This window comes from Pituophis catenifer, unplaced genomic scaffold (genome assembly GCF_029215685.1).
Source record: "Pituophis catenifer annectens isolate HBS135680 unplaced genomic scaffold, rPitCat1.0.hap2 SCAF_4, whole genome shotgun sequence".
Lineage (NCBI taxonomy): Eukaryota > Metazoa > Chordata > Lepidosauria > Squamata > Colubridae > Pituophis > Pituophis catenifer.
The window spans coordinates 32,932,016-33,076,194 of NW_027256884.1; the positions used below are offsets into that span (position 1 = coordinate 32,932,016).

At 37.1% G+C, this 144,179-nt stretch overlaps 3 protein-coding genes across 6 annotated transcripts; all 3 read right to left on the reverse strand.

The window, feature by feature from the left end:
- Window positions 1-10,443: 10,443 nt before the first annotated feature.
- On the reverse strand, window positions 10,444-46,361 carry CCDC138 (coiled-coil domain containing 138). Its single transcript, XM_070943190.1, has 15 exons — window positions 46,296-46,361; window positions 45,709-45,769; window positions 44,203-44,332; window positions 43,918-44,036; window positions 42,306-42,484; window positions 42,039-42,197; window positions 40,816-40,935; window positions 37,520-37,597; window positions 37,326-37,430; window positions 29,136-29,300; window positions 27,231-27,347; window positions 26,299-26,491; window positions 17,668-17,844; window positions 12,607-12,745; window positions 10,444-11,977 (listed from the first exon to the last, which is right to left on the reverse strand). Exons 1-15 carry the CDS (start codon window positions 46,359-46,361, stop codon window positions 11,806-11,808), a joined length of 1,980 nt encoding a protein of 659 aa, XP_070799291.1. The 3' UTR covers window positions 10,444-11,805.
- A 1,673-nt stretch (window positions 46,362-48,034) lies between these two features.
- On the reverse strand, window positions 48,035-86,955 carry RGPD4 (RANBP2 like and GRIP domain containing 4). Of its 2 annotated transcripts, XM_070943229.1 has the most exons (30): window positions 86,755-86,955; window positions 83,200-83,267; window positions 82,301-82,412; window positions 81,537-81,689; window positions 80,790-81,020; window positions 79,762-79,907; window positions 78,610-78,802; window positions 77,351-77,441; window positions 76,790-76,999; window positions 74,920-75,098; window positions 74,654-74,829; window positions 74,002-74,125; window positions 73,522-73,683; window positions 72,220-72,357; window positions 71,989-72,135; window positions 70,974-71,150; window positions 70,810-70,893; window positions 69,412-69,547; window positions 65,624-65,721; window positions 60,925-65,407; window positions 59,288-59,365; window positions 55,677-55,841; window positions 54,173-54,259; window positions 53,181-53,377; window positions 52,428-52,695; window positions 51,679-51,771; window positions 51,423-51,568; window positions 49,802-50,075; window positions 49,360-49,694; window positions 48,035-48,596 (listed from the first exon to the last, which is right to left on the reverse strand). In XM_070943229.1, exons 1-30 carry the CDS (start codon window positions 86,827-86,829, stop codon window positions 48,291-48,293), a joined length of 9,132 nt encoding a protein of 3,043 aa, XP_070799330.1. In that variant the 5' UTR covers window positions 86,830-86,955; the 3' UTR covers window positions 48,035-48,290. The 2 variants fall into 2 exon arrangements, with proteins under 2 accessions (XP_070799330.1, XP_070799331.1); XM_070943230.1 differs by lacking the exon at window positions 59,288-59,365.
- Window positions 86,956-90,214: 3,259 nt separating this feature from the next.
- Window positions 90,215-118,214, reverse strand: LIMS1 (LIM zinc finger domain containing 1). Of its 3 annotated transcripts, none has more exons than XM_070943237.1 (10): window positions 117,908-118,214; window positions 114,861-115,020; window positions 105,487-105,553; window positions 103,344-103,464; window positions 102,317-102,466; window positions 100,885-101,035; window positions 99,545-99,637; window positions 97,880-97,928; window positions 95,260-95,335; window positions 90,215-91,848 (listed from the first exon to the last, which is right to left on the reverse strand). In XM_070943237.1, exons 1-10 carry the CDS (start codon window positions 118,084-118,086, stop codon window positions 91,734-91,736), a joined length of 1,161 nt encoding a protein of 386 aa, XP_070799338.1. In that variant the 5' UTR covers window positions 118,087-118,214; the 3' UTR covers window positions 90,215-91,733. The 3 variants fall into 3 exon arrangements, with proteins under 3 accessions (XP_070799338.1, XP_070799337.1, XP_070799339.1); XM_070943236.1 differs by lacking the exon at window positions 90,215-91,848 and adding an exon at window positions 93,910-94,103; XM_070943238.1 differs by lacking the exon at window positions 90,215-91,848 and adding an exon at window positions 94,089-94,177.
- Window positions 118,215-144,179: the final 25,965 nt, after the last annotated feature.

Below are 144,179 nucleotides of genomic sequence, written 5' to 3' on the forward strand. Positions count from 1 at the left end.
TCAAAACATATCAACTAACCTCTAATATGGATCAGACTTGTTCTCAATAAATCTTGAAAAGTTAACGTATTTCTGGAAAAATGAACTCCAACAATTTCTTATTAACACTGATGTCTTTGAAATATCACAAGATCATAGTAACTGTGATATGGGAAAGGCTGCCTTTGAAGATTGGAAGTTGAAATTGGGGTAAGGAGCGAAATGCCAAGGGCATATTATAACGCTGCTCTGGTTCTGTAAGATTTGATGGTCCGAGGAGTCACTTGTAATGTTCCTCATAAGAAACTGAGTTTTTGCATGCTCCCCCCCCCCCACATGGAACTGGAGTCGGAATTCTAGTTAATGCTTTTTAGAAAGTATCCTTAGAACATTAAAAGTTTTTAATTATTATTAAGCATAGAACAAAACAAAATTCAAAATAAACCCTTGGCAATCAAAGAACTATCATGACATGTTTAATATCACTTCTTCTTCTTCTTCTGTTACTAATGAGCATTAGTCCCCAGGAAGTAAGATTTAATTTCCAGAAGGCCATTAATCTTGTTTCCCCAGCTGTTGCTATATACAGGACACCGGTGACTGCTTTCTAATGATAATTGTGTTTCTGACTCACTGAAAAGGTAACTCTACCCAACAGGCTTAACCTGTATTATTTATAACACAAATATTAGTTGAAGTTATCATTCATATTTTCCATTGTAAACCCTTCTCCTGCAGAGTCTAGCAAAGCATTCCCACTTCTTCAGAATACTGTATTGTGAACAAATATATATGGAGATTCTCAGTCATCCAGGTCATTATCCCAAAGGTGCTTTTTTAAAAGGCAACTGGATTTTCTTTGTTTTTCCTTGAAGAGGTTTCACTTCTCATCCAAAAAGCTTCTTCAGTTCTGACGGAATAGTGGAGAATGGAAGATATATTTTCCTTGCAGACATTTGCTCCTTATCATCTCTTTTGAGAGTTTGTTGACACCACTTGGAGGTTTATCTATGGCCTCAGGGGCACCTGAATAGTGCAAATGAGTGTGGAATCTTGGAATTGCTGAAAGGACTGTCAGGCCTGGAAGCCATTTTTTTCGTTGCATCTTCAGGCCTGCCACATTTACTACTTTAGAAAATTGGGAGGGAGGATTTTATGGAGCATGGGTGATATATAGTGGGTCATGGTTGATATATAATAACATTCCTTTCTCAGAAAGTCAAGGACATCTTGCCCTACACCTGGAGGGTTGGAACTGGGAGGCATCTCCAGTCAGCATGGTGTTTGGATTGGGCCATGTGATGGACATGTGGATGTTGGGCAAGGGTCTTGAATTTTCCTTTGGGTGGGGAAAACCTGGAAGCTTTCAGATTCGAGTTTTCCCAGATGTGCCAATAGGACATCTCTAATAAAATGTAACTTTGAGGAAATTCAAGCCTCAGCGTTTTCTTTCATTGGGGTGTTACTTGGAACCCTGACAAGGACTGTGTTATAAACAGGAGATAGGTAGTGTCATATCTCCTCCCCCTCTGTTGAGATGTGCGATGAACCATAATTAATAATGGGCCCTTCCTTCTCAGGAATGAAATCCAGCAGGTTCTGACAGGTTCTGAAGAACCAGTAGCGGAAAAATGGAGAATTTGCAATATCCTTCCCCCAGGAGTGGGGAGGGAATGGGGATTTTGCAGTATTCTTCCCCTGCCACGCCCACCAAGCCACACCATGCCCACCAAGCCACGCATACACAACCTGTAGTAAAAAAATTTGGATTGAGGTGGACTTTCCTGCAGTGTTGGTTTGGCTTCAAATCTCGGTTAGAGAAATGAGTGAAAGATTTTGAATTAAGAAGTTTTATGAAGAGTGTAATAAATTAATGAATTTCTAGTAAAAGAAGGAAATCTCCTTTTAGGTCTTTGAAACAGAGAAGTTCCGAATTTCCTTAGTCTAGAAAGCATAGGAGACGTTTCTTCATCTAGTTGAGAATACAATTGGTTCTCTCTCATTTCATTGCCACAAGAAAGGAAGATAATTTCCCACTTAATTCACAAAAATAAAATGTTAAAATTGCCTGCTTAGGCAAACTCTGTAAGAGAAGATGAAAGGAACTGCATCACTTTCCGGAGGGAGGGAAGAAACAGAGAAAGAAATAAAAGAAAATCATCTCCTAAGGGTGAGGAAAGCTACTCAATTTATCAAAGCTGCCCTGTAGCAACTATGAATTATGAGCTCTTCTCACAGCTCTTCTTTAATTTGAACTGATAAATTATATCATTCAAGATCATGACATGTAATATGAATGAAAACTCTTAAGGGTGAGAGGAGAAGATCGCCAGGGGCATATTTCCTATCCTTCAGTTAAAGGATCTTCTAACACTCTTTCCATTAATTTGTTCTTTAAAGCAATATGAAACATGGAAGAAAAGGAGCACCATCCTAACTAAAAGCGGAATTGCTGGAGAGTTTACATTAATTGTTTTGTGAATTGGTTATATTGTCTTAAATAAAATGTGATGAATCGTTAAGACTATTGCTGGAATTTGGTGGTCTAGAGCAGTGGCACTCAAACATTTTGGTCTCAGGACCCCTTCTGATTTTTAAAAATGATAGATTGTATTAGAAATTAAAACTGAGATATGTTAAAATGCTTATTTATTTGATTTCACAGACTTCCTGAAAGGGTCTTGAAAACTCCCAGAGGTTCCCAGACCACACTTTGAGAAACATTGGTCTGAAAGAGTGGTAAATCCTTAATTTTTTATTTTATATTTTGTTGGGCCTTCAAATCAGCTCTTCACTATTGGCAACCGCTTGAGCAAGTTCCTGAAGTTTTCTTGACAGGATTTCTCCAAACTAAATTAATTTACTATTACCAGCTTCCTAGGGATGAGAATATGAGTGACCCAAGGTGCCTTAGGCAGGACTAGAACTCATGGTCTCATGTTTCCTAGCCATGTGCCTTAACCACTAACAAAAGTGATACTCTAAACACATAAATCGACACATCGTTATGAAATGACACACTTAAATCATGAATGAATGGCAAATTTCAGAATGAATTGTGCTCTTGAATAAAATTAGTTTGATCTCCTGATGATCAATTTGACCCAAGATTTATTTAAAAGTCTGCTGTATTAGGAAAACTGAAATTTTGGTAAAGCATTAAAAAGAAAAAATATATGAATATATTTTAATATAAATCTTTTATATGCTTTCATTTTACATTATATTATGCATTTTAATCTTGTAGATCATGTTGAGCTGCAGAATCAATTAGACAAGATGAAAATATTGCAATATAATAAATCATGTAAAATGACATCAGTAGTAGAAATAACTTACTTTTAAGGTGGCAGATAGTATAAATTGCAGAGTAATGATTTGTGTGATAAAGTTCCTCTTGTCAGTATAAATTGAAGAACTTGGCTGAAAATACAGAGCAGTATGGAATACCAACATCCAGCTATTATAAGCTAAACTTGCTTTAGAATTTCAGTATTTAAAACAATGATGGGTCAGTTATCTGTCATCAAGTCATTTTTGACTCTTGTAGACCATATAGATTGATTTTTTCTCAATGACATCTATATCTAACCTGGTCTTTCAGATCTTCCATTGGTGCGCTCACAGCCACTGTAAGTCAGGAGTCCCCAACCTGACTTGTGCTCACGCAGACACTTGCACTCGTGTGCAAGCTCCATTTGTGCAAGTGGTGGGCGCTCGCACTACGGGGTGGTTCTACTTACCTTTACTACCGGTTCGCAATGGGGCCGCACATATGTGCTTCTGCACATGTGCGCTTCTGCGCATTCGCAGAAGCTTTCTGATGACATAGGGGTTGGTGGGTGGAGCCTCCCGCAGGTTTTACTACCAGTTCTATAGCACCGGTCTGAACCAGGGGCAACCCATCCCTGGCTCACACCCATTGTTTGTGTAAATGAAGCTGCATGCGCGAGTGCCCGATCTGCCAGTTCACAAAGCTGGAAGGTTTGGAGACCTCTGCTGTACCAGTAAGTGATTCCATCTAACTTGTTGCTAGTCATTCTCTTTCTCCCTTTTCTTTCCCCTTTCCCAGCATTAGAGCCTTTGCTAGGATCCTGACTCTTTGCACAGTGTGACTGAAGTAGGATAATTTGAATCTGGTCTTTTGCGTGTCTTGTGTGAGAACTCTGGATTGACATTTTTCAAAATTAATTTAAAATAAAATTTAAAAACCTTTTAAAATAGCTTAATTAAAATAAAATGTTAGTGTATCTCCCATTTATCATCTCTAAAATGGAACAGTCATCCTGTCAAACACATAGGGCAGTGATGGCTAACCTTTTTGCCATCGTGTGCCAGGAGGGGGGTGGGGGAGGGTCGTGCACGCATGTGCCCACGCGCATGCACACGCAACCCCACCCACCCCTGCTCCTGGCACATGATGGCCTCGTAGGCCCGTTTTTCTTTCTTACCTGGTTCCAGATCCTCTCTATGCATCTGGGAAGGGAGAAAACAGCCTTTCCCACTCCCTTGGACCCCCACTGAAAGGGCCCATTTCCCAGCTCTCGGTGGGACAGGAAGTGACATTTTTTGCTGTCCCCAGCCTCCAGAACCTCTCTAGGAGTCTCTAGGAGCCTCTCTAGGAGCCTCTAGGAGCCTCTCTAGGAATCTCTGGAGGCTGGGGACAGAAAAAAAAGTCACTTCCTGTCCCACCGGGAGTCAGGAAATGGGCCCTTTCAGCCTCCGTAGAGCCTCCAAGGGAGTGGGAAAGGCTGTTTTCGCCCTTCCCAGATGGATAAGAGGATCTGGAGCCAGGTAAGAAAGAAAAAGGGGCCTTGCCCACCCCCCCCAGGCCCTCCAGAGGCAGGAAAGAGCCTGTTTCCCTACTTCTGGTGGCCCAGAAGGCCCGAAAATCAGCTGGCCAGCGCCCGCATGCGCCCCAGAGCTGAGCTGGCGTGCCCACTAATATGGCTCCATGTGCCACCTGTGGCACGTGTGCCATAGGTTTGCCATCACAGACCTAGGGTAAATCCAGATTGTATTGTATTTAGTCAGAGACTAAATATGTATTTGTATTTATTATGGCTGTTCACCGCCCTGAGTCCTTCGGGAGTAGGGCGGTATACAAATATGAAAAATAAATAAATAAATAAATAAATAAATAAATAAATAAATAAATAAATAAATAAATAAATAAATGTGGATACCAAACAGCTCAAGTGGCTGGTGTGATTGTGTGATTGCTGCCACCCAGCGAGAGGTGGGTTTATGGGTTCTTTCGTTGTGAAATGTTAATATTGTAAGTTGTCCAGAGTCACCGTGCATGAGTTGGGGAGCCATATGCACTTGTTTAATAAATGAATATTTAAATAAATAGGAGTTAATTATAATGTCCTTTGATTTCACTGGGTTTTAAGGATCTTTGCATCTGGATTCAACTCATTTATCATTTTTAGATTTTTTTTTAAGTAAGAAGAAATCAATGGAAACGTGACATGCTACCAATCAAAGCCCTAGCCTATAGAAGCTTATTTACATATATGGACTGCAGGCACCATATACTTTGTTGGGAAATGTGCTTAGTCTACCTACCACTCAAGATAAAAGTCAACTTGGGGTAGAATCTCAGTTTCCCTCCAGGTCTCAATGGGTGTTTCCGAATGAATATACATCATAGAGGTCATGTTCTATGCATAGGTAAGCCCCCACCCCACCCCACCCCCCGTCATCATCATGACATGTATTTTATGGAGAGCACCCATAGTTTCCTTTATTATGCCCCTTAGCTCCACAAATATTGTCTACTAAAATAAGGCTTCTGGCAGACAGAGGACAGTTGATTAACAAGATTCTTTGAAGTTTCTTCCAGTTCAAAAGAAAGAAGAAAGATCAGTCGTGTCTTTTGAAGGAAGCTTAAAAAGCAGCAGGCTGTATTTTAAAAGGAGAAAAAGAAGAGTCCTTTTTGACGAGATAGGACGAACAGATGCCTGCCTCTGTCACAAAAGCCAACAAAGCAAACACTGTGGCATCTGGGCAACCAGTGTGACCATTCTAAAATAAAAGTAAACAAAGTACACACACACACACACACACACACACACACACACACACACACCACCCTTTTATGATGTGTTGTCCCCTTTTATAGGGACGTGGTGGCTCAGTGGCTAAGACACTGAGCTTGTTGATCAAAAGGTCAGCAATTCAGTGGTTCGAATCCCTAGTGCCGTGTAACGGGGTGAGCTCCCACTACTTGTCCCAGCTTCTGCCAACCTAGCAGTTCAAAAGCACGTAAAAAATGCAAGTAGAAAAATAAGGACCAACTTTGGTGGGAAGGTAACAGCGTTCCATGCACCTTTGGTGTTTAGTCATGCTGGCCACATGACCACGGAGACATCTTCGGACAGTGCTGGCTCTTCGGCTTTGAAACAGAGATGAGCACCAGCCCCTAGAGTCAGGAACAACTAGCACATATGTGTGAGGGGAACCTTTACCTTTACTTTTTATGATGTGTTGCAGCTCTTCCTATTGCATGAAGATTGTAGAAATGAATGTGTTTTCCACAGGAATATGTGTTGTCAAATATTGATAACGGCAAAACAATGCCCAGTATTTGCAGAAAATCCACTTTAATCCAGGATTGGCTTTGTTTCAAGTGAAATGAAAACAAATACTAAACCATGATTGATAGATTTTGAAATTCTAATGTTCTAGATAGATGATATAGATAGATAGATAGATGATAGATAGATAGATGATAGATAGATAGATAGATAGATAGATAGATAGATAGATGATAGACAGACAGACAGACAGACAGACAGACAGACAGACAGACAGACAGATGAGGGGGGAGAGATTTGTATGGCCACCCAACTCAACATTGTGACTACTGATGGTGAACAGCGGTTAAAGACATAACATAACTGCAGCAGCCCAATATGTATCCTTATTGATATAGAAATCCAACAAATTACTATTCAGGATGCAACAGCAGGTGGCTATACAGAAATTTGTTCCAAACACTCCACCAGTCCTTCTGAATCATGATCCCCCACTGTTGCCATTACAGTCCTTTTGAACCATAGTGCAATTTACCATGAAAAAATGAGTTAAAATATTTGAATACCTTCTAGATAACGGGAAATAGGAATATGTGACACCTTTCTTTTTAAAATTGACGCCTTTCTATTTCTGCACTATAAATATTTATGTACAGTATTCACAGAACCAAAGTAACAAGCAAAAGTAGAAAACACAGCTTTAATAAAGCAAGCTCCCCAGGAAGAAAATTAATATTTTAATTAATAAAATATTTATTAAAAATAAAAAAATTATTAAATATTTAATTAAAATTAATAAGAGCCTTGGTAGTACAGTGGTCTAAAGCACCCTGTTATTAAGACCAGCTGCCTGCAATTACTGCAGGTTCCAATCTCGCCAGGCTCAAGGTTGACTCAGCCTTCCATCCTTTCTAAGGTAGGTAAATTGAGGACCCAGTTGTGGGGGCAATAAGCTGACTTTGTATAAAATATACAAAAGGATGAAGGCTATTGCTTAGCGCATTGTAAGCCACCCTGAGTCTCTGGAGAAGGGCGGCATATAAATCAAATTTTAAAAAAATATATATTATTTAGGATTTTTTTTTGTTTAGAAACATGGAATGAATGAAAACATGACAGAACTTTATTACTATGTCTGCTGTGCAAAAAAGCCCCACTTAGTTCAAGTTCCTCCCTCCCCCCCAAAAAAAATTCATGGTGGGAGATTCACAGATAAAAATAGAAATGTGCAGATATTGTATTTACATTTAAAGAGGTAAAGGTGATTCAGAATACATGTGAATTCACACCATATCTACCTGTAGCTCCTTAAGTCAAAAACTCCTGCTGTAAAATCCAGGAGATTTAACATCTTGAAGACATCTGGGCGGTCACTGAGGGGGACAAAGCAATCTAATCCTGCACACCTGACTTGGTGGCTCAGTGGCTAAGACACTGAGCTTGTCTATCAGAAAGGTCAGCAGTTCGGCGGTTCGAATCCTTAGTAAGGTCTCCTGCTTGAGCAGGGGATTGGACTAGATGACCTCAAAAGTCCCTTCTAACTCTGTTACTGTTACTATTCCATGTGGTTAAGGAGAGAGAGGCAGAGGACTAGGGAGTGCACTTCCCATCCATCAGACTGAAAAGCAGCATTCAGGAAAAGTGGCCGAAGTACTGTCTTCCATACTGTGTGTGTCAATTCATTGCACACAATTTTAATGACCCTCTACTCATTCCGTTAGGGTGCTGTCCCTGGAAGGAGATCGTCAACTGGAATGGAGCGAAGAGAATAGTCTCAGAGAATATTAAACCCAACATTGATGGGCTTGGGCCAGAGTGAGATGTATTGAGTTTATGCAGCCTTTGGCTTGCCCCACTAAGTTCCTCTTCTTTGTCTCCCTCCGCTTCCAATCACTGGATCTTGTATGTTCAAAAAAAATCAGGGAGGCTGATATAATTACACAGAGGCAGTAAAGCAGCAGAAACAAGTACGGGACAGAAGCAAACCAAAGAAGGGTGGAAGAAAGAGATGTGAAAGGTAGCTGAGCATTTTATCAGAAATATATTCAATGTTCTGTTCCTCAGTGTCCCAAGCTGCATGTTTGCAATACAGAAATCATGCCTGGGCATGTTTGCTTCAGAGGTTGAGTGACATGATTAGCTTACAATTATAATGTAGATTAATATAAGATCGCATCTCATCTCTACCCCATCTATGCATTGGTTTATCTGTTTTAATATTAAGGCTTTAGCTTTTAATATCTGATGTCTTAATGTTTAAATCCTATAATTGTTTTATTGCTATTTATGCTAGTTGAAGCCACCCAGAGTCGGTTGGTAGAGTGATGGGTGGCATGCTAAATAAAGTCCGTAAGTCCCAAAAGGGCTATTGAAAAACATAGCTCTAGGCACATGGTATAAAACATGTGTAATGAAAACAACTAAGACATTCTTTCGTTTTCCATCTTATGCAAGTTGCTGCTTTCAGATACGTTCACATCACAGATCTGAAAATTCTACTGGAGCTGGCTTATTTAAGATTCTAAGATCTGGGCTTGCCTTGGTGATCGATCCATTTCTTTTGCAGAAGCCTGCTTCTCACTGAGAAGGGAAGTATGTTCTCAGATGAGTTTTTTGGTGAGGGTTGGCACTGTGTGAAGAAACTAACTGACCCCCTGCACAAGAGGGGGGAAGAAACATGTAATCAAGTGTTTACATACCTATCACCTATTTTTAATGGAATTTGCTAAGCGCTTTAGACTAATCAAGCTAAGATTTTTTTTTCACCCATTCAGTTGCTTTTAGAAACCAAGATGCTATTTTCTATTTTTTCATTACAAGCTGACACCTTCCCCTCCCCCAATGAAAAACTATTAGGGCTGTGCAAAACATTCCAAAGAAATATATTGAAGCTGTGGCAGCTTGCATGAAGACTCCTTTTCAGATTGTTATAACAGCTGCATCATCTATAAGGCTTGTTCTCTTGGTTATCTGCTTTTGATTGCCTATGTGTGCCCAGACCAGGGGTGGGTTCTAAATGTTTTTACTACCGGTTCTGTGGGCGTGGCTTATTTTGTGGGTGTGGCTTGATGGTCATGTGACAATTCTTTAGGATTTAGCAGAGGTACTGGTCTACCAGGCTTTTAACTGCTTGCAGAGCTGTACCTGTCTACTCATTTGTTTTTGGAGGCACCGGTCTACTCATTTGTTTTTGCACCGGTCTACCACCAAACTGCCTTTTACCACTGATCAGCTGTAGGGTGGCCCTTTGAAGCCCTGCGGCAGGAGTTTAAACAGTTTTTTTCCTTATAGCCCATCAGCTGGGACTCAGGAGGCAGCAATAGATTGGGGGTGGGGCCAAATAAAAGGTAATAATAACGCAGGGGTGGGGTGGGCAGAACCGGTTCAGTGATGTCATAGCGTCACCGCTATCAGCTCGGCGGAACCGGGCAGATCCCACCACTGGCCCAGACAGCCACTTTGCTCAATATCTTCTGTCATTTTGCTGACTCCACTATTTCTTTGCAACCTCCTGAAAAAGCTGTTATGTGGATTAGGGTTTTTCTATGGAACCAAATGAGATGCAATAAAAGGATATGGACAGAATGAGGGTTCAACCATGGTCCCTCTTTTATCCAGCAGCTTCAGGATCCCCAAGAATTTCCATGAATGGAAGAAGCTCTTCCTATTCTTGGAAAGGACAATCTAAGTTCAGTTTAATATATAAAATTATCCATGAAAAGACTACAATAAAAAAAAAGTCAAAGTAGTTCAAAAATATCTTTTTTCAAAGAATAACACTGCCAATATAAATAATGATTTTAAATTGTAATTTTATTACATTAAAATGATGCATAAGGATATTTCGGAGTGGTCACTGTAACATGACAATAAAAAAATAAACACATATAAAGGATAAAACAAATCTTTTTGTGACCCTTATAAGACCCAGCCTATGTATAGAAAATATCAGAAAAAACAAATTAGTGTCTGAGATTGAGTTCAATAACTGGGCTTTTTCTAACATAAAGAAATCAGAAAAAAAAAATTCTGTTCAATAATGATTCAGAAGAGGTTTTTTGGAATGCATTTGAGCAAAGGCACAGAATCTCTTTAAAGCAGCTGTGTCTTTTAATGTGCCTCTTTAAAGCAGCTGCGTGTTTTCAGGTTCTTATAAAGATATACTTTAAATATTACTTTAAAGATATACTTTAAATATTTGTGCATTGAAGGATGTATTTGAAATAAGTTTCAAAAGTTGCACATTTCTATTATTGCGTAACCTGAAATGGTCTGAAGAAAAGGCGGCTTCTTCTAAGGATGTCTCACATAGCAACAGTCTTCAGATACTCTACATTCAGGTTTGGGGCATTTCCAACACTGACAAAAGAGCTCTTGGAAACTCAGCTAAGAATCAATGCTTTCTTTTCATAGGCCAATAAAAATCTTTTCAGCTACTAACAGCCTCCACAAAACAGTTAAACGTGTATTTAATGAAAGGACATACCATTGACCTCAATGGTTATACAATATTTTCTCATTGTATTGCTGCAATAAAAGTGCTGGGAAATTTGATTCTGTCAATTATCACTGAAACCTTGGGGTCAAGCATTATGAGGAAGAAAATGAGCATCTCTAGAGAAAGCCCAGCTGCCCAGGTAAAAGAATATTCTGATTCTTTCTGTACTGTCCTAGTGATCAACCTGCAGGTCATCAGACATTTAACTCCATTCCTTTGGCTCCAGTTAACTTTCAAAACTTTGTGCCATGATTTTGTCATGGTTTCTAAACAAAGCTGGATGCATTAAACTTCTGGGAAACTCTGCAATGCACATATTTTATCTCTTTACTGCTCCCCAAACAAACCAAGAAAATGGGCTGAAATATGGCCCCTCATTGTCATGCTTCAAACATTATGGAAGGGAAGAAAAATCAAAATGTGGTTTCTGCCCACAGATTGCCTGCCCTGCCCTAGTGGATGCAAGATAACTTATGCAAAATGATACTTTATTATATCCAATATGATACTATTCAGCTTTGGTGGCATTGATTTCAATGTAAGAATAGTGTATTGTGGGGTGCTGTCTTTTGGGCTGAAGACCAGTGTAAAACAGATAAAGTACTTAAAGGTTAGCAATCCAGCACTATAAAACGGACAATTCCTATTAAAGCAATTCTAACTGATGTAGTATTCTGAAGACTGGTACAACTGAGACACCGATTGTGGCAATTCCCCTTCCACATTTTGTTAATTCATGTAACATAAACAAGCCACTGGAAACAACATTTTATAAAATGCAGCCTTCTAGTAACTTGCATTTTCAATATTTTCAATAGGGTTGTTTTTTATAAATCCCAAATTAAACAGAATTGAGTTGAGGTTAATGCACAAGAATGTGTGATCTGGATGTGCTGTCCTCAGTAGTTCTTGAATCATCAGATGGAGAGTAAACAGCTCAAACATCTTCTTATTACTCCTGCAATATATTTTGAAAAATATACAATTAAAAAAGTCAGTTCAATTAACGTTTGATTCTGAAATTTCAAATTTCAACAATTAAAATAAACAGCATTTGCTATTATTCATACATATTTTATGTGGTCATTTTTAATAAAAATTTAAATTTATATACACTCTCAGCAACTCTAGATTTTTGTTTTTACAACCTGTAAAATAAATTTCATAGGATGCATGAAGGATACCTCTTTTAACTAAAATGACTCGTAGTTATAACACTATGATATCTGCAAGATGTGGTATTCATTATTGCAAAAAAGGGAGTAGAAAAATAGGCACAAACAAGTTAGAAAAACCATCAAAATCCATTATTTCTATATTTTACTACTAAAGTATGCTTAGATTACATTACTGATCTTTACCCACTAACCCTCTTTCGCTAGCACCAATCTAAGTCTTTCTTTAGTGGTTTATAATTGGATCTACCCTATTTTATTTGGTTGATTGTTATCTAGTTCAGTTATTGCATCCATGTTTTTTCTATTCATTTTCCCACGAATCTCCCAAGCTATTGAAATCCTGGGTTGCGCCGATTCCAACAAACACATATCAATCCTGAGGAAAGTATTTTGAGGTTGGAAGACTTACTTGATTTTTGAAAGTTTTTGAAGCAGAATGCTGAGTTTCTCCAGGAGCTGAATATCAAGATTAGAACTGCGAAGCAGCACTGAACAAGTCCGGAAAAAGAGTTCATTACTACAAGTTTCCAGAAAACGATTCAAATACCCTGCAAAATAAAGTGCTCAATAAATATAAGGAGCGCAGCAATCATAATTGGTGTGTATAATTGTAAGGCACGTTATATCCAAACACCTTCAACTTGGGGATTCAGCAATCTATCAAACTTTCTAAGTTCAAATTTCAGCAGATATTACAAAACTGATGATGTGTTGTATTAAGTGGTGTTGATTCAAGTTTTTGCTTGAAAATCATTAGACTCCATTCCAGAAGAATTTAAATTCTCAAAGAGCAAATCTCTCATGCCCTTAATTCATACATACAATTAGCTGGGGGGAGGGGGAAAGAAATGATATTACAGCAGAAGTAATTCTACAATTCTTTTCAAGTTTCATGATCCTTAATGAATACTGGAAAATATACTCTCTTGCTCAAAGTCTTTGAAAGAACAATGGTATGGTAACTCTATCTTTAATCCCTGTCCTTAAAGGGATGGTTTCTTAGAGTATTTCATCACTATCTTGACCTGCCCAGCTCCACTTTGCTATGCAGATTTTGATATTTCAGCTGACGAAGAAGAGGCATGAAAAAGTTCCCATCCATGTGCCTCACTTTTGACTTTAGAACACTGACCTACTGTCCTGATCAGCAGTTCACCAGGACACATTTTACAAACCAGGTCAATGATAATTCATGAAAAACTTAATCCTAAAGGTTTAAAAAGTGTCTTTTATATTAATCTACATATATGAAACATTCAAAAGCTTGAATGCCTCAGCTTTCTTAATAGTGGGAAAGATGGCTACCTTGTTTAGCACAGTTCTGGGTTACAACTGCTTTCTTTATGCAGTGCCTGTCTCCTCTCTTCCCACTAAACAAGCACAGAGCTGGTCTAACTGTTTGTTGTTTTGTTGGATTTCTGATATGTATTAAGTGGAAACTCATTTTAGTTCTGAGATTTCCCAACAGTATAAATAAGGCAAAAATACCAAAAAGATCAGTGTTTGCATATTCTTTGACACAATCATCAATATGGTGGTATCCTTGCAACATTATTTTTAATGAAGAAAGGTTTTATTTCTTAAGGAACTAGCTGATGTTTCATTTTTAGCAGGAAATACTAAAATGCTCTTACTATTTGTTTCCATTTCCCCTCTTAAGCAGCTTGCAGCTATCAAATTTATTATGCTACAACAATATATGTATGTCCTGCCTTTGTAAACAAAATGCTGAAAAAAAATGAGTGCAGTCCATCCTGTATAAAAGGAAAAATAAAATCCTATGAACAGGTAAGAGAAAAAGAAAGATTTTTGGCATTAAATATAGGAGCAATATTACAATCCTATTTATTTATATGCCACACACATGTACAACTGTAGATGGCTCATAATATATTCAGTAAAACACTATGAACATCAGTTGTCCTTCTTTTAGGCTTGCTCCAATCAATAAAGATTTTAAATATCAGCATGCAAAAGTCCCAATGTCTAATGAGTTTATAAAGTGCTCTAAAGGTTTCTTATCCATGCAATTGATGGTTTCAATGTAAGTGTAGATTTTCAAAGAAAATAGATTTTCAAAGGAAATATCTCCAGCCTAATATTTAGTCTATATGTACACTAAATATTGGATGTGAAAGCAAGATTCTTATTCTGCTTGTTTCCTTTGCTTCTGCTCTCCTATGTAGGGTTAAGAATATCTTCTCGATTATTTTTTTTTTGCCCCCAATTAAAAGTGTATTACCTGATTCATAATAAGACTCTTTGCCTATTCAATCTAGAAACCTCTGCTGCTCATTCTGTAGTAATAGAGATGCCAATATACAAGGTACTTTAGAGTACCTTCCATTATTACAAGATTAAGTTAGGTCAGCATCCCATCATTATCAAGTCAGAACACTACAGAAATTAATTGAATATCTACAGAAATATAGCAAATAACTGAAGAAGAACCAGCAAAGATTCAAACGCACAGCCAATCTGGGGAATGACACATGGGCCAAAAGTAAAGGACAATCAGCAAGATGGGTGGAGTTAATTTAAAAAATGATGTGGGAGACCTAAAAGGTGAGTTTGGGAACTGATTATCCTGAATTATCTATCTATATGGCCCCTAAGAAGCAACATAATCAGTCAATCAAATCCATTAAAAAAATCTTATTTAAATCATGCATGCCTACAGTCCATTGCTATTACTGAATTTTTCCAAGCTTAGCTTTGGTTTTATTCATTGTTAGTGTTATTTCTGAATAAAGTTGCAGAGTTCAATCAAAGCCAACAGTACTTTAGTACATTCAGAGGGGTGAAATCCCAACGTGTGTGAGTTCAGACAACTCAGTTCTGTTTTGGACTATAAAGAGCATCATTGCTTTAGTCATAGGCTGACCTCTGTCTTCAAATTCAATTTCAAATGTCTGCATAAGCGCACCAGCGTGCCTACCGTCCCTGTCCTACTGTGCCCATTTATTCGTACTCATTTCCTGTGTTCATGTCCATGTTTATACTTATACCTGTTTTCTCGTACATGTTTGACAAACTAAATAATAAATAAATAAAATAAAAATAAATTAGAAGAAAAAGACAATCCAAACCTCTCAGAGAGAACGTTACAGACAGGATGAGAAAGGAAAGTCTGGGACAGGAAACCTTTTAAAAAAAAGCATGCCGCTTATCCTATATAAGCTATAAAGTATTTTTTTTTCATCTCTAACTTCAAATGCCTCTGTTTAAGATAAGTTTGCACTTGCCCTTTAAAAGAATAAAGGATGGGATGGATTAACCCTTGCAGCAGTGAACACAGCTAATGCGAAGGAGAAATCATACTCACAAAATCAAGAATTCAACTCTTAGCCTTTTAAAAAATTGTGGTAAGATTGTGTAGATTCCTTTTCGTATAGGTGAGAAACAAAAAAGATGCATACCAGAGATTTAATAATTAAGAGAATGATATCTCTGTAGCTACATGGTGTTTAGTTTTAATTCTAGGTAACTACACAGATTACAACTCTTTTAACCTTTTAACAAGAGCCACCCTGAATAAAAAGCAGCAGTTGAATTCTTGTTATCTGCTGAACCATTCGTCAGTGGCACTTTGAATTAGTTACAGATCTTAGCAGGTGAACTGCTTTTGGGTCTGAAAGATTATGCTGTTCATCTTCCAAAGAAGCAGACAGAAGAGAATAAAATTATTTCCACCGAATTTCATTTACCCCAACCTTTCCTATTAGGATTTAGAATAGAAAGTCAAGTTGAAGCAAACCTTAAGAGATAAAAGTCTCACAGAATCTCTTATTCTGAGAAACTTTAACACAAGTTTTATTCTCAGTTGTCCCTCCACAAAACAAACATACGGGCAAACTTTGAGGTAGCTCCAGTACTTCTCTTCTGAACAGAATATTTAAATTGCAAGGGTAAAAGTCAAGTCATAGGTGAAGAACTTATTTTTGATGAAGGTGCAGTGCTTCAGGCACAATTTTGTGGAATGAAAGAGGGCTAGGCCAACTCTTCTCTGTATCCACCTTTCTTTTTATTTTCCTCTGCAACTTCATTTAGTTCTCTTGTGTTTAATAATTTCACATATACTACCACTTAATGCCAAAATCTGGTAATATATAAAGCAAATCCTCTGTGGTAGATGTTTAGCAAAATGCTAAATTCAAAGCTACCACATGGATTTTTTTTTTGTGCAATTGACATAAAAGAAACCTAGTCCTGACAATGTATTAAGTGTCAAAACAGCTCACTTAACATTAGGAGGCTAAAGATAAAAAAAGACAATTATTTCCTGGTTAAGATAAAACAGCATAATCACTCTAGGCAGAAATTGTGGGATGAATCCTTAGCAGTGATTTATCTCTGAAAATCAAGCTGTCTTGTTTGTATAGGAATGCAGAGTTCTTTCTTTTAATTCCACTAACTGTGAGTTTTAAATGTAGCATGATTATTCTGTTTGGCTGGAGGCACATCTGGAGATCTTACTTAATTTGATGTTAAAATATGACCAGAGACAGGAATCGTGGCATTATGAAGAATGGAATCAACAGTTGCAGGACAAAAGTGTTTACATGTGAAAGGTTAAACAATTCAATCATCCAGGTATCAATTTAAAGAGCCTTGGTGGCGCAGCAGACTAAAGCACTATTAAGTAACACCAGCTGCCTGCAATTACTGCAAGTTCAAATCTCACCAGGCTCAAGGTTGACTCAGCCTTCCATCTTTTCGAGGTAGGTAAAATGAGGACCTGGATTGTGGGGGCAATAAGCTGACTTTAAAAGAACACCGTTTTTGGGGGGGGGGGGCAAAGCCCTACTAAGCAGGTATATACAAAAATATGAAGGCTATTGCTTAACGCATTGTAAGCCGCCCTGAGTCTCCGGAGAAAGGGCGACATATAAATCGAACCAATAAATAAATAAATAAATAAATTTAAGAAGCCATTAGTTATAATTCCAATAGAAGAAACAATCCACAAAACAATATGGTTAATAAACCCACTGTGTACGTGTTTATTTCTAGAGAGCTTACACATGCTAAGTATTCAATCACCATTAGAAATCAGAAAGAATTTAAAGGCATCTTGTTACTAGAATTTGTATTTACATAAACAGGTCTATGCTGAGATCTCAGAGCTTGTTGAAAAGGTCAGCCCTACAATATTTAATTGGACATTATGCTTTCATACATCACAATTTCATACACAAATATCCAATTGGCATAAGCCTTGAAATCCCTTCTATAAAGTATAAATGTTTTAAAAAGCATTCATTTTTAAAAACTAGCTGCCTATCATATTGAACTACAGCAGGGGAAAACACATTTTCTTTTGCAGAATTTCCCATTCTGCCTAATAAAAATAATAGTAACCTTTCCCTTGCAATAATTACCATGCAATTACCACAAAATCAAATATGGAGGGCATATAAAGCAAGATAAACAATGTAAAAAGTGTATGAAAAGAACGTCGATTACTTACTAGATTCTGTTGTCATCTGAAGTAAACTGTCAATGGCATTGGAAAGGAGGCCTTTCCTTGATATTCTTAGGTGAGTCAAAATTATGGGCACAGCTTGGTAGTCCAAAAACAAGGCTTTCCCTTCCTCTGTCTTCAGATCAATGCAAAGTGAATCAAAGGCTTGTGCCAAATAATCAGCTAAAAGATGTATTTAAGTTTAAATATTACAGATGTACACCATTGTTTCTAGACATCCATACAGGCGATCACTAATGTGCATAAAATCCTGCACAATGTGCTATATCAAAGTTTTTAAATTATACTGCTTACCAAATGGATTATTAAATGAATCTGTTTGCTCATTATGTGTGTGTCAAGCAGTACATTAAGAAAATTGACTCAAAGCAAATTACACTCACAAAATCCTGTTGTTTTATTAACGACCTCAATAGCTATATAAACTTTATATTTACAGCATACCTAGGCTATTTTAAAATTAGAACCATCATATATAGCCATGATGGCGAACCTATGGCACGCGTGCCACAGGTGGCACGCAGAGCCCACTCTTCAAGCACGCCAGTCGTTGGCCCAGCCCAGATCTACCGTGCATGTGTGCATGCCTCCCGCTGGCCAGCTGATATCTGGGTGTCTGCTGCGCATGCGCGGGGTACATGGGGGGATGCATGCGTGCATGTGTGGGGGCATGGGGCGCTTGCAAGGGGGCGCAGGTTGGTGCAGGAAGCTTTCCAGGCCCAAAATGGGGCGGGGAGGCCTCACGCCCCCCCCCCCATGCCCCATTTTGGCTTCCAGGTTGGTGCAGGATGCTTTCCAGGCCCAAAATGGGGCATGGGGGTGGAGTGGGGTGCATGCACGGGGGGGGAAGCATGCACAGGGGGCACTCGAATTGCATTTTGGGGGTTCTGGCACGTGTGTGTGCATTTGCATGCGTGCGTGCACGCTTTGGGCACCCAACACCAAAAAGGTTAACCATCATTGATATATAGTAAAACAATCTTTGTCTACCCAAGGTGATGTTATTTAGTTACTATACAGCACAAAAATTTTTTGCTCTCTTCATAATGGAGAAAGTTTTGAAAGGCCAAATATTCCAAATTTTAGAACTGACCAAATGAAAAATTCATCTAATAAAGAAGTGGAACTCCAACTTCAGGAAAGCAACAAGGATTCTTCTATGACATACAGAATAGCATCAGCCCACATGGTCTCACATTTTAAGCCAACAGACTGTATGTGAAACGATTTACAATCCCAGGGTAGGCATATTGGAAACTTTGCCTACTCTGAGTCCTTTCATAAAACAGTTGGATGAAAGAAGCCTTAACAATGTGACAAAGATGACCTTACCCTAAACAAGCCACTCTCTACCATCCCCAAGCTTTTAATTTTTAATTTTCATTTTAAAAAATGTGCGAGCATATGTCTAAACAAGCTAGAGCTGATGCTAGAAAATTTGGGACAGCAGGCCAATGTTTAATTTAGAATGTCTAAAGTACAGAATCAGGGAAGAAGCCAAAAACGAGAAGGACCTAACGGACCCTTTGCTAAATGCTTCTGGTTCACAGACCATTTTAAGCAATGTTTTTTAACTATGACAACATAAAGATATTTGGACTTCACTCCCAAGATTGCAGGAGAATTCTGGGAGTTGAAATCCAGACATCTTTGAGATGCAAAGGTTGAAAACACTAAATTAAAATGATCAATGTTTAGTAATCCTCATACGGGAACAGTTTTGGGAGGGTTGCCTTTAGATTGTCCTTCGGCCTGAGAAAAAAAAAGCATGAGAACAAAATTGTAGATAGTGGAGCTTCAAAGATGAAAGAATATAGAAACTTTTTGTAGATTTCTTGTAGCATTATGATTATGATTCCATAGTCTATTTCTCTCCTTTCACCTTAACAACTAGGTTGCTCTCTATCAACATATAATAGTTTAAATATGCACCAGGATTTTCTGGTTTCTGTTTCAAGGTGGCTGGTCCTCTGGAATGGATATAATAATGTAGGGAAAAAAATCAATAGCTGTTTAGATAGTTGAAAAATGCCAACACTCATTTACTCATGAAATTCATGACTATGAATTTTTCACTGGCCATTCAAACTTATTGCTGTACTGTGCTGTGCTGTTCACCTTCAGTGAAACAAAAAATCATCCATATAGAAACTTGCTAACATCAATCTGAATATTAAAAGAAAAATAGAAATAACAGCAAAATGTTATCTTTTTTTATAATAAGTAAATAAATAAATTACCATGGTGCTCAATGTAGATTATTAGTATGTTTAAATCAATACCCTAAAACAGTAGATAGGTAACTCTACTCCCAATAAATTTTTCACTAAAAAACTTTGGCATCTTAATGCAAGCTATACTTTTTTGGGATATATTTCAAATACCGTAATATGTATGTAGGTTAATAATGTAATAGTATTTTCTTGCAAGATTATATAACTCAGAAACTGCAAAACCTTACTTAGAGTGCCCCCTACTGTATCTTTAAAGCAACAAGTTATTTACTAATTATGTATCAGTACATTTAATTTAATTTGTAATGAATGCACATTTCACAATTTCGTCTAAGAAAGGAATTTTGGCTTATTGTAAGGCTTTCTTTTTCCTATGATGGATTGAAGGCATCCTTCACTGCTCATTCTTGCTTTAACAGGCAGGATCATGGAGATCTTACATACATCTGTGGGAGGACTGACTCACTTCCAGTTCTGCACTTGAAAAGCAGAGAACTACATCATAAATATAACCTAAGAGGAGACAGTGAAAATATTCCCATTCCGCATCCTCTAATCATTCTATAAGCAACACTCCCTTGACCACATTCTCCATCTACCAAACAGAAAGCTGGCTTCAGTAAGTAATAGTCTCATTCTCCTTCAGTGAGTTATAATAAACCATCCTGCATTAAGAGCAGGAGCATTAAGAGTGACTGAAGGAGGAATGGACAACCAATTGAAGGATCTTCTGACATTGGATCACATGAAACAAAAGTAGCTAAGTGAATAAAAGATAAAACATATGGCCAGTTAGATACCAACACATGGCTCCCAAAGAACTATTGTTGGAAAAAGTACTGAAGTCTGTGACACCCAATGGATCAACAGCCAGCAGAGGCTTTCAGCCATAGCAGCTCACTGGGTAATCTCTCAGACCAATCTAGACTGGGAGGAGAGAGCATTATGCCCGAGGTAAAGGTGGGATAGAAATCTAAAAAACAAATAAGCCAGAATGACATAACCCTTAATTCATCTACAAATGACTGCTATATCACCTCCCAAGCTATGTTTATTGAAGAAAAGAAACAAAATATAATCTGAAGATTCGTGATTCTAAGGCATTAATCTGAGTTATATTTGATGCAATTGTTGAAGAGAGAGCTGAGAGATTATTTAAGCATGAAATGTAGATTCCATGATGGAAACCTGTGACTTACATATTTGAGGTTCCTACAAAAATCTCTTTGGAAGAATTACAGGATTTAAAAAAAAAAAAAACCCTTTCAAACAACCTTTCAAGGTAAACCAGCTCAAAAAACATTCACGGGAAGGATTTCAGGAATGCTACTTAATAACAAAAACTAGAAAGAATGTCCAAGTTTCTCTCTATTCCCCCCTTATACTAAATGAAATGGTGGGGTTAAATTTCTCTCATGCGTGCTTCAGTATTTGGACATGTATTCTTTTCTATAGGCCCCTCTTTAACCATTCTTTCAGATCTTCTCCAAGACTATCTCTAAATTCTTTTACAATAAAGAAAATCGAGGCCAAGGCTATACATTATGTACCGAATATTTGGATACATCCTTTGTTCAAATCTCAATAAAAAAATTTTGAGGGAAAAAGGCATGAAATCTTTTACATTAATGGCTTCTGGGAACTTTTTATTATTAATTTTTTTTAAGCCGCCCTTCTCCCCTTCAAGGTAACTCTGGGCAAGATAACTTCATGGATCAGCATCATGGATCTCCTTAGAAATGCTAAGGTGATTTGGACTGTATAGAATTATAACTTAAATCCTACAGTGGGAGCAATCCAACATCTGTACATGTAGCTTTAAGCAGTCTGCATCTGGATGGCGAAAAGCCCAGAAGTTCCTGACAGGATAAAAGGACCCGTGGGACTTCTATGGAAGGTTGGATTATCTCTATAAAGTAAGAATTTCCAAGATGCAGTTAGTAATAATTTCCTTTTGACAAAGTTTGCTCCCTCCTGACAAATTCTGTATAGATCTGACCAGAAAAAGTAAGAAAAGCACAGGAAGATTCTTAGTCTTTTTCAAAATCAGGGTTTCCACTGATATTTGAAAATAGGATATGAACTCTCTGACATGGTGTTTAATAGGAGCACAGAAATATTTCAATGGGCTGATGAAGTGTTTTGTATCCTAATGTACAGAGCTGAATCAGAGCACTTTTGATGTGTTCTGTTGAAAAGGTTTTTGCCTTGCTCAACTCCTCTATGGAAATGGCACGTTGGTTGTCTGTGAAGGCAAAAAGTGTCGATCTGAAATAGAAAAGTGAAAATCCAATGATGCTATCTCCCTTATCGCTAAGAGGTTTATGTTGCTTCCTGTACATTTCAGATGTACAGCCCTTAGCATGACTGCCATGGTTGAAGATTGACATTCAGTGGGCAGAAAATGTTCCATATGGGTACATTTGTCAAATTCATTCGGAGATGCACAGCTGAAGAACCCATCAAGTTTAAAGTCAAGTTCAAAACCAAACTCTAATGTTATTGAAAAAAATAGATTCAGCCTTGCCAATTGGAGTCAAGGCTACCTAGCCCTGAAGAATGCCATTGACAAGTATAAAACAAGTGAAAGCAATCCTGAATGTACTTGCAAGGAAAACACATGAATCAAGAGGAACCTCAATTAGGGCAGTTCAGCTTCATTTACACCTGCATAAGGAAGGATGAAAGAATGTTGGGTAGATATGGTCTGCTCACCATAGAATTCAGAGCTAAAAACACCTCTATAGCAGCTCGAATTTTGACAGTATGTAACTTAGACTCTAGGCAAGATCTAATAATAGCTACCATCTTTATCTCCTGAATTCATGCATATTATTTGGACTGATTGTGGGAAACCTAAGTTAGACCATTGCTACTGCTTAATCCACTGCAATTCAGACAGAAACTTTGGGTGTGATTTATGACAGCCAGAGCAATTACAGTCTGTGTGGGATTTTTTTGCCAGAATTGAGTCAAAAAGAAATTGCCTTTCTATACAGCAAGAGACAGCTGCAAATGAAAGGGCAAGTTATACAGCTCCTTGGAGAGAAACAAACTTGGGGTGGGAGGTCTCCCAGCATTAGCTTATTAAAATAGCAATAAAGTTTCAATCTCTAGAATAACTTATATTTGAACAGTAAATTTTATTTGGAATTCACATCCATTTCAAGACCATTTTAGACTATAATTTACATTTATAATTTTCAATTTGTGAAAATTGAAAATTTGGATTTTGGAATTTATTTCTTGACATTACCATATGAAATACATATAATTTTATAGTATTGACTTAATGTATTATTCATTATCTAGTTTTTTTCCTTTTTCTAATAATTTGAATTGTGTTAACCAAGTACTTCCAAGGTTTAATAATTAGTCACATTTTGATTACTACTGTAAAACATTTATTCTGCATCGCTTCAAAGCACTCATTCCAAATTCATTAACACAACCTTAATGATTGAAGATTTTTCTCATAAGCTTATCTTTCTCTGGTTGATGTAACTTTGAAAAGGAAACCAAACTAGTGTGTCCGTGTATATGTGTGTGTGAGGGATGGGGAGGTCTTTGATCCAGCAGTAATTCTTAGTGATTCCCTGGACAAACCCCTAAAGTTTTCTGGATGAGATTTTCAGAAGTGGTTTACCACTGTTTCCTTCTTAGGGTTGAAAGACAGTGACTGGCTCAAGGTCACTCAGCTGACTTTGTGTTTAAGCTGGGACTAGAACTCTTGGTTTCTCAGCTGGTGGATCTCTATGGTAAGGATCTAGGAATACTTCTTTTTTTAAAATGAGAGTCCAGTCTCCCTTTCACTGGAGGGATGATCCATTATTTTTGTTTGTGGACATCTCTAGGAAGGCAGGAGGAAGATTTGCGCTTGGAGTGAACTTGAGAGAGTTGCCAGTTTGGTTGAGTCTTATGCCCCTTCCAATATGATCAGTTCCACTGGGGAAGGCTGGGGACTCAACTAAATCAGGTGGCTCAACCTGTTACTGGGCTTCTACAAGTGGTGGCTGATTACTGTTGACTGTCTTAGAAATGCAGGATATCCCCCAAATGTGTTGTTCTTTCTGAACTTCATCTGCACATAACTCTTAGGCCGTTGGCTCCTGAATTGCAAAATTTGAACCCATCAAGCTCTCAAATTCAGATTCTTTTTTAAAATGTTTTTAAAAACATTTTATTACTGTTTTAATTACAGTAATAAAAATGAATGCAAACTAAACTCAGTGAAAGGAAAGTAAAAAGAGGGAGTAAAAAGTACAAAGAAAAAAGTGAAATAAAGAAAAAAGAAATATATAAAAATTTCCAATCTTCATCACAGCAAGTAAAGTACACATAGTCCTTGATTTACAACCACAATTGAGCCCAAAATTTCTGTTGCTAAGCAAGGAAGTTGTTAACTGAATTTTGCCCATTTTACGATCTTTCTTGCCAACTGCAGCTGTTGCTAGTAACACGGTTAAGTGAACCTGGCTTCCCCACTGACTTTGTCAGAAGATTGCAAAAGATGATCACATGACCCCAGGGCACCTCAACCGTCAAAAATAAATGCCAGTTGCCAAGGATCCAAATTTTGATCCATCGGGATGCTGCGATAGTTGTGTTAAAACAGTCAGAAGTCACTTTTTCAGTGCCTTTGTAACTTTGAATGGTGACTAACTAATGGCTGTAAATCGTGGACTATCTGTATAAACAGGTTTGGTAGTTGTTCACTCTCTATAAAGTTAAACAGATATCTCTTCATCCCAGATCCCATCCCTTATCCTTTATCTATAAGAAAATCCATAAAACATCAATTTTTCAGTTCGGGTGTCAGCAAAAATTCTGTAAAGGTTGCACCAGGATTTTATAAGAACTTGTCTTATTTTAACCTAGATGAAATAAACCAACTTTGTATTTCTTCCTTTTATTGGTTAAAATCTTAATCTTTAATCCATTCAATTATTGTCATAGGGTTTGATCTCTCTTCAATTCTTCTTTGTCCCATTGCATTGCTGCTTCTTGTAAATCCAATAAAAAGACATTATCCAGGCCATTCTCTTGGTTTATTATTTGTATTTCCTTTTAAATTTGTAAAACTTCAGCTGGCTTCTTTTGGTTGAGTTACGACAGCCTGTTTGCACCACCGCACAGCCACATAATCACAATCGGGTGCTTGACAAACAGCTTGTGTTTATGATAGAATAAGCACTGCATTCTGCCTCCTTCCTTCTTTGCCGATTTTTGAAGGTAGTTTTTTTGCCAATTTTCAGCAAAAATGCCTATTGGGGGAGCTGGATCTGTTTAAGAATCTGCATGATTTAATAAGCGCCCAAAAAATTATAGTAAAAGCGAGTCTGACTGGAATTACAATCCCACTGATTTACAATAGAAATTATGGACCCAATTGTGGTCATAAATCAAGAATAATCTGTAGGCAGTAAAGAGTCCTTATTTGAGTCATTCTCTTATCACTTGTATTTCCATTTAAAATACCTTCCCTTTTTTAACCAATATTTCTCTTTTTTTTTCTGAATCAAACATGATTCATTTCACGTATTTCATTCCTTTAGTAAACATCCTTTAGATGTTTATGCTATGAAAGCAGACATTGTTATTGATATTGTGGCTGCTAATTTCTGGTCCTATCCGTGAAAAACTCCTTTAGTATTTCAAATGCTGCAGTGTGTCGTTTTGCAGATCCTAATCTTCTGACAACAAGAAAAACTATTGTATGGTCAACCAAACTACCATTTATGGTCATCAGAGATTGAGATAACAGGAAATGCATATATTATAGCCAGTATTTCATTTCCAGGGTGGTTCAGGATAACAGGTTATAGGAGTCTTTGCACATACAACATAAAGAAGGATGGTTTTAAGTTGCACACATTGCCAAGATGTAAATTGAGTTGATGTGTACTCTGATGCCACTCTGTGAGATACCCCCAAGAAGGAAAAGGAAGATGGATAATGTATGCAACAACTGGAATGAAAGCTACTGGGATCCCTTTGTCTAATGAGATCACAACCATCAGAAGATATTCAAATATGTTTCTGGAGAGAGGCAGTTTCTGCCCTTGGTTTCCATCATGGTCCTTGCTGACAACATTGAAGAATGTAACTTTCAAAGAATTGTTCAAATCAAAAATAGGATCCTAACCAGTGGTGAGTGGAATCTAAGAATTTTGTGGTCGTGCCTGAAGCAGCAAGTGAGAGGAGCAAACCTAATAAAGGATAGCCTCTACCAACACTGTAGGAAAAATACTTGATTCTGTACCTTAAATATTTAAAATATTACTTGTAGGAACCAACAACTTTTAAAAAGTTTTCTAAAAACACAAACAATTTTCCTAGATTTCTAATGTTTAATATTTTCAAAAATATTTATAAAGCTTACCTTGTGTGACCACTTTGATTATAATTAATGTTGATACAACTCGTAAAGATAAACTACAACTTTTAAAGAAAGATGCAGCCTTGGGCTTGGAATCAGTAGCATGTTCAGAAGAATTGTATTGACTTTCCTTAGGGACAACACCTTTAAATAAGTCTTCACCCAGCCGTCTCATGGTTGAGGTCATTGCTGCATGCTATTTATGCAAGCAATAAAAAGTAGGATGTGATTATAGTATTCTGTGTTATGTATTGTCATAATATATTTATTCTATATACATCTTACTGTAATATATTATAGACAAATATTATCAACACTGCAATCTGACCATTTAAAATATGCAATGTACTTCAAAACCAGTTATCTCAGAAGATAAATACTTAATGTAATAAATCATTTAATAAGTTTGACACTTTGGTTAATATTCAGAGTTAGAAGCGAAGGCTTAACAGTTTGATTAGGTTTGGTTTTGGAAATGCTCTAATATCTGCCTATTACAAATCTGTAATGAAGATACATTGTTCCATAATGATTAATTATAAGATTGATATGAATTTGCATCAAAGCAGAAAAACAGAAAGAGATCACATTAGCTGGAGACCAGTAAAAAATTTATATAAATTTGTATAAAGAGAACTGCAATTTTACAAAATAATGTGTCCAGATCTAGAATTCTAGTGGTCTCTGAAGATGGTTTCACAAAAGAACTGTGTCTTAAAAGAAAAATTGTGGAATATAACTATATTAATATTAAAATGATTTACCTATGATTAAATATTTAACCATTTTATTATTTATTACATTTATGTGCCGCCCATTACGTCTAGAAGCAGGTTAAAATTTAGATTAAGCAGTGCCATAAAAAGTGAGGTTTTTTTTGTTCAGAGAAACATCCTTAGTGAAAATCACATTTCCTGCATGAAACTGTATTTTACCTGCGTATTTCCATTTAACTGCCTTATAGCCCAGTAAATGCACTTAACCACAGGGAAGTGCAAGTTAGGATTTACAAAGGGCAACCACTGAAGTTGTTCCACAACTAGAGGCAAAAGCTGCAAAACACAAACAGAAAATTGCAATTATTTTCCGAATCATAGTCTTATAAATAGATTGTATTTGGAAGCTGGTTCTTACGCTTCTAATATAAAAATTAAAATTATCAAAAGTTAAATATTAATATGCAGAAATATATCTCAAACTATGAATTACAGAAATGCAATGTTAATTTTTTTCTCACTAATTTTTCCTGCTTTTTTCCTTGCAAACCTTCCAAAACCAGGTTGGAGTTCCAGCCCTCCCAACCCTTCTGTTTGGCTGATCCAGGTGCTAGGATTGTGCTGGAACTTGATTAGCCAAACAAACAAACAAACAAATAAACAAACAAAAAACATGTTTCCATATGTTTGAACTTTAAATACTTTAATTTTATTCAAGCACTAACAAATTGCCTAAAAATGGTTAATTCTGCCTTTTTAAGGGAAATTATATCAATCGAAAGATCTGTAACGCTACTTTTACTAGCAAATTCTAACCTAATGGTTTGCCCTTGCCTTGAGCCCTGGAATTTGGCTATGGTCATCTATCCAAGAATTAACCTGGACTTTCTGAGATCAACTGCCGTGTTTCCCCAAAAATAAGACCCTGTCTTACATTTTTTTCTGATCAACGAAATAAGTGCTTGGCCTTATTTTCAGGGCGGTCTTATTATTTTGGGGCACGTGGAGCAAGATGGGACTCCTCTTGCCGTCTTACCTGATTTCCAGCTCTGCATTTAAATATTTTCAGGGAGGGCTTATTTTCGGGGGAGGCTTATTTTAGCGCATGCACTCAAAAGCCCAATTGGGCTTATTATCAGGGGATGTCTTATTTTCAGGGAAACAGAGTATCACTTATCTTGGCTACAAACTGCTATTCAGGGCAACGTTGTAGGGGCATAAATAGCATATAGTCTTTTGGCCAGACAGTATTTTGCATAATGAATGCCATTTAGATCTGGATTTGTTTACGATGGCTGTTGATATAGCACTATCATTATGGAATGAGGGTATTCCTCATGCAGGGAAGTTTTACATCCTCTTTGAGATTCCTGTACTAGGAACACAAGCTGGATTGTAAAGTTAACAGAATCCTGTTAATAAAATCTGTACTGCAGCTAACACTTAATTTTTTGAGAGATAGTATATTTGGCATTATGATGCCATTAACAGGTTTTAAATATTTTCAGTATGCAGCTTGACTGAGAAAATCTCTTTAAGAAAAACCCTTACTAAACTCATTCTTCTGGTATTATCACAACTTTTCTATTACAGAAGAACACAGGAAGAAGCTTACTTGGGCCTGTGTGGAATGGATGGTGCAAGGCTATGCATGCTGAATTAGAAACAAGTTCCACTGCAACCATTTGGGTTACTTTCAGGCAAGCAAGTTTAGCACTGTAGCTAACAGACATACATGAGCACTTTTGTTTTGTAATCTTCTATCTTAAGTAACCATTGTCTCTAGTTTAAAAAAATTATTAAATGATAACCACATCAGAATTAATTTATCCAAGCTGGATGGATGAAATTCAAATCACAAGGAACCAGGTATGTTAGTTAGAAGGGATCCATATCATGAAACGTATCTTTATACCAAACATTCATCTGAAGTTATGAGCCCATAAACATGGATCCCTTGTTTTAGATAACAGGCTTTCTAATGAAAATAAAATGAAAAAGAGCTTGGGATCTAGAATATCAAATCATTCTATTTAATCAGCAGATCACTTTAATGTACCAGTACTGAACATATAAATGATACCAATGTACCTTTTTATTACATTAAGTTGGAAAAAATTCTACCTTGACACATTTCTCCTGTATATAGTTTCTGCTGGAAACAAGTGTGTCTGTTATCTTGTGAATGTTTTCTTTGTCTTCATCAACAATCAATTTGCATAGGTGCTGCTCTGAGATCCAGTCCATTAATATTGTTAACAAGTTATAGACATGTGAATTAAGTGGTAACTGCAAAAAAATAAGATACAGAAAGAAGAACTGAAAATATGTTTACTATAATTATATTGACAGGACGTACCAATTTGAATGTTTGGCTGTGCAACACATACCCAGTTTGGGTCACCTGTTCCCAAAGTGCATGATAATCATGGCTGGTACTGGTAAGAAAGTGAGAAGGAAGGAAAATTCTCTTCCAACTTCATATGCATGGATAATACATCCTGTAATACTGAAAGTATTATATAGCTACAACTGGCCCTTCTTTTCCTGTGGGCAGCTCTACCCCGTTTCCCTGAAAATAAGACATCCCCTGATAATAAGCCCAATCGGGCTTTTGAGCGCATGCGCCAAAATAAGCCTCCCCCCAAGAAATAAGCCCTCCTCGAAAATATTTAAACGCAGAGCTGGAAATCAGGTAAGATGGCAAGAGGAGCCCCATCTTGCTCCATGCGCCCCAAAATAATAAGACCTCTCTGAAAATAAGGCAAAGCGCTTATTTTGGGGTTCAAAAAATATAAGACGGTTTTATTTTCGGGGAAACAAGGTACTTGTACTTATGATGGCTATTGGGAGCAGAATTTCTGTTGCTAAGTAATACAGTTTTTAAGTGTGATACCACATGACCACATCACTTAGTGACAGTAATTCCAACAATCCCCAATTGCCATTGTAACTCCAGGACTATAAGATCTTAAAGAGGCAAGAGGCAGGAGCCCCAGGCTAGCTGGTCAGTGTTTCAGAGTGTGTGATGATATGTGGGAAAGACTAGAGGAAGGGTAGCACTCTTAGACCTGCAAGATTTTGTCAATACAGCTTTACAATAAAGTAGAATTCACACATTAGGCTGAACCATTGCTTCTTTTTAATTTCATAGTAAAAATTCTTTTTACTTGCTATTTATAATATCCCTCAACTTATATTTATATTTCTTCTGACATACCCAATCTTCTATACACTAAAAGGGGCAGAAATGCTTATGTCTTGCAAAACAACACAAACTACTTACTACTGTTCTACCAGTATCTGCATGTCACAAATTCAACTACCCATTGTATTATCTTTAATACCGTCTCCCAAGGAACTTACATTCATCTACTTGCTCTAATTTTTCATCACTAATGAGCAATCATTCCCTCTATTCGCTTGTCAAGCACGTTTATCTAGGTATTTTGATACATTGTTTGTCACAAGTAAATGCCTTATTCTTCATTATGTAAATAGTACATGACCGGGGTATCAGGGGTTAACTTATTCTTCACTACTTAATATATTCATATTTAACCACTCCCATATCTAGCTCCACCCTATGTATATATAAGGAGCTGTATGCATTCTCTCAGCGCTTCTATCTGTGATTATTCAGTGAATATAGAATGCCTTCTGTAAATAAACAGTGCTTTATTTGAATATCTAACTCTTAATTCATTTATTGAGTCTGATCCTGAAAATATCGCAACAATTTGGTAGCAGAGGATGGTTGAATTGACTCAATAAAACTTTAAATATGTCTGAGAGAGAAAACTCCAGAAACAAAAGAGAAAGGCCCAACACCAGGGCATACAGCAAAGAAATGGAAGCAGATCAAGAAATGATCGATGAATCCACGACTGCAATATCGAGAGAATCTGAAGACTGCACTACAGACAACGAAGAAATAATGGATGAAACTGATGACCAAGAAGAAAACGAAATAGAAAACAACGAACTCAGGTCAGAGATACTAAAACTCTTAAAAAGCCAAAAGAACAATGAAAATCTCATCGCGAACCTCCAAGACATATTAAAAAACAACGGAGCAGCGAGAGAGAAACACATCGTTACAGATGAACCTAAAGATTCAAAAACGGTGAGCGATCTGCCTGCAGATAAAAATACAGCGAAAAAGAAAACTAACAGTCCCGCGCAAAATTTCGAATGGCAGCCATCTTGGTTTCAACAGACCCCTAAGATGAGCGAAGCAGAGCCAATCCGAAAACAGGATTCAAAATATCTGGCGCGAAAAGCCTTACTCGATGCAAGAAATGAAAGGGAGAAAATTTACACCTCAGAAGAATCAGACACAGAAATCGAAGACGCTTCAATAGAAATGCAAATAAAATCAGCAATAAAAACGCTCTTTGCAACATTTGGACCAAAATTGAAAATCACAAAAGAATCAACAAAAGACAACAGTCAAAAAATAAAGAAAAGACAAGCAAGCAAGCAAACATCTCAGAATCTACCCGCTTCTATCCAAACGACGAGAGCTCCGACGCCTGAACCCAGAGAGCCCTGCAGATACCACCCCGCACCACAGACGATCCCAGGGGCCAGCGTTCTCAATAAAAGAAAGCGAGCGCCAGCTACCACCAGGACTCCCAAGATCGAGCCGGAGACCGATTCCTCGGAGGAGGAGCGATGCGGGGGAGCTGCAGCGGCGAGAACCTCTCACGACGGCTTCAGGAGCGAAATGAACAACGCGCATGTGCAAGACTACGCAGACAGCTTCGGAGGACATGAGGAACGGAGAGAACCATTCAGACTCGTTGCAAGCATACCCACGCCATTCTGCAACTATCAACATTTACAAGATCACGGACTACCCCCAGTTGTAAGTAATGGATCTAACAATATTGGGAATTTACCCAATGATTTCCCAAAACTGAGAATAGATGGTATTAATTTGCAAGAGTGGTGTCAACAGCTCCAGGTTGTCTTTCTAAAAGAAAACTTATTATTTTTTATTACTAACCCCCCAAAAAGACCTTGGACTCTAAAATTGGACTGCCTACACCATAGAGCATTTTTCTTATTAATTTCCAGTATATCTCCTGCCATGTACCATAGTATTAAGCAAAATCTGACTGTCTCAGAAATTATTCAATGCATGTTTAAATTGTTTCACAGTGAAAGTGTAGCCACTACAACAAGAATGTCTAAAGATTTCTTCTCAGCTAGGATAAAGCCAGGGGTTACCATAAGTGAACATTTAATATCCTTAAACAAAATCAGAGCAGAACTGCATTTAAGGGGGGAGATAATTTCAGATCAAACAATGAAGAGTGTTATCATTAACTCATTAGACCCATCGTGGGATAACTATATATCACATTTAGACACAATCAATTTAGGATATTTATCCATAGAAAATCTATCTAATAAGCTAATAGCTGAAGATAATTCAAGGAGGAGTCGTTGTAACAACCACATGGAACATAAACAATATAAGAAGGTAGCATTTCAAGAAAGATATCATGATCCAATTGGATGCCACAACTGTGGATCCAAGGAACATAATAGGAGAGATTGTCCTAAATTCCTTAGGGAAAGACAAAAATCAAACCATAGAAATAGATACCACAACAGACAGTCATCCATTGATAGACATAGATATAGAAGTCCACCTAACTATAGAGAACATAGAGGGGGCAAGGATAATTCAAAGGATAGAAGATCTGGTTCACTGAATGGGTTAAACAAACATAACAACACTAACACACAACAATCAGAGGACAATGATTGGCTTATCGATTCTGGGGCAACTAATCACACTACAAATAATAAAAATATATTATCTTCATTTGTAGAAGATAAATTTATAATTAAAGTAGCTAATCAAGAAAAGGTCCAAGTCATAGGTAGAGGGAATATAATCTTACCTGGTCTAGGAAAAATAGAGGGGGTATTGTTAATACCTGAAATACCTCATAACATACTTAGTGCAATAAAACTAAGCAGAGATTCTGACATAAATATTGTGTTCTCAAAAGGAAGAGCAACATTAGAGAAAAACAGAATAAACATAGGTACTGTGGTTATCAAAGGAGGTCTACCTTATTTAATGACAAAAGAGAGATGGTTACACAACATTGATTCCAACATGGAAGATAACAATGACATAGATAATGGAGACAATAGTAATAGTGATAATGAGGAACATGAGATAATTCATAATCACAAAGACACATCCAATGACAAAAAACCTAAAATTGGTAAACCAATTCATGATGAGTGTGCTCATGTCTTACATAGGAAATTAGGACATGCCAGTTTTCCTGTAGTACAAAAGATGACTGAACATGCTGAAGGTGTTAAAATAAAAAATTGTAAAAACTATTTGGAATGCTCAGTATGTAAATCCACAAAACTCAAAACTAGTCTCAAACCAAGAAAGTCAACAAGATCAACTAACCAAATTTTTGACTTGGTACACATGGATCTAGTTGGTCCATTAACACCATCAATCACATATAGAAAACGTTATTTTCTAACCATTGTGGATGACTATAGTCGTTATGGGTTTGTCTATACATTAAAGCACAAAGATGAAACTTTTCAGAAATTTAAAGAATTTTACAAACGTGTAGAAACGCAACATAATATTAGAATAAAACAAATTATGACAGATAGAGGATGTGAATTCATGTCAAAGGAATTCTCCCAATGGCTAAAAGACAAAGGGATGTTACATTACACATCTAGCCCTTTCTCTGCATTCCAAAATAGAGTGGCAGAGAGAAAGAACTCAACATTACAAACCATGATTAGATGCACACTAGAAGATGCTGGCTTAGGTAAACAATTCTGGTCAGAAGCTTTACAATATTCCAATTATACACAAAATAGAACTTGGTCCAGCATTGTAAACAAGATACCATATGAAGTAATGTATAGTAGGAAACCCAAAATAGCACACATGCACATATTTGGAGTCACTGCAGACGTACACATACCTAAGCAATTGAGGCGTAAAGGTGAGAACGTATCCAGAAGACTTAGGTTCATGGGATACGAAACAGGCACAAAAGGGTACAGATTTATCGATAATAATAACAAATTTATAATTTCTAGAATGGCAGTATTCCATGAACAGGCCAACTGGTCTAAAATACATCTTAATGAAATATTCCCAAACACTAATCCAGACACTAAACATCAAGATAAAATGACTAGAGAAGAATACAATCACAACTCACATAAAAACAAAATCAAAACATGGACAAACAGTCAACACAAAATAAAGACAGATTCATTAACAAAAAAGGAAGCAAGGTATTTACATGACAATGATAGTAAACCAGAAAGAACGATCAGAAGTAACAGAAATCAGGTGCCAAACAAATACAAAGATTATGTAATGTATATGGATGGAGAAACATCAACACCAAACACATATGAGGAAGTGTTAAAACTTCCCCCCGAAGAAAAGAAAAAGTGGGAATCAGCCATGACTAAGGAGATGGATAGTTTACGAGAATTAAATGTATTCACACCTACACCTGCACCTAAAGATAAAACTATTATTGGCACCAGGTGGATATATAAAATCAAAAACTTAGAGGGAGGCAACACTTTATACAAAGCTAGACTAGTTGCACAAGGTTATGCTCAAAAATATCCCGAGGATTACACAGACACATACTCTCCCACAGTAAGAACTGAGAGTGTTAAAACAGCTCTAGTTATAGCATCAGCACTTAACCTTGATGTATTCCAATACCACATACAGACTGCATATTTACATGCAAAATTAGATAAAGAGATATATGTAAGAGCACCTCATAGTCAATACACAAACAAAAATGAAACGTGGTTGTTAAACAAAAGTTTATACGGATTGAAACAATCTGGCAAACGATGGTATGAATGTTTAGTCAAAGTACTCAAAACTATGAATTTCAATGCTACTACTGCTGATAACTGTTTCTTTGTCAAAAAAGAGGGTGATTCTTTAGAATTTGTGTTAATTTATGTGGATGATATTTTGTATATAGGTAAACATAAAGAGAAGAGAGAGACATTTGTAACAAAACTAAATGAACATTTTTCTTTGAAATCATTAGGGAAGGTAAATAAGTATCTTGGAGTTCAAATCAGTAAAACAAAAAGGGGGTTCAAACTTTCTCAAAGAGATAAGATTATAGAACTTCTGAACAAATGTAACTTAAATAATGCTAAGCCCTGTGACACTCCCATGCAAACTGATTTTTTAAGGAACACAGATGAGTCATCCCCCGAATTTAAAGATAATACACTTTACAGATCAGTCATCGGTTCCTTTCTATATATTTCCAATTGGACTAGACCTGATATTGCTTTGCCTCTCAACTTATTGTCTAGGCACGTCAGCAAACCATTATTATATCATTGGGAAGCTGTCAAGAGAATATTAAGATATTTAAAGAATAGTTTAGACTTCTGTTTATTATTGGAACCTAATAATGTCAAAGAGCCCATCCTCACGTGTTATGCCGATGCGGATTGGGCTGGCGATACCACATGTAGAAAAAGCACATCTGGCTATATATTTTTCCTTAACGATTGTCCAGTTTACTGGTACACTGGTAAACAAGATTTAGTAGCCACCTCAACGACTGAGGCAGAATATGTTTGTCTGTCTAAAGCCTCAAATAACCTCGTATGGTTTAATGACTTATTGTCAAACACTTGGAAGAAACCTTCATTACCATTTATCATGCACGAAGATAACAAGGCTGCTATTGAAATATCTAGATCTGATGCTATTGGACAAAGGTCCAGACATATAGATATAAAATTCAAACATGTGAGACAGTTATCTCAGGATGGATTTATTAAAGCAGTTCATTGCGAAACATCAGAGCAAATAGTCGACATATTAACAAAGCCTTTGCCTTCTAAACAGCACAAATACTTGACTTCTAAGTTACAAGTTTTATATTGTTCTGAATCTGAATGTAATTGTTGTTGTATATCGAATCGGCATTTAGAGGGGGATTTGTCACAAGTAAATGCCTTATTCTTCATTATGTAAATAGTACATGACCGGGGTATCAGGGGTTAACTTATTCTTCACTACTTAATATATTCATATTTAACCACTCCCATATCTAGCTCCATCCTATGTATATATAAGGAGCTGTATGCATTCTCTCAGCGCTTCTATCTGTGATTATTCAGTGAATATAGAATGCCTTCTGTAAATAAACAGTGCTTTATTTGAATATCTAACTCTTAATTCATTTATTGAGTCTGATCCTGAAAATATCGCAACATTGTTTTTCATATTTATACTCTTCATTGCATCATATAATTGGTCTAGCATTCCCTGAAAATCATTTGAGGTGTCAGGCATCAACACAAAACTATACAGATATTAACTTCCAAACCCAACACACTGCTAGTGTAACCACAAGCATTACTTGTGTTTTTAACCATCACACATTTTTGTTTCACTCCCTGCTCACTGCTGAACCATTTGTGAAGCTTTGCATTTCTCTTCATGCATTAGTTTAATGTTGGTTGGGATTTGGTTCCTAGAGACAGAGGCATTTATAGATACAGCAACTAATCTTCATATTTGCAAAAGGCATTCTGTAGTTTAAGCATATTCTACAAATTAATAAATGCAAAGATTTTAATTTCTATTTTTTTTAATCCGTGATCTTTTTTACTTCTTTCTTCCTTGAACATATACGCATAGTTGATACATAATGTATATTAATGATGTAAGATATCTTAGCTTATTAAAAAAAAACATATTTCACATTTTTTAAAAAAATGATCACTAGGAATTCTGAGAACTCACTGATTACCTTCAATAATACAAATGAATGTAACTGAATATCTTCTGCATACAAATAAGAGCCTTGGTAGTACAGTGGTCTAAGGCACCCTATTATTAAGCTGGTTATTAAGACCAGCTGCCTGCAATTACTGCAGGTTCAAATCTCACCAGGCTCAAGGTTGACTCAGCCTTCCATCCTTTCTAAGGTAGGTAAATTGAGGACCCAGTTGTAGGGGCAATAAGCTGACTTTGTATAAATATACAAAAGGATGAAGGCTATTGCTGAGCACATTGTAAGCCGCCCTGAGTCTCCGGAGAAAGGCGGCATATAAATCAAATTTAAAAAAATATATTTAGTGTCCACAAGGCATCTCATATATAGTATAAAAGGGACAATTGTATATTTTATATGCACAGCTGCCTTTTCCACTCTCACGCAAAATAAGGTTTTCTGACTTTAAAATTCTGAGTTGGGGCATTGAGTGATTTATAGAATTTGCCTTACTTACTTTATAGGCCTTTGCTGGTGCTATTGCTCTTTCTGACTTCACAGATTTACGATTTTGGAATGTGGCTTCTTTAGATCTCTGTATTGATAAAAATTCATGCTTTCTCTGAAATAGGTCAGAAAGAGAATATGTAAGATTTCTGATGGTGGAGTGGGCAGAGGACAAAGATAACAAAAACCAAGATTCAATATTACCTGCAAATTCTCTAAACGAGCCTGTACTTTTCGAGATTGGACTTCAAGCTTCTTGTTTTGCTCAGTCACATCACTTAACTAAAAATAGAGAGAAAATGTTGAACCGAAGCTTAAAAATTAAATATTTCTATTATATTAAAGCTTCTGTTTCGCAAGAAATGAATCCTGAACGAAAGCACTGATTAGGTATAGTTTTTCTTTCTGACATGATAAAAAACTCATCTATAATTCTATACTTCAGGTAGGCAGTTAGTCCAGAGTTTAAAATCACCTAGCTACATTTCCCATTAGTATGGAGATCAAAATCCTGCTACCAAGAAATTCTGATTTCAATCCTAAATATATTCAAAGCACATTTATCTAATAGTATGTTTTATTGAACCTGTCAAGGATTTTATTCTTCAGCACTGTGGTTAAAGACTATTTCACACATATTTTCATATTTCCAATGTTATATTGCCACAATAAATCAAACAAATTTTTATTATAGTCATAGACTAACATAAGGGGGGGTACACCTAATGAGCATCTTTTAAAACAGAGGTGAAAAGATACATACACATATGAGACATAAATATTTTTTTTTTCATTTTATTAAATTTGTATACCGCCCTACTCCCAAAGGACTCAGGGCGGTGAACAGCCATAAAATAAAACATATAGATACAAAATTTAAAATAGAGATAAAACTAATTAAATAAATTTGACTGAGACATTTTAAAACCCCAATAAATTAAAACCAAATTTAAAATTCCATTTAAAAAGAGGAAAAGTTTAGGCCAGGCCAGCTTGATGGAATAAAAACGTCTTAAGTGCGCGACGGAAGGTACGCAGATCCGGAATCCTCCGTATCTCCGGGGGGAGCTCGTTCCAGATCGTAGGTGCCCCCACAGAGAAGGCTCTCCCCCTGGGGGCCGCCAGTCGACATTGTTTGGCCGACGGCACCCGGAGGAGCCCCCCTCTATGGGAGCGTACTGGCTGATGGGAGGCTATTGGTGGCAGCAGGCGGTCCCGTAAATAGCCAGGTCCTAAGCCATGGAGCGCTCTGAAGGTGATAACCAAGACCTTGAAGCGCACTCGGAAGACCACCGGGAGCCAGTGCAGCTCGCGCAGGAGAGGCGTTACATGGGAGCGCCACGTCGCTCCCATCACCACCCGCGCGGCCGCACTCTGCGCCAGTTGGAGCCTCCGAGTGCTCCTCAAGGGGAGCCCCATGTAGAGAGCGTTACAATAGTCCAGACGGGAGGTGACGAGGGCATGAGTGACCGTGCGTAATGAGTCCCGATCCAGAAAGGGACACAACTGGCGAATCAGGCGGACCTGATGAAAAATCCTCCCGATCACGGCCGTCAAGTGCTCTTCTAAAGACAGCCGTGAATCCAGGAGGACACCCAAGTTGCGAACCCTCTCCGTGGGGGCCAATGCTTCGCCCCCAATAGTCAGCGATGGCACCAGCTGACTATATCGGGACGTCGGAAACCACAGCCACTCGGTCTTGGATGGGTTGAGCCTGAGTCTGTTTCTCCCCATCCAGATCCGTACGGCCTCCAGGCACCGGGACATCACTTCAAGGGCATCGTTGGGGTGGTCTGGGGTGGAGATGTACAGCTGGGTGTCATCAGCGTACTGATGGTACTCCCCCCCGAAACCACAGATGATCTCGCCCAGCGGCTTCACATAAATGTTGAACAGAAGGGGCGAGAGGACCGATCCTTGTGGCACCCCACATATAAGGGGCCTCGGTGTCGACCTCTGCCCCCTCTCAACACAGACTGCGACCGGTCGGAGAGAAAGGAGGAGAACCACCGTAATACGGTGCCTCCCACCCCCAACTCTTCCAACCGGTGCAGCATGATACCATGGTCGATGGTATCAAAAGCCGCTGAGAGATCTAATAGGACCAGGACAGAGGAACAACCTCTGTCCCGAGCCCTCCAGAGATCATCCACCAACGCGACCAATGCCGTTTCCATGCTGTACCCAGGCCTGAAACCCGACTGGAACGGATCTAGATACGTCGTTTCATCCAGGTACTGGGCAAGCTGTCGTGCAACCACACTCTCAACAACCTTCACCACAAAGCGAAGGTTGGAGACTGGACGATAGTTAGCCAATATATTTAAATATATAAATATAAAAAGTGAAAAATCTAAAAGATGTTTTAAAAAGCAAAAATGTAGAAAATATAAAAATATGCATTGTCTAAACTAAAATATATGAGACACAAAAGGTATAAAAGGCATCAAAAGTGAAAGGGAGGAGAGGTGAAAACATCAAGATTAATTAAATGTTAGCACATGATAGGCCATACTTGTTAGTGACAGAGCACCCCTATATGGCAGACCAGATAACCCTGAATGTAATTAACAATGCTGAGCCCTAGATACCACCCAGAGTTAATCATCTGATAAATGTTTAGTGCACAGAACAGAACCTGGCAATGGCTGCCTGTTGTAGCAAAGTTAGTATCTAAAAACAATGGAATGGGGTAAAATTGTCCTTGTGCTCAAAGTATTTATATAGTAGTGGCAGGATGACACTAACATGACCACCTGTAAGGTACAAGCACTGGAGAAGCATACATTCTGTTGTCTCTGCATGTCAAAGTCACAAGGGCACTGCTGTTCCAAGGATGGAGAGTTCCTATTTTGACCTTCAAAGATGCCTGAGGTGAGGGGAATGATGACGTTGTGCCACAAGAAAGGGCCTTCTGGGGTTAGAGACAGTTTAAGGTATGGCATAGGAAAGTCAGTATCTGTTGGAAACCGGGGATAAATCTTGGGGCCTTGGCTAGGCTTGACTATCCATTTTGACTACACCTTTCCTACAGTGCTTTGAAACCTACTTATATACTTGAAAACATCTAATAAGTAGCCGCAACTGGTTAAAGCTCCCTGTGATGTGTTTTGTCCTTTTCAAACTACTGCAGATGTCTCCAATCTGCAATGAAAAAATGAGCACTCCTGCCCATTGCTAAAACATATTAAACTGTAACAGATTATGATAATTAGAAAATTTTAATTTTCAGACAGAAGATTTTAAGACTATTAAGACTAAAAGAAGTCTATTAGAAGACTATTAAACTAAAATAATTCAAACGCTAATTTTTTTAAAAGATACCATTATCTATTAGGGTTAAAATACATGAATCTTTCTGACAACTATATTCTTAAAAAAGAATAATCTGTAGATATTTGTCACTGTCATTGTTGTAACGTATTAATACTTCATATTAAAAACAACAACCTTTATAGCATTAACACCAGATTAATGATTTTGTTAAAAATGTTATTTGCCTGTTTTTTAAAGGTGTCATTCAGCTCCTTTAGTGTTTCAAATGATGTCTTCAGCCTTTTGTTCTCCTTTATTTTTTCTTTCAAGGCATCGGACAATTCCTTTATTTCAGCTTCATGTTGCTGCAAACCAAAATAGAAACTTTTAAAATAGAATTAACCAGTTTTCAAAAAACACTGTAAATCAAAGACTGTCTCTGTATGTAAGACAGACATGATATAAATGCTATAAGAAATTAAATTGTACCACCCAGAGCTTGCTTTCTCAAATAAAACTCCAATAATCTCAAAATCAAAAAAGATAAAGATAAAACATTCTAAAGGATGACAAAACTTAATTTTCTTTGAGTAACCTTTCTGTCAACATTCTAAAATACAGTTCTCCCTAGTGCAGGGCAGAAAAACTGGCTAAGAGACCACTGAAAGAAAGAAAAAAGAAACAAAACAAAACAAACCTCATAGTTAAAAAAGAATCAGTAAGATTAAACTCTTATGCATGCATCTTAGATATATTACACTCTATAGATATACATGAGCATATACACAACTACCATGGCCGTATAAGCTTTACCATCAATCCTAATCTTGCTAACAGGAAAGTCTTTCATTTGCTCTCCTCATAATACTTTAGTACCTATATATCCCGATTACCTAGAGATTTGTTTTTCAGTCCACTTCCACTACTGATGCCCTATATTTAATGTTTTCTGTAAATTACCTAGGAAAAGGATTTCTTAAGGAGTGGAGAACTGATATATTACAGTGGGGCCCAAATCCCCAGCTGCACTGCTTTCACAACTGCCTGGACAATGCTGATATCTAAGGACACTTTCTCTTATGTCCATAGGATAAGACAAATAGCAATAGTACTTAGCAATAGTAATAGTATTTAGACTTATATACCGCTTTACAGTGCTTTATAGCCCTCTCTAGTCAGCATATTGCCCCCAACAATCTGGGTCCTCATTTTATCCACCTCAGAAGGATGGAAGGCTGAGTCAACCTTGATCCTGGTGAGATTTGATCTGTCAAATTGTAGGCAGCCAGCTGTCAGCAGTACTGCTGCTGCAGCAGTACAGTAGCCTGCAGTACTACACTCTAACCACTGCGACACTGCAGCTCTATAAATCCATAAATTCACAACTTTTCTCTGATGATATCAATAGCTTGTGTTTTTATTAGAATAATTTTCTCAAATTTAATAAGAATTTTGTAAGTAGGGATACCTCCTTCATAATTTGAAATTTTGTATGAACTTCCTCTTCAACGTCCTTTATCTTGATCAAAGCAGCTTCATGCCTACAAAGCTGGACTTCCCGTTCAGCTATGAAACGTTCTCTCTTTTGAAGTTTCAAAGCATACTCTCGCTGACTTAATTTTTCTTGCTGTACCATAAAAGACAAAAGAACCAACAAACAAAATATAGCAGCATTTACTGATATTGGAAAGAAAATGAAAATGTACCAATATCCAAACCATTATTAATATTTTACCTGTAGCTTCTGATGGATGATTGATAATTCATGATAAATTTGATTGAACTGAGGTGTTACCATGCTTTCCCCATTCAATTCTTGGGTTTCAGAAATGCTCACATTGTCTCTTACTGCATCACCGTCATCATTATAATCACAGTAAGCAGTCACTCCTAAAGTGGATGGCAGAGTAATATCTAATAGATGAAAATGGAAGCAGCATTATCAGCATTATATTCCTCCATTTTATAAAAGCCATTACATTTTTTTTTCATTATGGAAAGATTGTATGCCGGTTATGTGACTAGCCCCTTTTCCAGATGATGATATAAAAGGCAGAGTTTTGCCTGTCAATTAGTTCACATTATGAATCATTATCAACTATTCTGTAAACAGGGAAATCTAACATTTGGCAATAGTACGAAAGAATTAAACAGCACAATTAAGTCTAAAAGCTTAGCCATAAATATACAGGAACCAACGCTTCCTGCAAGGTACCTTAACATAGAAAATTATTAACAGAATACAAATTAAAACAGATAACAATAGCAAAACAATGTAAATACAGCAAAATTAAATTATTGAACATGCCAGATTTTACCAAGGAAAGAAAATCCTTTAGATGTTGAAATTTATATTCAATTCTTTTTCCCCCTCATCCCAAAGCAACTGTGGCTTCTTTGTGGATCTCTTTGATTTCTTAATCAGTGTGTTTGATATACGTGCATCTGACTAATGCAGAATTCCTTAGGGATGCCAAATCTTCTCTATACTTACACATGTGCCAAATAACAACAATCTCACCTCTGAAATCTCAGGTTGTCACCTGAAATCTCTCAAGATTTGTGTTCTGATATGGCTGAAATTGTAAAACTTTAGTGATAATTTTTTTAACTGGATGCAAATGTGTGCAATGTAATTGTGCATGATTCAGTATGCCAATTGCTGTTACACCACCTTTTTAAGCTGCTATATCTTTTTACTTGGAATTCGACACATTCTTGCCACAACTTTAAAAGTACTCAGGATTGCTGTTAAAGAAATACACAAGAAACAAACCTTGAAAACATCAAGAATGATTTCTCTTATAAGATTGCTCTTATAGCTTTCTCAGAATGGAAAAAAACCCACTATTTTTCTTCCAATTCTGGCAAGAATGACTGAAATTAAAAGTCCTGAATATGATCAACTAAACAACTTGAATTATTGTTTTGTTTAGACAGGTAGATAAAATGAGCTATATAATCAGTATAATGAATCAGTGTTTTGCTATTTTGCAAAACACAGACTTAGTGAAGTGTTAATTCAGAACCCAAGATAGATACTCCACCTCTTGTCTGGAACTAAGAGCAGACATTTCCTCCAAACGGAATAGCAACAATTTGTCATAACTAAATCCTGGAAATCTTAATATGGTGAAAAATGGAGTCTCCATGAGTGAAATGCAAATGTAAATTAAGACAAGGCACAAGAGAGCAGCTAAGAATGCAGTTCATCTTGCATAGAGTGACATCAATGTTGCAGTTAAAAGCCTAGAAAAGTAGGATCAAGCCAATGATACATTCTGCATAATTTCAGATGTGAAGATGTTATTTTGCTCAAGTTGTGCTAGAAATAAGTAATTGAATACCTGCTTCTGAATACATGCCTTCACTTTGGACTTCACCATTTCCAAGAAAATCTCCAATTGGTTCTGGCTGTATATGAAGCTGGTCTGAATTGCACGAAGAATCCAGCTCGTCATCTGGCCTAACAAACACAATTATCATGGTAATCACAATTATCACAGTATAAGACAATGTTAGAATCACCAGAAAATTTAGCACAGGAAGTTATTGAACTGAATTATTAAATGACCTGATAGGTTATGCATTATAAAAGGATGTATGTTTTGAAGAGTAAAGAGTTTTCTTACCAAGCCAATTTTTTCAAACTTTTTGAGGAGTCCAAAAATCTTCTATTATGCTTTCTTCTGCAGTACAGAAGCTTTGATTGTGAGGAATTTATAAGTATAGATGCAATTGTATCATCAAGTGAGTTATCTCCTGTAAGGAAACTTTACTTTACTGAATTACAGTTAGAGACCATCATTAATTAGTTACAGAACATCATCACTGAATTATGGAATGCTTTGAACTGTAATACAGCAAACAAATAACGATAAAATGCCAACCTATTAAATGTAGACATATACCCCAACTGTGTATATTACCAATTTCTTTGATTTAAAGGAAATTGTTCACCTTTCCTTAATTCTTCCAAAGCAGATCTAAGAGGCACAATGTTGAGATATTCCATCTTACCAGTATGCCACTCCATCCATGAGAGATCACTATTGGTTAAAAGCCTGTTGCTTAGCTCTCTTTGCACTATAGCCAAGCAAAATATCCCCCCCCCCCAACATATCATGCCAGTTTTTTTTGGAAACGTGAGGCCCTTCCTAAGTGAATAGTAAAATGGAGCGTGGGAAGATATCTTTTTCATAATTTTAGTCATTGTCTATCCACTGCAGGATGAAGGCCTCTTCTGCACATTTCCAACCAATATGGTCTCTTTCTTATTGTGGCTAAATAGGTCCTTTTTTTTTTTTTAATTTGATTTATATGCCGCCCTTCTCCGGAGACTCAGGGCGGCTTACAATGCGTTAAGCAATAGCCTTCATTCTTTTGTATATTTTATACAAAGTCAGCTTATTGCCCCCACAAACTGGGTCCTCATTTCACCTACCTTAGAAAGGATGGAACCTAAAGAAATGTTATCCTGTCACATAGGATTAACCACTTTCACACATTTCAACATTGGTATCACCATTGGGTCGAGGGCAGACATTATTATGCTATTTTTTTTATCTTCAGAGAACATGTGTCCCTAGGGCTCAAACCTGATGTCCTCTTTTCAAGGCCATTCAAATACACACTACAAAACCCTTAATAATATTCCCTTGACCAGATTCCATTTTTCTATAGAAATATTTCATTAAGTATCTGCAGAGGACCTCATGGTCAAGGCCCAGATCTAGAGGCACTTCTCAGTGACAACTGTTACTCCATCAATATATAAACCAAAAGACCTGTTTGTGTGTTTAAACTTATATACAGTCTTCATTCATAACTTCAGAGTTTGAAACAAGTTTTCGTACATTTGAAATGAGAGAGCAGAATCACTGACATGAAGGCGTTGATAGTAGGAACATAATCAGTTTATGATTCATATATTGGATGAACTTAGGCAATTGGGTACATTCAGTGGGATGTGCTCAGTAAACTGTTAGTGTGTTGTGCAGACAAAGCTGTTGTTAACAAAGTACAAATCATTACTCATTGCTTTTGATGGGGAGATATAACTAAATTTTAATAAAAGCTCTCTACTTTACCTTTTCTTGTTAACAAACTAAACAACACACTTATTTTAAATGTCTTACCTGCAGCTATCAGGGCCTTTCTACTTTTACTTTTGGCTTGTGTTACATCCAAAAGATAAGCCTGAAAAAGGAAGCGCATACCAGAATTAGCACCACCATTCTAGTGTTTGCTTCTTACACAGGTTTTTCTAATTGTTCGTTTGCTCTGGAGTTTAGTTTAAGTCTCTGCCACCCTAAAACCCTTTTAGAACCAGTTAATAGGGCCACTGAGTGAAGGAAGATTTTATGCCAATCCCTGCCAGTCCAAGCCTCGAAATAAGGAACACAAAACCCGCTAGAAATTATCTTTCCCCGAACAAAATTTGGATAATGTTTCGAAGCTGATTTGTCTTGCGCCGGGCAGGAACTTATAAGAAAAACGAGTCCTTCTGAACCCGTCTCCGCTATTTCCCCAACTCCAAGTATTATCTATGGTCCCAAGCAAACCAAGGCTACCCTTGTATTTTAGGGCCGTGGCAAAACCGACATTTAGGAATTGAACAGCCACGCTTCTATCAAGCTCCACTCCACGCACGGATCTCGTCAGGATGGAGATACACGTATTCAAAGTAGCTCTCAAACCACCCCTCCCCCTCGCGTATCCCCACCTCTCTACTCAGATAACGTCTCCTCCAACGCTCAACCGAACTGCTCAGCTCTGGGGAAGCCGCCATGGAAGAAAAGCCAGCCAGGCGAGCCTTCCCGCTGCCCTCCCGCCTTTTACAACAACCGCCTGCAAACGGAGCGGAGGAAGGACGAGAGGCAGAGCAACTAATATGCACTTGCGCGAGGTGACTGCTCCGCCCCACCACTTCGTCAGGCGGGACCTTGTTTCCAGGGCAACCGGCTAAACCGCGTCCAGGCCGCTGGCGTTACGTTTCGGCTACTGAAAAGTACGGAACAGGAGTCCAGGCGCGGGCCGCTCTAAGCTTCCTTTCCATTGCTTCACAAAACCGCGATAGTACTAAATTCTGAAGCACGATGGCCATCCCACTCGAAGATATTTATAGAGATTCATATCCTTGTAAGGATACCCCTTTTCCACATATCTTTATCAAATTTAACGATGAACAGAACAAGCAATGTTGGCCCAGTCTTTTCTCTAGAACAGAGGTCTTCAAACTTGGCAGCTTTCAGACTTGTGGACTTCAACTCCCAGAATTCTCCAGCCAGCATAGCTGGCTGGAGAATTCTGGGAATTGAAGTCCACAAGTCTGAAAGCTGCCAAGTTTGAAGACCTGCTCTAGAACCAACAGACCGATCACAACAGCATGAAAGCTGTCATTATCTTCCATTATGTTTTCCCTACTTTAACCAATAACTCTAGAATTTCCTGGCACTATCCTAGTACCAATCAAGTGCAAATCTGCTTAGCCTTCAAACTTACTTAAATTCTACCAGATGTTGTCACCTGCAATTATAACTGATAAAGAGGATAAGTATCCTTTTGGTTTGAATGTGATTTTGCTTTAAGCATTAGAGTTCTTATTGGTAGCATCTAACTGCTGTACATCACGGCATAAGCCTAAGACTGAAAATGAGGCTTGTCAGATGTTACATCTTTTCTATCCTGCTCTACGGAGTTAAGAGAGTTGGTCTCTTATCAGAAAGCCACTTGAAGCATTTGAAATGTGGATTTACAGATGCCTACTACATATAAACTGGGTTGACAAAATCAGAAATGAGGTGGTAAGCCACCCAGGAAAACCAAGGGAAATCATCAAACCCATCAAAAAGCAAAAAGTTAGAATATTTTGGACATATGTGACACCTGGAAAAATACGGCATACTTCACTTAATCCTCTAAGGAAAGATTTAAGGCAAAGAGGTCCAGGCAGAAGAACATCATGGCTTCAATATCCCCCAAAAGGGACTGGTTTGGACAAAACTCAGCAGCACTTTTTCATGTGGCTACTGATAAAAATAGGATCGCAGACGTCCGATGACAGATATGGCACAGAAGAACTGCTGTGTCTCCAATGTAAAAGTATGTACATGTCACCTATAATTGCAGGCAGTAGTCTATATTTCAAGAGGCAACTGGACTTTCTGGAAAGTCCAGTTGCCTCTTGGAAAAGCACCTTTGGGACAACCACAATCTGGATGACTGAGAATCTCCATAGACAGGCAATAGTCTATTTTCTAAAGACATTAAATATCAAAATAAGGCAACTGAATATTGCCACTTGAGCAACTCAAACTGTTGCAGCGTTTTGTTTGCTATAGAAACTCATTTTCTAATACAAATGTATGTAGTATAGAAGTAGCAATTAAATTACCTTGTAATATTATTTGAATCATTCAAACTAAGAAGCATACAGAAACAGAGAACTCCAGACACTTGGGATTTCATTTTAAATTATTTAATACAAAATTGGGAGGAAACGAAAGTACACCTGAAGTAGACTAGTGTTTGAACGTTTATTTCACAACATGCAGGCAATTGAAACACATTTTAAAAAGTACTCAGCTATGAGCTGTAACTTTACATTTATACATCAGAAGTTGTTCATTTTTTAAACAAACAAAAAACCCTGAACATAATCTTGTCTAAATCTGCTGAAGGTTTATGTTTAATCTCCAAATATGTCGTCAGAATCATTTTATTTTTGCCCACAATCTGTAATCACAATTTTTTTTGACACTATTCCTTTGGGAGAGCCAAAAGATTCTATTTTTTTCACTATATCCATCCCATCCTTTACAAACCCAAAGACAACATGTTTAAAGTCCAACTGTTCTGCCTTTTTGAGAGTAATAAAGAATTGAGAATTGTTGGTATCTCTGCCAGAATTTGCCATTGACAATAGGCCAGGACCAGTGTGTTTTATTTCAAAATTTTCATCTTCAAATGAACTTCCATAAATGGACTGTCCCCCTGAGCCATCATGCTTAGTGATGTCACCTCCCTGGATTGAAAGAAATTGAGAATTTAGTAAAATATGCAATAGGTGGAAACATCGCAAATACAACCAAAACATGTTTACCAATAATAATGTATACTAAAACAGAAAGAAATCCACTCTCAATGACAATGGAATATAGGATCCCGATTGATTTTTTAAAAAAGATATTCAGTTTATTCATATACCGGTAATTGGCAGCATTCAAACAATAAAGAATGTTTTGCTTTTACATGTATTAGCCCAAAGGTTTAAGCTAAAAGTTTAGATTATCTTTTAGACCTAAGATTCAATACTGTTCAAACACAATGGCAAACTGCAACTATAAATTCAATACTGTTCAAACACACAACCTAACTGCAACTATAATTTCCAGTTATATTTACTTTCATTTTTTATTGGAGGACCTAAGAGTCACTTCAGGTGAGAAGAGCAGCCATATAAATTTGACAAAATAAAGAAGTAAATACTCAATGGTAGAAGGTTACTCATTATTACTAATTCAAATAAATTCTGTTATGCCACTGTTTAGAATTTGCCTTCTGCTTTAATTTGTGATTATGTTTTCTGTATTGATAACCTTTTCTGTACTGCATCTAAATTGATTCCAATTTTTAAAAAATTAATGTATGAAGTTGAAACAGTAACTCCACATTTTTTTCTTAGTCAAAATTTCCTTAGGAACCCCGAAAATGATGCAGCAACAAGTGGACAATAAAACTGAAATTTTAATTCCTTTTGATCAGTCTCTCAATGTATTTTAACTTACCTGACAGACAAAATCTGGAATTATTCTGTGAAATCTAGAGTTTTTGAATCCAAATCCTTTTTCTCCTGTGCACAATGCCCTGAAGTTCTCAGCGGTTCGAGGAACAACACTGGAAAACAATTCTATTGTTACATGCCCTAGAGATTCATCATCAACAGAAATTTCAAGATATACTATAGGGTTAGATTCCTTTGAAAATTTTGCTGGAAGAGATACGTGTTCCATCTGTTCTTCCGACAAAATCAGCTGACACTCTTCAAATGTCTTCTTGAAGGTATCAGCCAGTTCTTGAGTTTTAAATCTAACTGCAAGCTGTTCTACTTTAGCTTCACCATCTGAAATTGAAATTCAAATATTATAATAGCAACATGATCTAGCTGTGAAAATAGTAGAAAAAATAGTGAAATTATGGGACATCTCAAAAAAAAAAAAAAATACTCACCAGCATAATCCGTTACAGTCCAAACCATAGCATTGATTGAAGAATTCAAGGGTTTTAAGTCTATTGTTTTTGTGATTATATGGTTTGCACAGACTTTGAGAACTTGATCCCTTCTCATTAAAATTCGGTAACATTTCTTTTGCATATGGAAGAGAATCTTTATTTCTCCAACACCACGTTCTTTCCACTGATTGACTTCTCTGTCCCATCTGTATAGTTTTGCCCTTTCTTTGAAGATAATTTCTTCATCTTCTTCTCCAGATTTTACTTCAACCTAGCAGGAATAAGTAATCATGTTGAATGTGGACACCACTGTAGCAATGTTTAATTGGAAGGACAGCATGATAAGGCCTCTTATCACTCTATCCTTCCAATGTTATCCCTGCGTACATGTTTGTGTGTGTGTGTGTGTGTGTGTGTGTGTATTATATTACTTACACAAACACACACATATAGAAGGAAGTCTAGTTTCTTTTTTTAAGCAATATATATATATTCACGGCTGTCTTTAGAAGAGCACTTGACGGCCGTGACTGGGAGGATTTTTCATCAGGTTCGCCTGATCCACCAGTTGCGTCCCTTTCTAGATCGGGACTCTCTACACACAGTCACTCATGCCCTCGTCACCTCTCGTCTGGACTATTGTAACGCTCTCTATATGGGGCTCCCCTTGAGGTGCACTCGGAGGCTCCAACTGGTGCAGAGTACGGCTGCGCGGGTGGTTATGGGAGCGACGTGGAGTTCCCATGTAACACCTCTCCTGCGCGAGTTGCACTGGCTCCCGGTGGTCTTCCGGGTGCGCTTCAAGGTTCTGGTTATCACCTTTAAAGAGTTCCATGGCTTAGGACCTGGTTATCTACGGGACCGCCTGCTACCACCAATAGCCTCCCACCGGCCAGTACGCTCCCATAGAGAGGGGCTCCTCCAGGTGCCGTCAGCCAATAATGTCGACTGGCGGCCCCTAGGGGGAGAGCCTTCTCTGTGGGGACACCTACGATCTGGAATGAGCTCCCCCCGGAGATACGGAGGATCCCGGATCTGCGCACCTTCCGTCGCGCGCTTAAGACTTTTTTATTTCATCAAGCTGGCCTGGCCTAAATCTTCTCCCCTTTTTAAATGTAAATTTAAATTTGTTTTTAAATTATGGGGTATTTTAAATTCAGCCAAATTATTTAATTCGTTTTTATTCTGTTTTAAATTTTTGTATTTATGTGTTTTATCCTGTGGCTGTTCACAGCCCTGAGTTCTTCGGGAGTAGGGCAGTATAGAAATTTAAATAAATAAATAAATAAATAAATAAATAAATAAATAAATAAATAAATAAATAAATAAATAAATAAATAAATAAATAAATAAACAAACAAACAAACAAACCATGTTAGTCTTTCAGAATTCTGGAGATTTGGAGAATTATAGTGACTAAAATCTGGCGATTTTAGTCCCACAACACAATAGGCTAATTGCCTCCATTCTTAATCTTTTCATTTATTTCATGCAAGATCAATAATGACAAATGAAACAAGTAAGTTGAGAAATAAATGGAGCAATATTGAATGTACCTTATGCCAGGAAACTGACTAAACAGATATATTCCTTCTTAGGTTATGATTAGAAAACTTACCTCTGGCAGTGAGACTATTGGTTCAAAATGAATATCGTCACTGTGTACCACCTCTTCATCACTTGCATCATCATCACATTCTCCTTTAGCGGCTGCTTGTACTCCAAATACAGCTGCTCCTGTATTTGCCCACTTAAAGTTTTTGTCTGTTTAGATGAGAAAATAAAGATATTAAATTATATGTCCTATCTATTTTTTAAATAAAAACTCCAGTTAGTTTTCTCACAGATATTAGAAAACAAGATGAATATTTTACCTTTAGAACCAAAAGCAAAATCCCCAGAATTGCTTGAAGCCAGATCAGCAAATGACATGCTCGATACACTATCGAAGGAAAAGGGATTCTCCTCTACAAAAAAGGAAAATGTACAATTTTATCATCCACTGTATACTAGCAGCTTTCTTTTTCATCCTACATTGCAACCCTAACCCTATGCCAAAGTGCAGATACAGGTATCCTCAATTTATGACCAGTTCATTAATGATTGTTTGAAGTTACAATGACCGTGGGAAGGTTGCTTTACAGCCTAGAAAAGAGTTCCAGCTGTCATAAAACTTCCCCTCCCGTCACATGACTTCATTTTGGGTGGCTGGCAACTGAATTGCATTTATGACTGGTTGTTGCAATTACATGACCACTTTTTGCTGACTTCCTGCGGGTTTTTTTGCCAGTGTCTATGTGATACACTTAATGACTGATATAAAAACAGTAGAAAATCGGGTCCAGTCACATGGTGCCTCGACTTACAACCACGATGACTTACAACCAAAATTCCTGTCCCAATTGTAAGTAAGTCAAGGACTACTCAGGATACTACTAAAGCATTAGGCATGCATAAAATACATACTACTATCTGAACAAGCAAATTATGCTCCCATTAAAACCCTTTGACTTCCATGGACACTGACTTTTAATGAATTTGGAATTATGTTTACAGTTAACAGTTTTTTATTTTTGTGTAGCATAGAACATTTGACATTTCATACTCAAATAGACAAGTATACCTTGATTTACAGAGGCTTCAGAACTGGAATCACTTTCCTTCTTATTTGATAAATCAACAGGTTTGTCATCTGTTCCTAATAAATTCTGAAAGCTCTGTGTAGTTTCAGGAGTAGAATCACTATCTGTTCTTGATGTATCCCATGTAGTATACATAGGGTTGGGTGTAGAATCTGATGCTTTATTAATACTGCAGGCTACATCTGGTCCTCCTTCCTTACCAGAACACACATCGTCAATTGAAGTAGTTATTTCTTCTGCCTGAGATTCCTGAAAATTGAAACCACATTTGTTTTTATTGGTGTTTTTTAAATGTAACATGTACCTGAAGGTTCTTTAGGTAACTTCATCAGATAACACTTGAAACACAGGCATGGTTCAGGTAATGAAAGTGTGTACAAAACCAATTATCTTGGCTTCATATTACATCCCTACATTAGTAAAAAAGAATTTAAACGGTTACAAAATCCAAACTGTTATCCATAAACAAAGTAGTTCCACAATCAGAATAAGCACTGAAAAAGGCTGAGAATTATCTTGTGCAAATGAACCTACCCAGATGCAACAGAAGAAAGATAATATCCTAAGGATTACTGTGTTTTGAGCTTTTGCAAGTCACACCATAAGAATTCTCTATGCTGTTCAATGTAATGTTAGTAAATAACCAATTATTGAGTTAGCAGAAGAATACGGAAGATTCTAGTTTACATTCAACATGTAAAAAAAAATAAATACCCAATTCTTCTGTTACTTACTTTTGTCTCTTGAGTTTTTCTAAGTTCTGTCTCTTCTAAGTTATCATTGTCTTCATCAGTGTCACTGTTAATGCCACAGAGAAAAGTTGGAGGCAACTTTAGAGCTTCTGCTTTAGCTTTTTCCTTAGGAGTTGGTTTCTTTTCCCAAACAACAATAGTTTCATTCCTAGTCTCTGGATCAATATGTCCCACAGCACCTGAACAGATAATATAGAAAATATCAGCAAAGTAGAATAATAAAATAAAGCTTCTAAATATGCTAAGTAAATTGGAGAAAGCTCTTACATAAGAGTCAAACTAACATAGTGACAAATACTTTGGAAACAATGTGAGCAGACAGGAACATCTGGAACTTTCATGGAAATCAAGATAAAACTTCTTTTAAGAACAGAAAATTTTGTATCTCATTTATGGTAACAAATAAGAGACACTTAAGAAACAATACAGATTCAGCCTAAGGCGGAGGCATCAACATATTCAGTTGTAATGACCTTCAGTAGTCAAACAAAACTGCCTGAAACATAATTTTGGAATCCAGAACTCATAACTCCTAAGGATCACAAAGTCTAAAATATTAGTAACAGAGTCCTTCTGTACTGCTACATTCTGAACAATAAAGTTATTTTAACAACAACTGCAGTTGGCGAAGAGCTCTTGTTGCGGAATTGTCCAAATCTGAGGGGTCTTTTCCCCATACAGTTTAAGAGTACAATGGAAATTCTGGCCAATTCTTAGAAGTTCTGGAATTCAAACCTAACCATTCCTCTTTCCGCATCTGAATGGATGTGGAATAAGATTCTCTAAGTTTATAGATTCCATAAGATTAAAGTTACAATAACTTTAAATTTTCCTTTTTCTTAAGTTTCCAATTGCCATTTCATTCTGAAAATCTGTGCTCTAGCATAAAATTATCAGAAGAGTTCAAAATTTCTTCCCTAATTTGTTCTAAGAAACTATAAAATTAATAATTAGATTAGATTAGTATTCTTTACTTGTATTCGTTATTTCTGAGTTCTCTTTAGGTTCTTCTAAATACAATTTTCCATTAAGCCTTCTGACAGCTGTTTCATAGTCTTCATCTAAAATATGAAAACAAATAACCAGAGAGTGATACAACTTGCAACTGAAGTTTACATGCAAACCATCACTTTAAACAAAATCAGCAACACATGGTAGTATTTGTTGTACATAAAAATGGAATCACAGCAACAAAGAAAGCCCAAGAACTTTGGAAAGGAGAACCCTCAGATAGACTTACAGTCTTATCACTATTTGCGTTTTCCTCAAAAATAGAAATAGAAAAACAAAATTTGACTGGCTGTAACAGATTAAAAGTTGGAAGTGACCTGGTAAATAATTTGGTCCAACCCTCCGCCCAAGCAGGAGACCCTATGCCATTTCTGACAGAGGGCAGTCCATTTTGTTTATTTCCTGCTTTTATTACTTTTATAAATAATTCAAAGCTGTGAACATAGTCCTTCCTCCTCCTATTTGCCTTCACAATTACAAGTCTGTGAGGTGAACTGGGCTGAGAGACAGTTACTGGCACAAAGTCATCCAACTGGCTTTCATTTCTAAGGCAGGACTAGAACTCACAGCCTCCTGTCTTCTAGTCTGGATGCTTTTAATCACTAGCAAAACTGGCTCCAATATGTATGATATAATATGTGATATTAAATGTCAACCAAGTGGCAAGCTTTATGAAACAAAGTTTAAAGAGGACAAGAAATAAGGAGGGCCAAGATCAATTGAGTTAAAGACAAATTATCTTGTGAATGTAGTTTTGTTTTAAAATTTTGATGGGTGGGAGAGTTGTGATATGGTTTCTGCTTTCTTAAAATGAAAGGCTGGCTCTCTAACAGTTCAAAACAATTTTATTTGTCAAGGTTCTTTACTTCCAACGGACAAATCCTTGTCCTTGAACTTTCTGCAGGAAAAAAAAAGTATGACCAGCATTCAAGAGTTTTTATGACATGGAAAGATTTCCAGACACTTCTAACATTCCTTTTCAGCTTGAGCTGCAAGGGAGGTGCATTAGCTTTCTCAACCTGTATATGATCAGACTTGAAACAAGCTCATGCTCTTCCCTCTTGAAAAGAAAGCTATTATTGTGCTATAGATCTGCACCCAGAAAGTGCAAAGCCACAATAAATTTCAAGGTTCCACAGACCTCTGGAACCAGATTCACACTTTCTTATGCTCATCACACTTCCCAAAATCTGGCACTTAGGCCAGCCTAGCAAATTGAATGATCAGATTCTGTTTGATGGTGTATAATTTAGAATTTGTCTTTTATCTCATTTAAGAGAGGCAGAGGAAGAATGGGGCAAGTATTATCATTTTCACCCCAAATCTTCAGGTAACTTTCTTTTGAAGAACAAATTGATGCAGAAAAGCATGAGAATAAACAAAACCTTGTTGAATTGATCAAGGCTTTATCCTTTCTTATTCTTGGATCTTGTAAAAGACAAATAATTTTCAAGAAATCTTCCTTACCATCTTCATCTTCACTCAGATACCCAGGTTTATTCTTATAGCAGAAGAATGTTGGAGGTAATTTAAGGGATTCTGCAAGAGCTCTTTGATCAGGGGTTGGTGTTAACTCATACACAATCAATACATCATCTGATGGGATTGTATTTGGTTCCTTCTTAATCTCAACTGTAAAATAAGTTACAAATTAATTTCTTCAGCAAGTCAGACGTCAGAAATTACAATACCAGCACATGTACAAATCAATATACTTCATATCATTCGGAAAGAAGGAAAGCTTAGTTAATATAAGAACTTATTTCCAGCCAAGAACATAGGACAAAATCATGCCATGCTTCTCATTAGACAACTGTATTCAAACACGTTAATTCTCTCCCATTCCTTTAAAGACAACAGAACAATTCAACAGCATTTTGAGTGATAACAGGCTGAAATCCAAAACCTAAAAGTAACTTCATGTGGCTCTGCACTTTGTTTCAAAACACTTCTCTAGGAAGTTCAACGAAAATAAATAAATCGTTCAGAGATGAAACTTGTAAAATATTAAAGTTACTACTCCACTAATTTTTATAAGACTTTTGGCACTGGTTTTAAAATCTAAAGAATGTTAACACATGTACACAACTTTAGACCATTTTACCTTCAGGGTCCCATCCCACCACCCTCCGCTTTTACAGCTTGATTTAGAATTGGCATATTTTCTTCTTCGGGGGAACACACTGAGAATAAAGGATAAGGGGGTTTTGTTTCCAAGACTTCCATGCTCTATTCTTCTCTTTCCTTTTCCTAGCATTCAGCATACTGGCTCTGTTCTGTTCTTAGACTCTATATCTTTCCTCTCCTATGGAAAACAAGGTCTGAACTCTTAAATTTTATGTTCATTTGGCTATTTGGAATTCAATTTATTTTAATGAAATTAAAATTATTAAAGATTTCTTGTGGTAAGAACTCTCTTATGGATTCCGAGTGCTATTGCTGCTCTTCATTGACAGTATGGTAATTTTTTCTTTTCCACTGCAATGTGAGAGGAGCTCAGAATCCTATTTAGATTTGCAACATAAAAGTCGCAATAAACTAACAAATTTCCTGTGACAGAAGGTTTTATGGTAGAGCTCATTCTAAATTTTCAAATTAATTTTAGGTATCACTATTTTATGTATAAATTCTCAGGACCAGGACTAATTAGGGACAAGATTTGATCAGAGATTAAATATTCCACCAATTTTAAAAAGGAAGAGGTTGACATAGTTCTCACTGAACAGTATTAATGTAATTAGAACCTAAAAAAGTAGTTTATTCAATTCAGGGTCTAAGAACTGTCAGCTCTACAAGGCAGACCTCTAGTGGAATGTAGTCAGGATTCCCAGGAGGGACGGTATGCATTCCAGAAGAGCAAAAGACAGCAAAGTTTAGATACTGTAGTTTGTGTGGTAAGAGGAATATTATTAATTTTCACTATTAATTTTCAGAATATATGATTTGTATTGCAAGTAGCCTGCTTTAGTAGTTTGGCAATATTTCTGTCTATAGGCGAGCAACAATAAAGGAAAATGGCTTAGAAGCATGTCTTTCTTGGTTTTTGGAGCCTGACAAGACCAGAGCACAAAATAGATTCCACAGAAGAGTAAAACTACTTTTATTTAAATTGTCTATAGTTGCAGTCATCTGTGATATATAAGCAGGATCGATTGGATTAATCAACTCTCTTGGCCTGTTTCCAAAGCAAAACAGCACTGAAAAAAATCTGTCTCCTTTTGCTTTTCTTCTTGCACGTACCCACCTATGAGTGAAGAGAAGGTGGTAAAAGAGGGGAAAAAACACCAGTGATTAGAAACCCAGTTTGGATTAGTATTGAAAGGCATTAGACTAGAAATCAGAAACTATGAGTTCTAGTCTCCCTTAGGCATGAAGGCAGCTCAATGATTTTGGGCCAGTCACTCTCTCTTAGCTTCAGGAAAAAAACAACGGCAAAGTACCTTCATGCCTGCTTACTGTATCAATGAGTGTGTTTCCACCAAAAATGCTAACCAAATCCTGAATAGGTGATAGGACTGAATGTTGCAGAATTGTAACAGAAATGTAGAATTAAGGATTCCAGGATGTATATTTTTATGCAAAGTGCTTTAGTAAAAAGAAAACCCTAAATGAATTAGATTCAACTTTAATAAAATCTAAGCCTCTGAGCTTTTGCTTTTTAATAATTCTATTTTTAAGCTGAAAAATTAATCAAGACATGTGGCAACTTCACAATTATTTTTAAATACAAATGAAATTTACTTCTGTTTCCAATTGCGTGACTCCAGTATATGTATGTATCTCTCTACTTATCTCTGCATGCATTGCATACATGCACAAACATGTGGGGATCGGTTGCAAGGAAAGCGTAAGTTTGCAAAACATGTAAATAGCATTGAAGGTTCCAAAAAGTTCTCTGTTCTGATAATGGAGAAAACTAGTATGAAAAAAATTGTTTCAAATAAATTTAGAAAATTTGAATGTTAGCATTTATAGAATTTTTGGCTTGGATTTAAAGACCTATAAAATTCTATTTATAAGATGACTGTGAAGCAAATATTTACCAGAAGTTTCCTATGCTATTACCACCTGCTAACAATCTCCTCTGGAATATGAAGAACCTATGAAAAATAGAATAAGAAATTACAGAAGGAAGCAATCTCTTCCTTACTGCTTTCTATTGTGGAGTCCTTGCTGCTTTCTGAGTTTGATTGTTCGATATTACCCAACTAGGTAACATCATCAATGCTACTGAGAGTGGGGTTTGCTTCCTGTTAATATACAGTAGCTTGCCCTATCAGTATTGGTGGGGATGTGGCTTTCCTCTTGAGAAGATTTCCTCCTTTCTTCACCCCAAGACAGGTAATGAAATATTGCAAGCAGAGAGCACCAAGGGCTCCACAGTTCAATCCTGAGCTACAGATATTCTCTTCTCTTGGTGCTCTCTATCATGGGAACCTCTCTTCTATCGATAACTCTTTCACTAAATAGAAGAAATCCTTCTGTTAATCTACGGGCCAGTTTGGACTGAAGATATTGTATCTGTAATGAAAATGTTTTGTTTTTTGTTTTTCTTAACACGGCATTTTTTAAATTTGATGAAAAGGTAGCAGCTTTGAAATACTAAAGAAAAAAAAATAGAATTAAAAACAAAGATTGTGGACAATTGGTACTTTGGTAGTCGTGCTTGTTCATAAATAAGCCAAATCTTCTGGAAAGCATTTTGGAAAAGAGAAACCCCTTATATGTTAATACAATACACTCCCATCATCAAAATTCACTTTAAAAGGATAATACAACAATTCTCTCAAGTTCCTTCTACCTTCCATCAAGACCAGCAAGCACCCTTACTAAATTTTTATCATCATAAGTCAAGCAACAATTGAAAGCCAGTAGGTAAGTGCATAGAAGATAAAAGAACTAAACAATAAGTATTTAAAGAATCAGCCTTTATATCACAAATCAATGCAATCTATTTTTCTTCAACGTGCATGTTAATCTTTCTGTTTCCATACTGTTAAAATAAGTTATTTGATGAGAATTTGAAAGCTGTCAGTGATTTCCAAGAAGTGATGCACCACTTCATTCATTGTAAATACCTTCACTACTGGATTGAGAGGGGGATGAACTCGTCCAAAAGGCCATTGGGTTAGATTTAAAAAGACTAAAATTAAATCCTAAAAAATAAATTGTATTAATATAAGTACTGAGTTACCATTACTAAAGGAGAAATGGACACTGATGAATAATTAAAAATGACAGTAATATTGCATGTTTACAACACTCAACAAGAATTGCATTGTTATTTTTATATTTATAACTGCAGTAGTTACAAACTTAAAGCAAAATTTGCAGTTCTGCAAGTCTTTAATCATTTGTTCTCTATATCTTTTTAAAAATTTCTATTAAGTTTTTTTTAATCATTACAGTCATCAAACAACTGAATTGATTAGATGAAAATGCTGATTCTACTTTCTATTGTCACTGAAAATAACAGCTGGAAGAGCTCATATACTCTATGCCAGGGCTATCAAACTCCTGACCCATGGGCTGGATGCGTCACGCGCTGGCCATGCCCACACCCAGTTTAGGGAAAGGAGGGGAAAAGTCCTGATATGTCACGTGATGCAGCCGTGACACCGTGAGTTTGACACCCCTGCTCTATGCTGATGCTGTTTATCAGTAAGTCATAATTACTATATTCACATACAATGCTTTGACTAAATCAATTACAGTTTACTACCCGTTAGGTCATCATTTCAGATATATTTTTTTACTAAACAGAGAAACAGATTGACCAAGAGCAAAAAAGCAGTGGAAGCAACTTTTAACTTCCTGCTGGCCTGATCACACACTGGTCTACCTGCCTCCAGAGGGCTAGGATGGAACAGGTGTACGTGATTTCCAGCAACTGATGGAGGGACTGGTATAACCTTTGGGCAGCAGCATAGCAACACTGAAGTGATCACAAATTTGCCAAATTTCAAATGTACAGAGTCATGGGTCCCAGATTTTGGACACGTTCTCTAAACTTAGGTACCTTGGTTCAAAAATTGTTGCCCTATGATGCACTATTTCACCCAATTAAATGTTACAGACTTGTATATAAAATATAATGGGTGGATTTATACAAAATGCAAATCCCAAACTTAACAAACTGTAATATGGTTTAAAGCAAGATATATTATGTAAAATGTGATAACCTCTATTCAATTTTCTGATTCTTGCCCCTACCATACTAGGCCTTTCTTGAGGCTCCTTAATCCTTAAAGGTGGCTTTTTTGGGAATCAAATGAAGAGAATAAAGTCTGGATATAACCTGGGAATTATGTGCTAATAGCTGCAATTCAACTGCATCTGTATCTCTAAAATTAAATTACAGAAAAACATCTATGAGAAATGTATATAACAAATACATTTAAATTTTTAGGCAATTTCATTAATTACTTAAAATGATTCGTCTGTTTTGATTTTTCAAGAAATAAAAAAGCAGTCAAATAATAGCATCTAAAACCATACCCAAAGATGTAATTGTAGGAATCAAAAAGAATCTAAAGACAATTATAGAAATCTACCTCTAACAGAAACATTTTTAGTTTAGCATTGCAGGTTTAGTAAAAAAAGTGCTTTGATAAAGCATCATAATTTTTTAAAGGCAGGTGATACAAAAATATATACTGTATTCAAAGACTTCAGCTGCAGTTTGTAAATAAACTACAATTCAAGAAATGCTTACCTTTTTCTAGTATTTTGAATGAAAAGTTAGAAACCGCTTCTGCTTTTGAGGTAGCCACTGGGGTTTCACCTTGGCTTTCTGGGGGCTTCCAATCAGCAGCATTACTACTTTCTTGATGTTCTGCATGTCTGCAAGCCATAGCATCCTGTGAGCTATCTGATTTTTTTGCATTCATGGTCTGACACACTGAATCATCACTTTTGCTCTTGGGAGGGGCATTAAAACTGAAACCAAAGAGTGATCCTGTTGCTGATGTGTTTCCAAATGTAAAAGGCTTTGATTTTTTGTTATTAAATATAGTTTTAACAGACTCCGAGCCAAATACAAATTTAGGAGGGGAAACAACAGCTTTCGTTGGCATCTCGGCTGTGCCCTCAACTACTGCTGAAGTCTCTGCAGGTTCGACAACTGTTTCTTCAGCCTCCTTTAAATCAGTTCTCTCCCTGGTGGTTTCTTCCAATACTGCAACAGCAATCTTTCCACAGGGAGATTCTTTTGGGGTGTTAGTACGGGAAGAGAGTGGTGTGATTAATATGTCTTTTTCTTGAGCATGTTTTGCTTCCTCAAAAATGTTCTTAAATGAATCAGCAACATCCTGAAGTTTAAATCGGACAGCGAAGAGCTCCATCTTTCTTTCCCCTTCAGCAAAGTCACATGCAGTCCACACCCAGGCTCGCTCTGCACCTTTCATTTGCTGGATGTTCATATTGGGGGTTATTCTATGGTTGGCACAAAGCTTTAACACCTGGTCCCTTCTCATAACTACACGAACCTGTTTAGTGTCATAGTTCTGTAAGATCTTTATATCCCCAATGCCCCTCTCTTTCCATTGGTGAGCATCTTTATCGTATCTATATAATTTAGCTCGGTGACTAAAGACTACTTGCTCATTTTCTTCACCACTTGTTACTTCCACAAGGTCAGGTAAAGGTATAATTGGTTCAAAATATGGACCATCTCTTTCATCTTCTTGGGTGACATCAGACTCTTCATCTGTACCAACAGAAATCCTACTCTGATTCTGTTTGGAAGGAGATTTTGAAGGACTTAGTGCGGATTTGAAACTGAAGTTAAATCCTGTGGTAGACTCTCCAAATCTAAATAGATTTTTCCTCACAGGGCTACTTGCCCGAGGCATTGAATACACTGAACTGTCAGTACTATCATCCAGAGCTTCTCCACGCAAGTCATAGTTGTCCCACTCTAATGTAGGTCCAGTACTTTCAGCATGTGGTTTTATAACTAGATCAGAACTGTTAGAAGAAGACACTAAAGTTTTCTCTTCATCTGTGAGTTTAGTTTTATCATCTGTAAGGAAGGTTTTAAGATCTTTCAGCCCACTTTTCATTTCTTCTGCTTTTTGTATCAGCTCAGCTGTCTTTCCAGTATCTACAAGTTTGTGTGGGGTTTGAAGTGGTATATCCAGCAACAGTCTTTGACATTCTTCAAATTTCAGTCTGAATTCCTCAGCCTGTTCTGAAAATTTGAATTTAGCTGCCAATTGCTCTAGCTTTGCATCCCCGTCAGAGAAGTCATTAGCCAGCCACATCCATGCTTTGTCTGAGCCAGAGAGAGGTTTCAGATTCATAGTAGTTGTGATCCAGTGATTTGCACAAACCTTCAATACTTGTTCACGCCTCATGAGCATCCGGAGTTTACCATTAACTTCATTCTTAAGGATTTTCAAGTTCCCCACGCCACGCTCTTTCCACTGCTTAATTTCTGCATCAAACCTGAACAGTTTCACTCTTTGTGAATACAGTACCTTCTCATCCTCTTCTCCAGTCACAAGTTCCACTTTCTCAGGCATCTGAACAACAGGTTCAAAATGAATATCGTCACTATCTTCCGTTTTATATGCATCATCATCTTTTTCAAGGTCAGCAGAAGTATTAAGCTTGGAAGACATTTTAGAAATCTGAGAAGAAAAGAGTTTTTCACCTGCACCTGTGAAGCCCTTAAAATTAGGATCTTTTTGACCAAACTTAAATCCTTCACCTGATTTGGCAAGATCAGCAAAAGTGAAAGTATTGCTCTGATGACCAAAAACCAAATCACTGCTTGGTTTGTTACATGCACTGGGCAACTGTGTTTCCGTCTCTTTCTCACCGATATCCTCTTTCTCACCGATATTCTCTTTCTCATCAATACTTTTAAAGACATTAACTTCTTTATTTTGTTCAGCATTTGCAACCTCTTTACTAGAGTCCTGAATACCAAATTTAAATTCTCCTGGTGGGATAGGCATTGAAAAATTAAACCCTCCTTTTATAGCCTTTGGCTCAGTAGTAGCAGGAACCTGGAATGGAAAGGGAGACTTTTCTTGCTCTGTGGGAAAGCCAAATTTAAAAGTCTTGCCTGATATTTCACATTTAAAACCTGTCTGTTGTGGTTTGCCAGCAGATTCAGATAACTTGCTCTTAAAGCCAAAAGCAGCTGGTGGGCCATTAGCAGACAGAGGGGCAGCATCACAAGAGGGATTTGGAGCCTGACAAGCTGCACAAGTTAGCAAAGAGCCTTCATTTCGTACTAAACATATACCACAGTCCCATTGTCCTTCCTTCTTCATAAAAGCATCCCCAAAGCCACTCTGTGGAACTTCTGAAGTATCTTTTGAAGTATCCGTTTGGCCAAATTTGAATGTGGTTTGTGAACCAAACGTTGGAGTGCTGATTCCACTGGGACTCTTGCAGCTAATACAATGAGAAGCACTTGCTTCATTTTTTCGAGAACAATTCTTGCATTCCCACTGGTTCTCCACGGTAGTAGAAATGGGTCCAAATGTATTCTGTGCTCCCTCACTGCCAGGCTTTAAAGATGCAGATGATTCTTCTGGAAGTACAGCCTGGGCTTCCCAATTAGTTGGGTTTGGAGACAGGCATGCGACACACGTTTGTGACGTTATTTTATTCCTAACTAAACATGTGCTACATTCCCACTGGTCTTTCTTCAACATGAACTGCTCTCCAAAGCCATACGTTGTGTGTGTTCCAGAAACATCTTTCCCAAATGAAAAGGATGTTGGTGTAGTTCCACCTGATGTAATTGAGAAAGTGTTCCTGGCATTGGTATTTTTTGCTGTGCTGTTAATGTCAAGATTAGGAACCTGAGAGCTACCACTGAAGGAGGTCCCCCCGCTCTTGAAGTGAAATCCAGCATTCAGGAATCCAGTTTCAGCTTTACCAGGCTCTTTCCTATCCTGTGTAGCAGTTTCTCTTGATGACCTAATGTTCGGAACCACTTGCCGACCAAGATCTGATCCAGCACCTTTCAAACTATTTTGTGCTTCCTGAAATTTATGCTTGAAAAGGATTGCTTCTTCTGGAGTTTTAAATCTAATGGCAAGTTGCTCAGGTTTTGGCAATTCATCTGCATAGTCCAAAGCATGCCATACAAAAGATTTGTCTGACCCGGCATTTGGTTTCAAAGTCATATCAGGATTTATATAATGATTTGCACAAATTTTTAGCACCTGTTCTCGTCTCATAAGTAGTCGAATTTTGCCTGTTATTTTATGTCTCAGAATTTTGACATTACCAACACCTCTTTCTTTCCATTCTCGGCATTCACTGTCAAAACGGAAAAGTTTTGCTCTGTTACAGAAGATCTCTTCTTCATCTTCTTCACCTGTTTTTACTTCAATCTTGTCAGGCAGTGGGACAACAGGTTCAAAATGGGGACCATCATCTTCTTCATCACCACCACCGTGGACACTGCCACCATCTGTTTCATGACTTCTGTTTGCTCCATCTAAGTTTGGCGTTCCAAATACAGGCTTGCCAGGTTCTTGACAACCGAACGTATCATCCTTGCCAAATCCAGAGGGCTTCAATTGAGTATGTCCCATTTTATCTGTTAATGAAACACCAGAAGAATTTTTACTGCCAAAACTGAATATGTTGCGCTGTCCTGTGACATATTCAGCAGGTGGTTTCTGTCCTGAATATCGATCCTCTTTGATGGGTTTATCTGATGTCAAAAGACCCAACAGGCTGTCACTGTTGTTGTAGTTTGCATTATGGGGCTGTCCTACAACTTGAGGCGATGAAAAAGTGAAATCTCCATCATTAGATTTGAAATTAGAATTAAATTTAAAAGTGGTTGGCTGGGTAGAAGTTATTAATGAAGGTTTTGTTCCATCTGCTGATACAGGAGGCTGTCCGAAGTTTGACTTCCCAAATTCTATCACCTTTGTTTCTGCAGATCTGGAAACAGGAGGTGCTGTGGAAGGTTTTGTAAAGTAGCCTGGTTCGGGGAGGGGTGGATTTGTGCTTGTTGGTGGCACACTATAATTGTAGTAGTCTTCATTGCCTCGTGGAGACAAAATTCCAGTTGCAGAAGAATCAAAACGCAGTGGTGCACCATACATATCCTGTGAAAACATACAAGCAGATGTATTCTGCAGTGGAGGAGTATGCATGGGCTGTTGATATGTATATATATGTTGCTGGGGTGTAAGTCTATTCATGGCATACACAGGAGCCTAAAAAAGAACAAAGCTCAGTGTTAGGTTCAATGCATTCTTTATGAAACACTGAATACTAATTTTTTTAAAAAATAATAATTGCTTTGTTTTCATTATTTTTTTCAATATTGCTAATTTCTACTGTGTTTTGCAAACTATGTAACTGCCTCAACTTTTAAAAGATGAAAATACAATTGGAAGCTTACCTCCCTTTCCAGAAATACTGAACATTACCTTTGTGGGAGTCACATTGGTTGCTGCTGGTCGTAGAAGATACTGAGAATTATATGCTGGTGATGGGTTGTAATAGACTGATGGTCCTGTAGTAGCAACTGAACACACAGAAAATATCAGAGTTAGAAAATTTATAAATTTCCCTGCAATTTTACTGTTACTATTTCATGCCATAATACAATGGCATAGTCTAATACTTTGCACTTCTGATCATTTTTAAACTAGATTTTAAGATTAAAATTTCAGTAAATTGAAACTTTCTTAAATTCCTCTTATCCCTAAATAAATTATTTTAATAAAACCCCCTTCTGAACAAACTATTATCCAATTAAAATTCTTCATTGTTGGGATGTCATTCATTATCAGTCTTCAATGACATCTTCCTAGAACGTTTTAATAATACAGGAATTTTATTTAGTGTGCCATTATGATAAAGCACAATAAAGATAAATCAAAATTATATACAGTATAAACCAGTATTATGATATAAATAATTTATGCACATTTTTAAAAATAATATAAAGCATAAATTCAGTATTAGCCTACAATAAATAGTAAAAAAAATAGAAAAGATTTCTTCAGTTTCTCAAAGGTTTTGCAAAAAGAAGCATTTTAAGAGATTTTTTAAAACTAAGCTTTTTTTTAAAAAAAAAATTGAATTCTACAGGTTACTCAAGGGAGAAATCAATTCCAGAGAGTAGGAGTTAAATGAGTAAAAGCCCTAAAATGTGAGGTGGCAAAGTTTTCATAAAGAGACCAATTGACCTTGAGTATATTACCAAGCTGAGAATAATTTCTAATCAACTTTTTGATTAACAGTCTATTCCTCTATGCCTGATCCAGAACCTCAACATCAGCAATTTAAACTATCAACATTCCCAAAGGCCCATCCAACAAGGGAAAATAAGATATGTCAGGGAGATATCAGGAGATATTCAGGGTCATTTAGATTCTTCAGTAAGGTTTCTTTGGTTTTTTACTAGTCTAAATTTCACATAAACGGAACCATCAACCTCTAGGAAGTCTAATGTAGTCATAACTTTTAATTCTTCAACTTTAAATACAATATTTAACATTTATTAAAAGTTAAAAGTATTAAAAGTTAAAAATTTTCAGCAACAATATCATAATATGAAAAATTTAAGACTTTTTATACTAATAAATACTGATCATAAAGCTATCTATTAAGTGTTATTTTGAACCTCAGGGAAGCCTAGCCAAGAAACAATTCTTTACCTAAAAGATACAATGGAGACAATAGGAATATGACTACCAAGTACGATAACAATTAACCCAAAACCTAACAGTATCATTAAATTTAATTCTAACCACAATTATTACTTCCATACTTATGACATAAGAATTATCATAAAATGTTCAGAGCAAGCATACAATACCTTTAATGCAAACGTAAGATTGGACTAATCATTAAAATTGACCAAAAAAATTAACTGTTCCATTAAATTTAACCTTAGACCTTAAGGACATCTAATCCTAACAGCAAAAGAAATATATTCAATGGGTTCTCTCAGAAAGCGCTGCCTGCTGAAACATGAATTTAAGTCTACCATTAACCAGAAAACTCAATGTAAGTTGAGTTTTGCTACCAACCTGCCTTCCATTGAGGACCTGTATTCTGCATGAGTCAAAAAGAGAGCTGTGAAAATATTTACAGACCCCTCACATCCTGGACATAAACTGTTTCAACGCCTACCCTTAAAAACGACGCTATAGAGCACTGCACACCAGAACAACTAGACACAAGAACAGTTTTTCCCCGAATACCATAACTCTGCTAAACAAATAATTCCCTCAACACTGTCAAACTATTTACTAAGTCTGCACTACTATTAATCTTCTCATCATTTCCACCACCCATCTCCTTCCACTTAGGACTGTATTACTGTAATTTTGTTGCTTGTATCTTTACGATTTATATTGATATGGTTTCCTGATTGCTTGTTTGTACCCTATGACTATCATTAAGTGTTGCACCTTATGATTCTTGATGAACATATCTTTTTTTTTATGTACACTGAGAGCATATGCACCAAGACAAATTCCTTGTGTGTCCAATCACTCTTGGCCAATAAAAAATTCTATTCTATTCTATTCTAATTCTAATTCTAATTCTAATTCTAATTCTAATTCTAATTCTAATTCTAATTCTAATTCTAATTCTAATTCTAATTCTAATTCTATTCTATTCTATTATTATTCTATTCTATTCTAAAGCTAACCCTCAAATCAAATGAACTACAGATCTCAAGGAAGTTTACACTAACTTTAACGTCAAAATAAAGTTTGTAAATTGGCTGTGCTCTCAGATAGAATTCCCCACTGCAAGATGAATTTAAGACTGGTGATAACCATAAAAATATATCGTAAAACTAACCTTCACTCCAAATTTAATTACCCACAGTTCACAGCAGCCAACATTAACCTTACTGACACTTATTGAAAACGGATTTTTTTCCCACCTCAAAGTTACCTTGGAAGCATTCCCCATGGGAAGATGACTATCAGATTAGCAATAATGATAAAAACTCACTGGTAAATTAATAGCTCCATTAAATGTGACTATGCACCTAACCCTAACCCTCAAGGAAAGATCTACAGTTAGGCCATAACTTCTATCCATTAAAATAAAATAAAAAATTCTATAGCAAGCAAAACCTATAGTAATATGAATGCAAAGTTGCCATTTGTAAACATTAATAAAATTAATCATCTTGTAAAACATAGCTACAGATTTCAAGGAATTTTAAGGTCAATACTAATTTAACCCTAATTGCAAAGCACGTTTACCCTAAAGCTTCTTAAAGAAAACTGTCCCTGTTGTAACATGATTTTAAAATTACCATCCACCACTATAAATGTAACCTTCACAGCAAAATGAACTATAGACCTCAATAAAGCTCCTAACACTATTCTCATCCTTACCCTCAGATATTACTTTGCCAAAGAATCTCTTTATGATGTAAATCTGAGATGACCAGCAATCATACAAACTTATCTGAAAGTTAACCTTCACACCAAAATGAACCTGAAACCTCAAGGAAGCCCAATTCAAATCCTACCTTGATCTTACTGGCAACCATAAGAAAAATACCGTTAATGGTACCCTAATAGGCAATTCCCACTATAATAGAAATTTAAGATTACTGCTAATAAAAAAGAAACCACCCAAGTGGTACCCATAAATAACCAAATGGAAGCTTAAACCTAATACCAAGAGAAAATTCCTCCCAGACTTTAAAAAGTCAGTCACGGACATTCGCTGCTGATTCTTTTACGTGTGTTTAAACAATTTTTGCATCCTTGGCTGAAGATGAATGTGTATAATTCCTTCTACTCTTTCATTTCTGAGGGTTTTCTAAGTGCCTTAATAAATTATATTTCATAATTTCATTTGTTTCCCCAAAAATAAGACCCCGTCTTATATTTTTTTGAAACCTGAAATAAGTGCTTGGCCTTATTGCCATACGCTCAAAAGCCCGGTTGGGTTTATTATCAGGGGATGTCTTATTTTGGGGAAACAAGGTATTCTCCATCTAAAAATTCTAAATTGTTTATTCCACATAGCTACCAAGTGCTTCTTGAATGGTGAGAGAGGCCTCACTGTATTTCATCCCACTCAAAATGAGTCCATTTTTTTTCTCCCCAAGATTAATAGTGTGTATTTCAATACTAGCCACTCCTACTAAATAAATTGGTCCTGTTGTGGGTACATATAACACTACTGTTACTAGTCCCAGTAATATTCTTTATTTTCATCATACACGTACCAGTTAATGGTGCTCCATGAAAGTTTTGTGCTCCCTGATACCCATCTGGCATTGTCTCTGTTGCATAGCTTTCAGCTGGCCACCGATTAGACAGATTTGTGTTAGAGTTGTTAAGTTTCATTTCTTGCATTTCATGCTAGAAAAAGCAGAGGGCTGACATCAGTGATCCTAACACCAATGTATTTTCAAAAAATCATAATACAATAGAAAAAGGAAATCAGTGCATATATATGCTAATACATCCTTCTTTAGGGAGGTAAAATTTTCATTAATGCTATGGTGCTGAATCATGGATCATGAAAAAATAAAAAGTGGAATTCAACACAAAATGTTGCTATTAAAAAGGTTGCTTTATATTGAAAATGTCTAGCTGGCCAGATCAATTCAGGCTTCAAAAAGGGAATTTCAGGGGCAACAGGCAGCTCTTCTCCTAATCCTACCTTTGTATAGCTTTACCTTTACACTTTACAATATTTAAGGGTTCCTAGACCCAAATTTGAGCATTTTAAAGCCACAACTAAACAGGAACAAGGTATACTGAACAGCAAAATGATGTTATCAATTTTGTGTGAAATACAGCCTTTCTTCCATAATGCAAGTCAGAGAGTGATCTAATCAATCAATGATAATTTGTATTCATCTCATTCTCCCCATTCTATTATCTTTTGCTCATTTTTTTCAGAATTGGAGCCTACCAAAAGGAGCATGAACACATATCTCCCTTCTACATCCTCCTTCTCCTTCTTCTACATCCACTCTGAATTCCTTGACTTCTTTTCTAGCCAGGCTCTCCATCCACCAGCAAGTAACATTTTGAAACAGTGGGATTTGCATCGCTATAGATAACTCTGCATCAGCAACTTCTCCCTGCTTCCTTTTTCAACTAATTCAGTCACTATTCCATAGTTTCCATATTAGAAAAAAATTACCCATAAAATGTACCATGGGGAGCCACCAAGCTTGCAGATATTCCTATCTCTTGAACATGGATAGTGCTGTTTCACCTGTATGGTATTGGTCTAGGGAATCAAGTTCAGTAGCACTAATACTAATAAACCTAACTGCAAATCAATTGTTAAAAAGGATTACTATCATAATTATCTGCCCAGCAAAATATTAATATTAGTTAAATTTTGTAATCAAAATCTGATTATATTTGAATCAGATTAGTAAGAGCTGCTTCTTCTAAATAATTCATCTAGTAATTTTAAAATAAATGTTCTTTCTTTCTTCATTCAGGAATCATAAGTGTTGTAGGATAGTATTATAATTGTTTGCATATCATCTTTTGGGATTTTTGACACCCATCTCAATTCTGCCTGATAACATTAAAGTACCACACGGCTGTCCTAGAACAAAACTTACAACTTATGCTTAGTGTACAGTTGTTTGGTTTACCTTAATGGACTCCACTTGCTGACAAATCATCTGCAGCAGAGACTTCTGGTCCTCGACCCAGCGAGGGGGAGTTTTGGGAGAGAACTGAAAAAACAATTGTTAAACCAATTAAACTAATCAAACTAATGAAAATACAAGAGCTTTCAAACATGAGTTTGACATACCTTGTAACTTTTACTTGGAGATAATGAAAATGCTGTGGATGACGGCGTAGAATGTTTCACTTCTGATTCCACAAGGTGGCTCAAATTATTCACAAGACTCCTTTCTTCTCCATTATCTCCAAGATCCTGCATTATGCCTTCCAGCATCTCCTTAACTGTCCTGATGGATACAGGTAACTAGGGGGGAAATTATAGTATATGTCTGATTTTAGATTCATTGGATATATAACTCTGTAACTGAAGAAATTATGTTCTGCTTTGATTAAAGCATGTCTGATTTTACAATTTTCTACCTCACTGCATTAATTTAGCTGATCATAGACACTTAAACCAGAGAGTTTTTTTATAAAGTGCAAATATTCTAATTTACACCATTCAGGTTTTTTTAGTATGATTTGAAACTTCTTCTAGGATAATTTATAAATCATAATTCTCACATCTCTTTGATCCAAAAGTATCATCATGGGTTATTATGTGTGACCCAAGCAAAATGTCAAAGCATCCAGTAAATTAGAAGTCAAGTCACCTCAGAGTGGGTTGAGGATAGGACCACTGGACAATCTTGGAAAAGCACTGGAATTCAAGAGATGTACAGAACTGAAAGGATGCATGTAAGAAGCTCTACTAAAATTGTTTGTTTTTTTTTAAAAGCCTGGGATGAGCCTAAAACAGATAGGTTGACTATGTGATCTTGGAAGAGATTATCACAAAATGGAGTTGTTCTTGTGTGGTGTTGAAGAAACAAACCTGATGGGGTAAGAAGCTCTGAGAAAAGTAACTGGTGTCTTTATGGGAAGAGGGCTTCCATTTGAGCAGGAAATTTAGTTCAAAGGAATACGTGTTGGGGCTCAAATGCCATCCATCTTTGTACTCAGTTTCTTGAGTTTCCATATATTCCATAGATTATAGCCTCTTTTAGTAAGCTACAGCTATGCCTACTAAGTCATCAAACCTAAAAAGTTCCCACATAGATATCCCTAAGAATTCTTTTAAAAAACTAAACTAAATCATGAACCTTTTCAACGACAGATGAATCCATGCAGCTCTCATCAATTATTTTTAGGAGATAATCCCTACTTTTTTTCAAATATTTCCTGCCTTCTTCTTGTTCTTCTGGTGACAGACCATCATTTTCTATCTCTTCAGCTTTCCTCTGGAAAATCTATCAAACCAAAAGAGATTGTCATTTTGTATGTCATTCATAAGGAAGGGCAGAGAGAGATCCCATTTAGAAATTCATACTTACCAAAGCAAGATTCCAATATGCAACAACATTTTTAATAGCTTCAAATGCATGTGTAGCATCATCTGTTTTACCATCAACAGCATCCAAAATAGCAAATGCTATACGTGCTTCTTCTTGATATTCTTCAACCTGAGAAAGCTAAGGAAAACTAATTTGTTAGTTTTACCTAAACAATTTCTCATTATACAAATGTTTTATAAATGTCTAACTATGGTAACTTGGTGATACCTAAAAAACAGTCACTCCAGTGTGTACAGGCAGTCCTAGACCAGTTGACCAGTCAAAATTATGACCTACCTGAAAAAAGGGACTTATAACCCAGATCGTAATTCCAACATTGGACTCCCCATCTTCTGGTCACATGACTGCAATTCAGGTACTCAGCAAACAGTCATTTGCATCATCCTGATGTCACCCGACCACATTTTATGATGATTTTGTTGAAAACCAGCACTTATTTCTGGTTTCAGCAAAACCATACCATAGTGAAGAATGGGGTTGAATGACTGCGGTGTTTGTTTTACAACTGTTGTGTTCACTTATCACTGCAAAAAACTGTGTGACCATCCTGTTTCACGACTGTTACGACTTGGTCAGGCTCCATTACATTCATAATTCAAGGACTACAGTAATACATGCAGAATTATTATCAAACTTATTTCTAATTAAGCAGAACGGACAGTTCTTTACTTCTAATTTATTCTTTAAATACAGAGGGCAGTTCACTGTCACAAAGACTTTGAAATCATGCTCACTAACATTTGGTATACCAATACATAAATATCTAGATATATTTTTGCCCTTTTTTATCAGCACCATAAGTTTCATGTAAAGAAAGCACTGAAATTGGTTTTGGGTAAACCATTAGACATGGAGGACACACTTAACAATACTTTATATTATCACAAACATATAATTCACATAATACACAGGGAGAATTTTTATACCAAATTTTAATAAACTTCAAAAAAATTCCTTCTGGTTGTGAATTCTTCATAATTCTGGTACATCATTCCTTAGACAATTTAACTTTTTCAGATAATCCAGGAAAAGCTGAGAAACAATGATCATGTGCTTTATGACGGGATAATAACTGAAACTCTACGCAGTATGAGAGTTAATTTTGTTAATTTTATGGGCAAAAGAAGGATATTTAGCTTCCAGTTCTCAAGTGTAGAGGATTACCTTTGCTTATAGGATGGAAGATAAGCAGGTAAAATTAGAAGTAGAAACTGGAGAGAACATTAAAAAGGGGGTCTGATGTAAGATGCCTAGCCCAGAAAAATTCTTAATCTTCATTACCTGAATATCTTCACTATGAAAATGTTTGAACAGTGGGTCAATAGGTTCAGAAATACTCCTTTTTTTCTTTATTGTCTCAAGCATTGGCAAAACTTTCTTCCAATAATAAACACTTCGTCCAATGTATTCTCTCTGATCATAGAAAGAATTGAGACTGCAGCCCTATGGAGTAACACAGCATAGATTATTCTTTATTAGTCGTAATTCTTGTTACCTAGCTCATGTTTCTCATAAATTTCATAATTCTGTCTACATTGCAGAAATATACGTGAATTTTGTTCTTTCCAGTAATCATGTGTAGATCTCACTAGATATTTGTTGGAATCAATCATTAGATAAATTATACTAAAACACAGTATCTATTAACTTCTAATCTGGATTTATTCTATCAGATCTAAATATCTGTGCATTTAAATGCACGGACTGTACAAATTTAAACAATAACTTTACATTTACTGAAAATGGCAGTAGCTTACTTACTGTTTTAAGGAGACTTTTTGCCCAGTGCATTATAAGAGATGGTTGAAGACCATGTTTTCCTAAGGCCCTGAGGATGTTCAATTCATGTTGAACCAGAAGTCTTACTTTTGCTGCTGTTCCAGGGCTGAAAAATAATATTGATACAGAAAACATTTCAACTGAGTAATATTCAAATCGTTTTTTTTCTTTTTGATTAACAAGCCAATCTATTTTAAATATAAATGAGAAATTAAAAAATAAATCTAATAGCATAAATATATAAAAGGCAGGCTTCTCCACCAAATTATTTATGATGCCAGACCAATAGCAACAGCACTTAGATTTATATACCACTTCATAGTGCTTTACAGCACTCTTAAGTGGATACAAATGTCAGCATATTGCTCCCAACAATCTCGGTCTTCATTTTAACTGACCTCGCAAGGATGGATGGCTGAGTCAACCTTGTGCTGGTCAGGATCTAACGCCTGGCAGTGGGTAGATAGCCGGCAATACTTCAGTTTAACCACTGTGCAATACAAATCTAATATAAAATTTCTGATAAAATTAAGAATCCATTTGAATTGACCAATCTGAAAATGGTGAAGAAGCAAAATCAAATGTTGACCTCTATGGCATATCCACAAGAACATCTACAAGCCAGACTACTTACACTACTTGCTTATGAATGAGTGTATAAACTGCATCCCACCAGGCTCTTTGTCTTTCAGTACAAAGTTGCTTGCATATTGGCAGTGGCAGGAATCGAGGCTGATGTACAGTGTACTTAGTATTAAACTTCTCTTGTAATTGCAAGTTACTGGTAAATATTACCCCAAGTAGAAACACCTGTTCATAAAACACACGTTAAATTGTATTAAAAATACAGTACATGCTCATAATATTTCAGTAAACTCAATGTAGAAAACATTTTCTTACTTCAAGATCCAGCATACAGATGGATTCAGGAGCATTGGTTTCAAGTCTTGATGTCTCCTGGGGCAAATGGAAAAGCTGCTTTAGCCATTTACGAATGGCTGGCACAGCTGGTGCAGAATTCCACTGCAGAGCAAGCCACGTGATGTGCTGGAGACTACCTTCATGTGCTCTAATGGCACCTATGAAAGAAAAATTGACTTCTGAAGATATATGGCACAACATAAGAATGCAGGTATGAAACTAGTGTTTTTTTAAATTTAAAATACTTTGAATTCCAGTTTAATTAACTGTACCTTATATATGTAGTATACAGTAAAAAATTAAGCATTCAAATCAAATATCCTACCAATATCATATCTAGCTAGTTCTATACATTCTGGAGCCTGTACAACAACATTTTTGATACTGTCTGTGCCGAGAAATGAGTTCTCTTTAGAGGAAGCATCCCCAGGGAGCAACTGGATTCGAAGAGTACTTGCTGGAGCCGGGCCCAAAAAGTACTTGCTGGAGCCAGCCAGGAGCAAGCGGGAACAGGAGGGTGGAGCATGCTAAATCTATATAGCCAGCTCCATTGGTATTTGGATGGAAGACAGAGCTTCTGCCATTTGCAAAGGTTACATATATTAATGCTGTACACAGCGGTACGGGGCAGACACCTTTTAAGTTGGTACATGGGGTGGACTTCATCCCTATTCCCGAGTTCCCTCAGGAGGCTTCCTCACTAGGCAACCTGATGGAGTGGATGGATAACCTGAGGGGAGTTTGAGGGAATGTCAACCAGGCATTGATAAAAGCAGCTCAGACCCCAAAACTCCAGGCGGATAAGAAAAGGTCACTACAAAAGCCATTCTGCGTAGGGGAAAAGGTGTACCTCTCCACAAAGTACCTTAGACAAAAGCTGTCTTGCAGAAAGCTGGGTCCGAATTACCTGGGACCATTCCCCATAGTCAGAATAATCAATCCCGTGATTGTGCAATTAAAACTCCCACCCCTACTGGGGAAGGTCCATCTGGTCTTCCATAGTGGCCTGCTGAAGCCAGTGGTGGCGTCAAGTAGGAGACCCTCAGCCCCACACTCGCCCAGACCCATAATGGTGGATGGGGATACCCCCATCCAAGTATTAGATTCTTGGGTGCATAGGGGGGCCCTGCAGTACTTAGTCCATTGGAAAGAGTATCCCATGGCTAAGGAGCCGAGACATACAGGGGGAAAAACTGATCAACAAGTTTCATAAGGAAAATCCCTTGAAGCCCAGGCAAGACACCTGGGTTGGGCTACGGGGCTGCTAATATGTACATGTGCTTGCTCTCTTCCAGATACATTTCCCTTGGTAGAGGGGGCTGCCTGTCAACGTCCCAGACAGCGTGCCGTTCAAAGTTGCCACAACACGCCATTTCGGAGTTGCCACACATGTGCAGGGGGAGGGGGATGCACGGGGCCACAGATGGGTGTCGGGTGATAGGACCCACGCTGGGAGAGGAGCCAGGAAGCCAAGCCAGCTGCGGTCAGTTCAGAAGCCATCCAGGCCTGAAGACTACTTGCTGCAGCCAGCCAGGGAGCAACCGGGCTCGAAGAGTGCTTGCTGGAGCCAGGCCCAAAAAGTACTTGCTGGAGCCAGCCGGGAGCAACTAGGAACAGGAGGGTGGAGCGTACTGTGTCCATATAGCCAGCTGGCTAGCAGAAGCCAGTAATGCTGGCTAGAAACCATTTTACTTGTATTGTTCACCACATGCCAAGCTGAGACTCCAGTAAAGAGACCCATTCTGCTCAGTGTGGCCTCTTCTTTTGCTGGCTTGGTTTGGAACCATGACACTGTACCTTATGAATGTAGTATACAGTAAAAATTAAGCATTCAAATCAAATATCTTACCAATATCATATCTAGCTAGTTCTACGCATTCTGGAGCCTGTACACCAACATTTTTTATATCGTCTGTGCCGAGAAATGAGTTCTCTTTAGAGGAAGCATCCCCAAAGAGGGCATAAAATAAAGCAGAGTGTCCACTCTCATTTGCAAATGACTCAACAACCTCTGTTAAAAAATCCTGTTTGCCATAGCTTAAGTTTAAGAGCATATAGCCTGAAAAATAAAGAGACAGTGATTAATTACAAGAATAGATTCTACTACACCAAAAACTAATTAGAACTCTGTAACTTGAATTCAGAGAATTTAGTTTTAAAATTAAAATACGCTTAACATTAATAAGGAATAGAAGTCTAAAAATATCTCAAATAGGAATGTGATCTATTCTCACTGAAGGAATAAGACTATTCTCAAGGTAGATTTTTATCACTTTCTAAACCAATGAAATAATTTAATATTTTAAAATTGTGACTGTTACTTAAAATTTCTTCAACTTTCAACAATTGCATATTTTGCCTGATGATGCACTGATTAATTAAACAAAACTGCTATTTTAATTTATATTACCAGACTGGCTCTGTCGGTCACAGGCTAACATTTCCAACTTTTCTTGTTCAGCATGATCTCCTTTTATTAGTTTTGATTTTGGTCTTGGAACCTGTTAGAAAAATTATAGACAAATATAGGGAATTCCTTTGGCAGGAAAATATATGAAAAATATATTTTTCTCCACAAACTTCAGGTATCCTGGACAGTCATAAAACTTTATTATATTATAGGCTGAAAACAGCACTCATTCTGATTTTATGCTATAACCAAGAGATTACTGTATACAGAATTATCTCAATTTCATAACAAAACCCAGCATTTAGCACACTAAGGATTGCTTTTGCACTTGAAGACACTGACATATTTAAAAAATAAATGAAGAGAGACTAAGGAAAGTTTAGGACATAGGGAAAATACAGGAAATATAAACCAAGACAGACCTCCCACCCCAAATAAACTCAGGAAGAAATTCACATAGATCCAAGAAGAGGAAAAATACAGATGAGCTACACTCCTTTGTCTCTCATTCCATTATTCTCCCAATAGCATCCCCATTTAGGTTGAATTATCCTTCCACAACCAGGAGTTTCTTTTGCGATAGTGGTGAATATTTGTAGGTCGAGTGTAGGATGAGAGTGGAGATTGGTTCTCCAAGCTTGGGGGTTGGTTTCTGAATGTTTTGTTACCAGACTAGGTAACATCTTCAGCGGGATTTAGGGGATGTCAGTGTCGGTGTTCTGCTTATAAGGGCTTCATATGGTCAGTAGGTCTTGTGCTGGGAAGGTCACATCAGGTGAGGGTTTGCCAGCAAGGTATAGAAAACTATTTCTGAAAATCTATTTCCCATTCCTTCATCCTAGTCAATCGCTTGGGCACCAGAACAGAGTGTATGCCTCAACCTGGAGAAAATATACAAAGAGGCTATTGGGGGGGCGGAGGGGGGGGAATCTCTTCACATGTCTAATTTTATTTCCAGAGAGGATGTGAATAAGAACATATTTCTTTGATTCCTACTGTTATCAATATTTTTCAAACTGTTGCCTTTCTATTTCTGTGGAAAAGAAATAATGGGCAGAGAAACGGGAATGCCAAAACTCGATTAAAGTTGTTGAAAGATGCCTTTATGTGTACCATTTTATACATACGCAATACATATCAATGTACCAACTTGGAAAATAAAATGTATGCAAAATAAGAACTGATCCAAGCTTTGTCCCCAACATTTCCATAGTATACCCCACATAAACCTGAACAGAGGAACGTTTAAAACAGTTTACCTGAAAAGCGTGAAGATAACACAAAGCTGCCAGTTCAGAAACAGCTCTCCATTGCATCTCACTCTGCTGGGCCATTTTCAGCAGCAGAGTTCCAGCATGCATATAGAAATGTCCTCTCATCTCCAGGAAAGTGACAGAAAGTTCATCACTTCCATCTGCATGTGATTTTACCAAATGAAGTGTATGATCAAAGCTACAAAAAAAAGTAACAAGTAAAAATAGGATTTGGTCACATTACAAAAAATACCGTATTTTTCGGTATATAAGTCGCACTCCCCACCCCCCAAAAGTGGGTGGAAATGTCTGTCTCTCTTATACAGCAAATGTTGCCGAAGTCCCACCCACCCGCCAGCCTCTACCTCCCAGCAATTTGCCTCCTTGCAGCAAATAGTCTGGTCAGCTTCAGCACAGTCTGATTTAGCACAAGCACCTGATTGGCGGTTGGATCTCCCTCCCAGAATATCGCCTACCTGTTCAAGGCTGCGGGGATTGCCACTGCCCATCAGCACCTCCACACGTCCCATTTTCAGACTTCAGGCCCCGTTTTCAGCCTGTTCCAGGTGGTGGGGATTGCCACCACCTATCCCCACCGCCTGGAATGGGCCGCAAATGAGATGTGCGGATGCCAAAAATGGGATGCGCGGAGGTGGTGTTAGGTGGCAATGGGCAGTGGCGATCCCCACAGCCTGGAACAGCTGATAGGCGATATTACAAGAGGCAGATCCAACAGCCAATCAGCTACTCGTGCTAAATCAGGCTGTGCTGAAGCTGACCAGGCTGTTTGCTGTTATGAGGCAAATTGCTGGGAGGCAGTTTTTCCTTGTTTTCTTTTCCAAAAGTTAGGTGCGTCTTATAGTCCAGAGCATCTTATAGTCCGAAAAATACGGTAAGTTGGTTCAACATTGCAAATATGTAGAGCGCTCTCTCTCTCTCTCTCTCTCTCTCTCTCTCTCTCTCTCTCTCTCTCTCTCTCTCTCTCTCTCACACACACACACACACACACACACACACACAAAGAAACATGACAAAGCAATTGATAAAATATCAGACTGGCAAAGGGTCATTATTGAAGAGGCAGAATAGAAACACAATGCTTCTGGATCAAAAGGGACAGAATTTGAAGAGTTCCATATGATATGCAAAGTGAAGTACCTTTCAAGTGATGATCTACTTTCTTCTACATCTCTAGCAGAAAGTTTCATTACTACCAGATTACAGTATGCCAGTAAAAGATCCCTTTGAATCTTTCTCCAACTAATTTTATCTGATTCAGAGTCCTCTATAGATTCCAGATATTCCTATAGGAAATAATTCAAAGAAACAATATTGTAATACTAAACATCAGATTTTCATTACATTTCATTTCATTATGCAAGGAGAGATCTTAGTTCACTCTGAATCAATTCAATAATATTTACATCAAGTAATTAGATATGCAGGTTGTAGAAATTATTTTTTAAAGGGACAGCAAGAAGCTGACTTTTTGAATACAAGCTGTGCCTCATTATTCCATTTAAATGCCTAAGAAACAAAACTAAGGTCTGGGAAGAGTGCTATTCCCAATAAACTCATCTGAAACAAGGAATGCTAATATACTTTATGCATTCCAGATGATTCCTAATATCCGCCTTAATGCCTTAAAGTCAACCACAATGTAGATCATGGAAACAAATTCCACCTTAGGCAGGATAAATAAAATATCCTGGATCCCAAGCACTGCAAGCAGGAAAAAATAGCTACTAGACCCATTCCACAGATGCTTCATAAATCCATTGATATTCAGTTTTAGAGCTGTTTTTTATGTTTTTGCTTCAGGCTGCAGAAATGCAACATTTCTGGCTATAAATTCAACTTTTGTATAATGTTCAAGGGTAGGCAGGCAATGCATGTTTTTCAGATATTTTATATTTCAGCTCCATAAACCTCCTGCCACTGGCCACACTGTTTAGAATGATTGTCAGTTTTAAGTTAAAACATTTTTAGCCTATCAGGCCATTTATGAGCTGAAACAACTTCAACATCTAGGAGTAACCGTAAGGTATCATTACCACAATAACAATCGTAACTATGTAAAACTAAGACTATCTTTATTAGTTTTCTGAAGCAAAAGCAAGAATGCATGCTATAGTATTTCCTATAGAATATTTTTTCAATATCTGTAAGAACACAAGTAAACAAACCTTAAATGTTTGAACAACACAGGAACACCATTCCAAATTTGACCGTAAGGATATTTTCTTCTCTGCTTCCTGGCAATGTGCCACAGCATCGCCAAGCCTGTTATTTGATAGGTATAATTTTACTAATCTGATATTAACATATACATCATCTGGTCTAGTGTACAATTCTGTCTGAATCAAATCAAAAAGTTGGTTCCATCCATTTTCACTTCTACAATCCAAGAGGCTTTCCTGTATCAAAGATTAAAAAGGCAGAATTTAACATTTTTTTAAAAAACATGATCATTTGAAAAATAAATAGTATCATTTTTGAGTTTTTTCTAGAAAATTACAGATAAAATACGTAGTTTTTAATATTAATTACAATATATAAATTATCAAGGAATCCATTGCTGTTGGAAGATGTAATATTATTGCTAGGTAGCACTAGATTTGCTTTTCAAAATTAGTAAAATATCTCCAGACTATGCAAGCGATTTTGATAAACTATTAGGTTATTGCCAGATTTAATTTTGCTTATATCATCATCTAGAACTTCTGACCAAAACTTGTGTTTATCACATTCACTCTACACACAATCATTTGTTGCCTGCTGCAACCTTGCAGCTATCAATGAATATAATGTTATAATCAAAACAAGAATTAAACTTAAACAACATACAATCTGTTGCCTTCCAAAATATTGAGAATGCTTGGAGATCGTATAATGATGTCATGTTACAACCACATATACAAAAAAAAAATTACCTTCAACCGGAAAATTGAAGGACTTCCAGGAAAAAGTTTGGCTGCTCTCTCAACCCAATATTTTGCTCTTCCATCAGTAATATCATTGCTACATAACAGTTCTGCAATCTTCAATACAAGATCTTTCTGTGTTGGATTCAATTCCACTGAACGCTAAAGCCCCAATTAAAATGATGAAATGTGTGTTCAATTAGGTTTTGAAATATACACCAAGATATTAAAGAGACATTAAAAGTATGGGAATATATGTAATTATGTTATTATAAAGGTAGAAAATAAGAATATCGGGCAGTAATTCTTCCCATTCAGTTTTTACATATTAAATATAGCTTTACAAAAGAATTCCAAACAGTGGTATGCTCTTTTCCAGGCCAAGAGTCATGTGTATCTTCAAATGAAATATCAGGAGCTGCATTTAGAAAGAGTAGACTGACTAGGAAAAACCTAAGTTAATTTAATTAAAATTAACTCTGAGACCTGCACTAAATATTTGGGCAATCAATTTACCACTGAAGAGCTACAGGATACAAATTTTCTAGGCTTGAGAAATACTGTATGCTTAACAAATCTTCAATGAAATAAATACTAAAGCTTTATTTATATACTTTTGGAAGCAGCACATTTTACTGGGCATTAGGCATTAGAAAGGTATACTTAATAATTATGTTATCATTAAATGAAATATTCGAAATATACTTTATTATTTAAACATATTTTAACTACTAACAGCAATGTTGAAAAAGCACCAACTCATAATTTCTTACTTTATAACAGCCCACTGCTTTTTCAATATTATTTTCAGCTTCATACAGTTGTCCCAAGAATTTGTGCGCTTTGGGATCTCTTTCTTGGACACTGAGATATATAGATATATACCTTCAGAAAAACATAGCACGTTAACATTGTGGCAATTGATGACTAAATCAGATCAGTCAGACAAATTATACCATTATTTTTGTAATCTCTCTTTAAACTAGAAGTAGCAGCATTGAGTTTTATAGAAGTCTAGTTATCCAAGATCACAGTATATTAAGCAATGTATATCATTAATTTTACATATAGTAAAAAGACAGCACCTTGATAGGGCTACTGCAGAAGATCATTCACCATAAAATAAATAGAAATGTTGGGAACCCTTTTAATTAAAATTAATATCTTAAAAATATAAACAAAGCCTTAATTTAACAGACTGATGGGAGTAAGGGATGTCTGTTAAAGATGGATGTGCATTAGCCAAATGGCTTTTTTAATGCACCAAACACATTCACAGATAAAAACAGAAATTCAAGTGGCAGCCAAAGGGTTATCATGATTGAAGATGGGTGGCAAATAAATTTAATAATAAAATGAATAAATAAATGATACACAAGCATTCAACTGGCATGCCAATGACATGTTACACCCATAAAACCATGTGAAAGATGAGCATCAAATCTAAGAAACTCTGGAGCCAGAATGACCCCTAGCCTTAGAGACCTGGTGACCAGAGACCAGAAATCCTTTAGAAGTAGTGAACCAATCAGTGGCATAGAGAACATTAAGCATTTGACAGATTCAAGATGCAATACTCTCAAGATCCAGACTGTTTCTGTTAAATATGAAGCCTCTTGAATCTAAAGTTCGCTTATGTCTTAAAGCAACTATTTTGAAAAAGAATAATTACCTTTTAGCAAGTTCATACTCCTTTACTTCATGATATAGTTTAGCAAAAAAGAATCCTTTCATGGATTTCTAAGAAGAAACAAGCAATTTCTATTAAAATATTGCTTTTAATGTAAAAAACGGAACATTCATAACTGCACATACTCCTATTGTAAGTATTGTACACATACACATTCTATGATAAGTAATTTAAGTTCACTCCTAAAAGGGCTGCATTCAGATATTTGAGAGAAATTACAAACACATTTACATAATGTTAATTTCTGTTCATTACTATGTCTTTTTAAAATGTTTACATTGATCATATTCACATGGTGCAGTAGGATTGTGTGTTTGTTAGTAGGATTCACTGGGTTAGAGATTTTTTTCTTTTCTTTTACTGTCTTTCACTGTGAGTTATATTGGGTTGGGGGGTGCAAGAAGAGAGTCTCAGCCAATCTCATTATACACGTTGTACTCTGACAATAAAGGTTTGAATGAATGAATGAACCTAAGAGAACACTTATTTAATGTGTAAGATTTATCAAATTCGTACACTTTCTATCTCGCTCAAACTAAATAGACATCATTCAAGCACTAAACAATCTAAACAAATATTCTAGATTACAGATAGGCACTAACAAAGAGTTACAATCTTCTGTATTCTTTTGCTGACATAAAATTGATTGGATTTTACATGTTACAGCCATAAATCCATGTGAAAGATGAGGATCTGCATATTTGGTAGCCCTTATTATTTTGAATGTTTTATTTACAAATCTCTTGTTTACACCATTATAGGCAAGATATATTATGATCTTAGATCAGAGAAGACTCATTTATTCCAAATTTTATTTTCTGTTAATTTTAAAATTCAGAGGTTCTCCAACCATCTTGGGCTGACAGACGTTTAGAATTTTCAGATATGGTTCTGAGCATAAAACAAAATGGCTGTATAGATTGCTGAACCAAATATCCATTAAAAAGGTAAAGGTTCCCCTCACACATATGTGCTAGTCGTTCCCGACTCTAGAGGGTGGTGCTCATCTCTGTTTCAAAGCCGAAGAGCCAGCGCTGTTTGAAGGTGTCTCCATGGTCATGTGGCCAGCATGACTAAACACCAAAGGCGCCCAGAACGCTGTTACCTTCCCACCAAAGGTGGTCCCTATTTTTCTACTTGCATTTTTTATGTGCTTTTGAACTGCTAGGTTGGCAGAAACTGGGACAAGTAACGGGAGCTCGCTCCATTACGCGGCACTAGGGATTTGAACCGCCGACCTTTCGATTGACAAGCTCAGTGTTTTAGCCACTGAGCCACCATGTCCCTTTAAATACCCATTATCCAAAGGTAAATTTATGAGGGTGTTTCAAACTCCTACCTACTCTCTACTTAGTATTTTTCCTTGGAAGCCAGAGGTAGAGGAAGTTAGGAAACAGACACCACAAGCAATATTAGAACTCTTATTTTACTGATATTTTGTAACAAACTCAAAAGCCTGTCATTTTCTCTTTCGCTTCCTCTTATACCAGAAAGTCAAGGCAAGACAATTCTGAGTTTCCTTTTCTCATCTTCCTGTTTATTCAAGCAAGTTCATTTTTTCCTAATGACTGTCATATAATTTCAAGGAAAGCATTAGGTTGCAACCACCTACTGGACACCATGTTATTGTCCAGTAATTACACAACAATATTTTATGCTTAAATATGAACTTATGCTTTGAAGCACGATACCCCATTTTTAAAAAGGTCAATGAAACAATAGGAAGTAGATGGAATAGACAATTCAGTGAACCCAAGGATCACTGAACTTATAGTGAATGCCATATTACCCACCTAGAATCTACTTACAAACATTTTTTAAATGATAACTTTTTGGGGGGAAACTGCCTAATGCAAATCTGAAATGGAGACAAGTATCATCATCTGGAATGGCAGAAGGCGATACACTATTCCAATTCTCTAGTCTAGCTGTTTTCATCACCTGACCTGTCATGGTTAATGTCGATTCCGAGAGAGACCCCCAGAGGTTGGGTCTCAGTACATAAAGTTGGTTGAAAAGCTTTCTTATATTTCTATGTTGTCTTAGTTATGTCTCAAAACAATTTCTAGATACAAATCAAAAATGTCATAACACAAAGATGATTTTTTCCAGGAATTTCATATTGCAAGTAAGACGCGCAGAGGAGGATAATGCAGTCCCTAAGCCACAAAAAAGACAACCACTTTGCAGGACTTTCTCAAGACTAAAACCTCTGTAACCCTACATCCCCCCCAAAGCCATTCTGAAGGGACGGCTACCACATTGGTATCATTGAAGTCCAGACCAATCAACATGATGGCATTCTTCCCTTATACTCCTAGGAAAATCGCCCACCAGGGTCGTTTTAGTCCTTAATTAAAAGCTGAAACTCAAAGAATTAATTCATGAAATTTTGCTTGAACTGCTAATTAGAACTGCAGAAAAAAACTATTGCTACCAAGCTGCCTTCCATTGAGGATTTGTATACTGCACAAGCCAAAAAGAGGGCTGTGAAAATATCTATAGACCCCTCACATCCTGGACATAAATTGTTTCAAATTCTATCCTCAAAATGACGCTATAGGGCACTGCACACCAGAACAACTAGACACAAGGACAGTTTTTTCCCAAATACCATCACTCTGCTAAACAACTAATTCCCACAACAGTCAAACTAGTTACTAAGACTGTATTACTATTATTCTTCTCCTTACTAGTATCTATCTCTTCCCATTTATTAATATAATCATGTTTCTTGTATCTTTCAATTTATATTGTTTTTGTTTCCTAGTATGATTTGATAGCTTATTAATAACCTTGACTATCACTAAATGTTGTATCTTTTTATTCTTGATGAATGTATTTTATTCTCCTTATGTACACTGAGAGCATATACACCAAAGACCAATTCCTTGTGTGTCCAATAAAGAATTCTATTCTATTCTATTCTGGACTGCTGCGCAGCCCGCGTTTTTGTTTTCTATTCGACAGTTCTTTTTATAACAGATACGCGAAGAGCCAACGGAGTTCAAAGCCTAAAAGGACCTGGTGGCTCAGCAGACTGATAGCATTGTGATTAACACCAGCTGTCTGCAATTACTGTAAGTTCGAATCTCACCAGGCTCAAGGTTGACTCAGCCTTCCATCCTTTCTAAGGTAGGTAAACTGAGGACCCAGTTTGTGGGGGCAATAAGCTGACTCTGTATAAATATGCAAAAGTATGAAGGCTATTGCTTAACGCATTGTAAGCCGCCCTGAGTCTCCGGAGAAGGGCGGCATATAAATCAAATTGAAGAAAAAAAAAAAAAAGCCGAGCCATTAAGTCGCAGTCGGCTCCTGTCCCGATGTAAGCCCGAAAAGATGCAGCACCTGGGACGCTCCCGCCCCCATCCGCCTCCCGTGTCGTCTTCCGCAAGAGGCGCAGCGTCCGCTCTTTCGCGCACGTGCGGCAGCGCCTTCGTTAATTGGACAGCTCGAAAACGGCCGCCTTTGAACGTCTTAGGAACGACTGCGGTGGGGGGGAGGAACCTCCGCCCCCACATAACTGCCCTCACTCACCTCCTTCGGCGAAGGGGCCGAGGCCTGCAAGGAGGAAACATAGCGGTCGACTTCCGCCCTGCTGCGTCTCATCATGGTGGCGGCCCGGCAAGCGCCCGGGCCCCAGCGCCCTTCTCGGCAGGCGAGGCCGAGAGAAAGAACCCAACTGAGCCGGAGCTAGACTGAAAGCAATCACCTCTCCCAGAATGGTGACGCCGTCAGACGCGCAAGCTCGCGCAGAACTAAATACCGCTGCTACGTCAGCGGGGGTCGCGACGGAAAGAAGATGGAGAGAGAGCGGAAGTGACCTATAATAGGCGTCGCATTTCATAAAAGAGATTTTTTTAAAAAAAAAAAGACGGTTTGTCTCATTTTCGTGCTGGCTAGGGAATTCTGGGAGTTGAAGTCCACGCGTCTTAAAAGTTGCTGCGATTGACGCTGACATTGGCGCTGAGCCTGTGGGAGGGAGGCTTGCGTTGTTTTGGGAAGCGAAGAGAGAATTAGCGTTTGGAAACGAAACTGGTTGCGAAATCCAGCAAGTGGGAGAAAGCTATTTCGGAACATAAGGCAGCAAGGAAAATATGCTGGGGTTGTTTTTTTTTTTTTTTTAAATCTTCCTACACCCTGGAGAAATTTACTTATCTGGTTGCTAAGAGGCGACACTGGCTTGATAACTCAGAATTATTAAATTACGGAACAGTTAGACATACACATACACATACAGAGGCAAGGAAGGGAACGTAGGTGAAAAAGTAACGCTGCTGCAACTTTCCTACGAATCTTTTATTCATCAGAAAATGGATATTTTGAAGCCCATAAATTTGGCATGGACGATATTTTCTTTTCCACATATACTAGAGTGCAGCAGTCTTCTAACGAAATAATATTTTACGTACTGTAATAAAACCTAGTTTACTTAATTTTACAAGCCCTACTGTATGTGCCTCACTTAACATAAATTAAATGCAAATGTTAAGATGGTTGTAGAATTTATGTGAGGTATTTGCAGAATAATTTTTATTTTAATTCTAGAATTAATGTTCGTTTTCTCACAATATTTCTTCAGTCTTGGGAACTATCAATGGGAGTTTTGTCTTCTTTCTGATAGGGTTCAGCATGAAGGCTTATATTGTCCAAGACCTTGCTACCTTCTTAGCAAAACTTCAGTATTTTGATTAATGATGTGGATAAATAAATGGAATGTATTTGTATTTGCAGATCTGGGTGATACTTATTCAGAGCCATATTCAGATTTATTTATTTATTTATTAGTCCAATTTATATACTGCCCTTCTCCATAGACTCAGGGTGGCTTACAATGCATTATAGCAATAACCTGCATACTTTTTTGTATATACCTGTTTATTAGGGCTTTCGGCTTATAAATTGGCTTATTGCCCTCACAATCAGGGTCCTCAATTTACCTACCTCGAAAGGATGGAAGGCTGAGTCAACCTTGAACCTGGTGGGATTCGAACTTGCACTAATTGCAGCACTTAGCTGCCAGCTGCACCACCGAAGCTCTAGATCACATATAGCAATAGCACTTAGACTTATATACTGGTTCATAGTGCTTTACAGCCCTCTCTAAACTGTTTACAGAGTCAGCATATTGCCCCCAACAATCTGGATCCTTATTTTACTGACCTCAGAAGGATGGAAGGCCGATAAACCAGAGGATTGAATTCCTGGCATTGAGCTGAATTAGCTTGCAATACTGCATTCTAACCACTGCGCCACCACAGCTCATATCAGTTAATCTAGGGATAGGCCATCTGGTCCACTTGGTAGACCATGATATCTCTTTTCCATCAGACCTGAGAAATAACAGTAAAAGATTGTGAAAATAATGTTTAGGAATGTATCTAGCTCCCAGCTACTCTTGCATTGTTCATCACTGGAGAGTTGAAAATTGCAGGATTGCCATGGAGATGGCTGGTAGAATCGACTGATACCAATGGACACCAGTAAACTGGCAGTCTTTGTCATCTTTTTAGCTGTTCTGTCAGGAATGCTTCTACTGAGCTCATTGGGAGGAGGGCACAGGGTTGCTAAACTGTGGCTCTATGCCTGTGAAACATTGCTATTGTCTCTGATATGTACCACAGTTCGTGTAATTGCAGTGATATATTTCAGGCTGCCTTCAGTGATAGTTTCCATCCTCAGCCTTAGGACATGGCCCTCATTTTAGCATCAGTTATGTACTGAAATCATGGCAAAAGTAAAAGTTTAGTTTTGGGAAAAGTAAATACCAAGATATTTCAAATAATGTACTTGTTCAGTATATTGTCATCAAACCATTTATGTTTGTCTTGGCAAACCCCCCTCCCCCCCATTATCTTGGTTTTAGGGTAGATGGGCAGGTGAGATGCCTGATTATAACATTATAAAGTAATCTTGAGGTAAGGGTTTTTTTGTTTTTCCCAATGCTATGCTTTTTGCCTAATTAAAGGTATATTTATGTTTTAATGGAGATAGATACAGTGGGGCAAAAAAGTATTTAGTCAGCCACCAATTGTGCAAGTTCTCCCACTTAAAAAGATGAGAGAGGCCTGTAATTGTCATCATAGGTAGACCTCAACTATGAGAGACAAAATGAGAAAACAAATCCAGACAATCACATTGTAAATTTTATATAGATCAGACACATCTGTTTTCTCATTTTTGAGGCTATCAACCTTCCACACTATCTAGTTTTGTCCACCAAGTTAAAAACTAAAGATATATGAACATGTGCCACATAAAGGCACCTGGATGGTTCCTAAATAATTTCTAAACCAGATAGTGCAAAGTTAAATATTTATTCCCTCTGCTGCAAAAGAATCCTGACTACTCTCAAGCTAAAATTCTTTCCCTGAAGATATCTTCAATGGATATATTTGCAAAATTCCTTTTTTCCTCTTTTTTCTATATAAGTATCTCCATATCAATTATCTTTAAGAGACCTATCTCCATGGGATAGATGTAAATGAACAAGGCAATTGGCCACTATTACAATCAGTTATTTATTGTTGAACTTTGGTGATGCAGCTTAAGTGTGCTGGGCAGTACCTGTCCTTAGGTTTGTCCACCCCGGTATAGGACATTCTGGATTTTACAATTCTCTACAGCAGGATGCTTTAATTATTGTTCACACTATAGAAATTAAAATAGGAGTGAGGTTTATGCTTTAATCTCTTTAAATGCTTGATATTGGATAGATATGTTATTATTTAGCATTAAGATTTTTTTATACTGTAAGATTTTTAAACTTCACGGTTGCAAAATTCAAAATAATTTATTAGTGACAATATATATTGTACTTCGGAATTCAGAATTTTTAAACAAAAACTGCAATCTACCTTTTTTACTTATAGGTAAATCCCTTTGAGTTCAAAATGCTTATTTTAGATAAATGGATTATTATGAGCTAAGTACTATTGAACTCAAAGGATTTTATTTCTGAATACTGAAGATTGCAATATTCATTTAGGTCCTGTCTAAGTATAAATAACCCTTGATTGTCGCTATATTGTTGATTCATTATCACAATACATGTCCATAATTGAAATATGTTCAGGTTTTATTTCATGTAAAATTTAAAAATAAGTGAGCTGAAGAGGGAAAGGAAGTATGTTTTGCATCCTTAATACTTTCCATTATTCTAAACAAAGTTTAGTATATGCCACTTCCTAGAGTATAAGGTGTATATTTTCTAATAAAATAATGAGTAAATATTTTGATTAATGTTGTAAATATACAGCATAATTAAGGCACAGGGAAATAAAATACCAAAGGATCCAAGAAAAAAATCCTTACAAAATTCAAGTAGTTGAACTCTGTTGACCCAGAAATATGTTGGCATCTCACACTTTGGGCTTCAGGCTTACCAGAATCTGAAAGCATTCACTGCAGTTCTCAAACAGTTACCATTATCAGAAACTTTCTGAACAAATAATTTCTGCATTTGTGATAGTATGGGCTAAAGTTTGATTACAATTCAGCCCCAAATTTGACTATTTAAAAAAAATCTCAATAACTTAAATTCTTTCTGATGAGCTAGCAGACAGAATCAACAAGAGGCCCTGATAAAATATAAACTTCAAAAATCTTGAGAATGTTTGCGATTGCCATTTTCCTATAACAGCAATATAATATTGTAAAACCATTGTTTTATCAGTTCATAAACTAAGATTAAACAACTCATTGCCTACAAAAAAATCTGTAGTCTTTTGTCTCAGAATTTTTAAGACCAGAGGTGACAATTAAGATCAAAGAATTGCATCTTGTTTCCTGATTCTAAAGAATGTGGAATATAAAATTTATTAGATAAAATATGCTTCAAAGCCCTCACACCACAAGTCTGATTTTTTTTTTTTTTGAAAAATTATCCAAACCCATATTGGTAAATATTATGGCCAGGAGTCCATGAATTTTTCTAATATTTTTCTATATACTTAACCATGTAATCCTATATCTGCCTACAGAGTTGAAAGCCATTGAATTCAATGGGATTTACAGGCTAGTGTTTATAAATTGCCAGCTTTACAGTTTTACTTTGTTTTGCTCCAGCAGTCACTCCCTGGCAGGCACATGATCCTAAAATCTGGATTATTTTGCCAAGAGAATTTGCTTTCCTAATCTGTTCGGCTGGTTGAGAATTTTGGAAATGAAAAGCTCAGCACATCTGGAAAATTCTAGGTAGGAGGCTGTGCTGGATTATGTTCATTTGAGATCAGCAACAGTGGCCTGATAAAGTGATCTCTTGCAATTTAAAGGCTATGTTTTAATCTTCCACTTAAGACTGAGTTATCTAAAAATTTATATAAACAGAATACATAATTTAAAGGGTACATATAGCATTACATAAGACATTAAAGATTGTATGGCAAGGTATATACTTTTGTATTAAGCTAGTCATGCAGAGGGATTTTTTAAGAGCATAGATTTCATAGACACAATGAAAATAAGTGGGAATATGAATCTCATTTCCTTAATTTTGCATAGCAAGATGAAATATCTCATTTCCTTCCTAGAGTTTCAGCCAATTTCTTCAGTCTCTTCTTGAGCTCCAGTGGGAACTTCTCATAACACTTCTTACAGACAGGCTTCATATCAAATTCCACAAATTTATTTCTGAAAAAAAAAAGTTGTTGAAAATTAACCTTCACAATACAAATTAATATTTACAGTTCACCGTAAGTTAACTTATTTTCTCTTATATATATAAAATTTCAATTTAAATCAGGAGAAGAAGATTATACAATCTAAGATTTGGTTAACATCTGTCAGGAAAGCATTCTAATAAATCTCTCCATCCTATTAAAACTCAATATTCTTGAATAGCTTTATTATTTTTTCAGAAAAACACTCCACCTCAGCATAAATACCATATTTCATTTCTGGCATGATTCTCTTCATCACCATATCTTCCAACATATTATACAGAAAAATAAACTTTTCTATAACTCTTCCTCAGTTTCACCATCCTGATGTTTAGGAACCAGGAAAGATCCTGAAAAACAGTGACTGCTTCAGCCAACTGCTAAGGGTGGACAATGAGCATTTCAGGCACCCAATTAAAACTTCCCAACTGTTTGGAACAGCTGCTAACAGGAAGAGCACATCAAAGAACTGTAGATCAATGAACTCAGCTGCCAAAAACAAACTGTGTAATGCTTGGTCATCCTTGACAGCTGCTAAAAGCAGCTGGGAGAACTAACCAGTTCAGTTAATTTATGCAATGATGCCCTGCTTCCCAAAGTTGTTGAAAATTCTCAAAGTGCAGCAAAAGTCTGTTGATAGGACAGATATGACCAATACATTGAAAGTTTTGCAGAGATGTCTGTGCCATGAATGAAAGCAGCATTGCTCACAAGCTCTATCCATTTTATAGTCACGCTTATGTTGTTTGCACATGGTAATAGGAAACGAGGTGGGGGGCTTTCATTGAGACTTATATTATTTTGATCAGGGGTGTCAAACTCACGTCACATTGTCATCACATGATGTATTGCGACTTCCCTCCCCTCTTCGCTAAAACGGGAGTGGGCATGGCCAGCACATGATGCATCCAGCCCGCGGGTTTGACACCCCTGATTTTGATGAATGAATTGGATCCTGGAGATACAACTGCAACTTTAAGAAAAGATTGGTATTTAGAAGGCTAATAGTTCCCCATTTCTATTCATTTATATTTTTCCTTTGGGTGTTTTCACACTTAACTTTTGAGTGGGGGTTTCTCAGTATAATCTTGATCATACGTGTCGCTATGTATAGTATTTGAAAGTAATTTTTAAAAAATGATTTTAAAACCACCCTACTGTGTATCCATGTTTGAAATAGAGAGCTACAAGCTTCAGATAATGTCTAACCAAACATTTCTCTTTAAGGAGGAAATCTTTCTCATCTCTTAACATCAGCGGGTAGAATTATATGGATAGTGTTAATGGAAGACATATACAATGTCTTTACACATCCTGAGACTATATAAACTAAGAGTTGGTCTCCATGATAAAAGGCTATTTTTCACACTTAGAGCACATGATACGAATGCTTTTTCAAATAACTTTTTTGCCAAATCTCTCTCACGTTAGAAGAGTGAATTGATTACCTTAAAAAGGCATATGCTACGTTAATACGTTACACACTTTCTCTATGGATTTGTCCTGAATGAATGTTTGTGATTAATGAATTTCGACCAATAGTTTCATGAACTGTGAGGTAAGTGATGCTTTAGAGATCGATCAAAAGATTTCATTGTAGCCGTTTTATCTTTTCCTCCTTAACTGATGTGGAACAAATAGGTTGGATGCAGCGGAAATTATAGGACTATCCAAAATTAAAATACAAAGTTTTACACACACAATTCTCCAATGAATGATGCAAAGCAAAAAACAAACTTATCTGGAAGAATTCATTTTCTATATAAATCTCCATATGAATTATAAAATATAATCTGCTTTAGCAGAAAGAGTACATCCTGCACCTGCAGAAAAGCATTTCTCCATCAAGGACTTTTCTTGGGCCAAACTGCTGAGGTGGGGGAGGAAAAGGCAAGTCTGATCACAGGGAACAGGACCTATCGGTCTAGACCTGGGGCTGAATGTGTTGAAATTCAACACTTAAATATTTTAAAAACACCATGTTGCGCACCAGAATAAAAGGAGCATAAAGAAAACATTTTCACAAACTAACCAAAGAAAGGGAGGAGCACAGTTGGTGAAAGGTAGAAAGGAAAGCTTTACAGACAGACAGGCTTTTTCTTTTTGTGTTTATCCTTGTCCTTGGCTTCACGCTCCCGTTTGGCAAGCCTCCGTTTAAATTCTTCTGGCATTTTTTCATAACAGTGTCTGCAGACAGGTTTGAGATCGATTTCAACAAATTTGTCCCTTTCAGGTTGAGCAAAGAAGGAATGGAGGAGAGAACAAGAAAGAATCAAGATACAAGTAAAGTAGAAAGAATTCTGCAGAAAAATAGAAATAAAAAGAAAGTAGTGAATACACTCATAGGAAAAGATATCCTTGTTATTTTCCATGGACTGTATTATTATAAAATACTTTTATCACAGCATTCCTCCATGGACCACACTTCTAAGATTTTAAGGGCAGCTCTTCTAGAGAGAGTTCTTGGCTCATGACCATTCATTTAGGGGCAGTTCAAAGCTACCGCAGAAATAAAAAAAGAGACTTATGACCAGTCCTTGCACGTAAGACTATTGCAGCATCCCCACAATCACATGATCACAGTTTAAGCACCTGGCACGTAGTTACATCAGGCTCCAAAAACCAAGAAAGACACATAGAGTTACTTCAGAGCAGCTTCCTTTATTGTTCCTCATCCATAAAATCTTGCCAAACTAAACACACCATTAAATATACTGTATACTCTGAAGCCTTCTAGGGAGGAGCTATATTGATTCTTTTTCTCCCAACCAAATGGAAGCTAGATTTGCTTAACAATTGTGTGGTCCATGGGATGACCATGACCATAAAATCAGGCACAAGTCAATTGACAACTGCATTACTTAGCAATGGAAGTTCCAGACCCAACTGTGGTCTTATATCAAGGACCACCTGTGTTTCTAAAGACAGGAGACATGCCCGAAATGCACTGCAGATATTACAGAAGGGGCGGGGGAATACTCTGAATTTCTTGTGTTAAAAGAGCAACCTGAACAACTTATTAAATTTACAGTTGCTGTGTCCCGAATTGCTCTGTGCTGTTGAACTTCTTTGACTTCCATCCAAGCTGCAGAGTCAATAGAAATTTATAGTAATCTGTTCTTCACAACACCTTTCTATTTATTCTATTCCACAAAAATGTAAAGCAAACAATACTATAAGCTCCTGAACAAAGTAAGTACCGATGAAAGACAACAGCATTAAAGAACATAACCTAGCTTCTGTCTTGTTTGGACACGGCTCTGGTGTGCTCATCTCTGCCTCAAGACTTGGTGCAACAATCGTAAATATTTTCCAAGGGAGGCCTCAATTTACAAATGACATCATCAATTCTGTGATTATTTCCCCAAACGGATATACTTACTTCAGTGTTAACTTGGTGTTACAAGTAGAACATGCAAAGCAGTTTACACACCATGCTTTATTCAAGGCAGAGACAACTACAAAAGAACAAAGAAAAGACAAGATGAATCAAACAAAACTGACTGCATTTATTATCATACATTCATAGTCTACGTCATGGAACTAATATTGACAAAGACAAATACAAGGTTGTCCAAATCATCACATGAAGTCTAACTTTACATATCTGCATAGGCAAAATTTAGTATTGATCCTGTGATGATGGACATTTATACAGCATGTCAGCACCAATACAATCATACTTAGCCCTTACATCAGGACACATTACATCTTGATATGGTGAATCAATATCACCTCACCTTGGTAAGCCTCACCTTGAATGGACAGGAGGAAGGGATCACAGGGCTAGCAGTTCAAAATTCTGGAGAGCACTAGCTTGTCTATTCCTGTCCTAAATGCTCCGATTCCAGGCTAAATTCAGCAACTTGTATCACAGGACAGCTGACAGAGCTGGATGTCTGTTGCAAGCAGTATTGCCTGGAGCCCACACATGGTAAGTAGTTGTTTCTTTTTCTGTTTCCACCCAGTGTTAAATATAGGGATTAAACCTGGCTTCCCTTACATTATCTTGTAACTATCTAGTCTTTCCCAATTGTTCACCAAATTGGTTCTAAACATACAAAAATTGTACAAAGACTGAAGACTTGCCTTTATATTCTGCATCTGTTACCAGCCAAAAACAAGCATGCTGAATTTTTTCCAAGTGTTGTTGTCTTCACTGCATTTGTCTAAGCCTACAGTTTTTAAATATTCAATTTTAGGGAAATCTTTCTTCACCAGTCTGCCCTGTGTTCTGTAGTAGAAAAGTCTACAACACCCTACAGAATAATTCAGGAAGGGTAATTGCCAGGCCTTACTCTTGACGACATTTGTATTTCCCCAAAGTTAGATGACCAGATTGGAGACATTTCAAACTCTAACTCTGTTGGCACCTAGTAGGTGTCCTGAATTTTTCAGCACAAATATGCATACTATTGCATATGTTTGCAAGGCATTCAAGATGAAGTACAATATTAGATAAGCAAAATATTCTAATTCATTTACTAAAAATCACTATTTACTATAAATCAATAGAAAAATGGTCCAAAGGAACAACTTCAAGATTATGAAACCTCCATAGTCTCATTTAAATTTTTAAGCCAAGTGCTTAAAAATTTTAGCCTGAAGGTCTCAGAAAAACTCTTTTCCACTTTTTCTGGAGAAAAAAAAGTTCCCATTTCTAATCAGCAGAACTTTTTAAAAAATCCCAGAACACAATCAACATTCTCTCGATGTTGAAAGTCATGAATGGAAACAATCTTACTTTCGAAAACTCTCTGTTCTTCCTGTATTTAAGGCTAAGAGTGTCCAAAGAACCCCAGATTTGCCTAGAATATGGTTTTAAAAGCCTTGCTGAAGATAAGGAAGTCCATTTACATTTATTTTACATTTGTCTTGCTACTGTTATCTTTTTCCTTGCAACAAGAATTGACTGGCTGGCTCGTTGCCTGAGTCTGACATCATGGCTAAAAGAGATTAACTGCCCCAAAGTCATTCAACCAGCTTTCACTGCCTAAAACAGATTAGAAGAATTTAGTCTCCCAAAATCAATCTGACTCTCTAAGCCTAAACCTAACTCATTGTGCTACAACTTCTGATTAAAAGGCAACTTATGGACATGTTTGATTGGAAGGGGCGGGGGCGGGAGCAATGCCTGAAAGATCCATTCAGAGCTGCATTAAGGCATTAAGCCTTGTAGGCTCTAGACACATTTATAATGTTGTTCTTGTAATTATTATCTTTGTTATAGTAACAATCCATATTCTTAGGGTTATAAATATGTTCCCTGGACTTACATTCATTAATAAGTCACATGGAATAAGGCTCAGCAATAATATGTACAAAAAGTAGTAATATTATCTTAGATAGATTTAATTTTAAAGTGCACACATTTTGATTTTATTGTTACTTTCATATCATAAATTCATATCATACATTTTCATAGTTCAAAACTTTTGAACGTATCAGGCATTGTGCATTCACTGAGGGAATGGGTGGTATATCATTTTTTTAAATATATAAATAAAATATATTAAATACTTTTGGACCCATGTTCAGCATCTTGGGTATTTCATGATTATGGTATTTGGGGTATTTTACTTTGAATTGAATGTTTTAATGATGAGAAAAGTACAGATAGTCCTCGACTTACATCAGTTTAGTGACCATTCAAAGTTACAACAGCACTAAAAAAATTATGACTGTTGTAGCATCCCAGTACTCACGTGATCAAAATTCAGACACTTGGCAACTGACTCGTTTTTATGACCATTACAGTGTCCTGGGGTCATGTGGTCCCCTTTTGAGATCTTCTGACAAGCATAGTCAATTGGGAAGCCAGATTCATTTAACCATCGTGTTACTAATGTAACAACTGCAGTGATTCACTTAACAACTGTGGCAAGAAAGGTTATAAAATGGGGCAAAATTCATTTAATGAATGTCTCACTTAGCAACAGAAAATTTGGGCTTATTTGTGGTCGTAAGTCAAAGACTACTTGTACATATCCATGTAAACTCACCATCTCCTTCAATCACCCGGTTACAGTGGAAACACACATCACCAAAGAGCTGTGGAAATGGAAAATAAGAAAAAATATTATGAGTTGAATTTGGAGGATCAGGGAGTGGCAGTGCTAAGAAACAGGAAGGGCTGGGAGCAAGGATGGGTCTGTGAAGCATGTGTGGAAAAAGTGAGAGAAAAACAACTAGACTGGGTATATCTTGATTGCTCTGAGGGTAGGATGAGAAAAAAAGTTGAAGGAAGAGAACCTTAACAAGAGAGGGGATTATCAGTTCAGAAGACTAAGTTTTGGTCCAGTTCTCCCATATATTCAGTATTCTGAACAAGCTACTTATTATTTAGCTTGATCAGTCTTCTATAAAATGAGCTTTCTTTCAAGCAAAATACTAAATTATTCAAACTTTATTTTATATTTGGGACTCATTTGTCTTTTATCTTGCCAACCAAAAATTTGGGGGAACCTTGATTTAGGACAGTGTTCCTCAACCTTGGCAACTTTAAGATGGGTGAATTTCAACTCCCAGAATTCCCCAGCCAGCAAGTGCTGGCTGAGGAATTCTAGAATACAACTTCTATAATTCCTCAGCCAGTACTTGCTGGCTGGGGAATTCTGGAGTTGAAACTCACCCATCTTAAAGTCTACTTATCCTAAAGTTATCAAGGTTGAGAAACACTGGTTTAGGATATCACATATTTTAGAATAGAATAGAATAGAATAGAATAGAATAGAATAGAATAGAATAGAATAGAATAGAATAGAATAGAATAGAATAGAATAGAATAGAATAGAATAGAATTCTTTATTGGCCAAGTGTGATTGGGCACACAAGAAATTTGTATTTGGTGCATATGCTCTGTGTACATAAAAAGAACAGATACATTTGTCAAAAATCATGAATTACAACACTTAATAATAGTCATAGGGTACAAATAAGCAATCAAATCATGCTACAAAATAGTCAATATAAATCGTAAGGATACCAACAACAAAGTTACAGTCATACAGTCATAAGTGGGAGGAGATGGGTGATAGGAACTATTCTTACTATTCTTACTATTCTTTCTAGACAATTACAAGAAAAGCTATGCGAATGCCTGCTTCTACACAATATGAATTCAAGTACTGACATTCAACACATGCTAACTTGTTTAGATTCAAACCAGGTTATAATTATTGCAAGTGTGTTGAGCTTGAAATGGGCGAGTTAAAACACTAGATTTACACTTGAAGCAGAATGTTCTATTATGATCATAAAGTGATATTTCTGACTCTTTTAAAACAAAAAAACAAAAACCCACTTTATACTCACAAACAAATAAGATGGAAATTAGGAAACTGTTAATACCATCATAAAAATGAGCGTATTTTCGGGGGGGGGGGGGGGGGAGAGGATAAACCTGAAAAGGGGACAGATCTCAAAGAGGCTCATAAAGGTAAAAAGTGTAATTGTTTAGATTTAGAATTTTGCTTTACAAAGGAAAATTCAAAAGCAAAACCAAGAAAATAAATAAATAAATCTAAAGGACAGCTTTCTGAAAGAAAAGACATATGGCCACTGTAGGCATATATCATCGTTATTTCTTATGAGCTGCAGTTTTAGGTTTAAGGTATTACGAGTCCCCGGATGAGATTTAAAACAGAAAATGCAAGATGCAACCATACCTGATTATAATGGGTTTCACAATACGCCAACCCCTTCCTTTCATAGTGACGATGACCCAGGAATGGTTTCTCACACTTGGCACAAACAAAATGCTGTGGGATAAAAAAGTGTGACCTTTACTCTTAAAATAATTTTCTACAAAGCATCAGACTGTATATAATTATTAAGATATTAAATTAAACTTCACCTTTTTAACAGATTCACGAGAACCAACTATATAGGAAGGCTGGCCTTCCTCTTGCTTGTGTAAAAAAAAAACAACCCACTAGTTTAGCATCTATCTCCTTGCACCTCAGTTTTGAAAGGCTACTTTCTAAGATTTCCAGAGTAAATTCCAAAATTTTAATTAATAATTTAAAAAGTGTTCCTATATCCAATTTACACTGACTTAGTCAAGATTTCTAGAGGAAACTTTCCAATAGTATGTGAGTCTAATTTAGAAGAAAGTTATTCAGAAGTCCTTTTTTTGTGTGAAGATATTTGGCAAAGATTGCACAACCACCCACATGGATGATGTAATGATAACAGGACCATAGACCTATGCAGTGCATTTAATCAGGCCAGGATCTCCAAGAGTCTTCCATGTACTTCCAAAGAAATAAAAATGCAGCAATCTGCATCTACAATTTGGAAATAATTAGCCCTCTTTCTCTTTTTACTCTTTCCGGAATTCACATTGTTATAAACAATAGTGTGATCCAGAAATTCAGATAAATCTGATATATCAAAATAGAATCTGCTGTCTGCAATCCTTTGTATAAAACTGTGTCTATGAATATATAATGTTCTATGGGACTTACACTTTCTCTTAGCTTAATACCACAACTGATTGTGCAATGGGAAATTAAATAGTAATTCTATAATACTAGAAAAGTTATTTTTAAAATACTAACAGGTGATAAAAGCATATGTACTTGAAACCAGTCACTCAGATTTCAAGTTCATGCAAATTAGTTCTACTTCTTTCTTTGTATCAGAAGCACCTTCAAATTATAAACATATAATATTCAACACTGGTCAAATCAGTAAAATAAGTAGGATTAAAACTAAATTAAATTCACTCAGTATTTGGCCATGCCAATAGCATTTTCTCTGGCTAGCATGAATTCCATTAAAAAGCTCACTAAAAATTTCCGATAGCACTAGCACTATTTTTTTCTATCAGTTCAGGAGGTTCAACATTTCCATTCTTACAATGGAAAAGCTTATGGATTAGATCATTACAAAGGCGTCTCACTATAAAATGACATAGGTTTTATTAAATGTTTTGAAGGCTCTTCTTGAATCTTCCAGGTTGAGTACACCTATAAGTACACTAACAGAGAAACAAAAAGCTTACTTCGACATGCCACTGCTTGCCCATAGCATTTACCACTCGGCCCTCGATTGGCCTCCTGCATGCCCCACAGATGGGTACCCCCATTTTATCATGGCAAGGCAAGCAATACAGCTCCCCCTTCAGTTCTCGAGCTTCTGCAGTCAGTTCCTTTCTGTTCACAAATCAAAGAAAGAATATAAAGTCGTGGCAATTGAAATACAGTCACTTCAAATGTGACTGGACATTCTCTGAAAAAGTCATTTTTCTTGCCAAAAGTTATAGTAATTGGTCCGTGTACAAGATCAATAAACACACTTTATTAGGCATGGGACAGGCTTTTAATCTAGTATTGATCTAGAATGATAAATGTTGGTCAGACTATTTCTGTAATGTTTACATCAGGCTTGGGAATATTTCAATCATCCTATTGTTGATAGAGAAGAACCACTACAGCTCATTACTGGACACAGAGTTGCTGGAAATTCAGGAAAATCAAGAAAGCCAAAGTTCCTCATCCTGATTTAAATACAGAATTTGGAAGAGCATGACCTTCAAAGTGAAATTTTCATCTTGCCATGAAATAGAAAAAGTAGAGTGCAGATGAGTGGTTGCATAAGCAATACTGAACTGTTCACTTATACTAGAATCCCTTATCCTGAGAAAATGAGACATTTTGATAGAAGAGCCAAAGATGAAGAGCAGGCCTGCACTTAAACAAGACCAACTACTTTTTATATAAAATGGTGTTACAAGAGATTAAGGCTACAATACCTGACCAGAAAATTTGCTTGGGATCAAGAAATTAACCTAGATATAACTTTACAAAAATAGCATTTATTTCTTTGTAACTAATTGGGGAACCCACACTTGAAATATCTATGTGAGTAATTTTTTGCTAATGTGAAATCCATATGTGAGTTTTGTAATCCAGACTGGAATTGGGTAGGAAGTGAATTCAGAAAAAAACAACCCTGTTAGATTTATTGTTAATTAAAAAAAAATACTGGAAAATGCAATTATGTTGTAAGTGTTGGTGGTAAAAGGAAAGCAGGCTGTCAGAGAACATGGTGACTAGACACCATCAAAGCTGACACTAACCAGAGCATAGAAAAACTCTAAGAAATAGTGCAAGATCAGAAGATGTGGACAGGCTTGACCCAGAGAATTGCCAAGAATGGGACGTATGGATAACATCATCATAAAAAAAAGAAATATAATTACTGTTTGATCCTAACATAGCTATATGGTGTCAGTGCTGTGCACAAATAACTGGTGATTTAATTATTGAATACAATGGGATTTACACACGATTGGATGTGTATCATTTATGGACTATCTTGTTCATTGTTTTGTCTCTGATAAGAGTGGATATTTTGCTTTCAAATTTGATTATCAAGCATTGTGATACCAACACTTAAATGTTAAACTTTATTTCATAATAGGTTTCCATTACCCGCAGTTGACACAGTTGAAATGATCAGGATGGTAAGGGTCATTCTTGAAGATAAGCGGTTGTTCTTCAATGATGGCATGGCACTTTTGGCAAATATATTTGCCAAGACCTCTGGCTTTCTCACGATTATGGCAAGGACGACAAAGATGTCTAAGAGAAATCAAGGAACAAAGGTAAGAAATATCAGAATATTGAAAAAAATATTCAACTTGAATTTTTATTTCAGTCTTGTAATCAGAAAATTAACAACTATCTGTAAGGCAAATGATATCCTTTCCTTATAAGAAAAGATAAGACTATCTGCTTGCATTAAAATCTCTATTTGTTTTGAATAAGTGATATCAAAGTCTACATTGTCTTGATTTTGACATAATTATGTAAAGGTGATTTATCTATTTAAGAAAATTTATATGGCTGCCCAACTTGTTCTCGATGACTCTGAGTGGCTTACAACGATAAAATCCTGATATAAAAACAATACAAAAAACAAGAATTCCCCACCCCACTGGCAACAACAATCAAATGGGAGATTTGATGGGCTCCATATCATTCTCCAGGCCTTTGGCAGAACCTTGTTTTCAGAGCCTTGCAAAATAGTGTCAAAGTAGGAGGCAATCTTATCTTTGCTAGGATGATGTTCCGTAGAGATCGAGCCACCATGGAGAAGGCCCTTTGTTCTTAGTTCCATTAGATGGACCTCCTTAGGAGAGGGAATTCATAGCATTCCCTGTCTCCCTGGTTCTGGCGGGTCAAGTGGATTTGTTTGGGAAAAGAAGGCCCTTCAAATAACCTGGTCCCAATCCATGTAAGGCTTTCAAGATGACAAATATCACCTTGAATTGGACTGGAAGGAAATTGGTGGCCAATGCAGATCCTGCAAAAGAGGTGACTGATGTGCAAATCTAGGCTTGCACAAAACCATGCGGGCTACCACATTTTGAACCAAATGAAGCTTCCAAACATTTCAAAACTTATACAAATTCACTATGCTCAGATTTATAATCAAGGGAGAAGCAGTAACACTGACCTGCCAGCATTCTTCACAAATCCAATGTCTGCCAGTACCTGTTGGCAGATATCACAACAGAAGCATTCTGGATGCCAGCTATTGTTCATAGCTTTAATCACCCGACCGATAATAAACTCCCCTAAAATTCAACAGGATATATTAAAATAAGTTTATTAAATTATTAGAAACTGGGATATTATGATAGCTTAATAAAGAAATAAAACATTACTGCCCTCTTAGTGTCACTGTCCACTTTCATAGCTTATAACTATATTTAGATAAATGATGCCTAACAGAGTAACAGACTAACAGAGTTGGAGGGGACTTTGGAGGTCTTCAAGTCCCGCCCCCCACTCCTCAAGCAGGAGACCCTACACCAGGGGTGGGCAAATGTGGCTCTTTTACAACCTGTGGACTTCAACTCCCAGAATTCTTGAGCCAGCTTGTCTGTCTCAGGAATTCTGGGAGTTGAAGTCCACAGGTTGTAAAAGAGCCACATTTGCCCACCCCTGCCTTATACCATTTCAGACAAATGGCTGTCCAATCTCTTCTTGCCAAATATAAACTGGTATTTAATTTTGATCCTATTTATATCCTGTTAGTATCAAATATAAAGCAAAAGAAATTAATATAACTGTTGCATTACAGATTGCCAGAAATTCTGAGAATTATATCATATTTAGATATTAAATATGGCACTTTGGGATTTAATCTATTAATATAAATTGATATATTTAGGTAGATTTAGAAAAGTAATTGGTATGTCAAAGTATATTATTTTGTAATGTGGTTTTTCAATTGCTAAATATGCCTATTAAAAGGCAACTTTTATCTAATGGGAAGATGCCAGCAAGATGACAGACTGGTAAGGATAGAATATTAAAAATAACCGAGCTTCAATCCTTAACATAAAAATCAATACAAGTTCAGAGCTATGATTCTCAGATGTCTCATTAACTACATGTTCCTTTTATTAGGAAGCAATTTCTCATTATGTAGCTTTGATATATAATATCCTTTACTCCTTTTGGCTGGGAAGGGGCATTCCTTAATAGAAATAAACTGTTTCATTCCTCCTTTTCCAGGCCACTGAATCTAGTATTATCCTGGGTCTCTCATGAATGAGTAAAACAACAAGAATCTTGGGGCTCCTTAAAGACTAGCCTATTTTTATGGCGTAACTTTTTGTAGATCAGAATCTATCAGACACAGGGAATATTTTATATATGATTCAGTTAACTGTTGAAAAAGATGCTAATAATAGTAAAAGAAGAGCTTTTATGGGCAGGTATAGCATATTACTCTCTTTTCAAAGCTGACAGAAGGAATTGACTTGGGCATGAATGCTGCTTCAATGGATCCCAACAAACAGAATCAAAATGTGTCCTTCTGATCTTTTTCCTCAACTTGAGCAACTTTATCAAGAAGCTTATATATATGCAGGTGCAAAACACAAATACCTGCAGGCATATCAGTAAACCCTAATAATTCCTAATTTGTTTTTCTCATAATATTACTGAAAACAATTCTGATTTTTTTCTCTTTTATTTTATATATTACAGCAGGAATTTCCATTCTCCTGGAAGCAACATGTCTGCACTTGATAAACAAACTATTATCTCACTCTAATTAAATTATGTGCCTTGATGCTCTTGCTAAAGGGCAGACCAAGGGAAAATAGCAACATCCACTTCACATCAAAATGGTACAACCTTGAATATAAATATTATTGTGTTCTAACAAAATCTTCAGCTTAATTTCATGGCACGAAAATGTACCCACAGAAGACTTTCAGGCAAGATATTCTATATTTTATTACACAACAAATGTTTTTGTGTCAACTGATTATGAGTTTGGAAAAGTGTTTAATATGACTGTTCTTGGATGAATATGATGTGGCATATGGTCATATTGTGAGAAAAGCCCTTCCCAACCAAGATTTTCATATATTTTAGATTTTAATTCTCTTTGCAGATCCAGGGTGGAATTACAGAGGCTGAAGTGTAATACCTGAAGATAACAGGAAACATTTTTAATAGACATATGCCTTGTTTTTTATAATTATTAAGCTTTTTAAAAAAAACAATGCATACTTTCTTTCTCTCTCTCTTCTTGTAAAAGGCTATCAGTCCTTTAAAAAATATATTTTTCTGAAACTCACCACATTGATGGCAGCAAGGGGCAAAAAGCATCTGAAAGTCATGTTCACAGTACTTCCTTCCTTCAAACTGAAAACAGACAAATAGGCCAGGCTATCAGAAGAGGTAAGTATGTTTCTACATATACTATGGCTATAGCTTTGAACTGCTAGGGTTTTCTAATAAGAGAAATTCCAACACAATTTTATATTTGACCAAGCTATATTTATATAGTATGCATGTAAGTAAAGAATGAATGATGCTTCTGATGATATGATCTAAATCTGGGCACAAATCAAGAGATACTCTCATCATGAACATCTGTTTTAGCGTTCAATGCAGGAAACATATTTTGTTAGCCATATATTTCTTCCGTCCTTTACATTTCCTGAAGGCAGTTCCTGGCAAATGGTTTTGGAAAGATGGAATTGTTTGTGTCAGATCTTTTTTTGCCCAAGAGAACATCACCTTCTTTCCAAATTATGTGATAATGTACTAGAATAAACAGAATTACATTCAAGCAGATATGAAATAAATAAGACATTCCCATGGCATCTTCATGATATCAGGCAGCCTGATATTATGAATAATCTTAGTATGTAAATATGTATGTTTGTTTAATTGAGTTCTATCATTACTCCAGGAGCTCTGCTTTTCTGGTCTTAAATCTGTTCAATGGCAGTTGCTCCTGTGTAACTCTTATATAGAAGCATTAATTTGATAATTGCAAAGAATATTTCCAAATTAATGAATTAATGAGAGTTCTGCTGAAGTGAATATTTAGCACCACAAACCTGAGCAATTCAGTGCATGTTTACTAACAAACATGAAAGTGTACAGTAAATTTGAAAGTGTACAGACATAGAACAGCAGTTTAACACTTGAGAGGACATTTCAGCAAACTAAATATCTTAAATATAGGAAAAATTTAGAGGCAGGAGTAGAACTCAGTCTCCTGGTTTCTAGGCCATCACCTTAACCACCACACCAAAAAACTGTCACAAAAAAAACACACAAAAAAACAAAACCACAGTTAAATTGGTGAGCGTGTATAGTTGAATTTGATTCTTAGCTTTTCTTCCTAACAAAAAAGTTTATCTGAAGTTCAGTTATCTAAATAGTTTATGATTTTTTTGATGAGTAACTATACCAGAATACACTGTAGATATTCAGATGTAAAATTTAATCCAAATGGCGTAGAAGTGCTCTTACTTACAGTACTTTAAGAGGGCATGTTCAAGGAATAATAAATTCTAATCCAGCTTTAGGCATGAAAGTTTTTTTGAGTGATTTTGGGCCAATCTCACTCTGCCCAATTTACCTCACAGGTGAATTGTTTTTGTGGGGAAAATAGGAGGAGAAAAGAGTATTAGATATGTTCACAGTCTTGAATTATTTATAAAAATGATAAAGGCAGCATAAAAGCAAATCTAAAAAAAATACAATGTGTAAAGGAAGCAGAAGGATAAAGTACTTCCTGCATTACCTGCATTAAATGGTCAGACTATTTTGCAGGAATTAAAAAAGGACTATATAGTTCAAATACTATTTGCTAATTCAGATAAATATATGCATTTTTCAGTCTTGTACAGAAAAAAAGGAGTTTCTAAACAGACTCATTATGCTTGATTTCCCGGAATGTCTACTTTCATTTTATTAATCTATAAAAAATATTAAAAGACTATTATAAATACCTATTTTTGCAATGAAGTTTGTTTGACACTGACACATGTCCAAGCTCTTAATACTAGAGATTCCTAAGGAAAAATCATATCTCAAGTTGATGTAAAAGAGCTGTATATCTTTAGAACTTTTACCAAGTCTGGATACTCCCTAAACTAACACAATAAAACAAATCTTGTTAGGATTGTATTATAGGTCTTTCAAATGAAATAGTCAATTGTAAGGTATTGGAGCTACCAATACATAAAATGTTGTAATAATATTACACTGTGAGATGTAAATGCCTTATTCCCTAATGTGTAAATAATGTATATATGGGACATCGGGGGTTAACTTATTCTTTGGTTCCTAATGTATTCATAATTCACCACTCCCATTCTTGGCTCCACCCCTTGTATATATAAGGAGCCACCTTCACCATTTTCCTTGCTTCTATCTGTGAATATTCAGTGAATATAGAATGCCTGTTATAATTAAAGAGAAATATATTTAAACCTCTAACTCTTATTATCATTATTGAGTCTGATCCTGAAAATATTGCAACAAGCTGGTAGCAGAGGATGGTTAATTGACTCAATAAATACTTAAAGATGTCTAAGAAAGATAGGCCCAACACCAGGGCCTACAGCAAAGAAATAGAAACTGAACAAGAAATAATCAACGAATCCACAAACGCGATTTCGAGAGAATCCGAAGAATACACCACTGAAGAAGAAGAACTAATAAATGAAAATAATGACCAGGAGGAAATCGAAATAGAAAATAACGAACTCAGGTCAGAGATATTAAAACTATTAAAAAGCCAGAAGAATGATGAAAGCCTCATCGCGAATCTCCAAGAAATGCTGAAAAACAGCGGAGCAGCGAGAGAGAAAAACATTGCTAAAGAGAAACCCAAAGACCAAAAAACTGTGAGTGATATGACTACAGAGAAAGTCGTTATGAAAAAGAAAAGATGTGATCCCGCGCGAAATTTTGAATGGCAGCCATCTTGGTTCCAACAAGCCTCCAAAGTGAGCGAAGCAGAGCCAATCAAAATGCCCAGTTCAAAATTTCTGGCGCGAAAAACGTTATCAGACAACGAAAGCGAAAAGGAAGATTCAAACTCTTCAGAAGAACCAGAATCAGAAAGCGAAGACGACTTAACGAAATCCCAAGTAAAGTCAGCAATGAAGACGCTTTTTGCTGCATTTGGGCCAAAATTAAAAATTTCCAAAGCGACAACGAAGAAGCTAGAGAACAAGCCGATAACTCAAGACCTGCACGCTCCCATCCTGACTTCGAGAGCGACGATGCCCGAGCCCAGAGAGCCATGTCGATTCCGCCCTACACCGCAGACCGGATCAAGTATCAACGCACACAAAAGAAAGAAAAGAGCAGTCGCCGCCATCAAAACTCCTAAAACCGAGCCAGAAACCGACTCGTCTGAAGAGGAGCGGAGCGAGCGAGCTGCAATGGAGAGAACCTTCCACGACGACGCCAAAGAAGAAATGAGCAACGCGCATGTGCGAAACTACGTAGACGGTCCGGAAAGACTTGGACTGGCCAGAGAACCGCGCAGACTCGTTGCGAGCATCCCCATGCCGTTTTGCAATTTCCTGCACTTGCGAGACCACGGACTATCTCAGGTTGTAAGTAATGGACAAAATAATGTGGGAAACTTACCCAGTGACTTCCCAAAACTTAGAGTTGATGGCATTAATTTGCAAGAATGGTATCAACAGCTCCAGGTTGTCTTTATGAAAGAAAATTTACTATTCTTTATCACTAGTCCTCCAAGAAGACCTTGGACTTTAAAAATAGATTGTTTACATCATAGAGCATTTTTCTTAATAATATCTAGCGTGTCTCCTGCAATGTATCATAGCATCAAACCAAACCTAACTGTTTCAGAAATAATACAATGCATGTTTAATCTGTTTCACAGCGATAGTGTAGCTACCACTACAAGAATGTCTAAGGATTTCTTTTCTTCCAGAGTAAAACCAGGGGTTTCCATAAGTGAGCATTTGATATCTCTAAACAAAATAAGAGCTGAGCTGCATTTGAGGGGGGAAGTGATTTCAGATCAAACAATGAAAAGTGTTATTATCAATTCACTTGATTCATCATGGGATAGTTTTATGTCACACTTAGACACCATCAATCTAGGATATTTATCCATAGAAAGTCTATCTAACAAATTGATAGCAGAAGACAATTCAAGAAAAAATCGTTCCAGCAATCACACAGAACACAAATCTTTTAGGAAAGTAGCTTTCCAGGAAAAATACAATGAAGCTTTTAAATGCCATAATTGTGGGTCCAGGGAACACAATAGAAGAGACTGTCCCAAAATCCCAAAGGAGAGACATAGGTCAGAGTATAGGAGCAAATACAATTATAGACAGTCTTCCACAGATAGACATAAATATAGAAGCCCGCCAAATTACAGAGATAGTAGAGGGGGTAGAGAAAATTCAAAAGAGAGAAAATCTGGTTCACTGAATGGACTAAATAAACAAGACAGCACTAAAACACAACAAAATGAGAACAATAATTGGCTTATTGATTCTGGGGCAACCAACCACACCACTAATAACAAAAATATATTGTCTTCATTTACAGAAGATAAATTTGTAATAAAGGTAGCTAATCAAGAAAAGGTTCAAGTATTAGGCAGAGGAAATGTGACCTTGCCTGGCCTAGGAAAAATAGAGGGGGTATTGTTAATTCCAGAAATACCTCATAACATACTAAGTGCCATAAAACTAAGCAGAGATTCTGACATCAATATAGTTTTCTCAAAGGGGAAAGCAACTTTAGAGAAGGACAAAACAAATGTAGGCACTGTGATGATTAAAGGAGGCCTATCCTATCTAATAACAAAAGAAAGATGGTTACATAACATTGATTCAAATATGGAAGATTGTATTGAGGCAGATGATGAAAATGTTAGTAACAGTGACAATGATGAATGTAAAATATCTCATGATCACGCAAATACACACAATGAGAAGAAACCAAGAATAGGTAAACCAATTCATGATGAGTGTGCTCACATCTTGCATAGGAAGTTAGGACATGCAAGTTTTCCTGTAGTACAAAAAATGACTGAACACGCAGAAGGTGTCAAAATAAAAAATTGTGAAAATTATTTAGAATGCTCAGTATGTAAATCCACTAAACTAAAAACTAGTCCCAGACCAAAAAAATCCAACAGATCAACTAACAAAATTTTTGACTTAGTACATATGGACCTAGTTGGTCCATTAACTCCATCAATCACTTATAGAAAACGTTACTTCCTAACAATAGTAGACGATTACAGTCGCTATGGTTTTGTTTACACATTAAAACACAAGGATGAAACCTTTCAGAAATTTAAGGAATTCTACAAACGCATAGAAACACAACATAATATCAGAATAAAACAAATTATGACAGATAGGGGATGTGAATTCATGTCTAAAGAATTCTCCCAATGGTTAAAGGATAGAGGAATGCTACATTTCACGTCTAGTCCATTTTCTGCGTTCCAAAACGGGATTGCAGAGAGAAAGAATTCCACACTACAAACCATGATTAGGTGCACATTAGAGGATGCTGGTTTAGGCAAACAATTTTGGTCAGAGGCCTTACATTATTCAAATTACACTCAAAATAGAACCTGGTCCAGTATTGTGAATAAAACACCATATGAGGTGATGTATAATAGGAAACCCAAATTAGCACACATGCACATATTTGGAGTCACTGCAGACGTACACATACCTAAGCAGTTGAGAAGAAAGGGAGAAAACGTATCCAGAAGATTAAGATTTATGGGATATGAAACTGGCACCAAAGGGTACAGATTCATTGATAATAATAACAAATTTATAGTCTCCAGAACAGCTGTGTTCCATGAACAGGCCAATTGGTCTAAATTACATCTTAATGAAATATTTCCAAATAAATGCAAAGATACAAAATCTTGTGAGGAAGGGACAATAGAAAATCAAAATATCAACAAAAATAAAAACAAAACCAAAACTTGGACAAATAGTCAGCACAAAATAAAGACAGACACATTAACAAAAAAGGAAGCAAGATATTTGCATGATAACCATAGCAAACCCGAAAGAGCTATTAGAAACAATAGAAATCAAGTACCAAATAAATACAGAGATTACATAATGCATATGGATGGTGAACAAATGACACCTAATACATATGAGGAAATATTAAAACTCCCTCGTGAAGAAAAGGAAAAATGGGAACTAGCTATGAAAAAAGAGATGGAAAGTTTGCAAGGATTAAATGTGTTTACACCTGCGATTGCACCTAAAGATAAAACGATTATAGGTACCAGGTGGATTTATAAAATTAAGAATCTAGAAGGAGGCAATACTCTATACAAAGCTAGATTGGTTGCACAAGGTTATGCACAAAAATATCCGGAGGACTACACTGACACATACTCCCCCACAGTGAGAACAGAGAGTGTTAAAACAGCTCTAGTAGTGGCATCTGCACTCAATCTTGATGTATTTCAATATGACATACAGACTGCGTATTTACACGCAAAACTAGATAAGGAAATATATGTAAGAGCACCACACAGTCAATACACTAATAAGAATGAAATTTGGCTATTGAACAAGAGTCTATACGGATTAAAGCAATCTGGCAAAAGATGGTACGATTGCTTGGTAAAAGTACTCAAGACCATGGATTTCAACGCTACCACTGCTGATAACTGTTTCTTTGTAAAAAAGAGTGATGATCATATTGAATTTGTATTAATTTATGTAGATGATATTTTATATATAGGAAAACACAAGGAGAGAAGAGAAACCTTTGTAAATAAGCTAAACGAACATTTCTCGTTGAAATCTCTAGGTAAAGTAAACAAATACCTTGGTGTACAAATTAACAAAACTAGAAGGGGATTCAAACTTACTCAGAAAGATAAAATCATTGAACTTCTGAACAAATGCAATTTAAACAATGCCAAACCCTGTGACACTCCTATGCAAACTGATTTCCTTAGAAACACTGATGAATCTTCCCCTGAATTCAAGGATAATACATTTTATAGATCAGTCATAGGTTCACTTCTTTATATATCTAATTGGACCAGGCCAGATATTGCATTACCACTCAACTTATTGTCAAGATATGTTAGCAAACCAACAATGTATCATTGGGAAGCAGTCAAAAGAATTCTAAGATATCTGAAAAGTACATTAGACTTTTGCTTAGTATTAGAACCTAGTAATGGTAAAGAACCAAAACTTACATGTTACGCAGATGCGGATTGGGCTGGAGATATATCATGCAGAAAGAGCACTTCTGGTTATATTTTTCTATTAAATGACTGTCCAGTTTACTGGTACACTGGTAAACAAGAACTGGTAGCCACTTCGACCACAGAAGCGGAATATGTTTGTTTGTCCAAAGCTGCAAATAACCTTGTATGGTTTAATGATTTGATTTCAGATGTTTGGAAAAAACCTGCTTTGCCTTTTGTTATGCATGAAGATAATAAAGCAGCCATTGAAATATCCAGATCCGATGCCATTGGAGAAAGGTCCAGGCATATAGATATAAAATTTAAGCATGTGAGACAATTGTCTCAAGATGGATTTATCAAAGCAGTGCATTGTGATACCTCTGAACAATTAGCTGACATATTGACGAAGCCTTTACCTTCTAAACAGCACAAATATTTAACATCAAAATTATATGTCTTATATTGTCCTGAATCTGAATGTAATTGGTGTTGTATAGCGAACCGGCATTTAGAGGGGGATTTGTGAGATGTAAATGCCTTATTCCCTAATGTGTAAATAATGTATATATGGGACATCGGGGGTTAACTTATTCTTTGGTTCCTAATGTATTCATAATTCACCACTCCCATTCTTGGCTCCACCCCTTGTATATATAAGGAGCCACCTTCACCATTTTCCTTGCTTCTATCTGTGAATATTCAGTGAATATAGAATGCCTGTTATAATTAAAGAGAAATATATTTAAACCTCTAACTCTTATTATCATTATTGAGTCTGATCCTGAAAATATTGCAACATACACATTCTTAGTTTGAGCCAAAAGAAAGTAAACCATTAAATAGGGTTCAAGACCCTTGAAGGTGAGAGATCCTTGTGCATACTGCGGACAAATCCTCTGGGGAAATGCCAGAGAAAACTATCCAACCTTTGGAAGAGATTGTAAACTCTGGATTAAACCAAGGAATCCTATCTGGGTCAGGGATAAACCAAAACCAAGCAACCTGCTTAAAATTTCACATTATGAACAACAGGGCTGCTCCATTGTCATGGCAGAGATATTATATTGGCTATGTATGTAAAATTAAAATTGGCTTTCATCTGTCTCAGCTGGTTGGGTATGATCATTTTGTACTAGTTCAGGAAACAGTATTTCTTCTTTAGGAAGCTATCCTGACCAAGGTAAGCAGAAATATTTTGACTATTGCAAAAGTTTCCATCAGGGCTATATTTTAATTCCTGTCATCTCTATGATTCACCACAAGTGTCTTAAAACAATCAGTAGCTTGTAGGAAGCATCTGAATATGTTTTCAGGTTGACGCACAATACCCAAAATGACCAGACAAGGTGAAAAATAAGACATGTAATCCTTTTGAAAACTGAATCTCCCTTATTAAAAATATTACATGGTTAGCACTTGTAGATAGCTAATAGTTGTCTTACTTTAATCCTCTATTCCAGATTGTGATTTTCTTAAGCAGCAGAGCTATTTTAAATATTCCTAGCCCTGACCTACCATTCATTAAATCTCATGATAATGATAAATGTGAGAGGAAACTTTTTCTGACTGGCATAGTTCCTTGAACTTCCTTGCTTGTATGGTACTAACTTAGATTCCCTTTGTCACTCTGGATTTTTTGACACCAAGATACGAGCTATGAGAAAACTGCTATTAGTTATTCATTTGTGCATTACCGCACTGTATGTCCTTTAAATAAAAGCTATACATGACCAATTTTACAAATGATAACTTATGATGATATGCATGGAGTGCTAAAGTTAATCAAGGAAACCAGAATTAAAATCCATCCAAAAATCATTCATGACCCTCACAAGAAGACCCCAACCCAAATTTAGCTTATTTTATAACACTGTTGTAGAGTTGAAATTAAAGAGAGAGAATAATTTTAAGCTCTTGAAGGAAGTTGAAACACATTTATTTATTTTTTAAAAAATTTATATGGCTGTTCAACTTACTTTTGGTGACTCCAAAAAGCTTACAAAGATAAAACCTCAGTACCAAAACTAAGTACTATAAGTATCCACAATAATTTAACACATCGTAAATGGATACATGTATTTACCTAATGTAGTCTTTTTTAACACCAGTTGCTAGAGGTATTAAGTCTGGCAAGTTCTAAAATCACAGCTATCAGAGTCAATAACAATATGAATGAATACATTTATATTATCTGGGAATTCCAGCAGTTATGAGCACTCTGAAGAGAAGCAAGATGGTGAAGGCTGACCTAATGTGAGGCTGGCAACTGGTGTCCAGAATGCATTATCAAATGATAAATTTGAGATTTCTAATATAACATGTTCCAGAGTGCACTGTGGTTGCAAGGCAAGATAGATCACTGAACTCCACCTGATTTCAAAGATGTCATCTTCTCTATTTGAAACAAAATATTGGAACAATTTCTAAAAGCAGAAGCAACAAGTCAAAGGAACTGACCTCATAAAAAAGTCCCTCGGGGAATTGCTGGAAGCACTGGGCACACACAAAGCACTGTTCGTGGTACAGCTCCCCATTGCTGTTCACAATCTTTTCTGCAGGTGCAAAGCCTCCTCGGCAGCGTTCACACATGGCATTGGCAAGAGCATTGGCCATGTTGCTGTAACAAAAGACAACTGCATGAGAATCTAACTCGGATAATCAGGTGTTTGCGACAAGAGGCAGCTTATTCTATGATTTTATTAAGAAAGGTAATCATTTATAGTATGCTGACCCTACCCTCAAAACTAGTGGGGAAGCCCCCTTTTCAGTTAGCACTGGTTCCTATTTGAGAAATCAGATTTTGGTAGCAAAGGCAGACTAAGCAGCTGAAGGAAAGAAGTAGTCAAAGGGAAGCTCAGTTCTCATAGAAATCCTTCATAGTGTTTTACAGCATTCTATAAGCAATTTAGAGTCAGCATATTGCCTCCAACAATCTGGGTCCTCATTTCATGGACCAGTAACCATACCAAAAAATGTGTATGGCCTAGAGATCACACATTTCTTTCCCTCTCTGTTTTCCCTCAGTGGCATGGGGTAATCACAAAAGGGTATCCACCAGTGGTGGGTTTCTACTGGTTCGCCCCGGTCCGGGCGAACCAGTAGCAGCGGCGGGAGCAGGGGTGAAATGCTCCCGGTTCGGACCAGATCACCCGATCCGGTAGCGATGGAGACAGGTGATTTGGAGAACCGGTAGCAAAAATCCCTGCTCCCCCCATTGTCCAGCTGAGGCGCGCAATCATCAGAGGCTTTTTTTTTTATCTTTAAAAGCATTTTTTGCTTTTGGCCGAAAAAATGCTTTTAAAAGTAAAAAAAAAGTCGCGCGGCTCAGCTGGAATCATCAGAGGCTTTTAAAAGCATTTTTTTTACAACCTCTTCAGTGGAAGAGGTTATAGAAAAACTGTTTTTAAAAGGAAAAAAGCCTCTGCCGATCAGGCAAGTCAGCTGGGATTGTCAGAGGTTTAAAAAAAAGAAAGAAAGCCTCTGCCGATCAGGCAAGTCAGCTGGGATCGTCAGAGGCTTTAAAAAAAAGAAGAAAGCCTCTGCCCATCGGGCAACTCAGCTGGGATTGTCAGAGGTTTAAAAAAAAAAAGAAAGCCTCTGCCGATCAGGCAAGTCAGCTGGGATCGTCAGAGGCTTTAAAAAAAAGAAGAAAGCCTCTGCCCATCGGGCAACTCAGCTGGGATCATCAGAGGCTTTTAAAAGCATTTTTTAAACAACCTCTTCAGCCAAAGAGGTTGTAGAAAAAATGGTTTTAAAAGTTAAAACAAAAAAGTTGGCCACGCCCACTCAGTCATATTACCCCACCACCACCAAGCCATGCCCATAGAACCGGTAGTAACAAATTTTACATTTCACCACTGGGCGGGAGGTTCCACCCACCCACTCGGATGTCATCACGGATGCTCTGCGCATGCGCAGAAGCACCCCGCGCAAGCGCGCGCTCACAGTTCCAAACTGGTAGAGAAGGAAAGTGAAAACCACTACTGATACCCACTGATTATGGTAGTTTTGATTTAAACATGCTATTTATGATAAAACAGTACTGAGATAACTGTGTCCAAATAATACATCAATATTTGAGTTGTTTGCTGCGCGACACATATCTAGCTCACACTTTTTGTCAGTTTATAAGATGCAGGAACAAATTAGAAAATCATATGCACAGGTATTTTGTCAGCATACCCAATTGATATGTATCCTTTGTCCATATTTTGTAGCTTTCTCCAGCATATTTTTATGAATTACATAAAGAAATTCAAATTTTTGCATCTCAGTGTATGTAGCACATATCATAAACTTGGTCAACTGATAAACTATAGAAAATTGTCACACATGAAATAATTTCAAATTCCCTTGAATCTATGCAATGTAAGTATTTGATCTAAAACATTTTAAAAAATGATTTTTTCCACATCCCTGTGTGATGACTGTACAAGTTATTCTTAACATTTTAGAAGAATACTCCAGGCACTTTCCACTCACCGCAAACACCAATAAATAATTTCTGAAGTGCCAAGCATTCTAATGTTATCTTAACATAGATTAGAATCCATAATAAAACACTTTGCTTCTAACTAAGAACAACATGCCATGCTTGCAATGGAGGATCTATGCTTAAAACAAGTCTCACATTTGGCATTAAGTGAAGTACAGTGAATAGTATTACCATAAAGGATTGAGACAGCTGCAGAATAGTTTATTTTCAGATGCCACTGAATTTTGCCAGCAATTCCAAAACAATCCCTCTATAGTACTTATAAAGTGGAATGCATATCGACAGCTTCCTCTCATTTTTGCAACGTAAAATTCCTTCAAATTTTGACTGCAATATTGCAGTATTGACTGCAATTTTGTTGTTGTGAAAATCTGAAATATGTAGCTTGTGCTGTTAGAATATGACCGGGTTTTTTCCCGGTCATATAACGTTCACTATAACGTTCACTATGATCAATGGAATTTATATTCTGCTAAAAGTAGCCTGGATTGAAATTTAAAACAACAATCCTATATATATTTCCCTGGAAACAGTCCAACATTTTAAAGTAGTTATGGATAGGATTTTTCTGCGAGGATTCAATGGGGTACATATTTACTAGGAAATGAACTACATGAAAGTATATTTTCTCTTTGCGTAAAGGATTAGGATTTATAGCTATTTGTACACTAGTTAGTCCAAATAAGGAATTTTCAATGGAATTTAGAAAACACTTTTTCATTGCAGACAAGTATTTCATGCTCTATATGAAATAGACTATTGCCACTTCATATTTGTAGACTGTAATACACCCAAAGAGAACATCAGGAGTCAGATAAGGATGTTAGTTCTGGAACCAGAAACAAATACACATTATATAATACAGTACACACAATACCCAGATTAATTTACAAAACCTCCACAACATATTGTTACTGGGTCATACTCAGTCACATGAACATCAGTCAAGACTATGCTTGAAGAAACATGAGTAGCCCAGGTCCCAGATCAACTGAGAAGGTAAACTTACAATTTTGCATAGAAGTCACATATTTCTTTGTATACTTTTACGTCACTATGCCTGCGCTGCAACTTTGACACAACTCTTTCGCCCTCGTTCACATAGTTGTCCTGGGCAGTTTGAGGAATGTTGGATATTTCTTCATTCTCTGGAATTGCACAGGAATCTCCTCTGCTTTGGAACTCCATTCTTAATTTGCAACTGCTTGAAAAACAACTGGAGCAGAGAGCTCTGAAGAAACCACTGAAGGTAGGAATAAGGAGAGGAACAATCCCTAAGAACTGGATCGAGCTGTGTGCAGTTTGAAGAGCTTCAAGTTAAAAGTTCAGCTACAGAATAGTTTGAATGTCACTGTGAGGTTAGGGATGTCAGAGGAACCAAGCAACAAATTCCATTGGAAGGTAGTAAGAGCAACTTACATAGACCAGATGATCTTTTCTACTTACTGCTATTAGCAAGAGTTTGACTAAGGCAATGTTATTAGAGAAAATGTAAGCCTGGGCATGCTAGTTGTCACTGACTGTTTAATGTGGAAAAACTTACTCCAGTATGCTGGCATGCCTTTATATTTATATCAGGACTGCTACCGCCTTTGCAAAGATTAGAAGGAAATACTGTGTTAGGAAAACCACATTCAGGAAATTGGCTTTACGTTTTGCAAATTCTCTATCTCCCATTGACCAGAGAACACATGAATCTAAGATTGAATACCCTGTTTTCCCCAAAATAAGACATCCCCTGATAATAAGCCCAATTGGGCTTTTGAGCGTGTGGCAATAAGGCCAAGAGCTTATTTCAGGGTTCAAAAAAAATATAAGAAAGGGTCTTATTTTCAGGGAAACACGGTAGTTTGCATCTTTTCTGTTTTAACACCGTAGCAACATGGGTAATCAAGATGCATGAACATAGTATCTCCATAGGATTCCTTTTTATATGAAAGAAGCATTTTCATGACAATAATAATAAGAATAACACTATGGCACTTTTCTTAAGAAACTCTTGCAAATCAGAAGATTTTAAAAACCCACCATTAGCAATTTATTTTATTTATTTTTATTTTATTTTATTTCTATACCACCCTTCTCCTGCGGGACTCAGGGCGGTGTACAGCCGAGATAAAACATTGCAAGTAAAATTTAAAAACAGTTTAAAAAACAATTAAATAATTTCGGCCCAAGATTTAAAACAACCCAATTAAAACCAAATTCAATTAAAACTGAGAGGATGGGATCAAGCCAGCCCAGCTAGATGGAATAAGTGTGTTTTCAGGGCCCGACGAAAAGTCCGGAGGTCTGATATCGTGCGTATCTCAGGGGGTAGGTCATTCCAGAGGGCAGGTACTGCCACAGAGAAGGTTCTCCCCCTGGGGGTTGCCAGCCGGCACTGTCTGGCCGACGGCACCCTGAGGAAGCCCTCTCTGTGTGAGCGAACCGGTCAGTGGGAGACTATTGGCGGCAGAAGGTGGTCTCGCAGATACCCTGGCCCTAAGCCATGGAGCGCTTTAAAGGTGGTCACCAACACCTTGAAGCACACCCGGAAGACCACAGGAAGCCAGTGTAGCTCGCGCAGGAGAGGTGTCATATGTGAGCACCCCGTTGCTCCCATAATCCCCCGTGTGGCCACATTCTGGACTAACTGTAGCCTCCGGGTGCACCCCAAGGGGAGCCCCATGTAGAGAGCATTGCAGTAGTCCAGGCAGGAAGTGACGAGTGCTTGAGTGACCGTGCGTAGGGAGTCCCGATCCAGAAAGGGGCGCAACTGGCGTATCAGGTGAAACTGATAAAAAAGCCGCCCTGGCCACGGCCATTATATGCTCTTCTAAAGAGAGCCGTGCATCCAGGAGGATGCCTAAGTTGCAAGCCCTCTCTGTGGGGGCCAGTGATTTGCCCCCAATGACCAGCGATGGCACCAGCTGGCTATATCGGGACGCCGGAAGCCACAGCCACTCGGTCTTGGAAGGGTTGAGTCGGAGCCTGTTTCTTCCCCTTCCAGGTCCGCACGGCCTCCAGGCACCGGGACATCACTTCAAGGGCATCGTTGGGGTGGACTGGGGTGGAGATGTACAGCTGAGTGTCATCAGCATACTGATGGAACTCCACCCCAAAGCCACGGATGATCTCACCCAGCGGCTTTACATAAATGTTGAACAGAAGGGGTGAGAGGACCGACCCTTGTGGCACCCACAAGCAAGGTGCCTCGGGGTCGACCGCTGCCCCCGTCAACACAGATTGCAACCGGTCAGAGAGGTAGGAGGAGAACCACCGCAGAACGGTGCCCCCACCCCCAGCCCCTTCAACCAGTGCAACATGATATCATGGTCGATGGTATCAAAAGCCGCTGAGAGATCTAATGTTCTGTTCCCGTCTCCACACACAGACAAACACAGCCAGCCGAGGGTTAAGAAAGCACTTGGCACGCACACAGGTTGTTATCTAAAACTTGGCAGCTATACGAGCATCGACTGCCAAGGGCTTTACTTCATCAGATAAACAGAAAATACATACAAATTGCAAATAGTCCGGTTCAAAACAAGGAACCTTCGGCAGATTTAGGTGTTGTTCAAGTGACTAGCCAGAGTTAGTTTTTGTTCGTCACAGAGTCTTAAACAGCCTCTCTTATATAGTCTCTGGGGTGTGGTCCAGTGACTCAATTATAATCCCTGGCACGCCTCCTTAACTGCTGCAACCGTTTATCATGCCTTCGTTGGCGTGGATCCAGGAACGACAGATCACCTCCCTCGCTCTCATCGGAGACACCTGGCTCCTGGCTAATCTCCTCTTCCTTGGCCGGCACTTGAGGCAGTGCCAGAGGGGAGGGGCCTGGAGAGGGAGGCCTGGCCGACTCCTCTTCTTCATGTTCGGAGCCTTCTTCCTCCGATGAGATAGGCTCAGAGGGCGGGGCCATAACATCTAACAGGACCAGGATAGAGGAACAACCCCTATCCCGAGCTCTCCAGAGATCATCCACCAACGCGACCAATGCCGTTTCCGTGCTGTGCCCAGGCCGGAAGCCGGACTGGAGCGGGTCTAGATAGACAGTTTCATCCAGCTACTGGGGAAGCTGCTGCGCCACCACACTCTCAACAACCTTCGCAATGAAGCGAAGGTTGGAGACTGGACGATAGTTAGCCAAAACAGCCGGATCCAGAGAGGGCTTCTTGAGGAGGGGCCTCACCACCACCTCTTTCAAAGCAGGCGGCAGGAAACCCTCCCCCAAAGAAGCATTTATAATCCTCTGGAGCCAGCCTCGTGTAACCTCCCGGGTAGCCAGTACCAGCCAGGAGGGACACGGGTCCAGTAAACATGTGGTTGCATTTAACCTCCCCAGAATCCTGTCCACGTCCTCAGGAGTCACAGGATCGAACTCGTCCCAGATAACATTCTCAAGACCCGCCTCAGCCACCCTGCCGGAATCTACCCAGTCAGAGTCCAAGCCTTCCCGAGCCACCTCAGACGTTTCACCGATAGATGGCAGGTTGAAATCCCCCATGACTAAAAGTCTGGGGGTACCAACCGCCACCTCGGCTATGACGTTGAGCAGCTCGGGCAGGGCCGTTGCCACATGGCAGGGAACCAGGTACGTGATCAACAAGCCCATCTGTACTCCACAACCCCACTTCACAAAAAGGGACTCACATCCAGCTATCTGTGAAACAGTGGTCTCCCTCGGATTAAGACCTTCCTTTATAATAACCGCCACCTCCCCTGCCCTGAGCTCTCGGCTGATGGAATGCTCGGAAGCCTGATGGGCACATATCTACGAGGGGAACTCCCCCCTCCTGGCCCAACCAGGTCTCCATGATACCTGCCAGGTCCGCTCCCCCCTCCTGAATAAGATTGCAAATGAGGGGGGCTTTATTTACCATGGACCTGGCATTGCACAACAGCAGCCGAAGGCTCGGGCCCTGAGAGTCTGAACAGCCTGGGGTGCGAGAAGTACTATGGGGACTGGGGCGTGCCACCGCTCAAAGATAGCGAGTGCGAGCCCCCACCACATGATACAGCCCCCTGCTCCTGCCATATCTGCCCCACTCAACACATTGATAGAGAAGCCCTCAACAGAATGAACTCTAATGTCCTCCTTACCCCCGGAATCCGCACCCTCCGTGGCCCCACTGACAGCTGGGCCGGACCCCTCCCCCATGGGTTAACCCCCAAACCCACACAACCCTCCCGCCCTTAAAATCCCTTAAAAATCTATCAAAAAGTTTCCCTAAAAAACCCCTCAATCACCTTTTTGCGACATGCCACCTCTTGGGGTGCCAAAGCCCGTCATAAGGTAGGCCCTTGATAAAGTGGAGGGCCACACCTGCGAGAGGGGGGAGTCTCGCAGAATAAGAAGTTCTGTTGGCGAATACATCTAATCAATCAATTAATTAATCAGGGGGAAGTCCACGGCCTGGGGGTAATCAAGATAGTCAATGCCATTACCAGCATCATATAATCCTCCTAAGATTATCCAATGAATTTCTGTCTTAATAAACTTTTAGATGAGGTTTGAAGCAGACATTTCCTATTGATGGTATCTTTTAACAAGGGTCACCGGATCGGGCTAAGCTTCTGTAGGAATGGTTTTGTTTACTATAATGTATTTGTGGGAAGATACTTGAGTTGGGAATGCTTCAACAGGAACAGCATGTTTTTGGAAGAAAATTTTTATAGCAGACCTAACTCCAGGCATGAATACTCAGATTATACGGAAACTCATAAAAAGATACAGATGGTAGCATACAGTACAAAGGAGGTACAGATAGAAGAATTGAGTAAAAAGGAATATCAAGGATGTGAAAAAATAGTTTAAGGAGTATGATTATGAGTATATAAAACCAGAATACCCAAATATTACCTTATTTTTTTTTATTATCACAGAAGTCTCTACAGGCCCATAAAGCCTGAGTATTATACATATCTGCTTGATTGTTTACATATCAGTTACTGTAGGACTTGAAATTTCATGAATACAGGTAGTCTTCGAGTTACGATGGCAACTAGGACCAGAATTTCCTTTTGCAAAGCGATGAAGTTATAAAGTGCAACTACAGTCCTAGTTGCTGTTGTTAACCAAATCCCATGGTTGTTAGGTTACACAACTTTCTGCCAGCTTCTCACAACCAAGTCAGTAGAGAATCCAACAGGAAGTTGCCAAGTCCTAGGCAGCTTGCAAGCAGGTTGGCAGGCAGGTAAGTGGGTGCTGCCAGGTGGAGGGGGGACAAGGGAGACGCCAGGAGGGGCTGCAAGGGGCATGCATGTGGGAGCTGCGCAAAGGTGTGAGGAAGATGCAGCAAGGCTCAGGAAGGGTGCTTAGGTGGGGAGCACTTATCCTAGTGGTTTTCAACCTTCCTTGCCAGCAAGTGGGCAGCCACAGCATCTTCCACAGCCACTTGGATCATCAGGGTGGAACTATAAAGCTGAGTGTCATCTGCATACTGATGATACCTCAACCCACGCATGATCTCACCCAATGGCTTCATGTAGATATTAAAAAGGAGTGGAGAGAGTACTGAGCCCTGTGGCACCAGAGAAGATAGCGGCTGGGGCAGGACCTCTCACTCCCTATTAACACTAATTGGGACCAGCCTTGGAAAAAGGAGCTGAACCAGTGCAAGACTGTGACACCGCCCAATCCCAGCCCCGTAGCCAACCCCAACATGATCGATAGTATTGAAGGCCGCTGAGAGGTCAAGGAGAGTGAGGATGTTTGCACCACCTCCTATTTGCCTTAAAAACTCTCATTTTTAACAGAATAGCCTCAGAAGAAGGTTTCTCTATTTCATTGCTAATCTGTTTCTTGAATAAACATGTCTTTTCATTAAGAAAGAAAACATGCAGCTTCTAGGTAGATTTTAAGTAGCATCATTCTCATTATGTATGGTTTATCCATAAATTGGCTTTTCTTCTTGAATTTGAGTAATATTCGTTATCAGTGCTTCCCACACCTGGATAATTACCTCAAATTGGGTAACTGGTTTTCCTTTGGGTACTGACACATGAATCCATTAACCAATCACAGCAGGACATTTAAATTAATTTAAACTGTTTAACCTACATTGGGTAAAAAGGATTTTCTGTCAAAGCAGTTTTGGGTAATGAAAGAAAGCTTAGCAAGTACTGATTTAATGGGTGGAGTCATGGGACATTTGGATACACTAATATGGAAAATATATTGTGCCCTTTCAGCATTGCAATTATCCATCAATACATCTTAACATTTTTTAAACTGAAGGTAGCATGAAAACAGTTGGAAGAGCTTGTGGGAGCAGTGAAATTTAGATATTTCACTCTTATTTCTTAACAGTAAAGCTTTTTAAAACTATGGCTTACATATGCATTTTTTTACAGAGCTGTATAGTGATATACACATCCTTTACCATTAAAGGATAAAATATTTAAGAATATGGCAACCATGCAACTAAAGTCTCAGACACTGTTAGTCACCTACTCGTGCGTGTCTCTTCAGCATTTCAGGCAGACAGAAGAGAACAAATAACAAAAGAAGACAATTTCCTTTGGTTTAAAAAATGAAAGATGTTCATCATCGCCAATATTTTCCACAAGCAAATAGGGAAATGATTTATGCTACATGGCCCACATTTAAAAAACTTGCAACTAGCATTGGGCAGTTTCTGAAATTTATGCTGTGAACTTTTCTTAGAATGTAATTCAGGGAGATTTTCTATTAAATAGATATGCTTGGGAACTGTATGTTGTAGTAATCATGGACTGTACTTCAAATTCCTAAACTTGACACAGAATCAGCTTAAACTTCATATTGGGCTGATTTATACCTAATGCTCTACTATAGGCTAATGTGATGTATTTAAATTTTTCAGCTTATAGGATGTTTAACTATATGACAGATTGCTTGTTTTCAGCTTGTGATCCTTGAAATTATGGTGTAATATTCTGTGTGAATCTGGTCACATAATTAAAAACCCAGATTTAATACTATATGTGAACTCTACTCAGCCATAGGATTTTTTCAAGAATAAATCAAAACAATATCAAGATCCCTTTAAATACTACAGGAAAAATGAAAAGTACGGTATAATAAATAATATTTTTTTCTGTTTCAGTTCTTGTGTATATTTAACATTTCACGTTATTCTATTTCAATTTTGGTCAGGAATCAATGCACAAGACGAGGCACATGATACAGGGAATTTGACAGAATCCATTTCAGTTCACTGACTTAATTCACTCAGTTCACTGAGCTGCGATTTAAACTTTCATGCTACAGTGAAAGTTGGATACACTAAAATACTTCTTTTAATCAGAAGCTTTAAAAGTATTAAGCTGCATTTCTATCACGGCATAATTACGATAAAAATGTTTTCAAAAATTACCTTAAAACAAGAAACTTCTAATATTGAGACAATGAATGAACTGAACATTTCATTTAGTACTATAATTAAAACCTTGATTAATCTAGGTAAAGCTTGCCATTCTCATGTGTCCCTCATGTTCCTTATAAGGTTGGAGTAAATGTCAACACCAGACTTTCTGGCTCGATACTACATTCTTATTATAGTAACGACTCCATTGGAGATACCACACTGAAGACTGACCTTCATCAAAACTGGAAAGGGCAATATTGATTGTTTTGCTAAACAGAATGCAAGAACTCAGAGTTTTCTTTGTAAACAAGTTACAATATATGTATATGTATTATCGTATATATGTATCATGTATTGTGTATGTATTATGAAAATTAAATATTAAATTAAAAAATTAAATATTTAAGTAGCACATGTGTGATATATGAAGATAATGATAAAGGAGCTGTTTCCATCTTAATCTACTTCTAACCTATCAAAACTATTTGTAAAATAACAACTCTACTGTTTGAATAATTAATTAATTCAATGTAAAACAATATTTCAACAAGGCATGTGACAATCATGGATTTGAAATGTAATTACAACTTCAAAGACTGTCTGACAGCTATTTTTTTTTTCACAGAGGAAGAGTGCTGCCAAATAAACTTGTAGCATATTAAAGATGGGCAAATCTACCAGATACATGTAGAATGTGCCATTGAAATAGGTCCAACTTTAATATTCTGCAAAACTTGCAGTATTTACTTACAGAGAGTCGGAGAATATACAGGTAGTCCTCAACTTGCAAGCATTTGAAAGACCAATGTTTTTTAAAGTTACAATGGCACTGGAAAAAAGGACTTACAACTGGTCCTCATACTTATGACCGCCACAACATTCCCATGGTCATATGATCAAAATCTGGGCAATTGGCAACCAGCATGTATTTAGAATGGTTTCAGCACCTTGGGATCAATGTGATCATTATTTGCAATCTTCCCAGTTGGCTTCCAACAAGCAAATCAATGGGGGAAGCTGGATTTGCTTAATGACCACATGATTCACTTAACAACCATGGCAAAAAAAAAGAGGTATACAATCAGGTGCAACTCACTTAAGAACTGCACTGTTTGCCAATGGAAATTCTAGTTGTAATTCAAGGATTCCCTGTAAATCTGTTTGATTGTATCTCAGTCTGGATCCAATTAATGATATCTAGCTTAGGTGTACAGTCAATTCCCATTATTTGCTTTAGTTATGTGCAATAAAGTTGTGGTGAACACTGAATTAGCGAATAGTGAAATATCAGCTGAGAATTCAAACTTTTTATCACTCTGCATGTCCATGAATGAGTCCAAAAACCTGCAAATATTTTTAGTATACTTACTAAAAAGTAAGTCCCACTGTGTATAGCAGATTTATATCTGAGTGGACATGGATAAAATCATATTGTACATCTTTTTACATCTGCTTATCAGAAAAATCAATCCATAATAATGAGTAAAATGTTTAGGACTGGGCTGAAAACATACCGTACTTATTTTCTCTATGCACCCAAAAGTGAGCTAAAAGGGAAAATATTCCAAATAACCATGACCACAAAGAAGTCTGCAGGTTCATTGTGTTTGCCTCCATCACTCATATTCTGAGTACATATAATGCATTACTTTGAGAAAACTATCATATATCATGCACAAGTATTTAAATTAGTAGGTCACAGATAACCATGTCACCAGGCAAACTATATACTGTAATTTGTGTCAGGCCTGTCACAACACAACTGATGCATGCTACATAATCTATGTCATTTATGCAATTATATTAGCCAATTATGATTTTGTAAATAGATCATAATTAAATAGAACTCTCTGAGTTTTTCTCTAGAGAATCTCCCCTTCTTTCAATTAAGCAGAGAAAGAGATTCCAACTTATGGTAGTTTATTCTACAACATCCAGGAGATTTTTAAATGAATGTAATTTAGAATAAATGTAAACGGTATCGTCATAAACAGTGTAAGAGACAAAATCTTGGAAATGTTTCATTAAGATCTTGTTATTCATGGAAGGCTTTAAATGGAACCCTACTCTAATGTAGTACTCTAGTCACATGGTCATAAGCTTAAAGTCAAACCACTACATTTTATGTATTTATTTGTATCCTGCTTTTATTATTTTTATATCTAACTCAAGGCACTGAACATATCTAACACAGCTTCTTCCTTCTATTTTCCCTGTAACAACAACCTTGTGAGGTGGATTGGGCTGAGAGTCACTGGCCCAAAGTCACCCAGCTGACCTTAATGGCTAAAGTGGGACTTGAACTCATGGTCTTCTGCTTTCTAGCTTGTCTTTGCCTTAGCCACTAGACCAAACTGACTCTACTTTGCTGCAAATAATGCTCAAAATAACGATGCTGAGAACAGTTACCAGGCTTTTGCTGTAGAGTGTTGCTTATACCAATGATATGGCATGTTGTAAAAACAATAATTTGCTCCATTTTTAAATTCTTGAAAGGACAAGTCTTCCATTTCAGCATGCTGGGAAAACTCACTGTTTACTAGATCAGAATATAAACAGACTAGCCAAGGTTAATTCATATTCAGCAGATAAGAAGTTTCATTAGTTGTTTAAGGAATGTTTAGAGAGTGGATTTATTAAACAAACTTTTTTCAAGGACACTGGGGATGTGTACAAAACACTGACGTATACAGAATCTCTCCATCTGTCTGTAGTGTGTGTGTGTGTGTCTCTCTCTACACACACACACACACACACACACACACACACACACACACACACACACACACCAGCATAGCAATATATATAAAGCTTAAATCAACAATAGTTAGGAATTAGATCTAGGCTAATTGGAACATTTTCAGAATATTGTGCTCCTGGGTGCTTAGAAGACTTGGCAAAATAGTACCTTTTACTTCTCTATTACTTATTGTATTTTTGCTGCATTGTATTGTACAGTATCTATGACTGTCTCAGGAATTGTGGGAGTTGAAGTCCACAGGTCATAAAAGGACCTTGGTTCCCCACCTCTGTTTAAACCATTGTGTCCTGTTCTAGGTGACCTGCAACAGAAGCTTTGAGGTCTACAGAAGGCACTAAAAGCTTCACATAGGATATGGACTTTGCACTGCTCTTACATTAATTATACTAGCTTCTAATTTGTTTGGGGTCATAAATTCAAAATACATGCTCTTTACTGGTAAAATCCCAGGATGTTGAGTTCATAGTATTTTGTAGAGTGCCTTTTCCAACATGAACCTTTTCAGAAATTACCATTTTCATCTAAGCCTTTTGATTAATGTGGAAATGTAGGACAAGGCCAATTCTGTAGCAGCATAAATTGAAGGGAGATTTGATTAGAAATGAAATGTTGTTTAGTTTCTAGTAGGCAGAATCTCTCCCAAACAATATACGAGAAAATATTGAAATACATTTTTTTAAAAAAAAAATGGTTTTCCTACCGAAGTCAATATAAATAGTCATATAAGAATATCTAATAAGCCAAGTATAAATAGCAGTTGAAGTTCTCATCTGACAGAATGCATAAAAACCTATTTCATCATTTAAAGGCTTAATTTAATGAGATCGCTATATAGTACATTTTGCAAGAATCTATTGGAAAATCTTTTCCCTTACTAAGGAAATAAACTGCTGATTTTCACATTGACCCAAGCAAATACGGTCAATGAAATTGTGAACATCAGGAAAAGACCAGGATTGCTACTGCTTGCCTAAAATGAGTCTCTCTTGAAAAGGAATTACAAAAAATATGAATAAAAGCAAAGAAAGGGGGGGAAAAAAAATCTTAGAATTTCTTAATATTGTGGAAGAAGAAATGTTAACCTGAACCAGCTAAAACTAGCCTAAATTAGGTTTCCACAGCAACCTCCTCTTACACAGAATGTCCTAGTTTGTTTGTGAATTATTTCTCAGGGAAATGCTAATCTGGAAATTAGCTTTCTATAAGATTAGATTTTTATTTGTTCATGTAGCTGTGGTCACAGCTTTCAAGAAGTCTTCAAATCAAGAGCCATCTGATCTTCACAACTAGAGATGCTAGGAATTAAATTAGAGAACTCCTACATATAAAAAAGATACAAACAATATTCCTTTGAGCTGTGGTTCCTCCCTTATGCCACTTCCTTTCCCATGCTACATCGTACAGTACTCCCTATCAGTTGATCACAAAAGAAAGATGTCCATTTATCTGAAAATGAAATCAAATTTCCTGGCCACAAACTAAAAACACTCCTTGTGCTTAGTTTACGTTCATTTTCTAGGAAGAGAACAGCAACTTGAGAATAATAGGGTTTGATTATTCTTTTTTCTTAGACTAATGGCCTAACAACTGCATGAAATTGACTGTTTAAAATTCAAAATCTGAATCTAAAATGCAGTTGCTTCCAGGATCAGAACAGCATTCCAGAATTATCATATCTGTAGTCTCTCAGGCCTCTCTACATGCATTTTTTTTCTAGCTTCATATTCAAAAACTTCTTTGGGTCAATCTATCAATTATTCTTGACCTTTTCTTAAAAGTGTATAGGCCATAAAATGTGCTACACAGGACAGATAAGTCAGTTTCACCCAAGGTGTTGTTGCCACATACTTGTTTTCCCATCTGAAAGGGGGATGTGTTACCTCCTGCACACTTTTCCCACCATGAGTGACCAAACACAGCATAGCTGGAGGATCTGCTGCTGGCGTGGCAGACAGTTATATCAGAAAGTGCAGTTTCTTCTACTGTACGCTAACTCCTTGTTGCTGTCGTCTTGTACTCCGGGGCTAGTGAGTAACTCTGAAGGCATTTTTAAAGAATGATTAAGCAACATGCTAAGGGTAAAGACAAGGACAAGTAAGGGGAGGATGGGAGGAAGGGCTGTGATGCTCCACACTTACTCAAGCCTTTGAGCCATAGAAATACAATGAATATAATCAGGTTTTGCAACCACATAAAACAAAAATGAATGTCAGTAATACAAGGAAAACAGCAGGCACTATTAGTGTTTTTAAAAGAGAAATGGAAAAGGCCAAAGCAGAAACGTGTAGTTTTGTAAGACTCTCTCTCTCTCTTAGAATATCTGTCTACACATACATAAAGACACATACACACCCCTTCCAAAATAGTGGTTTCCTGCTCTCAGATAAGGCCTAAAGGCACAACTGTAATTCATATCCTAATAACAGGCTACACTGAAATTGTCTTAACTTTTAACTCCAAAGCTAGTGGCAACTTGTATTGAGCTTCAAATGCGATCATTCAATTTGCATCAGAAAGGCATTTTTAAAAGGGGGGGGAGGAGAAATACAGTGGAATCTATCTATCTATCTATCTATCTATCTATCTATCTATCTATCTATCTCCATCTGTCCGTCCATCCATCCATTCTTTTTAAGAGATAAACCCAACATTTTATCAAAGTTTTCTTTAAGAAACAGCCTCACCCAAACTGTGGTTTTCCTGAAGAATGACCCAAAACTGTGAATTTACTGTATACACCCACAGGAACACTACTGTGGCCTATATTCAGCATAGAGTAATTTCTCAATGTGCAGCCATAAAGCCCAAGATAATGCACTTTTGCACCAACTCTGTTAGCATGCCAATGTGCATGAACCTCTTGTAATGCAGTTATAACAGATGTTTCCTGAGCTGCGCATAGTTAATTGCACATGTTTATTTATAAATGGATCATTTTGTAATTAAGATGCAATATATCTCAAAGAAGGTAGACTGTTTGGATTAAGGGAAAATCATGGCTAAAAGGTATCACAAGTTTTGTGAATAAATTTAATGTTTTCCCTGAAATGCTAATTGAAAGAAAAAGATGACCAATGCAACTGCAGAATACTTTCAAGATGCACCACGAGTATTTTATTATATACTTAATGTTGACCTGAAGATTTGACCTGAGAGTTCACATCAATGTTCCCCCAAAAACTGTAACAACATTCTTATTCTAATTTTTGAAATGCACATAACTTTCTAATATATTCTATTTCTACAATCATTCATTTTTAAAAACAAACCCAAGGAAGAGAGCAATAAAAACAATTCATAATGAAAAACATGCTTTAAAAATTGATTTAATATTAATTACAAAATACAAGCAAGCTTATTTAAATTCCCATACGTGTAAGCAATATATCTCCCACCATTTCTTTAAAGAGCTTGGGTTGGTGAAATGATCATTATTATTCTCCTCTATAAAATAAAGATAAAATTGAGAAATAGCAAACCTTATGATATTACGCTGAGTGACAATTGAATCTGGGTCTTTCTTATATGTTTAATACAACACACTAAACCAGCAATGCTGTTTCCCACAATTCTTTGCAACTGACAAATCTGGTTGAGTCTGAAGAAGAACTGAATCTAAAATGTTTCAAGGCTCCTGGGTTGCCTATCATTAGTCTACACTCTACAAATTATTTGTTTGTTTATTAGAATTAAATCCTGGTTTTTTTTCTCTGGGACTTCTCTCTTCATTTTATCTATACAAGAACCCTGTGAAGGAGAGTAAGCTGAGAAAGAGTGAAGTCAATAGGCTGTCAATACATGTTGGTTGCCAAGCAACTAAATTGTGATCACGTAACTGCAGGGATGCTATGAAGGCCGCAACTTCAATGACTACCGTAAATCTCCTTTTACAGCAATGTCGTAACTCTGAATGGTTGCTGAACGAATGGTTAATAAATGAGGACTGTTTGTATATAATAAATGAGGACTGTTTGTATATCAAGCTGTATTGGGATTCCCCAAAAACTTGTGACATCTCTCACAAGTAATAGATGGTGCTTGTTTGGCTACAAAAAACCCTCACTTCTAGGGATGGGGGTGGGAGCATGGTGGTTGTGGCTACCAGTAAATCAGCTTTCCTCTAAGCCTCTTTCTGAACTGGGCAGGGTTTTTTTTTAATGAGTGTCTTTTATTTTTACAGGCTGTTGTTTTATTACAAAGCACAAACAGTTTTGCAATTTTATTATTGATATTAAAGAATTGAGTAAACGATAGTTCTACAGGCATCCTTTCCTTTCAATTCATGTCTTTGAATTTACTCAGAGAGTAAATTTACATTTACTCAGAGAGTTCTTTCTTCCCCTCCTTTTTTTTGAATTGTAGGATAAGGGCACTAATTATGATCTAAAACATTGAATTCATTTTAAAAAGTAACAGGATTTTTCACTGACCTATATTTTAAAAGTATTTTAAAAAGAGTGTATTTATTGGTGGAACAAAAAAAATCACATTTTGTTTAAAAAAGGTATTCAATTTTTGGACTCCAGCCCGTATCACAAATATTATTTTTGTTATCTTCCCGCTGTAAGTGGTTTTACTGCATTCTTTTGTCAGAAGCATTTCAATAAAAATATCCAATCCAAAAAGAAAAAAAGACGAGCATGATCTAACAAGTAACACATCCTTTTAAAAAACGAAATCCCCTCTTGAATAAAAGATTAACCCCATTCAGCTCCCTAAAGGAAGACTTTCTTTCATTGCAACTGTGTTTTGCTGACTAAGAATTATTTTTTAAAATATTGCCCAAAACTAAAACACTATGAAGAAAAGTAAACTGTAATCCAAGGTCTGTAGCCACTTTGTACTGTCACTTGCTAATACTTCATTTAGTTTGTTCATTTAGGTTAATGAACAAACTAATGAGCTGCTTTCCAAAAACTCTTTCCTCTTAACTCCACCCAAAATTATCTGCTTCGTGACTATTTCCGATCATGCATGTCTTGCAACTAACGTTCTTACGATCCACCAACGTGTAAGTGATTATTTTGCTGAAACGATTGCAAAAATAAAACATGTGCTGAGCTCTTGTTAACCATTAATACATTTTGCCTACCACTCACCTTAGCTTCTGCTCAGGTAACTCCTGAAGACCCAGGCTATCTGGGCGATCCCGTCTTCTCCTGTATAGACCTGAATGAGATAATTCTTTCAGCTGCAACGTAGTCATTCTGCTCTACCCTGTTCTTCCCCCAGAAAAGTTTCTGCTGAATGGCAGCCCAGCTGCCAAGATGCTTGGAAAAAGTACGTGGAGCAGTGCGTCTACACACCTGCACACACCAGCACTAGAACTCACTTTACACAGGCAGTTTCTGAGCAGCTTCCTGTTTCTCATAGGTACACACCCTCCAGAAGAGACTGCATTTCCTTTTAACAGCAAGTCTCGTATCTAAGGGATGCTCGGTGGGTAAACTGAGGGCAACTGATTAGAACCTAGAACAAATGCAAATCAGGCCATTAACTGTGCTAAAAGGCTGCTTCAAACCAGCTAAGCCAGCAGCAACAAAATCTCTTCAATTCTATTTCTGCCTCTTACAATCAGACAAAAATCTCAGCCAACTAAACTGTCCCCCTACCTTGAATTGCAAGAAAAAGAAACATGGGAGCACTTTATTGATCTAGGGAAGCTTCAAGTCTAGCATGTATTGTTCGGATCCATCCAAATGGAAGCATAGTGTTATTAAGTCTAGAATGAATGAATCTGATCAGCTAAAATAGAAGCAAAGGGTAATGAAAAGGAATGAATGGATGAAAATTTTCTTTAATTTTTTTTTCTTCAACATTCCTTCAAAATGCAAAATAACAACAAAAAATGAAGCCAAATTGAGAGGTGGGAAGAGGACAACTTCGTCAATATTCTGGTTCTGTTTAGCAGCATAAGAAGTTGGCCACAGGAGACTGTAGAAACTAGAAAGAAATAAAAGAGTTTCCTGCCAAAGAAATTGATTTCTAAGTCATTTAACACTGAAACAAAGAACCAGCTCTTCTAATTTTCAATAAGATACATATTGACTAAAACTGAGTCTAAAATTTAAAAGCAACATTGTACCACTATCAAAATGCAGAAGCAAAATTATTTCCAACACCCGTGTTATAAGGTAATGGATTGTCCTTAAGGTGCCACAGGATGGAATGTTGTTATTTTTAAAAAACAATTTATAAAACTTACGTTTTTGCTCAAAGGATTCCTACAAATCAGAGATAGGTTTCAGCAGGTTCTGACCAGTTCTGGAGAACCGGTAGCGGAAATTTTGAGTAGTTTGGAGAACCGGTAAATACCACCTCTAACTGGCCTTGCCCCCATCTATTCTCTGCCTCCTGAGTCCCAGCTGATTGGGGGGAAATGGGGATTCTGCAGTAACCTTCTCCTGCCACGCCCCCCAAGTCATGCCACGCCCACAGAACCGGAAGTAAAAAAAATTGAAACCCACTACTGCTACAAATCAATCAAGATATTTTGGGGAACTATTCAGTGACATAAGAGCATAAGAGCAGCTCTGGTGGCACAAATCAAAGATCTGTTTAATCCTGCATCTACTTTCATTAAGTGTCCAGTTGTCTTTAGGAGTCTTCAAAGACAACATAAAGGCTATGTTTCCCACCCCCCTTTTTTTTTTGCACAATTGATATTTCCAAAGTGAATTCCTGATGAACATGTAACTTCTATCCAGATTTTAATGGCCATTGACAGATTTATCCTAAATAAAAATACCTTATTATTTTTAAAAATCATTTAAAACCCCTTGAGAAAATCCATTAATATATTTTATAGCAACAAATAGCCATATGTTGACTAACCATGAACGGCTCTGAAATCATAAAGGTTAGATTTTATCATTTTTCTGTTCCTTGGAGGAAAAAAAAATCACTTAAACACTAAACACTGAATTTACCCACACACAAGTAAGTCCAGTGACATCTAGTGGTTAAATTCCATAATGACACTATCACAAAAGATACTTTGTCTTTCTTGTACCAGAACAGTTACATCTTTTTATTTCAAGTTCATTTTTTTAAAAAAACTGGCTCAATGAGTTACTATGTACAGAACTCAAGAGAAATATCATATAGCACCTTTACTTCTGAAACAGAGAATACTTAGCCATACTCTTCCATAATTTATGATGTTATAATTTTAAAAGCACTGATTAAATTCCTTGAGAGTCTCTGTAGGTAATAAACCCAGAATAAAATCTGTGGGAGTAAAACTGGCCACAACCTTTTTGTTTTAATAACAGTATTAAAGCCAAATCACATGATGCAAATTCTATTTTTTTGAATGACTGGTTGCCAAGTGTGAGATTAGCACGTTTCTAATTGTATCTATCAAACATTGTTAGATCACAGCTAAATTCAAAGTTGCAGTGTAGCTTGGAAAAGAATTTATAGAAACTTCCAGATACAAAATGAAAAAGAAATTATGACAAGCACCTTGAGAGAAATTTCTGTTACTAAGATAATTTTCACCTAGCACAATTTATAACGTAATATTCATAAATCTTTTGTTTTTGGTAACTGGGACTTGTGTCTGCATACATCCACACACTTCTCTAAATAATAATAAACTTTATTGTCATTGTATGTGTATACACAGTATACACATACAACGAAATTTATTTAACATCCAAAGACCAGGTCCCACACACATAATCCCCAAACACACTCCCACCCACCACAGTTCCCCACCCCTAAACCACCCAAACATCCACACAACAGACCAAGTAATACTGTCCAATAGCTCACTGATGGTGGCCCTTTAGTTCATTGTTGAGTGCAATTATAGCTCTGGGATAAAAACTGTTCAGAAAACGTGTGGACCCAGTTTTAATTGTTCTGTATCTTCTGCCAGAAGGCAACAATCCAAAAAGATTGTAAGCAGGATGGGAAGAGTCTCTGAGAATGTTATGCAACTTCCTCAAACAGCGAGATTCGAAGATGTTGTCCAGGGCTGGTAGCTGGAGTCCGATAATATTCTGGGCAGTTTTAATGATTCTCTCTAAAATTTCATACATGCTGGTGCTGTCAAATCAGAACTGTCTTCACGGTGTAATAACATTTGTTAGATTTTGTCTTAGCAAAACTCACACACTGTAGTCTATAAACCATCATGCATGATCTAGCATTAGGTATGAACTAACATTGACCTATTCCAACAAACTATGGCTAAAACAAAATAGGCTTTCTGCTTTCCTTACTTCTACAAAACATGACTATGTATCTAAAACTACGACTCTCTCTACATTATCTACATGCTCTTCCTCTCAAGGATTTAGGTATGGAAAATTCCCCTCCCCTTCCTTAATCTTGGGTCTGAAATGTGACAACAGTGGGGGGGGGAAGGAAAGATGGCAGCTGCAAATAAATAGTAAAAGGGCCCTTTTTATTCCCATTTCTCATGGACACTCCTAATATGATAGGAAAGACTTATTAAACAAAACCAGTTATTATATTCAGGGGAAAAAACTGACAGATTTTATTTTTGAGAAGATTGCAAACACCGTTCATGGAGATACGTGTTGTTTAGATTTAGACCAGAGGTGTCAAACTCACATCGTCACATGACGTATCGGGACTTTTTCCCCCTTCGCTAAATTGGGCAGGGGTGGAGCCAGCACGTGACGCATCCAACTCGTGGGCTGCAAGTTTGACACCCCTGATTTAGACCCATGGCAAGGGGAAAAAAAGTCTCTGCCCAGTTCTGTTACCCTGAGCCTAAGCAAACAATGATTAGCAAATCTATGGGCTGAGTGTACACCAAGCAATGCATGATAGTTCCTCATTTAGAAAATGTATAATCTGACAGAGTTAGCTAACCATTTTAAGGAACGTTTTAGCAATTTGTGGCAGTCTGCAAATATTTTCATCAAAGGGCTTCTTTAAGAAGGGGCTAGGTTGGAAACAAAAATCCCTAAATCGCTTACGGAAAATAAAGTTGTTTCTGATTGTGAGGCCATCTCAAATCTTTCTTCTGGAACATGGAACAGCTTATTGGTTTCCAATGAATATTCACAGAAAACTGATTCACTCTTTGTGCTAAGTATACAGAACACCGGTATCAAACTTGCTGCGTCACATTGCTGTCACGTGATGTTTCGTTACATTTTCCCCATTTGTGGCACTGGGATGGGTGTGGCCTGCGCATGATGCATCCGGCCTGCGGGCCGCCAGTTTGACACCCCTGATATAGAAGATGGTTAACTGCAATTGTAGAGACCAAGATCCCTGTCTCATTTGATGATACCTGCCAGGTGAGTGAACCAATGCTTCTCTCTCAGCACAGCCTACCCAATTCAATGGTGGGTAATAAAATAAGTTGAGATGCACTTCAATGTATGAGACAAGTTAGAATATGCTTGTAACCAGTAAAATGTACAAATAAATAATTAAATAAGCTTGCTTTACTGTGATTTAAAGAATAAACCACAACTGGCTGATTCAGACAATATTAGGTAAATTGAAATTGTACCAGTGGTGGGTTGGCCCTGATTCACACCGGTTCTATAGAACTGGTAGTAAAACCAGCGGGAGGCTCTGCCCACTGACCCCGACATCATCAAAATGCTTCTGTGCTTGCGTGTGGTCCTGCTGCAAACTGGTAGTAAAGATAAGTAGAATCCACCCCTGAATTGTACCGACCACATAATCACTTACTACAATACATGAATCCAGTAAATAATTAAAGATTTAATATAGTGTACTGTAAGAAATTGTTTCTCTTTCAATAAGCATATCAACAGAACTACTTTTGTGTGCATAATTATAGAATTACTTTTAAAACGCATTTTAAATTGCACTGCTTTTTGTTTTCCTTCTTTTTTGCTGTCCAGTGTGAATAGTCTTTCCCTTTCCTTTAATAGCTTCTCTTCCCAAATTCTCTTGCTTTATAATTATTTCCCTTTTAGGAAGTTGCTAATTAACTCTTGCATTTAATGGCAGCAAACCAGACAAGTATCCCATTGCAATAATTTAAAGGCAATTTAATGCAAGTTTCTCAAAATAGCAACATAGATCTTCGTCAAGAAATGTTAAAAAAATGATCAAGTACATTATCAGTGTTTTCAATATATTCTTTAAACTAATAAAAAAAGTCCAACTAATCACAAACTGCCTCTGTAACGAATTTTCATTTTCAGGGTAAATATTCCAAATCCATGATTCCCTCTTCCCTTAAGTTTTGATTCTCTTCCTGGACTTCTTACATGGAAGTTTCTCTTCGTTACCTTCAACACCACATTCTTTAATAATTTTTAGAATTTTTATGCAACCAACCAGAGGAAATGAGAAAAATAAGATCATTTCATTTCTGCTGAAACTTTACCTCCGGTTCCTGAGCTATTTCTATTCAGGTTATTAAGTATTCCAGAATTGGCATTTTGCCTCTTTCCTCCCTCTATCCTTTTTCCTGTCCTCCCACTTAGATTGTGCCTAAAGGCAAGGACTGTCTTGCTTTACTGATTTTAAATAAGCTGCCCCGGGTGTCTGTTTTAGCTGAAGTAAAATGCTTAGATGAATATGCAGGTAATATGATTTCAGTTGACCCTTCACCACAGTAGAAACGATAGCTTGGATATTATAGTTTTTTTTACAGACCTCCTCTGCTTCTACTTTAGGCCTAGCCCTAGACAATGGCAATTCATGGAAAAAAAGAAAGAACCTCACGGAAGGAGATATGCTGGAAGAAGATAGGAAACTGGTCACATTTCTACAGTTCCTGTTATAAAATATGTTCCTATTTTTTTGCCCCAAGATGGTAGGGGTGGAGCAGCCCAACTGGCAAGCTCTGCTTATTTTATTTGGCTTACAATAATTGTTTTCTGGTCTCTTTCATAATATCCTTGATTTATCTCCTTTTATTCCCATATTTTACTTATCAGACAAATCCACAACTCTGCAGGCAAGAATAAACAGAGAACCAGCCCTGGAACTCTCTGAAACCAGCCAAAGTAGCAAAACAATTTAAGATTAACTAATTCTTGACTAGAACGACTCCTACAGAAATCACAGTCTCCTGAAATTCAGTGAATTCAGCTCTTTTCTCTTCAGACTGTGTAAATCACATTTTACTAAAGATTTCAATGGGAAGAAATATTTGCTTGATAATTATTCAAAGTACTTGGTATTAATAAAAGTAAGATGGAACCTTATTAGCTTTTCCTACAAGAGCCTTAATTTAATTACAAGAGATTGTATGGTGATATGCTATTAAGGTGTGAAACCACATTCTGTTTTTTTAAACAATAATGAGAACAACAATGCCTTTTCAAGCGAGGCGTATTTAGAGCACAACAGTGTCAGCAAGGTGTAATGAAACTCAATGTTTTTCCCACACTGGATCATATTTTCAAGTGACTCCCACATGCATAGTTTAGATTGAAAGTTTACACTAAGACAATATGTTTGTTAGACAGAAACAGAGATATTTATCAATATAAAACAGCTAAAATTAGAAGTGAATGAAGTAACGACATGTTATAAAATGATACAAAAATGAATTATTTGCTTATTTTTTAAATTTTAACAAGAACAATCAATATATATGTATGTTTGTGTTGATGCATTAGTGGTGACAGTGTAGTCACACTACTAACATAAGAAAAAAATAAAAGCATTGCTTTTTCATGTCTATACAATAATTTTTTTGAGCTTCCTTATGCAGAAAAGGTCCACAGTTCTTGAGGTGAGTCTAAATATTGGAGATATAACCAAGAAAAATATACGCATTGTGGGTAAGCAGCGAGCAACAATCCTGTGGATTTCTCTCCTTGCTTGTGATAACACTTCCTAATGCTATGGTAAATTTTGCAACATCTCCCTCTGCTGATAGAACAGCTATTATGTTTCATGGCAATATGAATCATACAAAACTGTGTTCATATTACATAGTGTACATAGTACATATGCTTCAATCCACACTCATTTTAGGTCCCTTTTTATTTTCACTGGTTTATAACATTTGATTTCCCATGATTGTCAATTAATGTTCATTTCATATGTATCAGGTTAGTTTTAACTCTAACCCTAAAGCTTTCTTATAGTTCTAGAATCTACTTTATACAGAGGATTAATTGATTGGTTTATGTGTTGTCAAGTCAGTGTCAACTCTTAGCAACCACATAGATTTTCCCACAAGCAATATAGCGAATATCATTCAACTTTTGCAGAAAATGAATTTTAACTATGGTAGAGAAGAATATTTATTTCTGGATTCCAGGGAAAGGAGACAGGGTAAATTTGCTACTCTCCCCCTTTACCCATGGATTTCTTGAATTTCTCTTCATTAAAGTCACCAAACCTCAAACACAATGAAATCGGAAAATTTACATTTACAAAAGTTTGCAGCGTTGGTCAACATGCAAACATTATTGAATAAATAAGTAAGTTTTGGGACTTAGTATCTTTGTGGAAGGCACTAGTTAGAGAAAGCTATAAAAACTGTCAGAATTAAAAGACTTTCTTGTGGAAAAAAAAATGAGTCATGTAAAAAATATATTAAAACAAGAAGTAGAGAAGAATTATTTTCAGTAATAAATAAATAACAGATCACTTGGTCTAGGGGACCAAGAAGGACAAGAGGTGACCGGATAGCAGTGTTCCAATATCTAAGAAGCAGCCACAATGAAGAGAGGTTCAACCTATTCTGAAGGAAGCCTGAAGGCAGAACAAGAAGGATAGAAACTAATCAAGGAGAGAACCAACCTAGAAATAAGGATAATTTTCCTGACAGTTAGAATAATTAATCAGTGAAACAACTTGCCTCCATAAGTTTTGGGTGATCCAACACTGGAGGTTTTTAAGACGATATTGTACAACCATTTATCTGAAATGATATAGGGTCTCCTGCTCAAGCGGTGGGGGGGAGGGTTGGACTAGAAGACCTCTAAGGTCCCTTCCAATTCTGTTATTCTGTCAGTTGCGTTTATGCCCCTTTGCAATGAGTAAAGAACAGAATGTACTCGCCAGAGTATGAAGGAAGGATATAAATCATTAACTATCATCATGCTCCTCTTAAAATTTATTCACTTTTCTTGAATTGCTATTGCCTTAAAACAAGGATGAAATTATAGACTACTTTAGACTACACCTGATTATCAAGATACTTGCTTTAAAATATTACTTGCAAATGTAACCATAATAATCTGTCTACAAGCTTCAGATACTATCAAAGAAAAGATGAAACGAACGTACACATAATCCTTGATTTATGACCATTGAAAGTTACAATGCTGAAAAAAGTGACTAATGACCAGTCCTCATACTTAGGACCACCACAGCATCCCTGCAGTCACATGATCAAAATTTAGGCACTTGGCAACCAATAGGTATTTATGGCAGTCCTGGGGTAACATGATCATCATTTGCAATCTTCCCAGGGGGCAGGCAAATTCAAAAGGGAAGAAGCATGGTGACTCACTTAACGACCACAGCAAAAGGTCATAAAATTGGGCACAATTCACTTTACAACCACATCCCTTAGCGGCAGAAGTTCCAGGTTGAGGACTATCTGTAATGTAATGTGACTCTGCTAAGTAACAAGATATTGCCTACATTTTTCCTGTGCTTGGAATAGCTTTGAAATGATTTTAATAATTAAAATCATTTAAATACAACAAAATTAGCATATATTTTTAGAAAATCTTCAAGAAACAAAGCTAGCCTCCCTCTTTTCTATTCCTTCCATTCTAAAACTAGCCAGCTAACCAGCTCTGCTTTCCCGTAAGAGTGGAAGTGGCTAGCCCAGAATTTCTTTAGCCTCTCTCTAGACTCTTCTTGTGGAGAATTAGAAGTACTGTACAGTAGCTGCAATAAGGAATCCTGTCCATAGTAGTATTTCCTGCTTGTCAGAGAATGTCTGAGTTGGAAGACAAGGAACCATTGAGTACAATCCATTTCTTAGTTCAGTAATCCAAGGTAAAACCATCATAACAGATTATCTAGCTTCCAGTTGAGCACATCATACAAAGAATACCTGCTACAGTTTTTCCGAAGGAGGTCCTGTGTATACTGTCTGTCTGTCCATTTATATCTATCTACACACACACACACACACACACACACACACACACACACATATATTCTGCAGATGTTAAGTAACATTCCAAGAGGCATAATGAAGAACACAAGATCAAGAGCACAGCTAAAGGCAGTACTGTCAGATATAAAGAGTTTAATTGCAATAACTCAGCCAACAGATAGTCTGCTTCTCACTTCTCTAGAAATGTCTAGATTTCCATATAAGGACAAGATATATATTTTTTGAAACAATAAGACAAAGCATTAAACAGTAAGCAAAGCAGAGGAATTTAGCTTATATTTTTTTTTTTAAAAAAAACAACTACAGGAAAGTGCCAATACTCACATAGTATTACTGGTCAGTTGACAAAAGATCTAATGAATAAATTTGATCCGTACGTTCCTCTCTAGGCTAAGCATTTAGCATTGACCGAACTTCCTCGTGGTCATTGCTGAGAGGTGATAAAAGCCAATGTGACTTTGCAAACCACTTCCCATTACTTTTCATACTGAACTTAACTTAAAAGGAAATAAACAAAGGCTCAAACTCTCTGATTGCATCAACACCATTTTCAATTACCATTTTAAAAATGGTTGGCACAGGGAGTTTTTAAAAAAACAAAAAAAACAAAAACCAAAACACTTTCTTGCTCAAAATTTCTTCTTCCCTCTTCCCTCTATTCCAGAAATATATCTCAAAACATGACATAATCTCAGACATAATAAGAGCCTCATGTACTTCAATCATTTGAGTTCCATGAAGGTGATGGATACGACATGTAAATCATGGGCCTCAAGGCTGACCTTGGAAGAAAAGCACTTTCTATTTAGAGGGAGGTGGGAAAAGTTCTTAAAGCCAACAGTATAACAAAAGGATAGGAAAAGTCCTGCAATGTAGGGTCAGGGGTGGGCTGCTGCCCTTGTAACAACCGGTTCGCCTGGAACCAAAAACATGAGTGTGAACCGGTCTGAACCAGCAGCAGCCCACCACTGGCTCCCATCTACTACTTTTACAAATGAACTTGATTTTTTTCCATAGTATTATCACTTCCTTAATTTGCTGCCATTAAGAGGGGTGGAACAGAGGCAGGGGTGAAATGCTCCCAGTTCAGACGGGATCGCCCGATACGGTAGCGATGGCGGTGGGTGGTTCGGAGAACTGGTAGCAAAAATCCCTGCCCCCCCCATGCCCAGCTGAGCCGCGCGATCATCAGAGGCTTTTTTTTACTTTTAAAAGCATTTTTTCTTCGGCTGAAAAAATGCTTTTAAAAGAAAAAAAAGATAAGCCTCTGATGATTGAGCTGCTCAGCTGGGATTGTCAGAGCCTTTTATAAGCATTTTTTTCTGCAACCTCTTCGGCTGAAGAGGTTGTAAAAAAAATACTTTTAAAAGGCTCTGACGATCCCAGCTGAGTTGCCTGATCATCAGATGCTTTTTTTCCTTTTAAAAGCAAAAAAAAAAAAAAGCTTTTAAAAGAAAACAAAAGCCTCTGACAATCAAGCAACTCAGCTGGGATTGTCAGAGCCTTTTAAAAGCATTTTTTTTTTTTTGCTTTTAAAAGTAAAAAAAAAAAGTTGGCCATGCCCACCCAGTCACATTACCCACCACCACCAAGCCATGCCCATAGAACTGGTAGTAACAAATTTTACATTTCACCACTGAACAGAGGTGCACAAAACGCATGGGACATGTTCCAGGATCAGGAAGGAATGGAGAAAAATTGGATGAAATTTCAATGTGACTGTAACTTGGCTTGATCCAAATATTCCTTGAGGAGGGATTAAAAAATTTAAAAGTTCCTGGAGAAAATAGGAGCATTCTGGAACTAGGGGAGGGGATGTGTCTATGGGGGACATTGGGAAATGTTCAGCAGCAAGGCCGGATACTTGGTGGCTTGAAATAATTACTAAGTGGAAGCAGAAATTGAGTTTATTATAAGGGAACTTGCCTTGGGTTAAAAGCCAGGCCAATTGTCTTGGTTATGATTTATATAACAATTAAAGTACTGTTCTATGGAGGTAATTAACCTCTCCATTTCCACATCAAACTGTGGATGGTAGACCAAGCACAGGTGGACCTTTGCATTTAAAATTGAAATATCCCCTTCAAAAACATGTCTTAAATAGGAGTGTCCAACCTTG

Excerpts from the sequence above, each read along its gene's own strand:
- RGPD4 (XM_070943229.1), bottom strand. The coding sequence starts at position 86,829 with ATGATGAGACGCAGCAGGGCGGAAGTCGACCGCTATGTTTCCTCCTTG. Across the intron at positions 77,000-77,350 it reads TGACCGACAGAGCCAGTCTG|GCTATATGCTCTTAAACTTA; the intron begins GTAATATAAATT and ends TTTATTTTTCAG. Across the intron at positions 65,722-69,411 it reads TCATGGAGCACCATTAACTG|TTGCTACTACAGGACCATCA; the intron begins GTACGTGTATGA and ends CTGTGTGTTCAG.
- CCDC138 (XM_070943190.1), bottom strand. The coding sequence starts at position 46,361 with ATGGCGGCTTCCCCAGAGCTGAGCAGTTCGGTTGAGCGTTGGAGGAGA. Across the intron at positions 17,845-26,298 it reads AATCAAAGTGGTCACACAAG|CTGATTATTTGGCACAAGCC; the intron begins GTAAGCTTTATA and ends TACATCTTTTAG. Across the intron at positions 11,978-12,606 it reads CAAAAACTTTCAAAAATCAA|GAGTAATAAGAAGATGTTTG; the intron begins GTAAGTCTTCCA and ends AATATATTGCAG.
- LIMS1 (XM_070943236.1), bottom strand. The coding sequence starts at position 118,086 with ATGGAGTTCCAAAGCAGAGGAGATTCCTGTGCAATTCCAGAGAATGAA. Across the intron at positions 97,929-99,544 it reads GTGAAACCCATTATAATCAG|CTCTTTGGTGATGTGTGTTT; the intron begins GTATGGTTGCAT and ends CCATTTCCACAG. Across the intron at positions 95,336-97,879 it reads CCGGGTGATTGAAGGAGATG|TTGTCTCTGCCTTGAATAAA; the intron begins GTGAGTTTACAT and ends GTTCTTTTGTAG.